This window comes from Spermophilus citellus (assembly GCF_964194105.1).
Source record: "Spermophilus citellus genome assembly, chromosome: 1".
NCBI lineage: Eukaryota > Metazoa > Chordata > Mammalia > Rodentia > Sciuridae > Spermophilus > Spermophilus citellus.
This window is the reverse complement of record NC_138182.1, coordinates 76050364-76194542: the sequence shown is the minus strand read 5'-3', so window position 1 is coordinate 76194542 and position 144179 is coordinate 76050364. Positions and strand designations below refer to the sequence as shown.

At 35.9% G+C, this 144179-nt stretch overlaps 1 protein-coding gene and 2 pseudogenes across 4 annotated transcripts; 1 reads left to right on the top strand and 2 right to left on the bottom strand.

The window, feature by feature from the left end:
* Window positions 1-3640: 3640 nt before the first annotated feature.
* LOC308647793 (peptide chain release factor 1-like, mitochondrial) lies at window positions 3641-5317 on the bottom strand (annotated as a pseudogene). Its single transcript has one exon. The product of its transcript is annotated as a peptide chain release factor 1-like, mitochondrial (transcript).
* Window positions 5318-33972: 28655 nt separating this feature from the next.
* RNF17 (ring finger protein 17) lies at window positions 33973-143776 on the top strand (the record flags this gene model as incomplete). Of its 2 annotated transcripts, none has more annotated exons than XM_081292129.1 (35): window positions 33973-34102; window positions 36911-37005; window positions 41634-41725; window positions 45791-45902; window positions 46876-46956; window positions 48599-48699; window positions 67522-67693; window positions 69754-69830; window positions 70782-70856; window positions 75180-75481; window positions 78221-78379; window positions 81644-81833; window positions 83060-83228; window positions 85160-85350; window positions 86233-86374; window positions 91941-92094; window positions 94971-95086; window positions 96584-96704; window positions 99574-99694; window positions 107145-107372; window positions 108387-108537; window positions 108683-108801; window positions 114710-114800; window positions 115938-116053; window positions 118159-118448; window positions 121701-121864; window positions 123998-124117; window positions 125375-125455; window positions 128107-128232; window positions 129396-129452; window positions 131867-131983; window positions 134722-134884; window positions 140973-141108; window positions 142318-142507; window positions 143538-143776. In XM_081292129.1, 35 exons carry the CDS (start codon window positions 33973-33975, stop codon window positions 143634-143636), a joined length of 4848 nt encoding a protein of 1615 aa, XP_081148255.1. In that variant the 3' UTR covers window positions 143637-143776. The 2 variants fall into 2 exon arrangements, with proteins under 2 accessions (XP_081148255.1, XP_081148254.1); XM_081292128.1 differs by having other exon boundaries at window positions 114710-114812.
* LOC308647777 (Y-box-binding protein 1-like) lies at window positions 87575-89043 on the bottom strand (annotated as a pseudogene). The gene has a single exon. The product of its transcript is annotated as a Y-box-binding protein 1-like (transcript).
* Window positions 143777-144179: the final 403 nt, after the last annotated feature.

Below are 144179 nucleotides of genomic sequence, written 5' to 3'. Positions count from 1 at the left end.
TTACAATTGATAGAAAAGATGCATCTTGGACATGGAATTGCTTTATCTCTGAGCATTGTGTATCAGGACTTGTTCATTAGGCTGGCAGCAGAGGGGCACAGGGAAAGATGGGAGCAAGTGCTCAAAGATTTACGTTTTGATGTGAGCCACTGGTGTGTGTGTGTATCTTCTTCTGGCTATACTATAATAATATTTTAATTCACTGGGAACATGCATTCTTGCTAATATTTTAGTAGTAGAAATCTGGTAATGAAACAAGCTTGGTGTATTCAGTTGCTGTTTCATTTTAAACTGAGCATTAAGGGAATAAATTGTTTTAGTTGTAACTCTGCCAATATGTCTATCTAGAGGCCTGTTGCCAATTCTGTCTTCAGTAAAATTTTTGTCCCCAAGAAAGGATAACAGATTGAGTTGGTGTTGTATATTCTTGGTTATCAAAAAATACTCATGTAGCTTCAGGATTTTGAATTGGTTAATATTCATGATGTGTGGAAAAGCATGATATACACCACAATCTCAATCACACAAAATGGGATATTGTGTATATATGCACACAACCTAGAGGGACACGTCCAACTAAGCTTCTTGTAACTGGATGACTTTGTTCTTTGCTTGTGTTTTTATTTTTCCTGTAATATACAATTTACTTTTTAAAAATAAAAATTATTTTTAAAACCTGAAAAAAAATGCTCAAGGGTGTAGTTCAGTGGTGGATCCCTTGCCTGGCACCCATTCGGCCCTGGTTTCCATCCCTAATACTGGAAGAAAATAAGGACAACAGTGTCAGTAGCTGATAATCTATTAAATTCTTTTTTTTATTTTATTGTTGGTTGTTCAAAACATTACATAGTTCTTAATATACCATATTTCACAGTTTGATTCAAGTGGGTTATGAACTCCCATTTTTACCCCGTATACAGATAGGTGCTTGCCACTGTAGTAACTTAAAAGCATGATCCCATTAATGTTTACAACCACCCTCTTGACTGGTCAGCTGGCAACAGTGTCAGCTTTGCCCCTGGATAAGGAAAATGAGCCCTAGGAGTCAGTGGGTTACCCAGTTTCAAAGAATGTCCCTACAACTCTACATTCTGTTTTATAGCAGGATATAAAGAACTGATAGCAATGCACATTTATTCTCTGTAGATATGAAAATGAACCCAGTTCCATGGAGGCCAATCATCTCTCCCCTGGAAAATCCAGTTCTGCTCTCTTTGCACAATCTCCCCACATTCCTTCATTGCAGATAAACATGTTGCTTCTTGGCTTCTTTGAACTGATCAGAACCACTGCTTTAAATAACAAGCTTAAATAAGTCTATCACTTGTTCACTTTATATCTGTTTGAGAGTCATGATTTTACCTTTTCTTTTTTTTTAAAAAAAGTATCCTTTTACAATGAAAACAGGAAGAAAGCCATCATTCTATCCTCACTTAGGGGCACTCTGAGTCTCTCCATAGAGCTGCTGCCTACTATGTTACTGGCAGCCTAGCCCAGCGACCCTGACTGGATTCTGGCTGGCTAAATTCAGCCACCAGCCTGCATAACAAATAGGAAAAAGATGGAAAAAGGAAAAATAAGTTTTATGCCATTCAATTAAACTGGGGAGAAGCTGCTTCTCTCCATGAGCCTTACAGAAGCAATTTCAACTTATAGAAACAAAAGCAGGTGATGTACATACATAGATTTAGTTGGTCTGAAGAGGGGACAAAAGGCTACAAACACATATGCAGATTTAGTTAAGCAGTGCTAGACAGGCTGGGGCAGGGGGCAATCTCTACCTTCTTTTTTTTTAAATATTTCGTTAGTTGTAGATGGACACAATATCTTTACTTTATTCATTCATTTTTATGTGGTGCTGAGGACAGAACCCAGTGCCTCACATGTGTGAGGCAAGTGCTCTACCACTGAGCTACAACCCCAGCCCCATCCATCTTCTTTGATGCCCCTCAGGTTGGGGGGTTGCAGCCCTTCAGCTTCCATTCTCAGCATGAGGAAGTTATTCTTAATTAATTAAGAGAGCGTCCCCCAAATTCACTGTTTCAGCTGGGCAAGGCCAAGGGTACCCAGCCAGAGCCCAATCCCTGAATTGAGATTGTGGTGTATATCACCCTGCTCTACAGTTTATCTACTGTTTGGTACTTTTGCTTCTTATGCTGTTTCTTCCACATCAAACCAGTTCTCAGCAGGCTCCTTTCTCCCCTGATCAATTATCTCTTCCTGACCCTCCCCTCTAATATAATGGAGCCAATCTAGAGGATTTTATTATCTTCATCCAGAGATTCTAAAGTAAAAGTTTAATAGAAGTTTAAGGCAAAAAAAGACTGATTCTTTCAAAGGGATAAAAAGTCAGGCACAGTGGTACATGCCTGTAATCTTAGCAACTTGGGAGACTGAGACAGGAAGATTGCAAATTTGAGGCCAGTCCCAGCAATTTAGTGAGACCCTGTCTCAAAAAATAGAAAGGGAAACTAGATGCCCTTCAATAGATGAATGGATAAAGAAACTGTGGTAAGAAACACAATGGAATATTACTTAGCATTAAAAGAGAATAAAATTATGGCATCTGCAGGTAAATTGATGGAGTTGGAGAATATCATGCTAAGTGAAGTAAGCCAATCCCAAAAAACCAAAGGCAGAATGTTCTCTCTGATAAGCAGATGCTGATCCATAATATGGGGTCAGGGAGAAGAATGGAGGAACTCTGATTGGAAAAGGGGGAAGAAGGAGAGGGGGAATGGGGGCAAGAAAGATGTTGGAATGAGATGGACATCATTACCCTAGGTACATGTATGACTACAATATATGGTGGGACTCTTCATCATGTACAATCAGAGAAGTGAAAAGTTGCGCTCCATTTGTATACAATGAATCAAAATGCATTCTGCTATCATGTATAACTAATTAGAACAAATATAAATAAATAAATAAATAAATAGGGTTGGGGATATAGCTCAGTGGTAAAGTGACCTGGGTTCAATCCCCAGTACCAAAAGAAAAAGAAGAAGAAAAAAGAGAATTATTTTGAAGATAAATTCATATGTTGTAGAGAAAAAGCATTTCGGTTCTAGAATTTACTTGGGATTTTTGTTGTGGTGGTAGTGGTTGTTTACATTTTGTATTTTTTTAAAATCCTATTTATTCTTTGCTGTGCCAGGAATTGAACCCAGGGCCTCACACATACGAAGCACACCTTCCACTGAGCTACATTTCCAGCCCAATTTTAAATATATATTGTTAAAATCCCAAATGTGTTAAAAGACAGTTTTTAAAATTGACATTTCAATCAGAGAATTTTGAACAAAGCAGATTCCTTCCATGTCAATGGGTTTCATCCCATCAATTGAAAGTCTGAATAGAATAAAAAGACCAGCCTCCCCTAAGCGAGAGTTTTCTAGTCGACTACCTAGGAATGGAACTGCGCCATTAGCTCTCCTAGGTCTCCAGCCAGCTCCCTCGTGCTGCACATTTTGGACTTTTCAACCTTAATAATCATGTGTGTCAATCTTATCTTTCTTTATATACATATCCTATTGGTTCTGCCTCTCTGGAAGACCCTAGATATGGAAATGCACTAAGGCTTACCATCCAGTTTTGTTCATACTTTGGCAGAAACCTTTTTGCTTACCAGTCCTTCAGAGTTTGAGGTGCAATGCCAAGGCCTAATGCACCAGCTACATATCAGCTCTGGCCCTGGGCAAACCAGGAACCTTTCCATCATTGATTGGGATATACCCACACCCTCTAATAGGCCCCACTCCATCATGGGGAAGTAAAGACCCTTGCAAGGGTGGTCTTACATTGTGTACTCTCAGTCTTAGGGTACTCTCTTTCAGTGTACTAAGTGTTCTTTTATTCTCACTTGTTAATTCTATTACCAATTCAATTAATGACAGGGCTTCCGTCTCCTGACTAATATGGTATCTACTATCATATTTCTATTTTATATTTTAAGTTTTTTCAAAATAGAGTTAAAGAAATTTTTCGATTAAATATTAAAATATTTAATTTTAAGGATCTTACAGAAACAAATGAGTTCATCTGTTTCTTGTACAGAAGAGCACAAGATTTACAGCAATCATTATGTTTTACTAATGCACTGAGATCTACATTAATTATGCATTACAAATATGTATATTGCTTACCATTGTAAAAACTTTTTTTTAAGAGAATACTCATGAGTATGCACAATTGATGTGCTATAGTATTTTCCTGAGTGCATGAAATACTTTAATAACAAACCAACCTAAGCTTTTTTGGAAATAATTTCTAGTAAATATTCATAATCAGCATAGTCCTTCAGTGACTGTATAAATTCATCCAGTAGATAATCTCCTTGCATAAAAGTCTCAAGACCATGCAGTGATTTGTTTATTCTGTGATCTGTGACCCGGTTCTGTGGAAAATTGTATGTTCTTATTTTCTCTGATCTTCCTTTAGTTCCAACCTGGATCTTCCTAGCACTGTATCTTTTACTTGTTTCTTCCTCGAGATGCATATTGTACAGCTTTGCACGCAACTTTTTCATAGCCATGTATTTTTCAGTTGAGACCTCTCTTGATGGCATTCAGAAACAACACCTGTTGGAAGAACAATCCTGACAGCACTGTCCGTGGTATTTACATGCTGACCCACAGCTCCACTAGCTCGCTTAGTATCGATTCTCAAATCTTTAGGATTAATCACCAGATTAATCTCAGTGGGCTGGGGTAATATTGCCACTGTCATGGTGCTAGTATGGATGCGGCCTTGCTTCTCTGTCTTTGGTACTCGCTGTACTCTATGCACTCCCCCTTCAAATTTCATGTGTTTATAGGCTTCTGAACCGCCAATGCTGGCAGATGCATGTCTAAGGCCACCTATTTCACTTGGAAAGTATTCCAGGGTTTCAAAATGCCATCTTTTAAATGCAGCGTATTGCTGATACATATCAAACATCTCAGAAGTAAACAACATGGCCTCCTGACCCCCAACTCCTGCAGTTACCTCCAGGATCAAATCACTTTCATCAGTTTTTTCTGATGTTTCAACTGAGTTATTTATTTTTGACACAAAATTATTTCATTCTCTGCAAGTTTCCTTAAATCTTCATTCTCATCGTGCAGCAAGTGCTCGGTCTCCCGCAGCTCCCGCTCCTCCTCGCTCAGGAGTTTGGTGACCGCTACCCACTCTGGCCCCTTGACTGGTAACTGGGCTTCTGACCCTGCCTGGCGCTCGAGGAAGGTCCGTGAAGGCTCGCCGCGGGCGAACAGCTCCTCCAGCGGCGGGCTACTGCAGCTTAGGGGCCGGCGGGCTGCGCCAACAGCTCGGCCAGCCCACAGAAGCCCGCCCCGCCTGGCGGGCCCAAAGAGCTAGGCCCATCAGAACCGGAAGTTCCGGACAGAGTAGGTCTGGCGACGCTGCACAGAGCTTGGAAATAGGGGCGAGAGCTAACCACACCCCCATCGAGCGCACGCGCGGGTTTTAAAAGACCTCTCGGAAGCGTTGGCGAGAACTTCCCTACGTTTTGTATTTTTTAAGTGGAATTTCTGCTGGGTGCAATGGCACACACCTGTAATCCCAGCAACTAGGGAGGCTGAGGAAGGATATAGTTCAATGGTAGAGCATTCCTGGGTTCAATCCCCAGTACCAAAACAGTTAAAAATAAAATTTAATAATAAAATAAAAATGAGGTTTCTTCCTTCTACTTTCATCCTTTTGACTAATTATATACCTGCCATGTACACAACACTGTGCTTACCAGTGCTGTGCCAGCCTCAAGAGAAAATAATGAAATGGGGAAGACAAGTTCATCAAGAAACTGTCAATCAAGAGCAGGACATACTGCAGTCAACAAGAGGTACACACTTCTGTGGGTGTTCAGGGATACCTCGCCCACCAGATGACAGCAGAATACATGCCAGGGAGGCAGGCATGAGAAGGTGGGATTTCAACGGAAGAGATAAGGAAGAGGAAGGGCAGAAGGCAGGCAATCCTTGTAAGCCAACTCCCTCCAAGGCAAAGTCACAAGAGGGCAGAAAAATCCATGGCCTAGATCCAGCATGTCACCTTGGGGGTGGAGGAGAGCTACAGTATCTGTTGACTAAACCCAATAAAGTCAGAAATAAATTGTCCACAGCAAAGATGTGCAGAAAGTCACCTCACATAAGGAGATGGTGATGCTCAAGAACGTGTCAGTTAGAAAGAGGCTGTCAGCAACAGAGACAAAGAAAAGGAATAGACCCCTTTTCAGTGTGTATCCACATAAGCCCTGTGAAAGGGAGGGGCCTGGTCCCACTGAGTCATGAAAATGGCATCTCCAGAAGGCCTCATCTTCATTTGTGGACAGATATGTCAGGCCCACTACTGAGTCACTGAGTCACATAGACACATCTGCCTACTCTAATTCCACACACGATAGTCAACATTCTGATGTGTTTTGCAACCAAGAGAAGAAGGCCTGGCTGGGGGATGTAAGGAACTTGTATGCTCTTGGCAATAACCTCATATTGTAACTAATTAAGCTGGCCTCTGGTTTGTACACCTGAGCCTCCATGAGCCCAGTTGTGGTGGAATCAGCCTCTGTGAAACCATCAACTCCTCAGAGAAACTGCCGTAATAGGACCCTGCTCCTTCCCTCAAAGTTCAAGATTTGCAAACTAAGCTGGTTCAGCCTCCCCAGTGCCACTTGTGGGGGTGTGTTGGAAGTATGTAAGGATGACATTCAGGAGGAAATAAAAGCAAGAAGTACCAAGCCCTTGGGACCCGTGATGATGAAGCTTGGATATACCGAGTGCCTGGAAGATTCCCAGGACCCTCCTGCAGCTCAGAAGGTGTTTTCTGGCATTGTGGGAACATCTTATTTCATCACATTTTCCCACAAAGGCCCTCACCATGTAACCTAACCCATTGACACAAGCCTGGAATCTGCTTCTCGGGAGGCTGAAGCAGCCTTCAGCTGAGATCTTGGTGCTTACTGCTGGCTTGCTGGAAATGCTTCTCCCAAATGTCTCTGGGCTTCTTTCTCACTTGCTTTTCTTAGATCTGCCAACCACTACACACACCCAAATACCCTTCACCCCAACATTCCCTTCTCTCTTCCCTTTTGCCTTTCCCCACGGCAGTTCTCAGAATCTGACATGCTCCATGTTTTGTGTGCTGATCTATCTGATTACCTAGTTCTCCATCAACAAACCCTGAACACAAACTTTAGCAGGAACTGGTCTCCTGCTAAAGCTGCACAGTGAAGGAAGAACTAGATAAAGTGGAACAGACAGCAATGAAAAGATTAGTCAAGAAAAAAACTCAGAATGATGGAAAAACCTGTATTCAGGAGATAAAAGGGAAGGGGATGGGCCAAGTCTGGAATCTGTGATAAAGCTATCCCCAGTGGAAAAGTGTCCTGGGCTTTAGAGTCAGACAGAGCTAAGTTGATATATTTTCTGTTGTTTATTTCTCATGGTTTTCATTATGTTGTTCTTAAAATAGAGATGATACCTACTTCATGGACAGTTGAATCAGCTGTGAAGCATAGTACACCCAAAACCTTTTAGTTCCCACTCCTTTCTTTTTTTTTTCACTCTAAATCAGCAAGTGCAGATCTATCCCCCCCCCTAATTTCTTTATTAACACTTGTAGACACATATAATAATTTTAATAAATGGGGTCATATTATACTATGTATTTTCACATGCAATCTTTTTTTTTTTGTACCAGGGATTGAATCCAGGGGCATTTAACAACTAAGCCACATACCCAGTGGCCCTTTTTTATATTTTATTTATAGACAAGGTCTTGCTGAGTTGCTTAGGGCCTCATGAAGTTGCCAAGGCTAGCTTTGAACTTGTGATCCTCCTGCCTCAGCACTCTGAGCCACTGGGCCCAACTTCACATACAATATATTTTTTTTTTCTCTTTCTACCCCACTCGCCCCCAGTACTGGGGATTGAACCTGGGAGTGCTTTACCAATGAGCCGCATACTCATCCCTTTTTTCTTTTTCTTTGTATTTTTTTCCAATTTTTGATACAGGGATTCATTAAGTTGCCCAGGCTGGCCTCAAACTTGTGAACCTCCTGCCTCAGCCTCCTGAGTTGAGATTATATGAATGTGTAACAGGCCCCAGTTTATTATTATTTTTTTGGATTGCTTCTTCCTACCTCTCCTCCAGCCTGCATCACCCCCACTGTGGGTAACCTATATTAGCAAATTAGCATGTAATCTTCCTCATTTTTCCCCATGTTCCAATAATCACAAAGAAATAAAAATCCCCAGGGCAGTAATAATGCAGTATAATCTGAAAGCACTGAGAATAAAGCAAATGTTACTCATGCAAATATGTAGAAAGTAGTTTGACAAATACATGTGATGCTCTAATGTCTGCATTCACCAGAGTCATTTCAGAAAATCCTACTGTTGATTATTACAGAGGTAGCAGCCTCTACACACTTTTCCTCAAGAGGAAATAGAATACATTTAGTCAATGACCAGACTAACAGGAATAGTACCCTCTGGTTCTTATATATTCCTCACACAGACTAATATAGTTTTAGGCAAATAATGGATTCTCAATTCAGATGCTCCTGGACTTAAAATAGGAACCCCTGCCAATAAACCCATGGTAAATTGAAAATATTGTAAGTTTAAAATGCATTTAAAGGGTCTGGGATGTGGCTCAGTGGTAGAGCGCTTGCCTAGCATGTATGAGGCATTGGGTTCGATTCTCAGCACCACATAAAAAATATATTGTGTCCACATACAGCTAAAAATATATTTTAAAATGCAATCAAAATCCCAATGATTCAGGAGGTTGAGGCAGAAGCCCACCTGGGTAACTTAGTGAGACCCTGTCTCAAAATGAACAAAATAGAAAAGGCTGAGGTTACGGCTCGGTATAGCATAGTACCCCTGAGTTCAATCCCCAGTAATACCCCCTGCCAAAAAAAATGCATTTAATATACCTAATCAATAGAACATTATGGCTTAGGCTAACCTATCTTAAATGTGCTCAATACATTCCTATTAGCCTGCACATGGGCAAAATTATGTAACACAAAGTCTATTTTATACCACAGTGTTGAATAGCTCATATAATTTATTGAATACTGTACTGAAAATGAAAAATAGAATGTTTTATGGGTACTTACCATTAGCATACAAAGCAGGAGACACACATGGGTATTTCATAGACATTTTATGGGATGCAAAAACAAAAAACAGAACATCCAAAAAATTCTGTCAATACTGCCACTGTCCAGCATCATGAGACAGATCGGACCATGTACATATCACTAGCTGGTGAAATATCAAAATTCAAAATATAATGTATGGTTTCTACTGAATGTGTATTGCTTTTGTGTCATTATAAAGTCAAAAAATAAGTTGAACCCCTGCGAATTGATTTCATATTCATCGAAGGAGTGAACAAATAAGAAAGTAAGCTGAGCCATCTTTGGCCCTATTAATGACCAAAGATACATTAATAAGCAGTCACAATGAAAATTATGGTTTGTAGTTTGAGAACACAGATAAATTATCTCTGTCCTTTGTATTTTCAAACTTCATTGGCAAAGTAGGGCCTCCTTTCCTTCCCCTACTGCCCTGTGCTTCAGATTGACTCAGTTCCCCCCCCCCACTGTATCTCCTTTCACCAGTCTGGCCGCCCCTCCTCATCTTTGTCATGCTTGGTCTCTCAACAGCCTTTTAGATCATATTCTAGAAATGTCTTTCACCTTGTCTTTCATCTCAAGTTCAAAGCCAGCCTCAGTAAAAGCAAGGTGCTAAGCAACTCAGTGAGACCCTGTCTCTATATAAATACAGAATAGGGCTGGGAATGTGGTTCAGTGGTGGAGTGCCCCTTCATTCAATCTCCAGTACCCCCTCCCTGCAAAAGAGAGTCTTTAATCATCCTTGGCAAGAAAGTTGCATTACAGATCAAGTGCAAAACCTGAAGAGAAAAAATGCCAAGTTCCCGGTTTCTGTTCTCGCGACTAAAAGGCTCAGGGGTCACTCCAGTTAAACTGGGATAACTGGGATGCACGAAATAACCACACAAGAGACACAAATACCTTTTTCTTTGGGGTCTCTGTGACGGCTCCTCTGACCTTAAGAGTCCACAGAAAGAGAGAGTGAGAGCATGCGTTGACCCCTTTTATTGAGGAGAAGCTATTCAAATGAGACAAGGGGTCAGGTTTTAGGGGGCTGAGTCTAGCTTCATGATGTTCACTGTCAGCAGGTTGACTGACACCTGGGTAGGCCACACCCAAGGGCACAGTAAGAGAAAGGGACACACACAAGGCACTTCCATGGAAGATTCTATCCTAAACAGGGCAAGGGGTTAGATTACAAAGGAACAGGTGAGCATAGCTCCACCCATGGGGCTGTAGCAAGACACACCCATGCATGAGACACTGATCCTAGAACCCAAGAAGGGTGGGGAAAGCTCTGCCACATTTCTGTGACTGAGCACCTCAGCACCCAGCTGGGGAGTGTGACGCAGTCACGTGCAAGGTTGGTGTCCCACAGCCAAGGAGGTCTTTCTGACTCTTGAAATCCCCCAAGGATCTTTCCAAGTGCCTGTTTTCCCAACCTAAATATCATTAGTCTCATAAGAAAATTAAGCACTAATGAAAATCATGACAGACTGTTAGTTAACCAAAAATATTCTAGAATCTTCTGTATTAGAAGATGACTATACCATTTGAAAATTTTAAAAAAAAAGATGCTATTGGTAATTATGCCCAGAGAAGAAACATAAACCAGTGTGTTCTGGGCCAATTAGTATGCAGACCATCCTATGTATTAGGAAGCATGACCTGGCAGGAAAATCTCAGTCCTCCAGGCAGAACTTCCTGTTTAAACTTATTTATGGATAAGTCATTGAATCATTCTGTGCCTCAGTTTCCTCACATGTAAGATAGAGCAGACACAAAACAAAGGAAACAAGGCTACTTTCAAATTTATTACTGTTTGATATTTACCAGGAGATCTGGTTCCACCTCCTGCAGTCTTTACCAATCAGATGTTTAACACCTCCTTCATGTTAGTAGGGGAGTTTTTGACCCTATTTTAATCCTCTCAGCAACTATCACAGCAATCATCCTATTCAGGGTGGCTTCATCTTCAAGTAAATTTATGTTAATGCAAGTTCTGAGGTCAGTCTCCAGGCAGACTTCATCTTAGTGCACACGCACTGTCAATGAAATTTTCATTATGAAATACATTGACAAACCTATGGCCATAAATCCTAACTGTACAATGATCCCAGTTAACCCTGTCACTGGTCTTTCCTTCTTGACCTATCTCTTAATCTGCTCCTTTGTTTCTCCCTGTTTATTCTCACAGTTAGTACACCTGATATTTTTCTATAAGTTATTTGATTATTCATTAGCCTTAAAAGAATTTAAAGAAAACCTGTTATCCTACCATGTTATTGGTTTGTATTTCACTACTCATTACTGACTACAACCTAATACCAACTACTTGAGAGGCTGGGCAATGTAGCAAGATAATATCTCAAAATCAAATTTTAAAATGGGTTAGGGATGTATGCCCAAGGCCCTGGGTTCTAAGCCCAGTATAAGAAGAAAGAAGGAAGGAAGAAAGAAAGAGAAGGAGGGAGGGAGGAAGAAAGAAAGAGGAAAGGAAAAAAACAATGGTACATCATCAACACAGGTACAGAGCCCTACCATATGCCAAGAACTGTGCTAGACACTCATAGTATGGTTTTATTTGGTGTTTATTATAAACCCATTGCACACAAATGACATCGGTGGGAGACGGAAGCAAACCTCAGATCAGTAAGATTTCCTTTATTCTGCAGCAAAGTCAATCTATCAGGCATGGGAGGGCTTTATTTTCTGGGTATGGAAATGGCCCCAGGGTTACAGAAAGAGTCTGAGTTTTATAGTTTACAATGAGTGTGAATTAATCATTACAGACTGTAGACATGCTGTTTGGACAATCAGGGACCTAGTTGTCCAGGTTAAAATTTTAACTCAGGAAGGCAGTTGTAAAATGTTTGAAACTCATTGTCACTGGGAAAAGCTCACAACCCAGTGTTCACTGCTTATCTTCCTTCCTCTGGTACTCATTTTTACCTAGAGCTTCACTATTTGCTTTTCTCCTTTCAGGACACATCTATAATACTAAAGGGTAGATAGAAGTCCAGGGCCCAACATTTCAGTATTCACCTCCTTCTTTCAGGAACCATTGTGATTGGTTTGCTTTTGGTGGAGATGCTGGGTATGAACCGGGGAAGTGTTGAAAGTTTGCTTTTTCCCTCGGTGCCCACTGTGACTGGGAAAGGAGGTACTGGGGGAGGTTTAAAGTTTGGCTAATTTCCCTCCCTTCTCTTGAGCCACACCATTATTCCATATTTCCTGGGGAATTGCCTTATAGGAATATTATTTTCCATAGCCTTTCACTTATTATTTGCCAGGCACAGTTCTAAGTACTCATATATGTTAATTCATTAATCTTTGCAACAATCTCAAGAAATAGAAATATTATTATTGTTATTTTTATTATTATTATTATTCCATTTTTAAAAAAATTTTTTACAGTACTAGAGATTGAACCCAGGGTTGCTATACTACTGTGATACATATCCAGCCCCCATCTTTTTTGAGACAGGGTCTCACTAAATTCAAATGAATGGTTTTATATAGTTGGTTTATTTTCCCCCTTGGGGGAAGAGTTCCTAGAGGTTAAATCCAAGGAGTCATGTAGGCTATGGCATGTATACTACCAGTGGGGTACAACCCCAGCAGGTCTTTTTTTAAAATATTTTTATTTCTTTTTTAGTTGTAGTTGGACACAGTACCTTAATTTGATTTACTTATTTTTATGTTGTGCTGAAGATTGAACCCAGGGCCTCACACATGCTAGACAAGTACTCTTCCAGCCGCCCCCCAGGAGGTCTTACACAAGATTTTAAATCCCATTTAGTTTTACAAGAATTAAAGGAAAATGGAAATTAAAAGAAAAGGCAGGCTTACCTTCCATTTTGTAGGAAGGAAAGCCAAGACCCTGAGAAATTAGCTCTGGTTTCCAAAGTTCTGCACCCAGACCTCTCTGAGACCCCTCATGCTTCACACTGACCAACTCCTGAAAGGCAATTCTATGTTCCACCAAAAAGCAGAGTTGGTGACACTATGGCTTGATGGGGAGCTTCATTTCCATGACTCACCTACATAATGTGAGTGCTGATGCAGTCTGCGAGCAGGCCTAGGAAACAAAGTCCAGGGAGTAGCTGCCTCAGTTGCCATGGCCCTTTTCATCCTGTTCATCTTTGCAAGTGAATGCTGCCCCTGGCCATAGCCCTGAATTCTTTCCACTCATTAACATTTTTGGAAACATGGAAGGTCAAATGTCAGTTGAGAATAACTCTAAAATTTTATGTTTGTTAACAATGGATGTTCACAAAGCCCTTTCACATTTCAGCTTCATAATAAGATCATGCCCTGAGATATGGTCAGGGCAGTTCACAGATGAAAATGAATCCTGGAAAGATTGATTTGCCTAATGTCACACAGATAATCAGTGACATAATTATGTTTATCTGCCTATTAAAACAGTCTTTCTTTCGTATGACCCCAGTGAATACCTCCTTCAAAATTCTTTAAAGATGGGGTGACTAGGGCTAGGAATGTAGCTCAGTGGTAAAGCGACCATGTACAAAGCCCTGAGTTCAATTCCTCTTACCACCAAAAGAAGACAGAGAAACTAAACCAGAAACTGAGTAGGTTGGGAAGTCAGTGAGCCCTCATCTTTGTTCACATGTCCACTGGATCCTCCATGAACTATTTGCTATAGTCTGAGCAGTGGTTCAAGGTAGGACCCCATTTTGCAGATGAGGAAACAAAGGCTCAGAGAAGTGTTTCTAACTTGCTCCAAGGTCACATTTGTCAAACCCCAAGGCTTCCTATTATACTGCCCTGCCCCTGTGGCCCTGTATTTCCTTTCCCAATAAGCAATATTCCTGGGAAAGTGAGTCCCCAGGCTATGAGGATAATATCACCTTATCCTGGAGCTAAACAACCCCAAACTGAAGCTCTTCTACTCATTGCTACTAACTGCTTTTTACAGCATAGACAAAAAGTAATTAGATTATGCAGTTTCCCATTTGACAAAATCCAGAATTTTAGCATATCTACAACACACAGATGTGCCTTTGACCACATCTCCAGCTTTATGGTTCCTATAAAGCTTTTTCTTACCTACCTGCTTCCACATCTAACCTCCTGAGGGTAGAAGGTCAGTATGATGTTGTAAGGGGAGCAATAGGTTGGTATTATTACTGGCAGCCTAACCCAGCTACCCTGGCTGTATCCAGCTGGCTGAATTTGGCAACCAGCCTGCATAAGAAATATGCGAAAGATGAAAAAAGGAAAATGAACTTTTAATAAACTGTGAAGAAGCATTCATTTTTTATTTTTCCATCTTTTGCCTACTTTTACAGGGCAGCAAAAATCCAGACATCTGGGATCTAGCCAAGGTCCCTAGGCTAGGTGGCAGGTAACAGAATGGAGACCATGTACTGAGACTAAAATGCCACCTGTGGCTAGCCAATCCTGTAAAATGGAACTTTTGAAACAATAAGCTTATTCTACGTTCCTTCAAAGCTGACTTTGAATAAGACCTATTTTCTACCTATGTGACTTTGAATATTTCTGGAGCAGCAAGCCAAGCCTAGACTCTTCCCCATCCCTACCTCCACCTTGGGCAGTACTGGTACTGTCCAGTAACAGTATAATATGATGGTCATCTTTGGGAACATGCAGTCTCAAAAGATACAACTAACCCATGAGAAACAAGGATCAATAAAAGAGAGTTTCACTAAGTGCTGAAAAGAACTTGCAGATAGGGACAGAGATGGCTGTTAGGGACTTGAGGGCATCTTTAGTTATTGAGTACAGTGGTGAAAGTATATGTAAGACACTACTTTCACTAAAATGAGGCTAGTAAGTGCAGGAATGAGTGTTTTCATAAAATTCTTTTGATTAGGTAAGATGTTGTGGAAGTCAGAAAACATAGGACTCTAACTTGGCCTCAAGAAAATCAGAGGGTAGGGATGGAGGTATAGCTCAGTGGCAGAGTGCTTAACCAGCATGTTAGGCCCCAGGAAGACTTAAGAACTTCTAAGAAGGAAAAGAAGTCTAAGAATTCCATTTCCCCAGCTGAGGATATAGCTCAGTGGTAGAAAATGTGCCTAGCATGTGTGAGGCCTGAGGTTTCATCCCCAGCACCAGAAGAAAAAAAAAATCCCATTTTCCTCAAGGGCAGGGTAGTGAGCCTGAACATATTGCCCATTAGGCCATCCCGCCCCACCTTGTTTCCATAATTCTCAAACCTCTCTTCACCCTAACAGGTTTAAACATTCCTTCTTTCATTTCTTCATGAAGTCATCATCAAAGCTGATGTCATCTCTATCAGAATCATAACCCAGGCTGGTGAACCATGTGTAATGGCATATCTGACTACATTCAGAGCAAAAAATGATCACCACAAAATACCTCAAAGAGAGGAGGATGGACACTCTTTCCACCACAGAGGAGGGTATGTCAGTATTTGGCAAGGAGAGATGATCAGTACCATGTGTACATCTCCCCACCAGGTGCAAGTATGCAGCTCCAGCGACACCTGTGGGCAGAAATTCCTGGCATCCAAGGATTGAGCCATCAGGGACAGTATGGAAGAATTCTGGGTCTGTCTGAAACAAGAGACTATATTTTTCTATTAAAAGTCTACCTTATAACAAAGCAGGCAGAGGCTTTGCTTGGACTGATGCTGCCCTTCTGAGATTTCATAAGGGTATTAACTTGCCTCACTGCAACAATCTCTGGAAACCTGTTTAGGCAGAGTGAATGAAAACCTTGGAATAGAAAGGACTAGAAAAATGGATGTGGGCCACAGAAGAATGAGATGACAAAACTTCTGTTCTATAAGGCAAGTACAGTACAAATACCAGTGACATTCAGTAGCAGGACAGCTGTTCCTTGGGATTCTCTCAAAGAATAAATAATGGAAGAGTCAATGAGGACTGGAGCATTGGAGTCCAGAAGGAACATGAATGAGACCATGCATGGATTTCAACACCCTGCTGCCCTCTAGGGAGACTCACATGCATCATGTCCTCGGTCCCTGCTTCAACTATTAGTTAGAATTTGGAAGAGCTCAAAGTGGGTCTGCTTATCAAGAAAGGACACTGCAGCCTCATTCAGTCCCCTAACTCCTTATAGCAGCAAGGGTAAAGTGGTTATTATTACTACAAAAAGCCCCTAAATATCTCTTGAAGCAGCAATGTTATTTCTTTTCTTAGAAATTTCATGTTGATACAGTCCATTTCTGTTGTAATTCCCAAAGTACAGTATTCTACATGTAAACATACAAATTGGTGTGGTAAATTGTCTGTATATGTTGTGGAAGTCAGAATATACAGGACTCTAACTTGGCCTCAAGAAAATCATAGTGGTAGGGCTGGAGGTATAGCTCAGTGGCAGAGTGTTTGACCAGCATGTTAGGCTCCAGGTTAAATCCCTAACACTAAAATTCTTTTGATTTTAGAGGTGGGGGTTGGGGGGGGTGGGAGGAGAGGTGGGGAGAGGAAGGAAGGAAGAAAGGGAGGGAGGAGCTATATCCTAAACAAGGAGGACAAACACAGGATAAGGAGTAAGAATGCAGGATATTCCACTGTCCTTTGGATTCTAAGAGGGAAGAAAAGTCAGTCAGCTCTTTAAATAGTTGGGAATCAGGCCTCCTTTGGAATATATATGGAAAACAGCAACTAATAAAGAAACCCAACTCCAAATGTCATATGGGTCTGGCGCCATCTGGTGAATTTTGAGAGCATGGCATGCTGACTGGTGCTGTCAGTGCATTCTCCTTACTGCCAAGACATGGCATGTAGTGAGACAACATGTGAGCATTACTTTAGCACTACATGCTACTGGAAACATGCTGTGTATGCTGCAAATGTTAGATAATAAAATATTTTAATTACAACCAGATACTTTTGAAACACTGAATCTTCCCACTTCCAATATTTTAGGAAGATGTAAATGTTGCCTCTGGGAGGTCCTGGCTCCTTTCACAGTGTTAAGAAAATTCTAGGAACACAAGAGGAAGGAAAATTTGAAATTCTTTTTGGTCATAAAGACTCTGAAATTACTGAATTTTATTCTAATGTTAGGTAGGAGATACTTTATGGAGAAAGGATAGATAGAAAAGGAATAAGAGTTAATGCCCCTAGGCTTCAGTTCACTTAAGACTCTGCCTGAAGCCCCTTCTTGTGAGAGGAATCTGGGCTAGATTGGCCAAAAGAGAAATTCAAGCTAGATGGCCAAAAGGGAAATTCAAGATCAGGGAAAATCCCTCATCTTGGACATGTGCAATAGCCCAAGGGACTGACCTAAAGTTAAGTTGTTGGTAGTTAACATATTATTACCAATGTGGTTTGCTCTCCCTCTGTGCATTTTCATGGAGGTGGGGAATAAACTTATATATGGACAGTAGAGAAGAAACTATGGTGAATCAAGCTGTCAATCAAGGAGCCATTCAATCCCAGATCCACCCAGAGAATGGGAGGACTAGTACAGCCCAATAAAAGTGAGTTCCACTGTGTATGTTACCAAAAGCTCATCCTTGTCCCTGATACCAATCCAAAAATGGTGACATGGTTTTCAGGAAAAGGAAAAACTATTGCTTTGCTAGCAAAGGAGAAACACACTCCTGTCCCAGAGGCTGCAACTCTGCCCATCAGGATGAACAGAGGGCTTTTTAAAAGGTGATTCAAAGGCTACATTTGAGGCATGCTTTGACTGGAGGGGTGCCAGGTGTTCCCTGACAGGAGTGTGGGGGGTGTGAAATTCAATTACTATTTGAGAGATGGAGAGGAGGAAAAAACATTCAAAGCATGATGTGGAGCACTGTTACATTTCCCTACTGTTGATTTCTCTCTTGCACTTTGATGGAAAAATGAGCACCAACATCTCCAAGCTGCTTCCTGCTGAGAGAGGGTGAAGTTGCGGGGAAGTGACCTTGTTCTGTATCAAGTGGGGCATGGACATCAAGGACATTTAGCATCAGGCAGTCCAGAGGTCTATGGTAGCAATTGATGGGTGATTAAACAAGGCATACATATGGCAGGAATCATGCTAGGAAAAAAATAAACAAGACAGCAAAGGATTGGTTTGGGGGGGTTTGTTTGTTTGTAAACAAGTAGCACAAAAGCATTTAGCATTTCAGCTAGTTTCTGAAACTTAAGGTGGAGCTGGACGAGTGGTGCATGCCTATAATCCTAATGCTCAGGAGTCTGAGATATGAGGATCATGAGTTCAAAACCAGCCTCAACAATGGTGAAGTGCTTAGCAACTCAGTGAGATCCTGTTTCTAAATAAAATATAAAATAGGAGGGGCTGGGGATGTGGCTCAAGCGGTAGCGCGCTCGCCTGGCATGCGTGCGGCCCGGGTTCGATCCTCAGCACCACATACCAACAAAGATGTTGTGTCTGCCGAGAACTAGAAAATAAATATTAAAAATTCTCCCCCCCCCCCTCTCTCTCCTCTCTCTCACTCTCTCCTCTCTCTCACTCTCTCTTTAAAAAATAAAATAAAATAGGACTGGGGATGTGGCTCAGTGGTTCAGTACCCCTGAGTTCAGTCCCTGGTACCAAAAAAAAAAAAAAAAAAAAAAAACTTAATGTGGGATCCAACATGCAATTGATTTGTGAGTAGGAACCATTTAAGGCTTTAGAAACATTAGCAGAGTTTTTAGAACCATATATACAACATTTAGTTTTTATGATAGCACAGGAGTCCCCTTAGATGTAGTTAAAATATCTAATGTCTTATTTCTATAAAATAGCTTTCTCATTAGCATTACCTCTGTGTTTAGTAGAGGGATCTCTTTAATTGTGTAATTTAGGGCTCTCTTGGTAAAGTTGCTTAGGGCTTTTGTGTGCCACATTGCATCTTTTAGACCAATCTGAGGGATACATATTGGGGCTAGATAATCATACCAGTGAAAAGCAGATCAATTTTATCTATGTAGGAGGTTAGGAAGATTTATAGATCTATAAGATCAAGCTCAAATTAACTCAGTACAAATTTGTGACTCTGGAGTCTTTTGTGATAGTTATTACTAAGCATTCCCATATGAGAATCTTTTCTTTATATCCTCCAGATTTACTTACTTTTGGTAGGGCTGATGTAAGTGTACACCTCAAGTTACATTAAAAGAACCATTGTCTTTTCTTTTAAATGTCCATGTATGACTGTGCTTTGGTTTTACTTCTCCTGCCAGGTGTTTAAGATCAAGTTGGTCAAAATTGACTTCTTTTTTTTTTTTTTAATTCTTAGGATCAGCTGAGATTACTCAGTGATCACTCTTGGGAACATGTAAGAAGCCTCTTCACTATACTTTAGTCTTCCTCTACCTGTTGCCAGGATGGGTCAGTGTCTTGCTGACCATATAAGGCTTCCTTTGGAAGCATCAGGGACATTTCCCTCTCGAATGACCTTCCTCTTTGCAGAATGTGCACTTGTTGGCTTCCTATTCTCTAGAGTCCTCTCAATCCCCCTGGTTAGGTGGTTGGGTGATTTACTGAAGTTGCTGGGTTCTTAGAGGGGTCCCATTGTTCCCTGGGTCCTGGCTGACCTTAGAGGGAGAAAACCAAAGTATTTGTTGCTTTTTCCTTGGTCCTTTTACTTCTATGACTTTAGTCTCCAATTTTTGGGTTTTTAGCATCCAGCAGGCCAGTTTTACCAATCTTAAAGTGGGAGAAATGGGTTATAATTCAATGTCTATAATTTTACAATTATTCCTTTAATTTAATTGGGGTATTAGTGCTGAAAGTCAGCATTGTATCTTATCTGTCCTCTAGGTGATGACTTATTGTCTTAAATTAACTCAGGTTGTTCTGTTATACGTAGTACTTTTGCAAAACACTAACAGGCAACAGTTATAAAATTTTATAAGGAAAAATACAAAATGAACACTAATGTATTTTTGTTATCTATTCAGCCTCTACAAAGACCCACATATTTATCAAGTCAATTACACACAAGTTTTACTTTCTTTTAAAATCTTTTACAAACCTAAATCTACCTTTTAAACTTTATTCAAACCTTTGTTTTATATTATAGCCCCCATTTATTTTGAGATCATAGTAATTTTTATATTTAAAAAAAATCTAACTTTTGAACACAACTTTAAATAAGCTTAATTGTAACCTATTTTGGAGCCATCTTACCATGGAGAAGAACAAGAGGCAGAGCCTTAAGACAGGTGAGCTTAGCCTATTAATAAATCTTAAGTCTACCACGCGGCCTGCACAGTGGTTTCATTAATGAGGTTCTAGGCATAAAGTTAGTTAGAAGAGATCAAAATAAAACACACAGACCAGTTACCTTATTTATATTGCTAGGTCCAAGACGGCTCACCTCTCTGGTTCCCTCCTCTAACCGCCCAGCAGGGCAGCAAGGATTACTCAGGGCTAGCAGGAGAGAGAGAGAGAGTGAACACGCCTGGGAGTAGCCCTTTATTGGGGAACAAGAGATTCAGGGGAGAATTCCATCCAATGAAGGTTGGGGGGGGCTGCACTCCAAGGTCAGGGTCAGTGATTGGGTCCCCGGGGTCAGTGGTCAGGCACACCCCCACACGGATGGGCTCTCTCATCAGGAAAGGGTCGGGAAAGCTTCGACAGAGCTAAAGCGCCTCAGGCCCTTAACGGGAGTCACCCAATCACGTGTCAGAATGGCTTCCCACACTTAAGTGTTTTATTTCTGAAACTAGTCTTTGCCTCTTTTGTTAAGTACCATTCTACAAAGTTCTTATATACTGTTTCCTGAGTGTATCTGAATATCAGTTAACATAAGACAACATTACTTCTGAAACACAAATCAAACAGAATGGCTAAGAGAGTTCTTAACTTCCTTTTTATGGAAAAAGTAGCAAAATGTCTTCATGTTCCACATTGTAAACCTTTGAACAAATCAGGCTCTCCTTATTATCTTCAAAAAATACATTTAAATCCTCATCCCAGTATAAAGACTGAGATCAAATTTTATGTATAACTTATTAATAACAGGTTACCTTTATTCAGTTACAAAACACTAAATGGCATAAATAAATATCAACCAAATGTATTATTCTATATAAATCTGAAGGAGATTGTTGATACAATTTTAGTTTGAGAATTCCAATTTAGTTATGTGCTTTCCTAAGTTTTACATTTTAAAAGAATTTACACAGGTATCCTTATATAAACTTTTTTTTTTTTTTGGTTGTTGCTTTTTTTTTTTGTTTTGGCTCTAGGGATTGAACCCAGGGGTGCTTAACCACTGAGCCATATTTCCAGACCTTTTAATTTTTTTTTTTTTGAGACAGGGCCTTGCTAAGTTTCTTGAGGCCTCAATAAATTGCTGAAGCTGGCCTCAAACTTGCAATCCTCCTGCCTCAGCCTCCTGAGTTGCTGGGATTATAGGCATGTGCCACCATGCCCAGCTTATCTAAATTTGACTTTTAAAGTAAAATTCAGAATCCAAAGTGAAGGATATGGAAAACAACAACCCCCAGAGGAACAGGGAAACAATAACCCCCCAAAGAGAAAGGAGGACAGTGGGTCCCTGTGGAGAGAAAGAAAACAATGGGCTCTAAAATTTCACAAATTCCCATTCTACAACTATTTTCCTGACTGCCCAATCAATTTCATTCAGCTATAATTAAGTCTCTAATGATTAAGTCACACTAAACATTCTGGTATGATTAATTCTCATTTAAACCCTATAAAAATAAAACCCCCTCTCGTAACCAGTTGGCATTTTCTATCCTGAAAAATGTGCCATTCTACTGCTTAATATAGAAAGCTTGCCAGGCATAGTAGTGCACATCTGTAATTTTAGCAGCTTGGGAGGCCGAGACAGAAGGATCATGAGTTCAAAACCAGCCTCAGCAAAAATGAGGTGCTAAGCAACTCAGTGAGACCCTGACTCTAAGTAAAATACAAAAAAAAAAAAGGGCTGGGGATGTGGCTCAGTAGTCAAGTGCCCCTCTGAAGTTCAATCCCTAGAAAGAAAGAAAGAAAGAAAGAAAGAAAGAAAGAAAGAAAGAAAGAAAGAAAGAAAGAAAGATTGCTGATCCATTGAGGTCTGTTGCTCCCTTTTCAGTTATTTTTGCTTTCACCCAACAACTATAATTATAGGTCTCCATAGCCCTAACAAAAATCAAATGATAGCCTTAACTTTCTTATATATTTAGCAAAGTATTAATGATGAGAAACAGTCAAAACAAACAGATGTAAGCCAGGTTTTTAAAATGGCAATGTGGCCCTTATGTGTCAGATACAATGTATAAAGGCAAATATTTATTGGTTACCTTGCCTGCAAATCTACATAAACATTTATTTTATAAACTTTTATGTAACATTTAGATAAGACTCAGATAAACATATTTAGTTTCAGATGTACACATATCTGTAGTCACATATACATAGGATGTCAACTATATTGTAATAACCTAAAATAACAGCTGTTTATGTGAGAAATAGAAAGTTCAGTGGTCCATTTTACAAATATAGTATTTAGCTTTAATTGTAGCCATTTTGAACTTCCCAACTTGTATATATTCATAGCCATTTTAACTATAGCCCTTTTCTTTGCCCTCTCCAACTTTGAAATTAGCCAATTGTGCATAGATTTTAACCCTGAGACCTCCTATCAGAGCAAGGGGTAGTGCTGCATTTGGATAAAAACAGGCAGATGGCCCACTGAAGTGTACTTGCTTGCCAGACTTTGTTTGGTTGCACACCATTCTGCAGAAGTAAAGTTTGCCTTAACAAGCTACTTTTGAGGACATGTTTTATTCCTTGCAGCACCCTAGCATTTCCAACAACTAACCAGTTATATAGCAATCATTTAAAAAAACTTTAAAACATGTACAAACTCTAATTCCTTTAAGACTTAGTTTCCCTAAGTAATAAAACCTAACAGACACATGAAAAATATCTTGATACATAAGAGATCAATGTTTTAGACTTTGCTTCATATTCATGCATTAAAATTGATTGTTAGAAAAACCCTTACATAACTTTGACTGACTGTGCTAAATTATAGCTAACTTAATCATATACACAAACTTTTTGAGATCTACCTTCCACAAACCTTCTGAAACTTAGACATTCTACAACTTTACATCCTTAGTTTTTCCTTTCTTTCATCTTGGACTTTAGCACAAAAATATTACTTTGCCATACAAAATACTTTCTCATCCAGAAACATTTCTTTTCCTTCTAAATTTCCATATTCAAATATATTTTCTTTTTTTTTTAAGAGAGAGAGAGAGAGAATTTTTTTAATATTTATTTTTCAGTTTTCGGCGGACACAACATCTTTGTTTGTATGTGGTGCTGAGGATCAAACCCGGGTCGCACGCATGCCAGGCGAGCGCGCCACCGCTTGAGCCACATCCCCAGCCCCCTCAAATATATTTTCATACCTATAATTTTCTTGTATTTCTTTACTAGTTTTCAGACCCTTTCTTTAATTCATATTCTGAAACAACCTTTATGAATGCTAATTTACACAACAAATTTCATTCCAGGAGAGGGATTGAACAATCTGACATATACAAAAAATTGTACCTTAATCTTTTTATTCCCCCAAGTTGCATTCAAAGTGTTGGAACACAGGATATTATTGAATCTAACCTGTCTCTCTTATCATTATTACAATATCATCAACTTTGAGTTTCCCACTGTCAATTGTATGCAGAAGTTCTTTGGAGACCTTTTTCTTATAATAGGCATACTGATGTACAATAGAAGAGGCTCTTTCCAGTGGTTTTTTTTTTTTTTTTTTGAAGATCCCTTTGTAAAGGCTAACAACAAAACATGGGTTGATTTAATTTATGTTCCTCCCAGGCATTATATATTGTAAAGGCATCATCAACTAGCTGTGAAAAGTTCATGTCAATTTGTCCCCTCTGTCCATTGAAGCTTTCTTTTTTTTTTTTAAATGTCCATGGCACTGTCCAATGAAGGTCACACTGACCATATTGAGACTGTTAGGGATCTCTCTCTGCAGAAACTAACAGGTACAAGACTCCAGGAGGACCTTATACTCCCACTCTGTGTGCAACAGTCAGGCTCCACCCAGAGCCTAGCCAAATGGGGTGTCCTGTTAAATCTTAAAAGAGGAGATCATTCCTGTCCCCAGGACATAATCCAACTGTGCTAGAACCCATTTCTGTGTTCTTTGTGACCAGCAGTTTGTAAGAATTGCCTTAGGCCTTAGCCTAAAAAACTCCATTTTTAACTCTGTCATGTTGTCCTTGCCCCATAAGGCTAGAGGCAAGAAAATCAGGGTGGGGACGACCAGACCAAATGTGTTAACCCCAGGGCAAACGACATCACTGAGAAATCTGGTGGCAGCTGATAGGGATTGAAAGGGTGGTCAGAGGCCTCAAAATTTAGTATAAATAATGGAGAAAATGAACAGACATTCAGCCAGCCAACACTGATGCCTTCATGCCAGAGAGCCTGATGAGGACTTGGACTGACATCCTAACATTTCTAATCATTTGCCTGATTCTCTGTATCTTCTTAATGGCTCTCAAACTCTACAGCCACATCTTGACCCTGGTGATAATGCAACTTCTCCCTATGACCCTCTCTTCAACTGGCTGTCAGCTCCACCCTAGGAGAAGCCTGCCTCAGTCCCTGACCTGATCACCAAGGTCTAAGTGAGTGTGCATCTGCTGGACCTAGAGCCTAAGGCTTGAGATTTTAGACCTGGCACTTGAGCTTAGCATACAGAGGGATGTCTGTCATGGACTGTCATGATTAAGAGTGTTTGCAGTGTTTAGAATTAAGCTAGAATTGTTTGCTGTAAATTGATTATGTCTTTGCAGTGGCTAGCATTAAGGATTGTCATTTTTCTTGATTAAGAACCTATGGAGTGGGGCTGGGGTTGTGGCTCAGTGGTAGAACATTCACCTAGCACATATGAGGCCCTGGGTTCAATCGTTAGCATCACATAAAAATAAATAAGTAAAATAAAGGTATTAGGTCCAACTACAACTATAAAAAAAAAAAAAGAACCTGGACGGAAGGCTCAGCGCTCACTTGGCACAGTCGGAAGGCAGCACGGAACACAGAGGCTTTGCTTGCAGGTCACCAGACTGAGCTCTGGACACAGCACAAGGTTACCCCAGCGCCCTCCACCTCACCAAACACCTTGCAAGGGTAACAGACAGAATCCATCTTGGAAAACCTTACTTGCCATCTATCGGTGGGCATGGCTACCAACGCAGTTCTGCAGGCCGATCAGGTACCCAGTTTGCAACTCCCCCACCTCCAGCTGTGATAACTCAAAATTTTTCCCACAAGCTTTTGGGGGGTGTAGCTATCAATGCAGAACAGCAACTGTACAGGCACCTGGTTTCCAACTCAGAGACTAAGAGTAGGGAGGCTCCAGTTAGAAGCTCAAGCCCTCTCACACTGGCTACTTCCACCACCCTGAATGCAGAGACTCAAGCCAGGAATAGACAACTTCACCTACTGGAAGAAAACAGAGTTCTGAGAGACTTTTTTCTTTCTTTCTTTCTTTTCTCGCTCTTCTCATCCATTCTCCTTTACCTTTCCCCCTCTGGTCCTCACAACCTCAACATATGTGAGTCCAAGAGCTTTGCATAAAATTGGACTTTAAGAACTGAATCACCAGAATAATATAATATAGAGGAATTGCATAGGCCCCACCTCACCCCCCCTTTATTTTTTCTTATTTTCTTTCTTCCCCTCTTTCTTTCTTTCCTTGTTATTTTTTTCTATTTTCTTCTTTTTTTCTTCTTTTTTCTTCCTCCCTCTATCCCACTTTCAACCACCTAACTTTTACTATTTATACATAGGGTAATTTTCTAAATACAGATAAGAAGTTTGAATTTATATATTCTTCTTTAATTACCCCTGTCTATTCATTAGAGTTCTCCTCCAAATTTGCTAAGTTAGATAAATCCCATACCCTCACTCCTTTCCCCCTTAACATTATGTCCTAGGCCTGACCCTCAGTTCTCTATACACCACCAGAAATGGTATGCCTTTTATGAAACTAAATAATAATTGAAGCCAACATCTGTAGACATAGAGTCTAATTATAAATGTATTAATAATGAAAACTTGCTCATAGATGATTTGTTATTGATATTGGGAACTGTTAACATTGTTTTTCTCCACAAAAGAGAGATTTTTGGAACTATATAAGAGCAATATAAATATACAGGGGGAAAAATATTAACACAACAGTCACACGGAGCTGGAAAGAAACATGAGCGTATGAAAAGTCAAGAAAAAAAAGGACCACAAACAATGCAGGACAAGTCAACATTAGAAGAGGTAACATCTGCAGCAGAGGAATGTCAGATAAAGATTTCAGGATATACATGGTTCAGATGATCTAGAGACTTAAGAAAGATATTAGACAGCAAATGCAGACAATCAAAGTTCACTTTGACAATGAATTACATAAACAAATCCAAGAAGCAAAAGATCAACTCTACAGGGAGATAGAGGTTATACCAAAAAAACAAACAAACAGAAATCCTGGAAATGAAGGAAATTATAAACCAAATTAAAAACTCAAATGAGAGTATCACCAGTAGAGTAGACCAATTAGAAGTCAGAACATCAGACAACGAAGACAAAATATATCATCTCAAAAAGAGCCTAAACAACTCAGAAAAGCTGATAGAAACCATGAGCAGAACATCCAAGAAATCTGGGATACTATAAAAAGACCAAATTTAAGAGTTAATGGGATAGAGGAAGATATAGAGGTCCAAACCAAAGGAATGAGCAATCTGTTCAATGAAATAATTTTAGAAAACTTTCCAGACATGAAGAATGAAACGGAAATCCAAATCCTAGAAGCCAACAGGACACTGAATGTACAAAACCACAATAGACCCACACCAAGACACATTATAATGAAAATGTCCAACATACAGAACAAGGAGAGAATTTTAAAAGCTACAAGAGAAAGGAGGTAGATTACATTTAGGGGTAAACCAATTAGGTTAACAGCTGATTTTTCATCACAGACGCTGAAGAAAGATCCTGGGAACAATGTATTTCAAATGCTGAAAGATAATGGGTTCCAACAAAGAATCTTGTATCCAGCAAAATTAAGCTTCAGGTTTGACAATGAAATAAAAACTTTCCACGATAAACAAAAGTTAAAAGAATTTGCAGCTAGAAAACCAGCTCTGCAAATCATCTTGGGCAAAACATTACACGAAGAGGAAATGAAAAACAACAACGAAAATCAACAGTGGGAAGTAGTACAGTAAGGAGAAAAAATTAATCAAAGAGGAAGAACAAATCAAGTTAAATAACAAAAATAAATAAACTTGGGTGGAAGTACAAACCATATCTCAATAGTAACCCTAAATGTTAATGGCTTAAACTCACCAATCAAAAGTCATAGGCTAGTAGACTGGATTAAAAAAAGATCCAACAATATGCTGCCTACAGGAGACTCATCTGATAGGAAAGGACATACACAGACTGAAAGTGAAAGGTTGAGAAAAATCATACCACACACATGGACCTCAGAAGTAAGCAGGGGTGTCCATACTCATATCAAGTAAAATAGACTTCAAGCCAAAGTTAATCAAAAGGGATAAAGAAGGACGCTACATACTGCTAAAGGGAACCATTCACCAAACATAACAATTATTAATATATATGCCCCAAACAATGGTGCAGCTATGTTCATTAAACAAACTCTTCTCAAGTTCAAGAGACAACAAATAAATGACCTCACACTACACCTCAAAGCCTTAGAAAAAGAAGAACAAATCAGCAGCAAATACAGTAGAAGGCAAGAAATAATTAAAATCAGAGCTGAAATCAATGAAATTGAAACAAAAGAAACAATCGAAAAAAATTGACAAAACTAAAAGTTGGTTCTTTGAAAAAATAAATATGATTGATAGGCCACTAGCCATGCCAACAAAGAGAAGAAGAGAGAGAACCCAAATTACTAGCTTATGGGATGAAGAAGGCAACATCACAACAGACAATTCAGAAATACAGAAGATAATTAGAAATTATTTTGAAACCCTATACTCTAATAAAATAGAAGATAGTGAAGGCATCGGTAAATTCCTTAAGACATATGAGCTACCCAGATTGAGTCAAGATGATATAAACAACCTAAACAGACCAATATCAAGTGAGGAAATAGAAGAAGCCATCAAAAGACTACCAACCAAGAAAAGCCCAGGACCAGACGGATATACAGCAGAGTTTTACAAGAACTTTAAAGAGGAACTAATACCAATACTCTACAATCTATTTCAGGAGATAGAAAAAGAGGGAGAACTTCCAAATTCATTCTATGAGGCCAACATCACCCTGATTCCCAAACCAGATAAAGACACCTCAAAGAAAGAAAACTACAGACCAATATCCCTAATTAATTTAGATGCAAAAATCCTCAATAAAATTCTGGCAAATCGGATACAAAAACATATCAAAAATATCGTGCACCATGATCAAGTAGGATTCATCCCTGGGATGCAAGGCTGGTTCAATATATGGAAATCAATAAACGTTATTCACCACATCAATAGACTTAAAGATAAGAACCATATGATCATCTCGATAGGCGCAGAAAAAGCATTCGACAAAGTACAGCATCCCTTTATGTTTAAAACACTAGAAAAACTAGGGATAACAGGAACTTACCTCAACATTGTAAAAGCTATCTATGCTAAGCCTCAGGCTAGCATCATTCTAAATGGAGAAAAACTGAAGGTATTCCCTCTAAAATCTGGAACAAGACAGGGATGCCCTCTATCACCACTTCTATTCAATATAGTTCTCGAAATACTAGCCAGAGCAATTAGACTGACAAAAGAAATTAAAGGCATTAAGATAGGAAAAGAAGAACTTAAATTATCACTATTTACAGATGATATGATCCTATACCTAAAAGACCCAAAAGGGTCTACAAAGAAACTACTAGAGCTAATGAATGAATTCAGCAAAGTGGCAGGATATAAAATCAACATGCGTAAATCAAAGGCATTCCTGTATATTAGCGACAAATCTTCTGAAATGGAAATGAGGAAAACCACCCCATTCACAATATCCTCAAAAAAAAAAATAAAATACTTGGGAATCAACCTAACAAAAGAGGTGAAAGATTTATACAATTAAAACTACAGAACCCTAAAGAGAGAAATAGAAGAAGATCTTAGAAGATGGAAAAATATACCCTGTTCATGGAGAGGCAGAACTAATATCATCAAAATGGCAATATTACCAAAAGTTCTCTATAGGTTCAATGCAATGCCAATCAAAATCCCAAAGGCATTTCTTGTAGAAATAGATAAAGCAATCATAAAATTCATATGGAAAAATAAAAGACCCAGAATAGCAAAAGCAATTCTAAGCAGGAAGTGTGAATCAGGAGGTATAGCGATACCAGATTTCAAACTGTACTACAGAGCAATAGTAACAAAAACAGCATGGTACTGGTACCGAAACAGGCGAGTGGACCAATGGTACAGAATAGAGGACACAGAGACAAATCCACAAAATTACAACTATCTTATATTTGATAAAGGGGCTAAAAGCATGCAATGGAGGAAGGATAGCATCTTCAACAAATGGTGCTGGGAAGACTGGAAATCCATATGCAACAAAATGAAACTGAATCCCTTTCTCTCACCATGCACAAAAGTTAACTCAAAATGGATCAAGGAGCTTGATATCAAATCAGAGACTCTGCGTCTGATAGAAGAAAAAGTTGGCTCTGATCTACATATTGTGGGGTTGGGCTCCAAATTCCTTAATAGGACACCCATAGCACAAGAGTTAAAAACAAGAATCAACAAATGGGACTTACTCAAACTAAAAAGTTTTTTCTCAGCAAGAGAAACAATAAGAGAGGTAAATAGGGAGCCTACATCCTGGAAACAAATCTTTACTCCTCACACTTCAGATAGAGCCCTAATATCCAGAGTATACAAAGAACTCAAAAAATTAAACAATAAGAAAACAAATAACCCAATCAACAAATAGGCCAAGTACCTGAACAGACACTTCTCAGAGGAGGACATACAATCAATCAACAAGTACATGAAAAAATGCTCACCATCTCTAGCAGTCAGAGAAATGCAAATCAAAACCACCCTAAGATACCATCTCACTCCAGTAAGATTGGCAGCCACTATGAAGTCAAACAACAACAAGTGCTGGCGAGGATGTGGGGAAAAGGATACACTTGTACACTGCTGGTGGGACTGCAAATTGGTGCAGCCAATTTGGAAAACAGTATGGAGATTTCTGGGAAAGCTGGGAATGGAACCACCATTTGACCCAGCTATTGCCCTCCTCAGACTATTCCCTGAAGACCTTAAAAGAGGTACTATAGGATACTGCTACATCGATGTTCATAGCAGCACAATACATAATAGCTAGACTGTGGAACCAACCTAGATGCCCTTCAATAGATGAATGGATTTTAAAAATGTGGCATTTATACACAATGGAGTATTACTCAGTACTAAAAAATGACAAAATCATAGAATTTGCAGGGAAATGGATGGCATTCATGCAGATTATGCTAAGTGAAGCTAGCCAATCCCTAAAAAACAAATGCCAAATGTCTTCTTTGATATAAGGAGAGCAACTAAGAACAGAGCAGGGAGGAAGAGCATGAGAAAAAGATTAACATTAAACAGGGACGAGAGGTGGGAGGGAAAGGGAGAGAGTAGGGAAATTGCATGGAAATGGAAGGAGACCCTCTTTGTTAAACAAAATTATATATAAGAGGATGTGAGGGGAAAGGGAAAAAAATAAGGGAGAGAAATGAATTACAGTAAATGGGGTAGAGAGAGAAGATGGGAGAGGAGGGAAGGGGGGATAGTAGAGGATAGGAAAGGTAGCAGAATACAACAGTCACTAGTATGGCAGTATGTAAAAACGTGGATGTGTAACCGATGTGATTCTGCAATCTGTATACGGGGTAAAAATGGGAGTTCATAACCCACTTGAATCTAATGTATGAAATATGATATGTCAAGAGCTTTTTAATGTTTTGAACAACAAAAAAAAGGATAAAACAAAACAAAAACAAATGCCAAATGTCTTCTCTGATATAAGGGAGGTGACTCAAAATGGGGTAGGGAGGAAGAGAGAAGAAAATTACCTCTAGATAGGGAAGAGAGGTGGGAGGGAAAAGGAGGGAGAAGGGGAATTGCATGGAAGAGGGAAGGAGACCCCCTTTGTTATACAGAATACAGGTATGACGATGTGAGGGAAAAGAAAAAAAGAAGTGGGTCACTTTAGATTGGGTAGAGAGAAGTGATGGGAGGGGAGGGGAGGCGAAGGGGGGAATGAAAGGCAGCAGAATAAAACAGACATTATTATTGCTGTGGGAATATATGTAACTGCATGACCAATGTGATTCTGCAACCTGTACACTCAGAAAAATGAGAAATTATATCCCATCTGATTAAAATATATGATATGTCAAGATCATTGTACTGTCATATGTAACTAATTAAAATAAATTTTTAAAATGGAAAAAAAAAAGAACCTATAGAGTGAAATTACATTGAGTGAGTTGGGTGAATAAAGCATTAAAAAGGGCAGAAGGACATGGACATTCTTTATTTCTCCCCCTTGACTTCTCACCCTCACCTTTGCCCATCACAACAAATCTTCAACCCCTGAATAAGATAGGATTGTTAGTAACTAAGCAATCAGGGTAATGGACCCGAGAGAAGGTTTTTTTTTTTTTTTTCCTAGATGTAAAGATTACCCCATAAGTTTAACCTGTAGAAACATTCTAAACATTCCAGACAACTCCTTTGTCTAGGAGCAGTGGTAAAATGAAAGTGGGAGCGGACCCAAATGGAGGCTACAGAAAAGTTCAGCCTCAAGGATGAAAAGGGCACAGCCAATTAGAAGGTCATGGGCCAAACTTTACTACAGTGATACATGCATACCCATGTTTATAGCAGCACAATTCACAATAGCCAATTTGTGGAACCGGCCTAGGTATTCATTGATGGATGAATGGCTAAAGAAAATGTCATACACACACACACACACACACACGCACACACACACAATAGAGTTTTACTCAACCATAAGGAAAAACGAAATTATGGCATTTGCAGAAAAATCAATGGAACCAGAGATCATAATGTTAAGTGAAATAAGTCAAACTCATAAGGTTAAGGGTCATATGTTTTATATGCAGAAGCTAGAGAGGAAAAAGGAAAACAAAGGTGGAAGTGGATATCTCCTAAAAATCAAAGGGAGAACAGTAGAGGAAAGGGACCAAAAGATGGGAAGGAGTGGGGAATGCTGGGGAATAATAGTGACCAAATTATACTGTGTGCATGCACAAATATGTAACAACAAATCCCATCAATATGTTCAACTATAATACACGAAAAAAAATGAAAGGAAAAAAAGTCATGGACCAAGCCAAGAGCCCCTATATCCTCACAATACCTGTACAACATAGATCCCAAACAGTAACCCCAAAACTTTTTCCATACCTGCTCAACATGGATTCTGATTGATGCTTTAACCCAGAAGTCATTTAGTCCCCAGACTAGTACACCCAAGTGGAAAAATTCTCTGCCAGGTTTCCCTTCACATCATGGGCGCTCCATCTTTTCTACTCTTATTAAAACAAATCATATTCCTTTCAATTTCAAGCCTCTGCTACCATCTGTGGATTTCATTACTTGATTGAGCCCATGAGACAAGAACCCAGAAAGAAATCAGGGAGGCCTGCAGCCCACAAAGATCCCATCAGCCAGCAGAAGTGCAAAGAGAGCACCATTCTCAATCCCATGGGCAAAAAGAGGCTGGAATACAGGGCAGAAACCAGGTTCTCTTTGCCCACTTTTTTTTTTTTTTTTTTAATATTCCAAGTAGTGGTTTCCTGGGACTTTTTCCTCTAGTGCAGGGCTGGTGTCCATGACCCACAGTGGGATAATCTGCAACTGCTTAGGGCCAGGTTAAGAAGTAGAGCCTTTCTGTACCATTGACTTGGTTTTTAGCTGTTTGGAGTTCTTATCATGTAACTGCCTAAAAAACCTGCATATACATAATGTCTTCCACTTACTTTACCTCTGATAGACTTAAGTTCAACTGCAAGATTGTACAATAATTCAGTAAAACATAATTTTTTTCTTAGGCTTTTAGGAATAAGGTGGCCCTTTCAGCAAGATCTTTCCCAAGACGTTACTGGTAGGATCAACATAGTACTGCCTCCTCAGAAAACACTCTAAGGCCTAATTCAAACAAAAGAGAGCTTTATTTACCTGGACAGGGACTGTCTCCCACCTGTAGAGACTTTGTGGGAGAACGGCAATTTCCTGGCCTGTGTCTTGGGAAATTAAGGATGAAAAACAACCACATAGTGCCTTCTGTAATAGCCTCAGCAGCTATTAGTAATGATAATCACTCCTTAGCTTGAAACTATTAATTCAATCTCCCTCAACAATAGCTACTGGTTTCTCCACTACAGCTAATATTAGCCAAGCCCTGGACATGGCTAGTACAAAAGTTTAGGGCTTCTGGCCTTGACATAAAGAAGGCAGATCATTTCCGTACAAAGCATTGTTTGCTACTTGTGAAGTCACTCATACTGTAAGTTATAATATGCAGAATTTGAACTTGAGTTGATTAAGCAAGTAAAGTAGTGATGCTTAGGGTAAAGACTTAAAAAGTACGCAGTCCTTCCCCACCCGGCGCCCTTTCCAGAACACAAGTGCTCCCGCTAAAACTGAAAACAGCTCATCCCCACAAAGGCCACACCCACTCAGGCACAACCTCAGGGGCGTGCTCTGATCTCCTGGCCCACTGATTGGCTATCTGGGGCTGTGGGCCTCCTGTGATTGGTCATTGCCACTAGAGCCCAGGGAACCTGCACGCTGCGCAAGTCCTCACCTCAAAACGAGGCAGACATGGCGGCAGAAGCCTCAAGGACGCCATTTGCTTTGTCTTCCTACCGGCAGGTGGGGAGTAAGAGTCAGACTTGGGGCGCCACCGATTTCCAGTGCACTCGGTGTGAAAAAAGAGTGTCTAGAGCTTCTGGTGAGGAATTGTCCTGTGTCCAGGCTGTGGGAAGGCAGCATCTGAAGCGTGGGAGTTAGATGGAGGAGTAAGGACCGTTGGCGGGGCTGCGGGCCTACTGAATCCACGCACGCGGAGGCTTGGTCAGCAGTATCTAGGTGTCAGAGAAAACCAAACCAGAGAACTAGGGGACACAGCAATGCCCAGGGTCAGGTTGGGGTGGTGTCCCACCTTTCCATGACTTTCTCGCCTTCCCGCACCTGTCTGCACCCACCTTCTACCCAGGGGGCTGGAGGCCGAGATGGCTGTAATCTACCCTTTATAGGGCAGTGCGAAGACTTCCCCTCCCCCCAGGGCTGGAGATCAAATCTAGGGCTTCCTGCGTGCTAGGCAAACACTTTAGCGTCGAGCTGTATCCCTAGCCAACTGCGAAGTCTCCTTGGCCCCAGTTTCTCAAACTTCCCCAAGTTGGCCGTTGATGAAAGAGTAGATATAAGAACGATTCAGATTCTGTTTCGCTGTTTTGAAATGTACAAGGGGTATAGTCACTCTGCTGTTCAGTAGAACACCAGAACTTCTCTTCATTTCTGTCAATCAAAAACAAAAATCAAACAGTAGAAATTTAGCATTGTCTTGTGTTCAGGAATAAATGAAACTTGATTTTCTTGGATTGTGTTTTGTTGTAGGAGTAACTAGAAGACCATTGTGAAAAATTTTGTATTGAAAACACCCTAAAACACAAAAACAGCCCTCCATCCCCGTTTGGTTTAAAGTACTGTTGGGGGGGGGGAGATAAAAAAATAGCTCTTTTGTGTATCTCTTTTGTTGTTTGGTATTTTCGTGTGGTTGGGGATCAAACCCAGGGCTTGCTGCACATGCTAGGCAACCTTTCTTTCCTCTGAACTTCTGTCAACCGGCCTTGGTTTTATGCTTGTTTTTATTTTATACATTGAGTGGAAATTATATGGCACTCCTGTTGATCTGCTAAATTTACGGTTTAATTGAGTGAACACATACGTATTTTAATGTAGCCTAAAATACATGAGTGCTGTGTTGGACAGGAATGATTTATTCAATCTAAACTGGAGGTACTGAAAATTCTTATACTTGACAGTAACTGTTCAATGTTTATACCTTCAAAGTGAAGGTCATTACAGCTGTTTTGTCAGTTCTTTCAAGATGAACTTCATTGGGGGCATAATAAGCCTTTGTAGGGAGTTTGTTGCATTTTAGTGGAGAGCCAAGTTTCTCCTTTTTGGAATTTTGATCACTGCTGTATAGAAAATGTTCAGTTTTAAAATGAAATAATAATTAAGAAATAAAGTTCTTAAAATTAACATTTTAAAACCAGTTGTTTTTTTCCATATACTTGTATTACAGTACTTAAAACTATCATTTGGAAAAATTTAAATGACTTGAAAATTGGAAAGTTCTTTGTAAGCTGTGGTGCAACACCAGTTTTGTTTTTTCTTTTTTTAACTTGTATACTATCAGAAATTTTATCAAAACAGTTAAGAATTTTGATTTCTTTGTTAATATCTCTCAAGTTTAAGTAGGGCTTTATAGCATGATTGTAAGCAAGTTTCACATATTTCAGTGGGCTGAAAAAGTTGTAAAACTTAAAAAATAAAATTAAAAGAATTAATTTTTTTGCTAGTAAAAAATGATATTTATGTAGTTTTATTTTCCCTTTTTGTTTTCTTACCAAAATGTCTTTAAGTGCAGTTTTTTGAAGTTAAACTAAAATATATTGTTTATGACAAACTTCAAATTCTATTTAGTGCATTTAATGATACTGGGTTTTCAGCCAAGGTTATGGTATTTCCTTTCATAAATGCTGGGTTAGTGAACATGGTCTTTAGATGGGAAATATATGTGACGATTCTATTTCTGTCATGTTTTAACATCTTAAATTACTATAAGAGAGCAGCCTTGCCAATGTCTCATTTCAGCCATCCTTGACCCTTTCACAGGATACGAATTATAAACTAGTCAAGGGTGGTATAATTGAATAGGAAGAACTTTGAATTTAAGAGTTGGGCGTGGTCACACACACCTGTAATCCCAGTGATTCAGGAAGCTGGGGCAACGGGATTGCAAGTTCCAGGCCAGCCTCAGCAATTTTAGCGAGTTCTTATCTCAAAATTGAAAAATAGAAAGCTCTGGAGAGGTAGTTCACGATCCCCATATGGCAAAAATAAATAAAATTAGAACATTGGACTTGGAAACAGAAGGTTGGAGTCTGGATTGTAGCGTTTATTTGTCTGGTTTATTCCTGATTTAGCCAAATCACCAATGTGCATTTTCATTTCTATGTTGGATATAGTATTTTCATCTTACTTAAAGCCATCATACTTATAGAGATCAAATGAAATTTCTTACAGCTCTTTGTATGATTAAAATATATGGCAAATTTGTTGGGCTAGGTTGTGTCTCAGAGATAGAGCACTTGCCTAGCATGCATGAGGTCCTGAGTTCAATTCTCAGCACCACATAAACATAAAGATATTGTGTCCACGTGTAACTAAAAAATAAGTATATTTTTTTAAATATATGGCAAATTTGTAAAGTTAGAGGTGTAAAATAACTATTTGAATTAATGGAGACATTACTATATGGCTCTGCCTGATTTTGCTTTTTGATTTTTCTCCTTCCTTCTGACCTGGCTTAGTTTCTCCTAAATTTTATTGCATAGGTCACCCATTTCTCAGTAAACTTGGTATCTTCCCTATATAATAGAATCATTTTTATATTTAACATCATATTACTATTGTCCATTCAACATTAAAAAACTACAAAGTTTAGTTAATGATAGAATTTTATCAATAGGTCACCACCATGAACTTCAATGTGGACATGCATTTTGTGAACTGTGCTTGTCAGTAACTGAAGAATACAACACAATTATATGCCCTGATTGTGAGGTAAGTTTTATGATTTTTTCATATACATTAAAGTCTAATGTTAAAGGTAAAAATGTCAGTTGGGAACAGTGTGTATGCCTATAATCCCAGCAATTTGGGAGGCGGAGGCAGCAGAATCACAAGTTTGAGGCCAATGTGGATAATGTAGTGAGACCCTGTCTTTCAAAATAAAAAAATTTAAAGGGCTGGGGATGTAGCTTAGTGACAGAGCACCCATGAGTTCAGTCCCCAGTACTGCCCTCCCACCCCCCAAAATGTCAGACAAGCTCTAGCTATAAACTAAAGTCTTTGTAAGCAAGAAGGCCTAACAAAATTTTCCCATCCATTTTATTAATTGTTCAAGCTATAGAGAAAAATTAAAAAGTGAAAGTCATTGCCTACATGTTTTGACTCTTTGGAGACCTCTGGGAAATTATCTCTATTTATTTTTCAGTAGAATGTATTCCTTTCAAAACCCTACCCCTGCCACTGTTTTCCTCATTAATAACCATGCAAGCAAATTTGAAACTCTCCCTACCTCTCAATCTTGTGTGTCATCAGATTTACATTTGTGAAGATGCTATACTATAAAAAGGCAAGGAAGCAAAACAACTGTCTAACTTTGATACTTACTTCAAAAGTAATAAATATGAAACAATTCTACTAGAACTAGAATCTGTTGACCCATAATAATGAGAACAAATTAGGGTTTAAAAATAAAGCTTACTAGATATCTTTTGCATTTACTACAAATCCAAATGTTCAATTTATATATGTTCTTGGAAAGCTGACAATCTGTAATTGGGGGTACTGTGAGTTGAACCCAGTGCTTTACCACTGAGCTACATCCCCATTCTACTTTATTTTACTTTTAAAATATTGAGACAGGTTTTTGCTAAGTTGCTAAGGGTCTTGGTAAATTGCCAGGCTCACTTCAAACTTGAAATCCTCCTCCGTCAGCCTCCTGAATTACTGGAACTACAGGCATGCAACACTGTTCCTGGCTTTAATCTGTATTTTTGTAACAGGAGAAATTGTTTGTATAAAATGTGGCAGACAATTAATATGGGGGCACAGGACCTAAAATGCAGTTTTTGTTTTGTGAGCCTAGCTCTGTCTTTCTTATTTGTGAGAATGAAATAAAACTTGCTTTGTCTTCCCTCTTAGAATTGTAAGAATCAAATCTGAATAATGTGAAAGTCCTGTGCAAGCTTCCATACCATTAAAATAACCTTTTATTAATTAGGTGTAGATTAACTGGCTTGCAGGTTAAACATAATACAAATACACGTAGTATTAATTTGTAAAAAAGAAAGTTTTAATTCTAGAAAAAAACATACACATTAGAAACTTTCTGTTTTGGAATTAAATCTTTAAAAGTTATGACCTTTATTGTGGGAAATTCCTGTCTCTGATTCCCCTCCCTCCTTTTTTGACATGGGGTTCCTCAAATATGGAGGGCTAAGTAGTTAAGACAAAGGAGATCTCCCCTCTTATGGTTATGATGGTAGATCTTGACAGTTTCAGTCTTGTGGGGGAAGAAGGGAAAAGGAAGGAGTAGGCAGCTAGAACAATCTAACCATGTCTGTTCTCTTTTAACATTCAAAAAACAAAAATTAAGGGTTGGGGGTGGAGCGCTGTGGTAAAGTGCATACCTAGCACACACAAGGCCCTGAATTCGCTCTCCAGCACAGGAATAAAAAAAATTTGACCATAAACTTTTGTCTTTTTTACCAAGTGATTTTATGTTTACTAATCTTAAATTATTATTGTATTTATATTATTCTTTGGAATTTGGATAACATCTATAGGAATATTTATAATGTATTCATGAATAATGGATTTGATTTTAGTGTTTTAATAATCTATATCATTTTGACTAGTTTTATTCTAGCTCTTTTTTTGGAAGATATGTGGCCTGCCTGGTTTACCCTCTTGCCTGCCAGCCTAGGTGATAGGCAAGTGACTACATTCAGATTCTTTTGTGTTTTTATTTTGGTACCAGGGATTAAACCCAGGGACACTTAACCACTGAGCCACATCCCCAGCCCCCCCCCTTTTAAAAAAATATTTTTATTTGTTATTGATGGACCTTTATTTGTCTATTTTTTTATATGTAGTGCTGAGAATCGAACCCAGTGCCTCACACATACTAGGCAAGTGCTCTACCACTGAGCCACAAACCCAGCCCATCCCCAGCCCTTTTAGTTTTTATTTTCAGACAGGGCTTCACTAAGTTGCTGAGGCTGGCCTCAAACTTGAGGTTCTCCTGCCTTCGCCTCCTGAGTACTCCACCAGGCATTGCTATAGTCAGATTCTTAATTGATACATATTAAAATCCCATGTGGTTAGAAATTGGTAAGAGTCACAGTTGTAAACAAAGATAATTATATGATCTTGACTGGGAAGTCTTGTTGTTTTAGTCAGTTTTTTTGTTGTTGTTTTGTTTTGTTTTTGTTTTTGTTTTGTTTTTTGCTGCTGTGACTAAAAGACCTGATGAGCAATTTTAGAGGAAGAAAAGTTTATTTGAGGGCTCACAGTTTCAGAAGTCTCAGTCCATAAATAATAGCCAGCTCCATTTCTCAGAGCTTGAGGTGAGGTAGAACATCACTGTGGAAGAGAATGGTGGAAGAAAGCAGCTCAAGACATTACAACAGGAACCAGAGAGAAACTCCACTTACCAGATACAAAATATATACCCCAAAGCCCATCTCTTCCAGCCACCCACCTTCATTTACTAGTTAATCCCTTAGGGAATTACTTCACTAATTGGGTTAAGGCTTATAATCATTTTACCTCTGAACCTTCTGAAATTGTCTCTCACATGGCCTTTTGGAGGATAACTAATATCTCTAAAACTTAACACTTGTTAAGGATATCTTTGAAGTCAGAAATCATAGAAGAAACATTTGATAAATTTGACAACAGTTTTTTATAGGCAGTAAAAACATTATAAGTAAAATTTAAAAGACAAGATATGGGAGCAAAAGAAAACTTTTGTTATATATGTTGCAAATTAAGAATCCTTATACAGTTTTAACTGAAAAAAATTTTTTTTTTTGTACTGAGGATTGAATTCAGGGACTTCACCTAAAGGTCTTGCTAAATTGCCACCATTGAACATGCGTGCGTGCATGCACACACACACACACACCCCTTTTTATAGTAATGGGGATTGAATACAGGGATACTTATCACTGATTGACATGCCCAGTTCTTTTTTTTTTTAATTTTGAGACAAGCTGTCTCTCAGTTCATGAAAATCTTACTGAATTGCTGAAACTAGCCTCAAATTGGTGATAATCCTACCTCATCCTCCCAAATTGCTGGGATTACATATTTATGCCATTGTGCCCAGTTTAATTGAAATTTTTAAATCATTGTGCTTAATATTTTCTTAAACTTTATGGAGGAAATGTCCTGTATCAATCAGATCTGCTAACATTAACCTCTTACTCAAATACCAAGCCAAAAGGTGATTAACTAGGAGGTGAAATTGAGCAACTTTTCATTGACTTAATTTCTCTTCTGTGAGGAGCTTTAACAGATCCTTAGCTTGTTTTCTTTTTAAATTTTTTTCCTCACTCTAGAATACCTTATTCTAAATTATAGGGGTTATTATTCTAAAGATAGGGGTATTATTAACACTTTGTCCTCTGTAATTAATTTCTTCTAGTCTCTCACTTTTGATGTTATTACATTTAGTCATTCAGAATTGTTTCCTTCTTAAGTTGCTTTTTTTCCCCCCTTCATGGCTTCTATGTTTTCTTTGATTAAGCAGACCTTATGTCAAAGTCATATATATACATACATATTTTCCAATATTTTTATCATATTTTTAAAAGGTTTTTAACCACTTTACAAAATGTTTTGTATGATAGAAAATGGGTATATCACTTTATGCTTCAGAATGATTACCTTGCTCAAAACATTTATTGAATGATCTTTCTTCCATTTTAATTGAAATACCACCTGTATTTTGCATCAGGTTCCCGTAGATATGTGAATCTGTTTCAAGGCTCTTTTCTGCTCATTAATTGTGCCAGTATCATAGTGTTTTAATTATAATAGCTTCATAATAGACTTATCTGGTAGGATAATCTCTACTGAACCATATATTAAATATTTTCTAATAGTAACAATATTTATTTTTCCATATGAAACTCAGAATTATATTAATTTTACATTAGATAGATTCTAGGATTTTTTTTTTGGTCTCTAGGAACCTGGTATGGTTCTCTATTTAGTGCTAATAAATTTTTTAGCTTATTTTTTTATTTTTCTTGTTACATTTATTCCTAAATATTTTTTAGTTTTGAACATATTTTAAGATATCACTGTAAATTTTTCAAAGCAATTTTTCAAAGTATTGTTGTACATGTTTCCTTTAGAATCATAGTAGAATGAGGTGCTTTGGTTATTGTTCTGTTTAATTGATAGTTGTCAGATTATAGGTTTTTTTTTCAAAAACTCAGAGTAAAAACATCACATAGTACTCTTCTTGATTTAAAGGGAATTTTAGGATTTCTAATGTTATCAGCAGATTTTTCTATGAATGGCATATTTACTAGTTGGATCCTAGTTAAGTTGAATTTATTGAATGACTTTGTGCTTTTTTCCCCCTCTGTTTTATCTTATTTTGTCCTAAGGTTGTTACAACTGTTAATATGAAAGAAGGATACTACCCAATAGATGGATGTATTAAAGAAGATTCTCTTATGGAAAATTTGCATCCTAAAACGTATGTTATATGTGCACTTATTTTAGCATTTTAAGTTATATGTATTTCTGAAACAATTTTTAGAATTATTGATAAAATATTCTTAGAACTGTGTTTCTAACCTTTTGTTTATAGAATGATCTTTGAGTTTATAATTTATCATCACTGTTAGTAGAATGCAGAGTCCAGCTCCTAAAAAGCAGCATTATTTTGTCTTTTTAAAAATAAGAAAATAATTCAAGGATTACCATATCAGAGTGAGACACTGAGACTAGCTAAAGTTATTGCTGTTGGATGAGAGGAAGTTACAGAGAAAAAAATGTATATAGTCTCTGCTGTTCTTAAAAGTAGCATGAATATAGTATGATAGAGGACATTGGGAAGAAATGGTTTAGAGGTAACTTATAAAAAATAATAATTTTGGGTTTATTCATTTTTCCTTTCTTCCATAAGACTTGGCACAAGTGTCTATTAATAAATGTTCTCTTTGAGTTAGTATTACATAGATTTTTAAAAACAGATTTGAGCTAGAGAGAGGCATTATATTACTTTTTATTACATTTATTTAGATTTATGTTATCTGCTAGTCTGTAAGCCCCTCTTAGGGTATCCCATTTTATTTCTCACTATGTCCTTAGTGAAAGACACAGAGTAAACATGTAGTAAATGTTTGTTAGATTTTTAAAAAACTAATATTTTTACATTTGCTGTATTTTCTGAAGTCATCTCAATCCCAGCTCATCTAGATTGGTTATGTGCTAGATCATGGGAAAAACTTTTTAAGATATAAAGAATTTTTTTTCAGTTTTCTGGGGTTCTACTTAGATGGTAATTATACTCTTATATGACTTCTTTTTTTTTAAAGAGAGAGGAGAGAGAGAATTTTTTTTAAATATTTTTCAGTTGTCGGTGGACACAACATCTTTATTTTATTTTTATGTGGTGCTGAGGATCAAACCCAGTGCCCCACGCATGCCAGGCGAGCGCATTACCGCTTGAGCCACATCCCTAGCCCATGACTTCTTAAACATATTTAATATGATAGTAGACTGTGCTAGACATAAAGAGAAATACAGGGTACTGTCAGGGAACAGTCTCATTTGGAACTTTCTAATCTTGTAAATGGTACCTAGTCAATCATCCCAGTTTCTCATATTGCAATTCATTTTACCTCCTGCAGATTCTAACTTTCACAATATCTCCTATATCCATAACATGTCTTCTGTTGCTACTACCCTATGTAATTCTCTTGTTCTCTTTTGTCTACTTCTTACCTCTTCCAGGCTCTTTCTTGTGCTATCCAGTTAAAATCTCTTTAAAGATTTAAAGATTTTAAAGATTCTTTAAAGTAGTATTCTTAAATTTTCACATTATGCCGCAGCGTGTCTTTTCAGACTTAAGAGTGCTTCCAAAGGCACCAAAAGAGTGGGTATAGTTATTTGGGGGATAGAAAATCATTTAGCTGCTGGGCTCTGTGGTGCACAACTGTAATCCCAGCAGTTTGGGAGGCTGAATCAAAAGTTCAAAGCCAGCCTCAGTGAAAGTGAGGCACTAAGCAACTCTGTGAGACCCTATGTCTAAATAAAATACAAGATAGGGCTGGGGATGTGACTCAGTGGTCAAGTGCCCCAAAGTTCAATCCCAGGTACAAAAAAAAAAAAAATTAGCTAAAATCTGGTAGCTGATTTCAACTGAAACATATTGAATGCCAGTACTTTTCCCAGCTCCTATAAATGTAGCTCACTAGTCACTTCCTCCTTGAGCTCTGTGTAGAGTGATTAAAGTAAATATTCAGGAATCCTTCTGGCTTATTGTGACATAGTGGCCATAAGTCTTACCTCCATGAAGTAGTCATTTTATCAGAGTTAGGGCTTCCAGATTTGAATACCTATGAGAGTTGAACAGAGCCAAGCATACTGGCACATCATAATCCCAGAGGCTTGGGAGACTGAAGCAGGAGGATTGCCAGTTGGAGGCCAGCCTGAATAATTTAGCAAGTCTCTGTCTCAATATAAAAAGAACTGGGAGTGCACAGTGTTATAGTATCCCTGGGATCAAATTCTAGCAACACACACTTACAGTCAAGCAGGTGACTTAAAAAGTGAGATAGGCTCAGTTTAAACAGTGGGTAGTAATGATTGTGGTACATAAGAGGGCTCACCTCTGACAAAGAAGGCAGACCCTGCAAGACCAACCAAATGTTGCCATATCCTTTCTCCAAAGACAAACTAAAGATCTGTACTTCTCTGTAAAATTTTGTGACTTAAAACACCATGCAAGTCAAATCAGATTGTACTCTTGACTAGATATGTGTAATATCTAGTAGGTTTGCAAAATGAAAAGTTACTTACAGAGGTAGATTAATCCAGAAAGTTCCCAAATTTTTCCAAAATGCCATTTTAAGTTGAATTTCCCATATATATTTATGTCAGAAACTCTTTAAGTTTCTAATTTAAGTACGATATAAAGTAATTGTAAATTTTTAAATTGTAATATTTGTTGACTCATTTTTATCTATATTTTATCTGTTTTATCTATATATTTTGAAGCAAGAATTGAGAAACTTACTCTTTAGGACTATGTACTCATATATATTTTTAAAACATGAATATTTACATTTCACAATAATAGAATGTTTATAAATTATTTGGTTTTATATTTCTTTCTGTAAAAGTAACATTTGAATACCATAGTTTCTTCCATAAACTATAAGCTTATGGTTAACTTGGCAAACATGTAAATGCTTACTATGTGCTAGCTAATACAGAAAAAAGCTATAAAGATAAAAATTAGTAAAAAAAAATTCATAGACAAGAGAAAGCAACTAATATTTTTGTTTCAATTACTTAATTAAATTTATTACCTTTCTTTAAATTTTCTAAGCTTATCAATGTAATTTTAAATAGCATTTTTGTGTATATGTGCTTCTAATTTGGGGGTACAAGTACTTATTTTAATTCATGAATTTACAACATTTCATTATCAACATCTCTACCAAAAACACCAGGTAAGGAGAGGTGACTTAAGAAATGAAAACACTGGGCTGGGGATATAGCTCAGTTGGTACATTGCTTACCTAGCATGTATAAGGCCCTGAGTTCAAACCCCAGCATCACCAAAAAAAAAAAAGAAAGAAAAGAAAATTCAATATATACTTTGAGATATTCTTTTCAGGGATGTGTTAAGAAATTGAATTTTATTTATTTATTTATTTTTTATTTTGTTTATTTATTTTGGGGGGGTGCCATACTGGGAATTAAACCCAGGGGTATTCTACTACTAAGCTACATCCCCAGTTCCTTTTTAATCTACTTTCTGTTTATTTTTCAGTACCAAGGACTGAACCCAGGAATACTCTACCACTGAATGACACCCATATCCTTTTTTTATTTTTTATTTTGTGATGGAGTCTCACGAAGTTGCCCAAGCTCACCTCAAATTTGGGATCATCCTACCTGAGATTCCCAAATAGATGTTATTATAGGTGTGCACAACTTCACCCAGGAAGAAATTGTAATTTTTATTTTTATTTTTTATACCAGGGATTTAATTCAGAGGCATTTCACCACTGAGCTACATTCCCAGCCGTTTTTATTTTTCATTTTAAGACAGGGTATTACTAAGTTTCTGAGGCTGGCCTCCAATTTATGATCCTCCTGCCTCAGCCTCCCAAACTGCTGGGATTACAAGCATGCAGCACTGTACCCAGCAAGCAATTGGATTCTTGATTAAGTTTCTATGAGAGCATATTTACTCATGTTTTTTTCTCTTATCTTTTTTTTTTTTTTTTGAGAGAGAGAGAGAGAATTTTTAATATTTATTTTATAGTTTTTGGTGGACACAACATCTTTATTTTTATGTGGTGTTGAGGCTCGAACCCAGCGCCCCGCGCATGCCAGGCCAGTGCGCTACCTCTTGAGCCACATCCCCAGCCCTTTCTCTTATCTTTTAGAGGTAATTGAGAACCCACTGCACATGTTCTTATGAATCATATAAATTATTTTCAGTGAGATAAAAATCAAAATAGAAGTTTAAAACCCTTATATTCATGTTAACATTTAAAATAATGTACTTCATATTTTCTAGGATAAAGAATTGTTCTCCAAACTTTAAAAAGCCAGCTGATCAGCTAACTGTTGGTTTAGAACATTCAACCTCCATTCACAGGACTGTTTCAAGCTCATCAGCTGTGATGTCGGTATGAGAAATACTAGTCATGAAGTAAAATAAAACCAAACATTTGGCTTTTTCTTTGGTAGCTTACCTTTCTTCTCACAAAGTTCCCATAATTTCAGATTATTTTGGAAACAAAGGTAACAGATAAACCCACTTTCCTTACTTGAATTTCCTGTTTACTCTGGGCATGAATAAGTCTAAACTATTCTTAAACAATTCTCTTTTCTTCCTGTTTGTACGTAGCTTCTTCCCTTTGAACCTAATTACTGAAACCAGATTCTATGAAATACATACAAAGTACAAGTGTCTAAATTCTGTATGTGGTTTTTCCAGTTACTTTAATGGCAACCAAAATGCCTAACTGAATTTGTGATTGAAGATAATGATGTTATTGTTGAAGATTGAACTTTTTTTTTTTTTTTTTTTGTAGTACTAGAGATCATTAATGGGCTAGGAGAGGGGAACAAGTACTTAAATCTTCGTTCTTTGCTTCAAGTTGAAATCTTGTTTTTTTTGTTTTGGGGTTTTTTTTGTTTGTTTGATTGTTCGTTTGTTTTAGTATTTTTTCTAGTTGTAGATGGACACAGTATCTTTATTTATTTATTTTTATGTGGTGCTGAGGACCGAACCCAGTGCTTCATCTGTGCGAGGCAAGCTCTACCACTGAGCTACAGCCCCAGACCTCAAAGTTGAAATCTTAATAAATAATCTTATTTTCCTTAAAAACTGTTTATAATTTTTGTGTGCCATGATAAATTGTGCATGATAGTTGAAAAATGGTAACAGCATCATCCTGGTTTGTAAAAATATATCTATGGGAAAAAATCTAGAATGCTTATTGCCAAAAATCTGAAATGGTGTTTATCTCTGGATAAGCAAGAGTAAAAGTGTTACTTTTGTTTTGTAATCAAAATATTTTGAAGTTTTTGCAATTATAATATAATGTATCTAAGCATCTAATTTTATATATGTATGTGGTTCCCCACCCTCCTTAGGAGACTAAAACTACAGAAGAAATTGATGAAGCATTGAAGATAGCAGGCTATAATTTTGAACAATTAAATATTGCTGTAAAAGTAAGCATTTTATATGATTAAATTCTATCAAGAAGTGAAGCATGTCCTCTTTAAATGTGTACATTTAGATGTGTTATCACAGAGCTTTGAGTTTAGCAATGAGTTATTAAGCTGATAATCTAATAATAGAGAATCACAAAAGAAGGGAAAATTTCTCCCATGGCCTGCCAGGATTGGACTTGTAGCAGTCTTGTTATGCTAGGAACTTGCTGTGAGCTATATTTGTCTCATAAGCATCCCTGCTCATCTTTTCGACATTTGCATATTGTTTGGCAATATCCCCCAAATGAGAGAAGTTTATTTTCTTTTCTCCCTGCTCTTCTGGCAAAGGAGAGACTTACTCATTTGATGTCAATAAAGAAGTTCTTAAGCACCCAGTAACAACAAAATTACAAGTAGGGAGTTAGATTATGCTGTGGATGCTTTTTTGCATAGAAGATAGGACATTTTTAATTGGCAGACAGCCAAATTTCTCAAAAGTAATGAGAACTATGATAAAAGTAGTGAGATACAAGAATTGTAAAAACATTGAGCAAAGAAGGCAAAAGAGAATGATAACTGAGAAACAGTTATAAAATCAGTATCAGAATAATAAGAAAAGCAAATCTATAATAAACTGGGGCTAGAAGTTCACCATCTGAACTTAGGAGGGGGAACACTTCAACCCCAAACAGGCAACAGGTGGCTTTCTGCTCCCTCTACCAAATATTCCTGTCTTATACAATGCAAAATATATTTGCACCATCTCAACATCCCCAGAATCTTGATACCCATTTCAACATCAACTCTTAAATACAAAATCTCATCTAAATATCTTCTGAGTTATAGGTGAGACTCGATATGATTCATACTGGGGTAAAATTCCTTTCCACCTGTAATCTACACAAGAAAGCACTAAAAGCACTTTGGTGGACAGGCATAAGGATAGACATTCTCATTCCGGAGTGTTGAAATTAGAAGAAAAAGAGAGGGTCATTGATCCTATCAACAGTTTTAAAAGCAATTCAAAAATGCAAAGAAGCACCAGGCATAGGAACACATATGTAATCTCGGTGACTTGGGAGGTCGAGATAGGAAGATTTCAAGTTTGAGGCCAAGCCAGCCTCTGAACTAATGAGACCATGTCTCAGAGTTAAAAAAAAAAAAAAAAAAAAAAAAAGGAATGGGGATGCAGCTCAGTGTAAAGCATTTCCGAGTTTAATCCCCAATACCAAAAAACAAAAATAATAAAAATAAATTTATGGAAAAGCTAACTTCAAGTGTGATTTCTAAGTTTTTTGGTTTTGTTGTTTTTGTTTTTATTTAGGGAATCATGCCATAGAGAAATGCAACTACCTAAAATGACTTGTGTCCTGTAATTATAAAAGAATTAAGGAAAAAAATTAGAAAACTTACCAATAAATTTTTTTTAGGTCTTTTTGCCAGATTATTAGTACAAAATGCCAACAAGGGGTGGTCTTACTCACAAGTACCAGGACTTAAAATTGAACTTTGTTTCAATTTTACTGTTTATTATCATCTAATCACCTCTTGCACTATTTTGAAAAGTTTACAAAATACCTGTTACTTTCAAAAATATATTGACAGTTCTACTTGGGCAAAGTAAATATACCAAATTAGATCTTTGAATTGTTTTTCCCAGATGCTTGAACGCATAGAGAATCAAACAAAAGAGGAGACACATAATCTTATAGAAGTTGTGGAGAAACAATTTGATAAACTTGTTGCTTCTCTTGATTCCAGGTAATAAAATACAAACACAATGAAACCGAAGTTTTTTAATACTAACGTCATTTTTTTTCTTTTGTTTAGATGAAGTAATGAATAACTTTCAAACAAGTTTAGAATGTGTGGTCTCTGTAGGCTGATTTTTAAAAATATATATATAGTTTTAGTTGAAGATGGACACAATAGCTTCATTTTATTTATTTTTCAGTGGTGCTGAGGATAGAACCCAGTGCCTCACACATTCCTGGCAAGCACTCTACCACTGAGCCACAACCCCAGCCCCTATAGACTGATTTTGAGAACTTAAAAATGAAATTGGTACTTTTTTCTTTTTTGACAGTGTCAGGGATTTAACCAGGAGTTCTGTGCCACTGAGCTGTATCTCCAGCCCCATTTTTTAAAACTCTGAGACACAGTTTTACTAAATTGCTGAGACTGACCTGTAACTTGTGATCATCCTGCCTCTGCCACTGTGCCTAGCTTATACTTTTTTTTTTAATTTTAGCTGTTTACTTCTGGTCCCGAAGCTAATTTAAAATTAACAAGCTTTTTACTTAAAGCAATTTGCACAGAAAAATAAAAGCTTATGCCTGTAATTCCAGCAACTCAGGAAACTGGGGCTAAAGGATAGAAAATTCCAGGCCAGCTTCAGCAATTCAGCGAGACCCTGTGTCAAAATTAAAAGGGTTGGAGATGTAGCTTAGTGCTAGAATGCTAGAGTAGCCTCATGGTAGAATGCTTCTGGGCTCAATCCCCAGTACAAAAAAAAAAAAATCACACCAAAACCCTCACATTATTGAGTTACTCAGGCTTTTCTCCAGCTTGTAATCCTTCTGCTTCATTCTCCCAAGTAGTTTGGATTACACACATGCTAGGCAAGTACTTTACCATTGAGCAACATCCCCAGATCTCTGTATTTTGAGATGGTCTCCCTGAGTTAATTAATTTTCACTATCTTGACAGTGTCTATGTATGTATATTTACTGGTGATTGAGTCCAGGGCCTATGCATGCTAGTAGGCAGGTGCTATATCATGAGGTATGTCCCTTGCCCTTGTTAGAGTCTTTTAATTGATGATTTTTTTTTTTTTTGGTACCAGGGATTGAACTCAGGGGCACTCAACCACTGAGCCTCATCTCCAGCCCTATTTTGTATTTTATTTAGAGACAGGGTCTCACTGAGTTGCTTAGTGCCTCACTTTTGTTGAGGCTAGTTTTGAACTCACGATCCTCCTGTCTCAGCTTCCCTAAACTCTGGGATTACAGGCATGCACCACCGCACCCAGCAATAAAAGTCCGGTTTATTATTCTTTTTGGCTTGTGCTTTTGGTGTCATATTAAAAAAAAAAACATTGCCAGATCCAACATCATGGTGCTATGTTTTCTTCAAGAATTTTGTAGTTGTAATTCTTATATTTTGATCTTTGATCTCTTTTGTAATTTTTGTTTATAGTATAAGATAAGGGTCCAACTTCATTCTTTTGAATTGCACATTCAATTTTCCCAGCACCATTTCTTGAACAAGACTGTCTTTTCCACATTGAATGGTCTTGGCACCTTTATAAAAAATTAGGTCAAACTATATGTTAAGATTTAGTTAGTTTAAGATTTAGTTTAATTTCTGTTTTATGTTATTGATCTGTGTCTTTGTGTCAATACCATACTATTTCCATTACTGTATCTTAGTAGTAAGTTCTTAAATCTGAATGTGCATCTTTCATATTTGTTCTTTTTGAAATTGTTTTGATTATTCAGGAACTCATTAAGACAGCCTTTAGGATGGGATTTTCTATTACTGCAAGAAAGTCATTTGGATTTTATAGGGATTATATTTATTGGTAGATCACTTTGGATAGTATTGACTTGTGTGTGGTGGGGGGTGCGTACTAGGGATTGAATTCAAGGGTGCTCTACCACTGAGCTATATCCCCAGCCCTTTTATTTATTTATTTTAATTAATTAATTTGTCTTTTGGTTTTGGCGGTTTTTTTTTTTTAAACTGAATCTCACTAAATTGCCAGTGCTGGCCTCAAACTTGCAATCCTTCTGTCTCTGCCTCCAGAGTCACTGGGATTACAAGTGTGCACCACTGCACATGGCTCTGATTTACTTTTAACTTACTTTTAGCACACATTTATCAGGTTCCTTCTATCTGCCAGGCATGGTGCTAGGAAGTGGAGAATATACAAATATCTTCCAGGAACTTCACAGCTTGGTAGTATGAGTCTGAAAATGAAATGCCCCTAATAATGAGATAAATCCTGGGATTATAGGCATGTCCCATCACACTGCCCATTTAGTTATATTCTTAATTTCTTTAAGCAATTTTGTGTAGTATATGGTATACAAGTCTTTTCCTTCTTGGTTTTTTAGTAATTTTGATCTTTTTGTTTTATTTCATGTTTGAGACATAATATTTGTACACTCATGAGTAGTGGTCAATTTATGATAATTAGCATATCATCACTTTATCACTTCTTTTGGCAACTATATTAAAATTACTCTCTTCTAGCTATTTTCTAGCTTCTATTCAGATCTTTAGACCAGTTTTTTAGGTGGGTTTTTGTTTTGCTATTGAGGTATTAAAGTTCCTTATTTATTCTGTATATTAACTCTTATCAAATGTATGTTTATAAATACTTTCTCCTGTTCTGTAGGCTGTCTCTTTGTTCTGTTGATTGTATCCTTTACTATATTCACTCTACTGTGCCGCATATGAATGATAACATTGTACATGTTGATTTATACTTTCTTTTCTCTCCCCTTTTATTTTCACTGGTCACTAGGAACCACTATTCTGCTCTCAACTTCTGTGGGATCTGTTTTTTTTTTTTTAATATTCTCATTATGAGTAATTCATGAGTAAGATCATTTGATATTTGTCTTTATGTAATTGATTTTTTTCACTTAACATAAGGTCCTCCAGGTCCATCCATATCACCAGAAATAACAAAATATTTTGCTTTGTATAGTTGAATAGTATTCTATTGTGTGTGTGTGTGTGTATCTATATCGATATATTCCAGTCTCTGGAATTATTTGTGCTAAATTATTTGTGCTCACCTTCTATTCAGATACATATCACATTTTCTTTAGCCTTTCTTCCATTGATGAACATTTAGGTTGATTCTATATTCTGGCTATTGTGAATAGTGCTATGGTAAACACAGGTGAACAGGTAGTTGATTGGTTGGTGGTGGTTTTCAGTACTGGGGGTTGAGCTCCAGAGCACTCGTAACCACTGAAATATATTCCCATCCCTTTTTATTTTTTATTTTGAAACAGGATCTTGTTAAAGTGCCAAGGCTGGCCTTGAACTTGTGATCCTCTTGCCTTAGCTTCCCAAGTCACTGGGAATGTGATGTGCCACTGTGTCCAGTTTGAGATGTTTTTGTTTTTGTTTTTGTTTTGAGACAGTGTCTCACTGAATTATTTAGACTAGCCTCAAACTTTTGATCCTCCTGTTTCACCCTCCCAAATTGCTGGGATTACAGGCATGCTCTACTGAGCCTGGTTTACAGGTGGTTTTTTGTTTTTGTTTTGGTTTTTTTGGTACCAGGGATTGAACCCAGAGTCTTTTTTATTCCTGAGCCATATCCTCAGCCCTTTTTATTTTTAACTTTGAAACAGTCTTGCTAGATTGCTGAGGATGGTCTTAAACTTTTGATCCTCCTGCTTCAGCCTCTCAAGTCTCTGGGATTACAGATTTGTGCTACTGTGCCCAGATTCTATTTAGATATTTAGCCCATTTTTTAAATAGGGTTATTTGTTTTGTTTTGCTATTGAGTTTGAGTTCCCTATTTATTCTGGATGTTAACCCTTGTCAAGCATGTTTATAAATATTTTCTTCTATTCTGTAGGCTGTTTCTTTGTTCTGTTGATTATATTCTTTCCTGTACAGAAGCCCTTTAGATTATTAGAGTTGCATTTGTCAATTTTTTGTTTTTGTTGCCTGTACATTTTAAATTATATTTTTAAAAAAATCATTACCCTTCGGGGCTGGGGATGTGGCTCAAGCGGTAGCGCGCTCGCCTGGCATGCGTGCGGCCCGGGTTCGATCCTCAGCACCACATACCAACAAAGATGTTGTGTCCGCCGAGAACTAAAAAATAAATATTAAAAAAATTCTCTCTCTCTCTCCTTTCTCACAATCTCTCTTTAAAAAAAAACTGATTCATAACAAACATTCTTTGATCAGCTGCTATTTCTCAAACACCATTAAAAAAAAAAAAATCATTACCCAGGCCACTGTCCTGAAGTATTTCCCTTGTGTTTTTTTCCTAGTAGTTTCATAGTTTGAGGTTTTACATTATCTATTTTCAGTTGATTTTTATTACTGGTGAGAAATGTGGTCTACTTCCATTCTTCTGCTTGTGAATATCCCCATTTATTAAAGAGATCTTTCTTTCCCTACATGTGTTCTTGGCTCCTATGTAACAACAAAAACAACAAAAATTAGATGTAAGGTGAGGGAGTGTTTTGGCTCTGTATTCTTACACATTGGTTTGTGCATCTTTTGTTTATTTTAAATGTCAGTACCATACTGTTTGATTCTGTATGCTTTGAGGTATATTTTGAGGTCTGTACTGTGATAGCTCCAGCTTTTTTTTTTTTTTTTTTTTTTTTTTGGCTCAGGATTGCTTTGGCTAGTCAGTCTTCTGCAATTTCATATGAATTTTATGATTTTTTTTCTAATTCTATGAAAAATGGCATTGATATTTTCATGGGAGTTCAATTGAATTTGTAGATCACTTTCGGTTATATAAGCTTTTTTTAACAATATTGTCAATCCATATGTAGGATATTTTTCTATTTATCCTCTTCAGTTTATTTCATCAGTTTTATATAATTTTCATTATTGAGATCTTTCACTTCTTTAGTTGAATTTATCCCTGGGGTTTTGTTCGGTTTTTTAAAGTTTGGGGGTTTCTTTCCTCCTTCCTTCTTTCCTTCATTGGGGATTGAACCCAGGGACCAAGGGGCACTTGACATTGAACTATATCCCAGTCCTTTTTATTTTTTATTTTGAGATAGGGTCTCACTAAGTTGCTGAGGCTGGTCTCAAATCCTCTTGCCTCAGCCCTCCAAGTCACTGTGATTAAAGGTGTGTGCCAATATACCCCGCTTTGGGCTTTTTTTGTTGTTGTTGGAATTGAACCCAGAGTCTTTTTATTGCTGAGCCTTATCCTCAGCCCTTTTTATTTTTAATAAAAAGGGTGGTGGTGGTGGTAGTGGGTTTTTCTTTGTTTGTTTTGGGTAGCTATTATAAATGGGATTATTCTTTTAATTTTTCAAATAACTGAATGTTAGAGGATAGAAATGTTTGTGATTTTTTTGTGTTGGTTTTGTATCCTACAGCCTTATTGAATTTATTAGTTCCAACAGTTTTTTAGTGGAGTCTTTAAGTTTTGTATACCTGAAAACAAGGACAGTTTGACTTCCTACTTTTTTAGTAGAATCTTTTAAGTTTTGTCACCTAAAAACAAGGACAGTTTGACTTCCTACTTTTCCATTTGGGATGTCCTCCCTCCCTCCCTCCCTCCCTCTCTCCTTTCTTTCTTGTACTAGGGATCGAACCCAGGAGTACTTTACCACTGAGCAGTATCCCCAATCCTTTTCATTTTTTATTTTGAGTCCTCACTGAGTTGCTGAGGCTGACCTTGAAGTTGAATCTTCTTCCCATAGCCTCCCAAGCCAATGGGATTACAGGCATGACACTGTGCCCAGTGCCCTTTATTTTTCTCTTGCCTAATCGATCTGTCTAGGACTTCCAGTACCATGTTCAATAAAAGTCATGAAAATGGACACCCTTGTCTTGTTCCACATCTTAGGAATAAGTTTTTAATTTTTCTCTATTCAATATGATACCAGCTGTGGGTTTGTCATATGTGGCCTTTACTGTGTTGAGGTACATTCCCTCTATACCTGCTATGGTCTTTTGATCTTGAATGCCCCCCAAGGATCCATGTGCTGAAGGCTTGGTCCCCAACCAGTGATTTTTTTGTTTTGTTTTTGTACTAGGGATTGAACTTTAAACTGAAGGGCACTTTACCCCTGAACTGCATCCCCAGTCCTATTTGTGTGTGAGTCTGTCTGTACGTACTAAGGATTGAACCCAGGAGTACTTTACCAATGAGTTACATCCCCAGACCTTTTTCTTTTTTAATTTTGATAAAGGTCTCACTAGGTTGTTGAGGCTTGCCTCAAATTTGCAATCCTCCTTCCTTGGCCTCCTGAGTTGCTTGGATTAGAGGTATGCATCCCCATGCTGGCCTCAGCCAGCATTATTGAGAGGTGGTAGAACCTTGAGAAGATGGGGCCTTGAGAAGATGTGGAAGGAAGTTTGGTCACTGAGGTTGTTCCCATGAAAGGGATACTGACGTCTTGGTCCCTTCTATTCCTTTCTCTATGCTTCCCAGTGGCCATCATGAGAACTGTTTCCTCTGCCACACATTCCTGCCATTATGTATTGTCTTGTCACAGGCTCAAAAGCAATGGGACTAATCAAACATGAACTGAAATTTCCAAAACTAAGCCACAGTAAATCTTTCCTCATTTTAAGTGATATAGGTATTTGTCACCATAATGGAAAGCTAGCACAGTATCTAATTTGTTGATACCATAAAGGGATGTTGAATTTTATCAAATGTTTTTCTGTATCTCTTGCTTGATTCTGAAAGTATCACATTTATTCAAACATCCTTGCATCGAGGGGATGAATCCTGGTTGATACTAATAAATAATCTTTTTAATGCACCTTTGAATTGTTTGGTACTTTTTGTTGATGTTTTTGCCTATATGTCCATCAGGGATATTGGCCTGTATTTTTTTTTTTTTTTTTTTGTCAAGTCCTTATCTGGTTTTGATACCAGGATAACACTGACCTCATAGAAAGAGTTTGGAAGGATTTCTTCCTCTTTAATTTTTTTAATAGACTAATTGATATTAATTCCTCTTTAAATGTTTTATAGAATTCTTCGTAAGCCATCAGGTCCTGAGCTTTTCTTTGCTGGAGATTTTTGTTGTTGTTGTTGTACCAGGGATTTGAAAGGGTGCTTAACCATTGAGCCACATCCACAGATCTCTTTTTTTTTCCCCCCTTTCCCCTGAGTTGGCTTTGAACTCGCAATCCTACCTTTCTTGAGGACTTAATTTTGGTAGTTTTTAATGTGTTAAGGAATTTATCCATTTCTTACAGGTTTTCCAATTTGTTTATAATAACTTCTATTGATCTTTTATATTGTTGTGGTATCAGTTGTAATGTCTTCATTTTCATATCTGATCCTATTTATTTTGAATCTTCTCTCTATTATTCTTAGTCTAGCTAAAGATTTGTCAACTGTGTTTATTTTTTGAAAAAAATATTTTTGTTTCATTGATTTTTTTTGTACTTTTTTGTCTCTATTTTGTTGATTTCTATTCTGATCTTTATTTCTATATACTTCTGCTAATTTGGGGTTGGAGTTTGTTCTTGTTTTTCTAGTTGCTTAAGATACATTGTTCAGGGGCTAGGGTTGTGGCTCAGTGGTAGAGCACTTGCCTCAAATGCATGAGGCATTAGGTTCGATCCTCAGCACCACATAAAAATAAATAAAGATATTGCATCCATATACAACTAAAAAAATTTATAAAAAAATACATTGTTCAGTTGTTAACTTGAAAGATTTTTTTCTTTTTTAATTTAAGCATTTGTTATTTATGAACTTCTCTTTTAGAACTGTGTTAGCTATAGTCCAGACATTTTGATGTATTGTGTTTCTATTTTCATTTGTGTCAGGAAATTTATATTTATGTTTAATTTATTTTTTTAAATATATTTTAGTTGTAGATGGACACAATACCTTTATTTATCTATCTTTATGTGGTGCTGAGGATTGAACCCAGGACCTCACACATGCTAGGCTAGCGCTCTACTGCTGAGCCACAACCCTAATCCCTATATTTAATTTCTTTAATGACTCTTGTTGTTCAGGAGCATGTTGTTTAATTTCCATGTATTTATATTGTTTCCAGAGTCATTGACTTTCAGTTTCATTCTTTTGTGTTCAGGAAAAAAAAAAAAAACTTGGATGTTCTTTTTTGTTGTTAAGACTTGTTTAATTGCCTAACACATGAGCTCTCCTGCAGTTGAAAAGAATATGTATTGCATAACTGTTGGATAGAATGTTCTATAAATATCTATTAAGTCTCTTTGGTCTAACATATATTTATTTATTTATTTTATATGGTGGTGAGGATTGAACCCAGGGCCTTGCACATGCTAGATGAGCCACAACTCCAGCCCCAAACATATAGTTTAAATCCCATGTTTCTTTGTTAATTTTATTTCTGGATGATCTATTCACTGATGTAAGCAGGGTGTTGAGCCCCCTACTGTTACTTTGTACTGCAGTCTGTCCCTTAAGATTTGTTAATGTTTGTTTTACATATTTAGGTGCTCCAGTGTTAGATGCTTATATTTTATAATTGTTTTTATTTTCTTGTTATATTGGCTCTTTTATCATTGTTTGCCTGTTTCTATAGTTTTTGACTTTAAAGTCTATTTTCTCTGAAAGAAATACAACTTCTCTTGATCCTTTTTGGTTTCCATTTCCTTGGACTATCTTTTCTCTCCATTCCCTTTTGGTCTGTGTATGTCCTTACTAAAGAAACAAATATCTATTTTAGGTGGCATAGTTGGATCTTTGTTTTTAAATCTGTTCTGTCACTTTGTGCCCTTTAGTTAGAGAATTTTAATCCATTCACATCCAAAGTAATTATTGATAGGTAAGGACTTCCTGCTGCCATTTTGTTGCTTATTGCTTGATTTATAGTTGTTTTGTAGACCCTTTGTTCTTTTCCTTTTTTTCATCACTTGATTTTTTGCTTTTTAATTTTAGTGTACTACTTATATGTTTTAGTTTGGAGGTTACAATGGGGCTTATTAGAAACGTAGTTATAACACATTATTTGAACAAATGTCTACTTGACATTGATCACAGAAAGAAAGGAAAAACTGTATATTATAACTCCTTTTCTCCCCACATTTTGAATTTTTAATATTTTCAGTTTACATCTTTTTATATTGCCTATCCATTGACATTCTGTGATTATTATTTTCATTTTTATTTTTTGTCTTTTAATCTTCCTATGTGGGGTATAAGTGGTTTATTCCTTGGGATTGTGGTATTACACAGTTTTTTAAAAATTTTATGTGAATGTTTACTATTACCTATGAATTTTATATTTTCATAAGCTTTGTGTTACATATTAATGTTCTTTTCAGTTTTAAGTACTTCCTTAAGCATTACTCACAAGACAGGTCTGATGTTAATGAATTTCCTCAGCTTTTGTTTGTCTAGGAATGTCTTTATCTCTCTTTTATTTTTAAAGGATAGCTTTGTCAGTATTCTTGGTTGGCTTTTTTTCCTCAAGTACTTTGAATATATCATCCATTCTCCCGACCTACAGGATTTCTGCTGAGAAATCTGTTGTTATTTGTGTTGAGAATCCTTTATAAGTAATGTATGTCTTTTCTCTTGCTGCTCTTAGAATTTTTTGTTGATAGTTTAATTATTATGTGTCTTGGTGAACTCCTCTCTGGATTGTATTCAGTTAGCAATCTCTGTGCTTCCTGTACCTGGATGTTGGCTTCTTTCCTCAAATTAGGGAAATTGTCATCTAATATTTCCTTAAGTATGCTTTCTGGCCCTATTTTTTCTTCATCTACTTTAATTCCTGTTTTTGTAAGTTTGGTCTCTTGATGGTGTCTCATAATTCCCATAAACTTTTTTCATTATTTATAGTTCTTTTTTCTTTCTTTTTGTTCCTATGATTGAGTAATTTCAAATATTCTGCCTTCAAGCTCACTGATTCTTGAGTTTGATCAAGCTGGCTAGTAAAGTTTTCTTTCTTTTTCCCTGTACGGGGGATTTAGCCCACGAGTGCTCTACCACCGATCTATATGACCAGTCTTTTTAAAATTTTGAGACGAGTTTTGGTAAATTGCCTAGACTTCTTCAAAATTGCAATCCTCCTGCCTCAGCCCCCCCCCCCAAGTAGCAGGGGGGTGCTGAGCTATCACATGCTGGCTTGTTGAAGCTCCCTATTGCATTTTTAAGTTTGGCCATTGTATTCATTTTAGGATTTGTATTTGGTTTTTAGAAATTGTTTTTATTTCTTTGCCAAATTTCTCATTCTGTTAATGTATTGTTTTCCAAATTTCATTCAATTTCTTATCTATAAAGTCTTGGAATTCACTCCACTTTTAAAAGAGAATTATTCTGAATTCTTTTTCTGACATTTCATAAGTCTTACGTTCTTTTTTAAAAAAATGTTTTTAGTTGTTTATAGACCTTTATTTTTTTTTTTAATATTTATTTTTTAGTTCTCAGAGGACACAACATCTTTGTTTGTATGTGGTGCTGAGGATCGAACCCGGGCTGCACGCATGCCAGGCGAGCGCGCTACCACTTGAGCCACATCCCCAGCCCCTATAGACCTTTATTTTATTTATTTATATGGAGTGCTGAGAATGAACCCAGTGCCTCACACACCGCGGGCCAGTGCGCTACTGCTGAGCCACAGTCCAATCTTACCTCCTATAAAAGGACCACTGTTTGAGCTTTGGAGAGTCTTTTGGTGGTATCATGATTTCCTATGTCTTTGTAATCCTGTGTCCTTACATTGCTGTTTACAGATTTTTCAGAGTTAAACACCTTCTCTAGCTTTGTAACTGATAGAATTTTGCTGTTTATACCAACCTCTAACCTGTCTCGGCCAGATAGTAATGTCCCTTGGGCTGTCAGAGCTTTCCTTCAGGTTCTTGATGTATTTGGGCTGCTGTGTTTGCTGTGAATTCAGGTGTAGCAATGGCTTTGTTCGGCTGTTTCACAAGACAGCTGATTGTGATATGCAATTAAGTTGAGCTGCTGAGTGTGTGCTGCAATTGCCACTCATCTGGTGGCTCACAGGGTATATTTCTTAGTACTGTTGTGATCTTCTTCCTCCATCAGTAGAGTCTTCAGTGGTGCTTGAGGCTTTGGGAGCACAGTTGAAATTCCTCGGTGGGTAAGAATTAGCACAGTGAACAATGTTGATATTCATAACTTAGTCTTATTCCACCCAGCATGAGGTATGCAGGTGGACTTTAGGACTGCTTAAATTATCAGCTCAATGAAGACTGGTGCATATTGTTATTCTCAACTTTGGTCTTACTACACTCTGGTCAGGATCAGGTAGTCTTTTTGTTTTTATTAGTATATTATGATTATACATAATAGTGGGATTCATGATGACATATTTGAACATAATGTAATTTGATCAATTTCATTCCCCTTTCTTTTCCCTCTCCACCCACTTGAACTACTTTAATATATAATTAGTACATTATATATTATCACAGTTTACTGTGGTATATTCATACATGGATGTAGTGTAATTTTGTAGATTTCATTTCTCAGTATGCATATGTTCTTTCCTCTCTCCCTCTAGATCCCCTTCCTCTAATCTATTGGTCTCCCTCTGGTTTTGTGAGATCCTTTTTTTTTTTTTTTCCTGGTACCAGGGATTGAACCCAGGGTGCCTGACCACTGAGCCACATCCCCAGCACTTTCCATTTTTTTATTTTGAGACAGGATCTCGCCATGTTGCTTAGGGCATCACTAAGTTACTGAGGCTGGCTTTGAACTTGCAATTCTTCTGCCCCAGCTTCCCAAGGCCCTGGGATTACAAGTGTGCACCAAAAGGCCCTGGGATTACAGGTGTGTACCACTGTTCCCAGCTATGAGATCTTTTTTTAAATTCCTTTTCTTTTTTTTTCTCTCTAGCTTCTACTGGAGATAGTCTTTATAGTCACAAGGGAGTGCTATTTAAACTTCCAAGTGTGACCTACTAGCTTCCAGAATTTGCTAGGGAGTCTTCTCCCTTCCTGAAGGACCCCAGGTTATGAAGTGATGTTAGATTGGAAGGCAGGCTACCTGGAGATCCTAGCCAAGTAGCAATTCCAACCTCTTCTGGAAGTGACCAGATTAGCTATTCAGTGGGCTGTTTGTTAGCTGGTCAAACAAAACTGCTGACAGGCATGCTGTGCTTTCACAAAAAATTGTATGTGTTCTCTGTAGGCTCCATCTTCTTTCTTTCTTCCTATCTGGCCTTGTATGGTCTAGCACATTCAGTTTTTTTTCCTAGGTTCTGGGTGAGTTGAGAATCAAACAGATTTTCTAAAAAGCTTCTAGAATGCCAAGGAAGTTGCATGTTTGCTATCCCTATTCTCTTTTCCCTGTCTTGAGGCTGTTGACCCTAAGGATTTTTCTCTGTGTGACTGTGTGTCACCTTGAAGGAGCAGTGACATAATCAAGTAAGACCCTTTTTCTTACCATATCACTGCAGATTTTTATTCAGTCCCGTGCAGCACACAGGTGGCTCAGTCTTTCATTCACACTTTGTGGGTTTTACCAAGGTATTTTCCTTGGGTAGTTACTCCTCCTCAAGGATTTATCCTTATTCCTCCTCAAGGAGTAAGGTGAAGGCTGGGCTCTCCTACTCAGCTATCTTGGTGATGTAAGCTCCAGTATTTTCTTATCAGTGCTATTGTAAAAGGAATTATTCTCATAATTTTTTTTTTTTTGGTGTTCATTGTTACTGCATAGAAACAGAGCTTTATTTGTATGTGTTGATTTTATAGGCTCCGTTTTTGCAAAATACATTTATTTGCCTTTTTGGCTTCTTTAGGGTTTTCTTTAGGTTTAAGATCAGGTTATCTATAAAAAGAATTTTTACTTCCTCCCTTCCAATTTGAATTTCCTGATGACTTTGACTACTACTTCCAATATGTTGTGGCATAGAAGTGACAAAAATGAATATCCTTGTCTTGTTCCTAGTCTTACAAGAGAAGCTTTCAGTCTTTACTACTGAGTATGGCATTCATTGCAAGTTTTTCATATGTGGTCTTTATTATATTAAGGTAGTTTCTCTTTTCTAGCTTTTTGGGTAATTTTATCATGAAAAGGTGTTGAACATCAATTGATAACAACCAAGTAGGGTTTTCTGTTTATGTCTGTTAATGTGCATATCAATTCATGCATATATATAGAACCATCCTTGCAGTCCAGGAATAAATCCCACTTGGTCATAGAATATAATCCTTTCATTGTGTTGCTGAATTTGGTCTGCAAGTTTCTTTTTTATATATTTATTTTTTAGTTATAGGTGGACACAGTATCTTTGTATTTATGGTGCTGAGGATCGAACCCAGTGCCTCACACATGCTAGGTAAGCGCTGTACCTCTGAGCCACAATCCCAGCCCTGCTAGTTTCTTTTTATGCTTTTTTTTTTTTTTTAAGATGGTGCACACCTGTAATCCCAGCAATTCAGGAGGCTGAAGCAGAAGGATTGCAAATTCAAGACCAGCCTTAGCAATTTAGGGAGACTCCAGTAATTTAGCAAATGCTGCCTCAAAAGGACTGGGATATGACTCAGTGTTTTGTTGTTGTTGTTTTTGTACCAGGGATTAAACTCAAGGGCACTAAACCACTGAGCCATATCCCCAGCCCCATTTTGTATTTTATTTAGAGACAGGGTCTCACTGAGTTGCTCAGTGTCTCACCATTGCTGAGGCTGGCTTTGAACTCACGATCCTCCTGCCTCAGCCTTCTGAGCCTCTGGGATTATAGGCATGTGCCACTTCGCCTGGCTCCTATGGAATTTTAACAGGTGGGACCTATGAGGAAGTCCTTAAGTCATTGAAGATAAAGGGGATGTGGAAGTCTGGCACACACCTGTGATCCCAGCTACTAAGGAGGCTGAGGCAGGAAGATTGCAAGGTCAAGGCCAGCCTCAGCAATTTAGTGAGACTGTGTCTCAAAATAAAAAGGGCTCAGGGTGTAACTCAGCAGTAGAGTATCCTTGAGTTGAATCCCCAGGACTGCCAAAAAAAAAAAAAAAAAAAAAACAAAACCAAAAAAATCAGAGGATTACAGAACCCAAAACCTATTTTCTACCCATCCTCTGCCCGTCCCATTCAAGATATGACTATTCACTCCCACTATGATGTGCAGCCCTCACCAAAGACCCAAATACAGTAGAGCCTCCCAATCTTGGGCTTGAACCTCCATAATTGTTGACCAAAATAAACCCTCTTTATTTCATAAGTAGCCTTTGTCAGGTATTTCATTATAGCATGAAGCTAATATAATAATGATGCCATCTGGCACAAGGCTTTTATTTCTGGGGAAATTTTTGATTACTGATTCTCTCTTTATTAGTCTGTTCATATTTTGTAATTCTTTATGAGTGAGTCTTGATAGGTTATGTTTCTAGGAATTTGTCAACTTCGTTAGTAATAGTCTCATAATCCTTTTTATTTCTGTAAAATTGATAGTAAGTGCTCATTTTCTTTCTGATTTTAGTAATTTGATACTTCTCTTTTTTTAGTATAGCTAGATTTGTCACTTTTAATTTTTAGAATCATATTTTTAGTTCATTTTCTCTCTTATTTGCTCTTTTATTTTTCTCTTTCCTTTTTTTTTTTTTTTTTTTTTTTTTTTTTTTTGTGTGTGTGTGTGGGGCTAGGGATTAAAATGAGGGCTTCACACTTAAGCACTCTACCAGTTGGCTACATCTCCAGCCTTTAAAAAAAATATTTATTTTGAAACAGGACCTCACTAAGTTGTCCACACTACCCTCAAACTTGTAATCCTCCTGTGTCAGCCTCATGATTAGTTGGGATTGCAGGTGTGTTCCACCATGACTGACAGTTCTCCATTTTATCTCTGCTGTAATCTTTATTTCCCTCCTCCTACCATCTTTGAGTTTAGTTTGTCCTTTTTGTCGTTCTTTATGGAATATAAAGTTTAGATTGTGCTTTTCAAAGTTTGTTTTTTTTTTTTTTTTTGCAAGGTACTGGGAGTTGAACAGAGTGGTACTCTATCACTGAGTTACATCCCAACCCTTTTTATTTTCTTTTTGAGAATGGATCTCACTAAATTTCCAACCCTCAAATTTGTGGTTCCTCAGCCTCTTCAGTAGCTGGGATTACAGGCATGTGCCATCAGGACCAATTTGAAAGCTCTTTTTAATTTAATTTTTAATTATTTTATTTTTTGTGATTCTGGGGATTGAATCCAGGGCCATGCACATGCCAGGTAAGGCAATGTACTTTGAACTATATCCTTAGACTTTGAAAATATAATTATTTATAGCTATAAATGTCCATCTCAAAACTATGAATATTTTGTATTTTTACTTCATTTGTTTCAGCATTATTTCCTAATTTCCCTTGGAATTTCTTCTTTTACCCATTGAGGTTTAGAAGCATATTCTGTAATATTTACATATCTGTGGTGGTCTTCCTGTTTAATTGTTTCTAGTTTCATTAGTAATAATCAGAAAAGATTTTTTGTATGATTTTAATCTTTTAAGTATAGTAAGACTTGTGATATAGCCTAACAGAATCTATCTTGGAAAATGTTACATGTACACTTGAAAATGTGTTTCTCATCCAGGTGCAATGGCACATCCTTATAATCCAGCAACTCAGTAGGTTGAAGCAAGAGGAGACCAGCCTCTGCAACTTAGGCTCTGTCTCAAAATTAAAAATGAACAGGGGGCTAGGGAATATAGCTCAATTGGTAGAGTGCATGCCTCACGTACACAAGGCCCTGGGTTCAATCCCCAGCAACACAAAATAAATAAATAAATAATGAACAGGACTGGGGATGTGGCTTAGTGGTAGAGTTTGATAGGAAGGAAGGAAGGAATTTCTCCTATTGCTGGGTGAAGTGTTCTGAATATCTGTTAGGTCCAATTGGTTTACATCTTTGCTGAAATGATCTATTTCTTTACTGATTCTGTTTGGATTTTTTATGCATTATTGAAGTTCAGGTATTGAAGTCTCCATTTATTATTTTATTATTTGTCTATAATCTGCCAGTTTATGAAAATAAAAGAATAAGTGTATAATTCTGTAATCTTTCTTTATATATTTAGGGTTCTGATGTTTGGGGTGTGTATGTTTATAATTGTAATATTAAAGTATGTTTTGTCTGATGTTAGTATACATAACCCAGCTCTTTTGGTTACTCTCTGAATGAGATATCTTTTTCTGTCTTCACTTTCAACCTATGTGTGTCTTTAGATCTAAAATGAGTTTCTAGCTGTCTGGGGGAACACACCTGTAATCCCAGCAATTTGGGAGGCTGAGGCAGGAGGATTGCAAATTTGAAGGCAGCCTGGGCAGTTGTGAGACCCTGTCTAAAAAAGGACCAAGGATATGTAGCTCAGTGGTCAAGTGCCTCCAGGTTCAATCCCCAGTACCAAAAAACTAACTAGTTATTTGCAACAGTATACACTTGTGTCATGTTTTTTTTTTAAAAAAAAAAAGAGAATTTTTTAATATTTATTTTTTAGTTTTTTGGCGGACACAACATCTTTGTTTGTATATAGTGCTGAGGATCGAACCTGGGCCGCACGCATGCCAGGCGAGCACGCTACCGCTTGAGCCATATTCCCAACCCATTGTGTCATGGTTTTTACACTTAAAATCTATAACTTTTGATTGGGAAGTCATTCTAGTTACATTTAAAGTAATAGCTAATAATAATTTTTGCTGTTTTACTTGTTTTCTGATTTATAGCTTTTTTATTGTCTTTAATTTCCTCCATCACTGCCTGCCTTGTGTTTACTTGATTTTTTTTTTTTTTTGGTAGTGATGCATTTTAATTGCCTTCTCACTTCTTTTTTGTGCATATTCTGTAGATAGTTTCTTATGGTTACCCATTAGAATATATATAAATACTATTATTAACCACCTGTTTTGAGTTGATAGCTTCAGTTGCATAGAAAAATTCTGCTTTATATGTTCACTCCCTTTATTTATTCTTTTATGTTGTAAATTACGTATTTATGTATTAGGAACCTATCAACATAGTTCTGTTCACTTTTATTCTTTTTTTTCTGTTCTTCAGACAGTATTATTTTAATTGTCCTATCTTCAAGTTTGCTGATTAAATCTATATAGTGAATTTTTTTGTTCTTCAGTAATTGTACTTTTTAGAACAGAATTTTGGTTTGGATTCTTTTTATACTCTATTATCATTTTATTATTGTGTCATTTTCCTCTCTAGTTCTTTGTTTATGGTTTCCTTTAATGCTTCAAGCATATTTAAGACATTTGTTTCAGATTTGAGTCCAGTAACTGTTCTTTTTTTTTTTTTAACCTTTATTTTATTTATTTATTTATTTTTATGTGATGCTGAGGATCAAACCCAGTGCCTCACACGTGCTAGGCAAGCACTCTACCACTGAGCCCATTGTCTCCTCATCTTTACAAATAGTTTTCACCACTCTATTTTCTTCCTTTGAATGGGCCTTATTTTTATGGTTGTTCCATTGTATGTCTAGTGATGTTGTTGTTGAAATTTGGGCATTTGAAAAAATAGCTACCTCTCCCAATCTTTGCTCCCACCTAGTCCTTTTCCCCTAAGATCTAAGGCAAAACATACCAGTTCTCCAAGTAACATCAAACAGGCTAGACCTTTACAAAAAGGTCTGTTGTCCTCCCTCCAGTCGGCTTCTATATTGAGATGATGATCAAAGGAAAGTAAAAATGCCACAGAATTTCCTACCATTTTGAATGTGACTTTTTCTTAATTAGGCATTCTCTTGGTTGCTGTAGACCTTTGACTGTTTTCTAGAGTTCCTGTTAGATTATTTTAGCCAGTTTTCGTTTTGGGGGTTGTTTTTGTTGTTGTTTTATATTTGTTTTAGTTGTCAGTGGAACTTGACTTTACTTATTTATATGTGGTGCTGAGAATCAAATCCAGTGCCTCACACATGCCAGGCACAACTCCAGCCCTTTTTGTTGTTTTTATTTTCCATGTTTCCTTGGGGTAATGAGGGCTTCCTAGTATACCATTTTGCTGATGTCATTCCATGTGCATGAGTTTTTAGAAACATACTGTAATTTAGCTAAATGACCATTTTTCCTCTAAGAAAATTACTTACAAAGATTAGATATACAATTACCAAAAGGTTTTTGAAATATCTCTTTACCTTCTAAGCCCTTATTAGATAGATTCTGTTTGGTGCTGGCCAACTGTTTTGTTAGGGGCCAGATTTGATTTGGGGGAAAATAATGAGAAGTTATTTTATGTTTAATGAATGAAATGATTGATAGGTTAAGCACTACAATTTTCAATGATCTTTTTAGCCACAATAAGATAATTATACCATAAGTACAGACATGGGTTTGAGTAATGAGTTATAAGTAATGAAGAATTAACTATATAATCTTCCTGATTATTTTTGGACATTATAGTTGATTGATAACTAAATTCTACTTTGGTGATATCTGTTTTAAAGCTGTATTTTATATTCATGTAATTTGTATCTTTTGTTGGAAATTTTTAAATGTGCTGGAATATCCTTGTGAAAAGTGAGTATAGATAATCTTTGTAAGGGCCCAACAGACTACAGGATAGATTCAGTGAGGATTTCTCTTAGTGTTAGGTAGAGGGTCCTAGGGTTTCTTATACCTCTAATTCTGTGACAGATCCATTTGTGACATAATAATTATATTCTTTTAAAAACCCTCCTTTTTTCTCTACATGTCCATATTGTTCAACTAGAATACATTTCAGTTGATTTAAGTCCCTTATTTGACCATGCTATTATGTTGTTTTATCAATAAAATTACCCTTTTAGACACTGTTCAGTTATTATATGCCTCATTTAACCATGTTATTTTATTTAAATTCATCACCTAGTGAAATTACCCTTTCAAATGCTGTTCAGTCTTTATAAAATTCACTTTTAATTTTTATGAAATATTGTGAAATAACTCTGGTGTCTTAAATGAAGGAAAAAGAACTGGTGTGAAGAACTTGTAAGAAGTACAGATGATTATTTATCAAATTTAATAATGGCTAAAAGCTACATTGAAGAGAGAAAAAATGATTTGGATGCAGCTATGAAGATAGCAAAAGAGTTAAAATCAGCACCTTCTCTGAGGACATACTGTGACCTGAATCAGGTAATTTTAATAATTTAGAATCTAAATTAGTTCTGTGCAACTTACTTTACATGCTTTGAAATATGGTGTTTAAGATTTAAATTTGTTTTTCAGATTATCCTAGCCTATACAGATGCTCCTCAATTTATGATGGGATTATTTACAATGGGGTTACATCCTAATAAACTCATCCTAAATTTAAAATATCATAAGTCAAAAATGTTTTTAAATTAACCTGACTGAACAGTGCAGCTAAGCAACACAGTACACTATAGAATGTTGATTGTTTATTCTCATCACTTCGGGACTTTCTGTCACTGCCCCACGTTATGAGAGAGAATCTGATCACATATTGTTAGCCTAGGGAAAAGATCCAAATTTTAAAAATCAAACTATGGTTTTTATTGAATGTATATTGTCTTTCACACTAAAGTTGAAAATTCACAAGTCAAACTGTCCAAAGTCAAGGACCATCTATATTGTCATGGATTTAGAATTCTTAGGTATTTGAACTCTTAAGATAAACAATTAACCTTTTATTTTTTTAGCATTTTATTATTATTTTTTAATCACTTAGGAAAATAGGACAATAAGGTCTTCATAGCAAATGATCTGAGAGCAAGTTAGCATAACATTGAGAAGCAAGTCAAGGTTTGTGTTAACTTTCTGTCACTATGATAATAACTGAGTTAATCAAACTTATAAAGAAAAAAGTTGTATTTTGGCTGAGAGTTCTGAAGATTTAAGTCCATGATTGGTTGGTATCATTGCTTTGGGACCTATGGTGGCAGATCACCATGAGAACACATGGCAAATCAAAACCTTACTCATTGCCTGGCCAGGAAGGAAAAGAGAGAAAGTGGTTAAACTGTTTCCTTTGACTGCACACCCCCAATGACCTAAAATCTCCCTTTAGGTTCTCCTTTAGGTTCTCCAGTGCTACACTGGGGATCAATCCTTTATCACATGGACCTTTGGGAGGCACTTAAGGTCAAAACTATAGCGAGATTTCTAGGACACCTGAATAAAAAATAAGAATAAATAGGATAAGTAAACTAAATGAAACTCTATTTTCTTTTCATAAACATTATAGGGATGGATGTACTCTTAAATTTTTTTAGTTGTAGATGGACACAATACTTTTATTTTATTTATTTGTTTTTATGTGGTGCTGAGGATCAAACCCAGTGCCTCATGCATGTTAAGCAAGCGCTCTACCACTAAGCTACACCCCCAGCCCAGATTGTAGTCTTATCTTAAAATTTATCTTAAAATCATATTAATTTTTTTCCCTTAATTCTCCCAGAATGTGTAAGTCAGGAGACAAGTTGCACCAGCTATCTTCTGTCATCTAATCTTGTGCCTAGGGGGCAGAATTGGGCAAAAATAGAAACATCTTCTTTTAAGATATTTTGACAGAAAAAGATTCACCATATATCCTCTTTGCTGATTTCTGCATCATTCTCTAAGGGTATAGATCCTGCTCTATCAATCTTTGAGTCATCAGGTCTCATTTCCCATATATAATCAAATATTTTACTCAATTGACGTATAGAATAGAAGCCATTGGTTTACCTGCTTCCAACGTCTCTAACTTTAAAAGAAAGTTGAAGAGTTTGCCACCATCTAATTTGGCCTGGCCTTCCTCCAGCTATAATTCTGAAAACAACAATATTAATTTCCTGTGTGTTACACATGAGGCACTAGGTGGTGAAAAAAGTGATAAAATTTGGTCTTTCCTCTTAGTTTAGTTAGGAAGATGAAGGAAAGAACAGAGAGAGAATGCTTGAAAATAACAACACAAATACAAAACAAGTCTGAGCAGAAATTATATAGCTGTATCCCATTTATTAGCACCTGGTATTGTTATCTTTTAATAAATACTTTCAGAAAAATTTAAATTTCTTTAGGGTAGAAGTGAAAAACGTTTTCTTGCATTCTTTCCTTCAAGTACCCAAAATCAAGCCTTGAATACATTTAAGAAATAACTAAGTTTTCCTTCTAAAATCTTACTCTTTAAGCAGTATTTGTGACAAAAGAAAGTTCACACATGAATAACAACACTTCTTTTTTGATTGTAGATTATCCGGACTTTGAAGTTAACATCTGAGAGTGAATTGTCACAAGTTAGTTCTTTAAAACCAAGGAACCCTCCCAGGTGAATAAGTCATGGTTCAGGAGACTGTAATAAGTGTAAAAATGCATTAGAGACTGAATTTACCAAAATAGCAAGCAATTATAATTTGAAATTTTGGGTCAGAATGATTCCCAAGTTAGCAACCAAATTAAAATAATTATAACTTTAAATATTAAAACATTATTTAAATGTTATTTTTTTCCTTTTTTGTGGTACTGGGGATTGAACCCCCTGAGGTATTCTAGGTAAGCACTCTACCACTGAGCTACATCCCTAGCCCATTTATATTTTATCTTGAGATAGTGCTTCCATAAATTGCAGGCTGGCTTCAAACTTGTGATCCTCCTGCCTCAGCCTGCTGAGTAGCTGAGATTATAGGCATGTGCCACTACACTTTGGTGTTTTAGTCAGCTTTTTTGTTGCTGTGACTAAAAGATCTAACTAGAACAATTTTAAGGGGAGAAAAGTTTATTTTAGGGCTCACAATTTCTGAGGTCTCAGTCCGTAAGCATAAGCTCCATTCCTCGGGGTTTGGGGTTTGAGGTGAGGCAGGACATCATGGTGGAAGAGTATGGCAGAGGGAAAGAGCTCACATGATAATCAGAAAGCAGAGAGAGAGAGAGAGAGAGAGAGAGACTCTACTAGCCAGCTACAAAATATAGACCCTAAAAGTATGTCCCACAATGCCTACCTCCTCCAGCAACATCCTTAATCTACCCCTCAATTAATCCCATCAGGGGATTGATTCACTGATTGAGTTAAGGCTTTCCTAACCCAATCATTTCTCCTCTAAACTTTCTTACTTTGTCTCACACATGGGCTTTTGGGGAACACCTCACATCTAAACCATAACACTTGACTTGAGTGTTTTCTTTGAAATTAGTTATTTTAATGTCAGCAATGGACTTCTGTTTAGGAAACGTAATAAACTTGGAAGAGATCATTTATTTATATGCTAATGTTTTATTTTAGGTTGAATATGAATTGTAGTGAGATTATGTGCATGTTCAACAATATGGGAAAGTTTGACTTTGAGGACTCAACAAAGTAAGTATTTTTTAAGAATGGCAACATGTCATTACTGTCTAATAGTACCTGTGTTATCTAAGAGGAAAATTGATGTTTAGAGTAGTATGATTTTAAAAAGCTGCAAAATAAAGAGCTAAGATAGTTTCTACAATTAACTTATATGTATAATATTTTTTAAAAACCTAGACCTAGACCTAAAAAGGATCAGTATTCAATGATATATGTGTTTAAGTTTTATTTGTAAGATTCATTATTAATGTCAGTAAGCATTGAACATTGATTTTTGTGCTAGGTGCTAACATCCCAAATATTGAGATAAATGTTGGATAAATTATAGTGCATAAAGCAGACATGTAAAAGATCAAATGTGTGATTTCTTTGACAGTGTATGCAAAAGCTAGTGAGTTGCAAAGAAAGGGGTAACAGAGGACTTGGAGATTTTATTTTCCCTTATCTGTAGGAAAAAAATGAACAGCAAGTAGAAAGGACAAAAGGAGGTAAACATAAAAGAAGAAATACAATTTCATTCTGTATATCCCCAGATACATAGGAACTGAATTCTAAGGACTTTGTATGCTATATGATAGCATTTGAACTTTATTTTTTAGATCTCTGCATACCTAGCGTGATTGCCACTAACCATGTGAGCTACTTAAATTTAAGCATAAATTAATTAAAACTATAAACTCAGTTCCTTGGTTGTACAAGCCAGATTCTAAGTGTTTGCTGGCCACATGTACTAATGGCTACCTGTCTTCACCCATTCATGCTGAAATTACAAAATACTTGAGAGAGTAGGTAATTTATAAATAGAAATTTATTTTCTCATATTTATGGAGGCTAGGAAGTTCAAAGTCAAGGCACTGGTCGATTTAGACTCTAGTTCAGAGTCTTGGGGGGCTGGGGTTATGGCTCAGCAGTAGAGTGCTTGCCTCACATGTGTGAGGCCCTGGGATTGATCCTCAGCACCACATAAAAATAAATAAATAAATAAATAAATAAATAAAATTAAGCTATTGTGTCCAACTACAACTAAAAAAAAATAAATATTAAAAAAAAAAGAAAGAGCGTCTTGGTCTCTGCCTCCAAGATGGTACCTTGAATGTTGTGTCCTCACAAGGCAGAAAGGACAGGAGGCCAAAAAGGAACAAATGCTGTGTCTGTGCATGGCAAGAAAGGAAAAAGGGGGCAGGGCAGGAGCTAAGTTGGTTCCCTCTAGTCCTTTAATAAGGCACAATTTCATTCAAGAGGGCGGAGATTTAATGATTTAATCACTTCCCCAACCATAATGAGGATTAAGTTTCAACACAAATTTTGGAGCTGACCTTCATACCATAGCACTACCATATTAAGCACTGCAGCACATTTCCACTATTACCAAAAGTACTGTTGGAAAGTCAGCTTTAGACAGTAGAAAACCTTTAGAAGATTTTAAGCATGAAAGTAAAAATAATTAGATTATATTTGTGAAAAATAACTGTGGTAGCCATTTAGGGGATTATTTGGGAGAATATGAAGTGCAGAGAAAGATCGGTTATGCAGTTGCATCAGTAGATTCAGCAGATAATGAGGACCCACACTTAAGTAGTAGCACCGGATCAGGATTGAGAATAGATTATGAAAATGCTAAATAGAGATTATTTGTAAAACATTAATGTTTGAATGTGAGGAACAAGGGAAAAGGAAGCCTCACCAATAGTTCATAGGTTTGGCCCTGGTGACTAAATTGATTTTTTGTGATTTTATTCACCAAGATTAAGAATACAGGAACAAAAGTAAGTAGGAAGGGGATAAACAGTAGATAAATGTTGAGTTTCTATTCACCAAACTTCTAAGGAGAAAAGTTTAGAAGGCATTTGGGTACATGTGCTGAAATCTAAGAAGAGATGTTGGTTTGATTCTGGGTTTAGTAACAGTCAAACTATTAGAAACTCCCTAAACGAAAATAAATTTAATCATTTGTAGGTGGTTTGTCTTCAAGGAAGATGTTCCCCTAAAAAGCATCATAATAGCCAGGCGTGGTAGTGCACCCCTATAATCCTAGAGGCTCAGGAGGCTAAGGCAGGAGGATCACAAGTTGAAAGCCAGCTTCAGCAAGGGCGAGGTGCTAAGCAACTTGTTAGATCCTGCCTCTAAATAAAATACAAAATAGGGCTGGGGATGTGGCTCAGTGGTAGAGTGCCCCTGAGTTCAATCCCCTCACCCCGCCAAAAGAAATATTACATTCACTACTGAGGGAACATAAATATCTGGTCCACAGTCCTGGAGGCTGGGAAATCAAGCATATCTAACACTAAATCTGATGAATTTACATTAGTGAAGTTCACAAAACTGACATATAGTCAGACTGCCAGTTTGTTAACTTAATGAGCAAATGTAATTACCAATACAAACTAGAATATTTATGTTGACATTTTTTTACAACACCAAGACAGAAGTGAGAAACCAAATTATCAGAAGTTTTATTGTTTGCAATTTCCTTTGAAATAAAAGGAAAAAAAATTAATGAAGTAGTTCAACAGCATTAGGTTGAGATAGCCTACCACAGTCCTCTACATCAGAGGGTGGGTTCTCTATACCTTGCAAGAGGAACTGGAACATCAGTCCTTTGACCAATAGCATCTTCCCTCAAACAGTGCTTGGGTGACCCTGAAACAGACCCCTTTGAAATTAAAAACAACTTCCTGATAACTTTTTCTGCATCCCCTACTTCTTTCTGATGAGAACAGACATCAAGAAAGCTGAGCTGACATATTTGCTGGTTAGTTAAATCTCTCTCTCTCTGTGTGTGTGTGTGTGTGTGTGTGTGTGTGTGTGTGTATTCCTGCCTTTTGCCCCACTCTGCCTTCTCTTATAAAATATTTCCATGTCCCTGAGCCCACCAACTCTGCCCTGCAAAATGTAGAATTGAGACAGAAAGGTCTCCTTTATCTCCCTCAAGACTGGCTTTGAGCAAACGTAGCTCCTGGCCAGCCTGTCTTCCAAGATTTTAGTGGAATGAGGAGCTACAAAGCTGTTCTCTGCCCCTTATTTGCCTCTTTTTCTGCTCCCATGGATAATCATCAACTTTAACATTCAATAGTTCCTTAGATATTCACATACCTTGAATGTGGTTACTTCAAATATTTTTTTACAACTTAAAAACTAGTTGATGGGGCCGGGTTGTAGCTCAGTAATAGAGCACTTGCCTTGCACATGTGAGGTACTGGGTTCTATCCTCAGCACCACATAAAAATAAATAAAGGTATTTTTAAAAACTAGGTGATCTTGTATTGATTTTATACCACTGTAAGTTATCTCTCCTAATTATTGGTGGTAACTCAGCCATGGGTTTGCCCAGTGAGAGCAGGTATTGAAATAAGTTGGGAAATATATTAAAAATTTAAAGCAGTACAAAAAACTAAAGTGAGGTGGCATAGGCACAGGTTGAAAGAGAATAAAACAAAGTAGTGTTCTATAAGCTATAGCTAGTGTTAAAAAATCTCAATAAGGTCTGAAAAGGGGTGTTGTTTACATATAGGTGTTTCTCAAAAGGTGTACCTTTATTCATTGTATAGTAATTATACTTTTAATGTTAAATTCATGCCCTTTTTTGGAAGAGACAGATAAGTGTGTCATAGCTAAATCAGAGTGGATTTTTTGGTCCTTATGTTCTATGAAGAAGTTAGAACCATCATGGATTAATTAAATACAAGTTTTATGAGACTCAGTCTCATCTCATTTTAAAATTTTTATAGTAATAGATTTGATAGCCTTAAATCATCTGAATATGTGGAGAATATAGAAAAATACTGAATAGTATGGATAATCAGCTGTGGGTTAGTGGCTAGAAATAATCATACCCATAGGACTCGGATTAATAGTAATTATTAGCCTTGGAGGAAGTTTCTGGTAATTTGCTCAGGTTTGTATCCTGCATGCTTTCTTACACTTTGTTTTTAAGCCAGTTAATGAAAAAGAAGAAATCATCTTAACATAATTTATATCAAACATTTGAGCTAAATCAAAACTTTTTTTAAAAATGTGTAAAAAAACACTGTTCTTGAGGAATCAGATTATTATGACATAACTATATGAAGTTTTTTTCAGCTTCTCAATAATTATATATATATCTCTTCTTGACCTTTTAAAACTCTGGAGCTTGGTTGAGGCTTGGAACAGGCAAAGGTTTCTTTTTGGGTGATGAAGTGTTCTAACATTAGTTTGAGGCAGTGGTTGTGTAACTCAATAAATTTACTAAAAATCACTAAATTTTTTTGTGTCTCAGAATCAGTTGTCATGTGGAAAGGAAATGGCTTGAAGGTGAATATTAAAGTAGCCGTCCTCTGTATTTTTGTACAGATATTATCCCCAAGAAAATGAAGTTGGACAGAGTGTTCAAAAGAAATATAATAGTAAAAAGGAACTTTCTTATGTTACATACTCATCACTAGAAAACAAAAAGATTGATGTGTCTGTCCTAACCAGTGAAGCGCCAGCACCTCCTTTACAACTGGAGACCAGTGGTGTCCATTCAGAAGAGATTATCCAGCCACAGAAAGAGGTCATTGCAGTCACATCCTCTAAAACCATTGCTGTGCTCCCTCAAATGGGCCCTAGTCCTGATGTGATAATTGAAGAAATTATTGAAGAAAACCCAGAACGTGAGTTGAGAATATAACAAACCTCGGGGGGGGGGAGGGGGGCGGGGGAAGGGATCTTTTCTCTAAAATTAGAAACAATTGAATATACTTAGCAGGAAAGGTATTTGTGTATATGGGGGTGGGGGGTAACTGGGGAATGGACCCAGTGCTTTTGCACATGCCCGGCAAGTGCTCTACCATTGAGTTACACCTCCAGCCCTTTTTGTTTGATTTTGAGATGGGTTTTGGTAAGTTGCCCAGGATATCCTCAAACTTGTGAACCTCTTGCCTAAGCTTCTTCTGTAGCTAGATTGCAGGTGCATGCCACTACGCCCGGCCACCATAATCTTTTTCCTCATATGCTCATTATGAGTTAAACCTATTGATTCCACATTTTCCAAAGTTAGGGTAATTTTTATTTTTAATAAAATAATATAGCTAATCTCTGGGATGCAAATTTAATATTTGATCAGGTTAGGATATTTGACCTTTTCAGTGTTCCACATATAAACTTTATATGAATGATACAAATATAAATGAATAAGAGGGGTAAATTGGGGGCATAGTTTCATTACTTTGTCCTTGAATTAAGATCAGCTCCTCTCAAATCTTGGAATCTAATCTGTTTAGGATGAGCTATGATGAGTGTCATGCCATCTATTTTATATTTTATTCTATTATTTATTTATTAATTTATGCTAGGGATCAAACCCAGGGCCTCTCAAATGCTAGGCAACCAGCCACCCTACTACTGAGCTAGATACGCAGCTTATGTCAACTATTTTATAACTTAAATCTATCACAATTGTTTGATTAGATTTCAGTGTTGGTATTCGCCCATGCCTCATATGTGTGAGGCGCTGGGTTTGATCCTCAGAACCACATGTAAGAAAATAAATAAATAAATAGTGTCCATATACAACTAAAAAAAAAAAAATTTTTTTTTTAAACCTCAATAGTACGGCCTGGGGTTGTGGCTCAGGGGTGGAGCACTTGCCTGGCATGTGTGAGGCCCTGGGTTCAATCCTCAGTACCACATAAATATAAAATAAAGGTATTATGTCCACCTACAACTAGGAAAAAATAAATATCAAAAAAAGTGCACACATTCTTCTTTCTGCTGTATTATTATCACTGAATTATCAGTGAATTCTAAAAGCGTATCATGGTTTTATTTACTTATACAAGGGATTCAAGTATTTAGCCAATTTAATTACAGCTTTTTAAACACTAGCAGGTCACTGTTAACAAAATTAGTACAATTGTCTTTACCTATTTTGATAAAGCTTGCTTTACAGATGATCTTACGGAGACTCCTAGATATCCCAAAAAACCTCTTCAGAAAGAGTCAACTGTTTCTTTTGGATCAAAAACAGGTATTGTAACAAGTCTGAGCTTAATGGAGTAGTTTGCTCTATGTGTGGTAACTCTTATTTTACAGCTGTCACCCCAGTTATACATATATATTTATCTCTTTTATCCTATCCTTAATATATGTATTGTTCTTGGTAAGCTATGTTACAAAGTTAAAATTTATATATTTTTTAATTTCTGTTATATATATGCTTCAAGTTAAGCATAAAAGTTTAGGAATTACTTAACATAAATTATTTAGGTAAGTTAGCCAAGGATTAAAATGTAGTTACCTCTCTTCAATTCCATGCCTTCTAGTCTGTTTTAAAAAATCATACATTAATTCATTCCAAAAAAATAATCCTTATAAATAAAACTATTTTTGTGACACTTTGCCATACCCTATTCCTATTTTATTCAGTTCCTCTCTTCCTTTCTGTCGTTTTTTAATGCATACAAAAGTAGTACACACAAGACATAGCATACTATACATACTGTTTTGGGTATTGCTCCCTTAACATTACACTTTAGAGATTTTTTTCTTGCTTTTCTTCTCTTTTTTCCAATACTGGTGAGTGAACCCAAGGCCTTAACACATGCTAGACAAATTTTTTATTACTGAGAAATATCTCCATCCTTTTTTATTTTGAGACAGAGTCTTGCTAAATTGCCTAGGCTGGCTTCTAACTTTCAATCCTCCTCCCTTATACTCTTCCAAATAGCTGGGATTATAGGCTTGTGCAACCACACCCAGCTCCTTCAGAGATCTTTTTGTATCAGTAGAAACACTTGATTTAATTGCTTCTATTTATAGAAAAATGTGTTCAGTGTCATTACCTTTATCTGTTTAACCTTTACCAAAGCTCTCCTATAGTTCCCTAAATGCTGCTCAGTACTTTGACCAGACATTATTACATCTCTCTCTAACCTATTTCATATGATTTAGGATTCAGGGTGCTGTGAGCTATATTGGTGTTTTAGGTATGGTATGGATTGATCTGGCTTTTGTAGGCTAACCTAGTAATCTAATCATTATTAATAAGGTTCTAAGTTTCAGATAGGTTCATAAATAAACTATGAAGTTTTATAATAAAGTGAATTTACAGAACAGGCTATGATTTTAGAATCAGCCTACCATATGAACTATGATTTCACTTAAAGCACATATTTTGCAAGTTGAATAAAGTATTTGCAGTTCAGGTTGCTAAAGAATTCATTGTTGAAAGTGATCCATTTGTTCTGTGAGGCATTTTGGATTTAGACTCTCTAATGGGGCCCAAGTATTCTAGATTTTCAGTGCTTGTAAACACATCGTCCTTTAGCGGACATGGCAGTTGTTCACATTTTATGAATTCTCTTCCAGCTTCATGTTTTAATAATGTTTTTTAAATATTGATTTGTATTCAGGTTGTCCAGAGCTAGTTTTTGTAAGCCATGTAATACATCCTTGCCACTTCTATATTCGAAAATATTCACAAATAAAAGATGCAACAGTATTGGAGAAGAAGTTGAATCAAATTTGCAATAAGAATTTACATCTTGATCCTTCAGACATTTTGGAGCTAGGTAATCAAATATCACTATAAGTTAAAATATTAAGTTTATGTAAATATTGTCATATTTGCTCAACCCACACCTACCTGCTATAAAAGATTTGAGCTTCAAGTTAAGCATAAAAGTTTGGGAATTACTTAACATAAATTATTTAGGTAAGTTAGCCAAAGATTTAAATTGGATGTTGGCACATTTGTAGAGTAAAATATATATAAAACCTCTTTTGTGTAATTGAATGAATTGCTTTTTAATTTACAAGACCCACAACAGGTTATGTAGGTTGCCCTTTTAGTTTAAGTTGATTCTTTGTTGTTTTAGTTCCTTGCTTTGTATGCATGCATGTTGGAGTTAACATTGAACACTTCAGTAGGATTCAAGAGGCCTGTGTGGCATCCGTTCCTAGGGCCCTTCAGAGGGTAATTAGTAAACACAGTTTATTTAATTCTAAGCATAGTTGAATTTGCCATGCTTTAGGCTTCCCTTATAAGTATTTTCCTAGTAACATTGATGATTGAATTTGTTTATTATACTCTTCTGATTTCTTTGATATATTACTGGACCATTTTTTTCAATGCCTATAGGTGACCAATATCAAAAAAAAAGTATTATCTGTGTAGCCTTATAATGGTTCTTTTAAATGATCACTAGTTCTCAGCTTGTTTCTATACCTTTTCAGAATATCAGAAATATAGTATCATCATATACTTCTCTGACAAAAATGAATACTTTTAAAACTTAAAAATCCCTTCATTTTTGGTATCTAAGAGAAAGGAAATATAGTATTAAGCTTAGCTTTCATAATTATATATAGTTCTCTAAAATTTCATACATGTCCAAAAGAATGCAGTTTAGATTCAAAAAATATTCTAAGAAAACCAAAACCTTCATCTTTAAGGTATTAATGATAATTATTTGCAAAATATATATAGTTGACTTGAGTCTTTGTTTATGCTTGGAGAAATTAGTGAAAAGGAAATAAATGTGGTGGGGCTTTAGCAAGTAAGAATATCTTTTGGTCTACATGTGAACCTTATGATGAAGAATAGCAAACATTTTCTTGACATTTTATCTGTTGCAAAAATAGTTTCATAAAATATATTTTCATATCATTAAACAGGGATGAGAGGTGGGAGGGAAAGGGAGTGAGAAGGGAAATCTCATGGAAATGGAAGGTGATCCTCAGGGTTTTACAAAATTACATATAAGAGGAAATGAGGGGTAAGAGAAGAATAATACAAGTGGAAGAAATGATTTACAGTAGAGGGGGTAGAGAGAGAAAAGGGGAGGGGAGGGGTAATAGTAGAGAATAGGATAGACAGCAGAATACATCAGACACTAGAATGGCAATATGTAAATCAATGGAAGTGTAACTGATGTGATACAGCAATCTGTATACGGGGTAAAAATGGGAATTCATAACCCACTTGAATCAAACTGTGAAATATGATATATTAAGAACTATGTAATGTTTTGAACGACCAACAATAAAAATAAATATATATATATATATATATATATATATATATATTCAAACTAAAAGGATATTGATTGCATAGTATAAAATATATTTTCAAACTAAAAGAATATTGATTGCATCAAAATAAGAGAAGGATCACTGACAATCTGAAGGCCAAACAAATGATTTAGGAAAACTTAAATAAAATTACATGGATACCCCAATGTGCCTTTCAGCCATCTTGTTTTTATAACATATGTAGAGAGGAATACAGCATTCTTCTGTATATAATGAATGACCAAGGCTTATCAATTTGTAGCTTAGTTGTTAAGAGACTGGGATTCAGGACTACCAAGTTTCTGTTTGCTACCTTGTATAAATAACCAAGTGGTTGCTATGTTTGGTTAGCAACCACTCTGCCTCTGGATAGGTAGAAAAGGGGGCAGTTCCTTTCCTGTCTATCATAAATGATGATGACCAATACCCATAAGATGAAAGACAGATTAGCTGGGCATGGTGATACATGCCTGTAATTCCAGCAACTTGGGAGGCTGAGGCTGAAGGGTAGTTTGGGCAACTTCTGAGACCTTTTCTTAAAATGTAAAGGACTAACTCAGTGGTAGTGCACCCTGGGTTTAATTCCCAATACCTCAAAAAACAAAAGAACCAAAGACAGGTTTACTAGAGAAAAGCATAACAAATTTATTAATATGCATATGTACAAGGTAGCTGTGCAAAACATGAAGCTCAATGAAAGGACCAAATGAGGAACAGTTGCAACAAAGGATGTTTTATTATGCAGAGTCTCCCAGTTAATCTTTGGGACCTGTCCTCCAAACAATAATGAAAAGCCTGGCTGGGCAAGGTGATGACTTAATCTCCTCTCTTTTCTGATGATTAATCTTTCCTGATTATCTGATAAGATTACAAAGAGAAATTTTCTCAAATCAGATAAGGGAATTTTAGAGAGAGAGAGAGTCCCTTCCAGCACTTGAGGGAAAAATAAGGGACAGTTAGAGACCTTGATTTATTTTTATTTTTATTTTTTAGGTATTATGAATTTTTAGGTATTAGGGGTGCCTTACCACTGAGCTACATCCCCAGCCTTCGGAGTGGCTGGGATTATATTGGTGCACCACTGCATCTGCCTAAGACACCTTGATTCTGTTTCTTAGCTCAGCTTGTCCAAGTTGAAGATATTTTTGAGCCCCCAAACCACACTGTGGTGGAAGTACTGCCTTCAGAGGGTTATTGTGGGGAATGAGTGGATTCAAACATAAAAGAATGAGAACATTGTCGACCCATACTAAGCATTCATATTCAGGCCTTTTTCCTTCTCCATCTTCTGTTTTTTCAGATTATTAATTTGTGACCCATCCTTAGTTCATCCTCTCCTTCTCTAAATGACATTGGGTATTAATTAATTTGGGCATTTTATATGTTGCCTTTTCATTGTTTCCTTTCACTATCCTATACTAAGAAAAGGTAATTGTTTTTTCCTTATTACAAACCTTACTATGTATATATCTATAGGTGCACATATGTGTACGTGCAAGACAGTTTCATTTATTTATATTAATGTAGTTCATGAAACAGTTCCTCATCTGTTGACTACTGACTTGGTATTCTGCTCATTTAGCTTGTAAGTTACATAATAAACTATTTTATATTCTTCTCATAGCATTTGACACAATACTGTACCATCAGTAAATAAATGAGTTAAGACTTCTTAGTTGTAGAACTAAGCTATATTTCTAAATTAGAGCTCTTTGAGATATCTGTCTTAACACTGGTAATAATTTGTCTCCCACATTACTTAGGTGCAAGAATATTTGTCAACAGTATTGAAAATGGAATGTGGTGTCGAGGAACTATCACTGAATTAATTCCGATAGAAAGTAAAAATATTAGAAAACCCTGTAGTCCAACCAAATTCTCAGTTCGTGAAGTTGCATTAATACAAATATTCATGGTAGATTTTGGAAATTCTGAAGTCCTAATCGTCACAGGGTAAGATATTTTGTGATTATTATGTGTTTCTTGCCTGTTTAGGCATATTTGTTGGGTGCAGATTAAAGAATGAAGGAGATTAGAAAAGGGTAAAGAGAAGTAACTTATCATTCTTCTCTTCCAAATCATATTCTTAATATTTTGCTTATTAAATTTGTTACTAAATGAATAAAATTGTATTGTTTTATCAACATTACTAGATGAGGAGCTTGGGAAAAGAACTTTCTGATGTACTCCCAAGTTTGTGTGTTACAATTTTTAAATGCTTTTATTATTGCATTACAGTTGTAATAGTGGGGTTCATTTTGACATAATCATACATGTATAGAATTTAATTTGTTCCATTTCAGTCCTCAGTGCTTCCTCTTCCCTTCCCTCCTCCTATCCTGATTCCCCTTCCTGACTCTACTGGTCTTCCTTCTATTTATTTATTTTTTAAATATTTTTTTTAGTTGTAGATGGACACAGTAACTTTATTTACTTATTTTTATGTGGTGCTGAGGGTCGAACCCAGTGCCTCATGCATTTGAGACAAGTGGCTCTACCACTGAGCTACAACCCCAGTGCTTTATTTATTTTTTAAGTGGTGCTTTATAATATACATAAAAGTGGAATTCACTATGATATATTTATTTACTCATGTGATGTACTCCAAATTTAAGTACTTTTCTAACGTTACTTCACAGCAGAAAATAATGCTCAGAGCTTATCCTTTAAAGTGTTATGGTTTGCCACAGGATGGTCGAGTAAAATTTTAATCATATTTCTGTAATCTGATTAAATGATGTTAAAAAACCATACTGTCTAATGTACTCACATTAGATGTTCAAAAATGTTTTCTAGATCTTCTAGGAAAAGAAAATGAAATGGTTCTGTGTTAAGGACCAGCATGAACTATAATTTTTTTTACTTTTTTAAATGGTCATAGCTTTAAAAATGAATAGATCTATATGTGGGAATACAGGGTCATTTTCCTTTTTAAACTGAATGAGTATCTGAAAGTTCAAATAAAAGTAACTGGGATTTAATTCTGTAGATAAAAATAGTCTCTGTGCTTATAGAAGCTAAATTAATTCTGTATAGTAAGAAAGCACAAATTTGGAATATAACTTTCTATGAGATTTACCTGAAGGAAATTATTCTTAGAAATGCATACCTTAAAAAGGGAGAAAGCAAGTTCAAGATTAAAGCATACTTTCAGTGAATATTACTTGAATTCCTTCTAGAGTTGGTGATACCCACATAAGACCAGAACACATTGCTGAGCAGCATGTTGTACTAAATGATTTATGTCCGGTTCTGAGGAAGTCTGAACCATATATTGAAGGGCTGGTGAAAGATATCCCACCATTAGCATACCCATGCTCCTTAAAAGACATTGTTCCACATAATTCAGTAAGTGAGACTTAAATTATTTCTTCTTCAGAGGCTAAATGATTGTTTTAGTTATGTATTACCAGTGATATTGCTGAGGATGGGCTTAAGGAATCGGTTATCTTGATATTATTTTGCATAATAAGCTATAGTGCAGTGCCAATAAAACAGAAAATGAACTTCAGCTTTCATAATTGGAAGTGTTCTTGGGTGAGGATGTAGCTCAGTGGTAGAACGCTTGTGTAGCATGCTCTAGGCACACACGCATACACGCACACATACATACACACATATTTATCCACACATGTATATATATTTTTGTACTAGGAATTGAACCCAGGGGTATTTATCTGCTGAGCCACATCCTCAGCCCTTTAAATTTTTTTGCAGTTGTAGATGGACAGCATACTTTTCTTTTCTTTCTTTCTTTTTTCTTTTTTTTTTTTTTTTTTTTTTTTTGGTACTGGGGATTAAACTCAGTGGCTGTCAACCACTTAGCTACATCCCCAGCCCTATTTTGTATTTTATTTAGAGACAAGGTCTCACTGAATTGCTCAGTGCCTTGCCATTGCTGAGGCTGGCTTTGAACTCTCCATTCTCCTGTTTCAACCTCAAGAGCTGCTGGGATTACAGGCATGTGCCACCATCCCCGGCAGTATGTCTTCATTTTATTTATTTTTACTTTTATGTGGTGCTAAGGATCAAACCCTATACCTCATGTGTGCTAGGCAAGTGTTCTGCTACTGAGCTACAGTCCCAGCCCCCTTTTTATTGTTTATTTTGAGACAGGGTCTTGCTAAATTGATTAAGGCCTCACTAAATTGCTGAGATGGGCTTCAAATTTGTAATCTTCGTGCTTCAGCCTGCTGAGCTACTGGGATTTCAGGTGTATATCACCATGGCTGGCAAATAATATTCTTAATGAGAATTTAATTGAATAATTGTATATGAGTGAATAAGTGATAGATCCAAGTACCACTATATTTTGGAGTCAATTATACAGAGATAAATATGTTTAAAATATAGTATGGTGTGTATTTTTATACATTATTTCCTATTTCCACAGCACTTTGTTCATTACTTGCAGCTCATATTGTATTCTGCTTTGAATTACTTATGAATATCTGTTCCCCTAGAAAGATTGAAAACTCCTAGGAGACTGGAATTGTGTTTAACCATATATGTTGAGCAGTTCTATGCTGTAAGGTCTGTGAAAGCAAGAGTCTGTGTCTTTGCTCATTATTATGTTTTCAACACTTAGCAGATCTGCCACAGAGTAGACCTTCAACAAATATTTAAAATAATAAATAAATGAATAAAAAAAGGAAACACAGAAATATTAGCATTGGTGGTTTCCTCAAGATAATGACATTATTAATTTTCTTTTATGCCTTTTACATTTCCTGGGTTTTGTTTTTAAGAAATTTTTGGTTTTGATCCTTGGAAATTTATATTAGGTATGGATAATCAAATGTTTAATATCAACTTAAAACTTTTTTAGAATGGGTGAATATTTCCCTTATCATTTAAATAGCATATACCTCATATGTTGCTGATAATAGAAGCTAAATTAAACTGATAATGATTGTAAATATTTTATCACAATCTTATACATTCAAAATTATACATTATATATCAAAATTATTTTTGAAATTTTCATCACTTTAGTAGAAAATTCACAAGCAGTATTTATTTTATTTTAAAATCATTATAATAATTTTCATATTAATATCCAAAAGCTAAACATATTCTCCAGTGAAACTGCTTATAAACACCATAAGAATACATTAGTAAAATCACAATGCACACATTTTACATACCTCAGCTGTTTTTTCATGTGTATGGTTGGTTCATTGCTTTTCCTCAGAGTTGCAGACTCTGATTGGTACAAAGTTAATCCAGACATAACATTAGAGCTAATTATATTTGGAATTTTACTTTTTTTTTCATAGAGTGAAGGCTGGGAAGAGGAAGCTAAACTGGAATTTTTGAAAATGGTGAATAACAAGGCTGTTTTAATGAAAGTTTTTAGAGAAGAAAATGGTGTGCTTATTGTAGATCTGCAGAAACCACCAACAAATAAAATAAGCAGTGATATGCCTGTGTCTCTCAGAGATGCATTAGTTTTTATGGAACTAGCACGGTAAGTAGATTGTTAAAACTTAAATATTTTTCATGATTATAGCTGTATATAGAAATAGCAGTTTTACCTTTAAAAACATGGGCTCTAATGTGAACCTTAACATACTCTTAGAGGTTAAAAATATTGCTAAAAGCATTTTTTTTAAGTATAGTGGTTGTCTGAAAACTGCATTTAATTAATTTGGTTTGAAGAAAAAAGAAAATTAAGGTAGCTCAAAATTGAAAAATATGTATATACCAACGTTTTTTTAAAAAAACTCTTGATAACTTCGCAAGCAGGCATTCAAGTATTTCAAGAATTATTGTTTTAACTTTTCCTAACTTAAATTTTCTGGCTTTTGGAATGAGTTCATGATCACTAATCCTGATTTAATTTCTGAATCTAGATTAGATACTTAATTTTCCTTTATCTCTGATGAGCAAAGAGTAAGATGATTTAATAACCATAGAGATAGTAAATATTCTGACTTTCTGTGTTGGGTGATTAAATGACTTCTAGAAATGACCCAAGTGGATTCCATTCTAGAAAAACCAAAGTAAAGGGCTGAGATTGTCAAGGACCACAGAGACCCCTTAGCTGGCCTCACTAAGCACTTCCACAGACCACAGCTATCAAAGCAATTGTAGAAACAGCATTAAATGTGACTACAGCATACTATCCCAGCTCTGAAATGTCTGACCTGAATTTGAAGGTTAAACCTCTAAGTTCTTATTTAACTTTGTTCAGTAATTGGAGACAATATCAAGAATTATAATATAAGTCAGAATGAAAATGGAATACTTTGGGTAAATAAATTGCTATATGTAGAAGCCCTTTTTTTCAGATCAGGTCATTGAGGAAAAAAGAGATTATAAGAAAATGCTTCTTTATGTTTTTAATTAGGTTTAGGTCACAATCACCAAGAAGTCACACTGAAGAAAATATGGCTTTACGCTATCATCCACCTATTTTGCCTAAAGAAATGACAGATGTTTCAGTTATGGTTTGTCATATAAATAGTCCTGCTGATTTCTACCTTCAGTTGGTAAGTAAATAATGTATGAGTTTTCTTAAAAAATAAGTAGAAATATGTAACAGGAATGAGTGTCCATGTGCAGTATAAATATTAGAGCAAACAAACCATTGTCCATAGTAAATTGAAAGAACTCTTAATCCTGTGAGTTAGTGGAAGATGGAGGGAAAAGACAATGAATCAAACCTAATATGTAAGTATTTCTTGTTTCCTTCTGAAATCTGGAGACTAAGAAAGCACATAAAGCTAGCAGATCATTAAAATGATAAACCTTCTAACCATATGCATCTGAAAATTATTACTAGGTAATTTTCTGATTTAAACATCAACATAGATTAAACACCAAAATAGGATTAAGTTCTGGATATGTGACTAATATATTTGTTTGGATAGCTACAGTATTAGGTCATCCTTATTTACCTCTCAGTGCTTTATAAGAATTAACTCATGTTAAGGACCTTAAGAGTTTTATGGAAATTAACTCACTCACTGATTATCACAAAAATTCCATGAGAAAGATGCTACCGTCCCCATTTGGATTACCTGAGGTTACATATCTGTGAAAGAATAGAGCCAGGATTAAACCTAGCTATGTAGCCTCAGAATCTATCATCTCCAGTACTGCACCACACTTTCTGGCTTCCTGGATGATTTGTGAAAGCTGTTTATCTGAACTAAGTTAAGATATGCATTTTTTCCCTTTCTTTCCCTTCTTTCCCCTTCCCTTCCTTTCATTTTTAAATGCCTTTTAAAAAATTATGGTAAAGTCTACTTAACATAAATTTACAATTTTAACCATTTTAAATATTCAGTGCAGTGCCACTAAGTACTTAATTTTATTCAGCCATCACCACCATCCATTTCCAGAAAACTTTCATTATCCCAAACAGAAACTCCATACCCATGAAACACTGCCATCCCTTTTTCTCACTTACAGCCCCTGATAACTTCTTTTCTACTTTCTGTCTCTAAGAATAAGGTATTGTCTATTCTAGGTAAATGGAGTTGTATAATATTTTTCTTTTTGTGTCTGGCATACTTAAGCATGTTTTCAGTGTTCATCTATCAGAATTTACATTAGAATTGGGTTGTAGGAGTGCTTTATATATTCTAGATATTAAATCCTTATCAGATTTTTATACTTAAAATATTTTCTCCCATCTTGTGGGTTGTCTTTTCACTCTTGATATTGTCCTTTGAGCCACAAAAAGGTTTTTTTTTTAATTTAAGACCTTTATTAATAGGTGCTTGCAGTTTGTTGACTTTTTTTTTGAAAAAATCAAGTTGTAAACTTTTATTACAAATTAAAAATGAAGTTCTTAAAAATCTCAACTTGACCAGATATGAAACAATTTTAAAACCTTTAAAGGTGTATTGAGAAAAACCAGGCATTTTTAAAAAACACATTACCAAAAAGAGACTTCTTTAGGTAAAAATAATAAAAACCCCATGCTGCATAGATAATGCAGATAGTTCTAGTTATCTGGTCAACGGGCAAAAAGCAAGCACTTAAGGTCTTCAGCTCCAATCTTTTGTTCATTTCTTATTGCTGGAATTTCATATTCATTTCTTCTTGTTGGATGTCTAAGCCGGATGATGGTAGAGATGGGAAGCCGGCATTTACTCAGCCCGCCCCCCCCCCCCCCCCAGGAGCGGACGAATTCTCAGCTGGTGTATCGGCTGCTTTTGTCTCTTTGCCATCTTGTGGTTTAGGGTTTTCTGGGCGTCTGAGTCGGTGATTGAAGTTGCGGAGGTATAGACGTTGAGGTGGCTGCTGATCTTGGGTCTCATCTCCTTGATTTTCCTTATCCTCTTTATTGCCGTCCTCTCTAGGCTGTCTTTGGCTAGGAGGGCCCCTGCGGAATCGTGGTCTATAACCCCGATACATATTCTGTCTCACTGGTCTACCTTGTTCTCCTGCACCCTGGTTGTCAGCACCCTCCATCACTTCTCCCTGCACAGGAGGGTTGGAATACTGTGGTGGATGCCCATAGGATCTCCGCATGTAGTAAGGTGGGAACCTTCGCCTGCGGTAGGGCCGGTGTTGTTGGGCCTGGCCTTCCGTAGCACTCTCCGATCCCTCATTCTTTTCCCCACTCTCACTGTTCTGATAATTCTGCTGGTAATTGCGTGGAGGACCCCTACAACGTGGATAGTGTCTATAATGGTTACCGTCTGCTGCATATTTACTGCTTTGAACTGGAACTCCACCAGGGCCTGTAACATTTGCTGCCTCCGCACCCTTTCTCCTTCAACAACATAAACTCCACAGTCTCTCCATCTCCTACACTGCGAAGGTACTTCCTGGGGTTATTCTTCTTGATGGCAGTCTGGTGTACAAATACATCTTCCTTGGTGTCATTCCTGTTGATGAAACCATATCCGTTTCTAACATTGAACCATTTTACTGTTCCCAAAACCTTCGTTGCGATGACCTGTCCCCGCCGGCTGGCGCCGCCGATGTAAGGCCGCCTGGGCCGCCGCTCCCGGTGCCGCTGCCCGTGGTGCCGGGCTGGGTGTCGGCAGCACTGAGGGCGGGGCGGCTGCTGGGTCTCGGCCTCGCTGCTCATGGTTGCGGTGATGGTGACTGGGGCTGGCTGCGGTAGCTGCGGCTCCTCTCGGGGTGTGATGGTGACTATGCCGGTGGCTGCGGTGGGCTGCTCAGGGCTCTCTGGGGTCCACTCTCCGCTCCCCCTACCGATCGGACTCCACAAAAAGGTTTTAATTTTATAATGTTCAGTTTATTATTTCTTTCATTGCTTGTGCTTTTGGTGTCCTATCCAAGAAGTCATTGCATCTAATTATCATGCCTTTTCCCTGTTTTCTTGTGAAGGTTTTGTAGTCACAGTTTTGGGTTTTTGTTAGCATTCCTGGGGGTTGAACCTAGGCCCTCATCATGCACTCTAGGCAAGCACTGTACCACTGAACCATAGTTGCCTATAGTTGTAGTTCTTACTCTCATCCAAAATAAAACGTTTATTTCTGGGATATTCCATTGATCTGTGTGTCTGTCTTTGATTAGTGCATCTTTGTACTAAGTTTTATCTACCACGCGGCCTGCGCAGTGGTTTCATTAATGAGGTTCTAGGCATAAAGTTAGTTAGAAGAGATCGAAATAAAACACACAAACCAGTTACCTTATTTATATTGCTAGGTCTGAGACGGCTCACCTCTCTGGTTCCCACCTCTAGCCGCCCAGCAGGGCAGCGAGGATTACTCTGGGCTAGCAGGAGAGAGAGAGTGTGAACACGCCTGGGAGTAGCCTTTTATTTGGGGAACAAGAGATTCAGGGGAGAATTCCATCCAATGAAGGTTGAGGGGGGCTGCACTCCAAGGTCAGGGTCAGTGATTGGGTCCCCGAGGTCAGTGGTCAGGCACACCCCCACAGGGATGGGCTCTCTCATCAGGAAAGGGTCGGGAAAGCTTGGACACAGCCAAAGCGCCTCAGGCCCTTAACGGGAGTCACCCAATCACGTGTCAGAATGGCTCCCCACAGTTTTGAAATCAGAATGTGTGGATCTTCCAGCTTTGTTCTTTTATATGTGCATGTGGTGCTAGGGGTAAAACCAAGGGCCTCTTTCTACGAAAGTACTTTATCACTGAGCTATAACTCTGGCCCTGGATTTGTTCTTTTTCAAAATGATTTTGCTATTCAATTACTCTTAGATTCTCTATGAATTTTAGGATAAATTTTTCTATTTGTGCAAGAAATGTCATTGGGATTTTGATAGAGATTACATTACATTGTAGATCACTTTGGATAGAATTAACATCTTAACAATTTTAAATCTTCTTATCCATGAACACAGGTTGTGTTTTTGTTCCCATTTATTTAGATCTTATTTAATATACTTTTGTGATTTTGTTTAGTTTTCAGTGCAAAAGTCTTTCATTTCCTTGGTTAGATCTATTCTTAATTTTATCTTTTAGATGCTATTGCGAATGGAAGCACTTTCTTAATTTTCTCTTCGGAATACTCTTTGCTGACATTTTGAAATATGGGTGATTTTTTTAAAAATATTTTTTAGTTGTCAATTGATCTCTTATTTTATTTATTTATATGCAATGCTGAGGATTGAACTCAGGGCCTCACACATGCCAGGAGTGCTCTACCCCGAGCCACAAGTTCAGCCCCCTGATTTTTATTTTTGTTTTTGTATGTGGATTTTGTGCCCATCAACTTTGTTAAATTTGTTCTAACAGGTTTAGTGTTTTTTTTTTGTTTTGTTTTTGTGGAGTGTATGGGGTTTTCTTTTAAGATCACATTATCTGTGAATAGACATAATTTTACTACTACTTCTCCAATTTGAATGACTTCTGTCATTTTCTTGCCTAATATCTGTGGCTAGAACTTCTGATACCATGTTGAATACAAGATGCAAAAGCAGTCATCCTTATCTTATTTCTGTCTTGGGAAAGAAGCTTTTGTCTTTCACCAAGCATATGATATTCTCTGAGTTTTTCTTATATGACCTTTGTGATGTACAGTAAATTTCTTTCTTAGTTTATTCTGAATATCTTTTTCATAAAAGAGTGTTCAGCTTTTTAAATGCTCTTTTGCAGTATTTGAGATTGTCATATTTTGTTCTTTTTTCCCTTCATTCTGTCAGTGTGGTTTATTTCATTGCTTTTCATATGTTGGGTCATCTTTGTATTCCAGGAATAAATCCCACTAGATTTTTATGTATAATCCTTTTGTCATAAATTTATGCCTTGGCATTCATATTTAGGCCTGACACAAATTATTTCAAACCTACTTGTTCCATTATCACCTTTGGCCTATTTAAAAGTTTCTGTCCACATGTAATTGTTTCCAGTATGGCTCACCTATTCCTCATCTGACTTTCAATATCTCAAGGTATTTTTTTTTTTAGTATTTTTTTAGTTGTAGATGGACACAATATCTTTATTTTATTTATTTATTTTTATGTGGTGCTGAGGATCAAACCCAGTGCATCATGCATGCTCTACCACTCAGCCACAATCCCAGCCCTCGAGGTCTTTTTTAAAAGAGGACTGACTCTGCTAGATTATAAGAGTCATGGAGGGCTAGGGATATAGCTCCTTGGTAGAGCACTCATTTGGTATGCATGAAGCCCTGGTTTCAATCCCCAGTACCACAAAAACAAAGGAGTTACAGAGATAAATAAAAGCAATGTGTAATCTTGAGATTGGATACTTATTTGATCAGTTACAAAATACTGAATATGGTCTAGAAGTACTAATAGGCACACTTAGTGAAACAGAATTGATAGAAAAGTGTAGGTTACTAAATTGTATGTATTGTATGGTCTAGTTTTGGTAGAAACAAAAGTTGGAGAGAGTGTAAGTGTCCAAAAAACCTAGAATATACATTAAGTTATCGAGCAGAATGTGATTTTATTTTTTGTTATGTTTACTTTGGAGAATTTCATACTGCATCTACAAAAAACAGTTCCTAAAGTAAATGATATAACACATAATTGATTTATAACTAAAGCCAGTTTTAATGTTTTATAATTTTATAAACAATACCTAAAACATACTTAAAATTTTAAGTTTCTAGCCAACTACAGTGCTTTATCCCTTTATTTCTTAGATAGAAAACCTGGATTTTTTATTTCTTTTAAAAACCATTGAGGAATTCTACAAAAGTGACGATGGAGAAAATCTGGAAATTGTCTGTCCAGTTCAAGATCAAGCATGTGTAGCTAAATTTGAAGATGGAGTTTGGTACCGAGCTAAAGTCACTGGTAGGAAAGTATACACTGTTTCCACAAAGGAAGGTTACACTTTAAGACTAATATTGTTTTGAGTTGATACAAATTAAATCTTGGAGATAGTATTATTTGATTTGACCATTTACTCTTCTATCTATTAAATAATCCAAGAACTCACTTTGACAGGAAAGGCAACAAAATTCAGCAGTGTTGAGAGGTGGGACTAGTGAGAAGTATGGGGTCATGGGGGTGAGCATTCATGAACAGATAAATGCATTTCTTATAGAGCAGTTCTTGCTGTCAGGACTGTATTACTATTTTTAGCAGATTGTTATGAAGTGAGGCTGCCCCCAAGTTTTGTCTCTCACCTTCGCCCACCTGCCTTTCTACTTTCCACCATCAGTTGAAGGAAGTAGCACAAAGTCCTTACCAGAAACTGAAAAGATGCTGGTGCCAGAATCTAAGGTTTCCAAGTCTCTAGAACTGTGAACCAAAATATACCACTTTCCTCTGTAAATTACCCAGCATCAAGTATTCTGCCATAGCAACTGACAGTGGACTAAGTCCTGTTCCTTTTACATGCTTCCTAATTTGTAGACATGTAGCTTTTTATTTACAAGGTGAAGTTTAGTTTGATACTGTTTAAAATTTTTCCCATTACTAAAGTTCCAGATCTTTTTTCAAAACTATTTAAACTTCCAACCTAAGTTTTCTATCTTAATTATTTGTCATTGATTTTAATTCCTTAGGGGTGTCAAACTAGCTAAAGTTTTTTCAAATATAGTTTTCATAAACATCTTAGTCTGTTTGTGCTGATCTACCAAAATACTACAGGCTGGTATGTTCTATTTAAAAGAGTAGAAAATTATTCTCACAGTTCTGGAAGCTAGGAAGTCCAAGTTAAGGGCACTGGTAAGGGCCTGGTCTTTCTGCTTCCAGAATGCTGCATCATCCAGAAAAACAAATGCCATGTACTCATATGGCATAAGGGCACAAAAGGAGTAAACTTTCCTCTGTTGAGCCTTTTTACATGGGCACTGAATCCTGTGTATGGGTAGGGAGAGCTCTCATAACTTGGTCACCTCTAAGAGGCCACATCTCTTAATAAAATGTTGTATTAGGGATTAAATTTCAATGAATTTTGAAGAGGACGAAAACATTCAAACATAGCAAGATAGTAGTATGTACCAGTACATCCCCTGTTCATTTTTATTTTTTGAGACAGAGTATTGCTAAGTTGCTGATGGGCTTGCTAGGTTGCCAAGGCTGGCCTCAAACTTGTGATTTTCTGCTTCAGCCTCCCAGTACTGGGATTGCAAGTGTGCACCACTGCAGCAGACAAGCAGTGCATCTTTTGATAAATGTCAATGGAAGAGATAAAGCCATTTTTCATGTCACTTAAGGACTTTGCAACTACTTTTCAGATTAGAATTATTGGCTTTAAAACATGCATTTGATGAACAATAAGGCTTCTGAATTATTTGAGTAGTAATATTTGGTACAGTTTCCAAGGTGACTTTGAGTGTGTAAAGGAAACACATGTGTGACTCAGTTGGCCTATCTTCCTGTATCTTCAGTAGCCCTATAGAACTCCATCATGAAGATCATACTTGGTAGGTTTTTGTTGGTTTGTTTTGTTTTCTAAAGTCAGCCTCATTTAAAAACTAAACAATACTAAAAGATTTAGTCATCTCCATCTCCTCTGTTGCAGTTACTTTTCATATTTTCAGGTATTCTTTTGGTATGTACCTGTACTGTTTATTCTAATAATATGTAATATTCAGTTGATGCTTCAGGTTTAGATATTATCTATTTACTTGTTACTCTGTGAGATAAAAGTTTCAAATCTCTTCATAGCCTTTTTTTTCCTTCTTTCCCTTTCCCTATACTTGTACCACAATTATTAGTTAAATCCATATTGTGTAAATACATTCACTGCTGAACCATAAAGTATACTTTAACACTATTTTGAGTTAATAATTGTGATAATTTTTCACTTGTGTTATTGTCTTAATTTGTGGCCACATTTTTCTAATACTTCAAAACAATTTATCACATTATTAGACTTTTCAGATAGTCTTAGTTGGAAGCATACTGTTTCCTTCAAATGGAGTGCTTACTATACATTTGCTAGTTTGGAAAATTTTTTTCACTTAGCAATACACAATACACTTCATTGTTCTGTCATGGTTCCTTGTTTTCTGAATCCCATGTTTACCTCTTCAGTTTATTCATTTATTTTGATGGAGCCACCTTCTATAGTTTCCTCAGAAAGAATAAAAATGTAAATTTGAGACCTTCCATTGTCTATTTGATCTGTTCTCATATGTGACTGATAATTTGGGTAAGAAAAAAAAATAAGTTTCTTTAAATTCTATCCCATATTCATCTGCTTGTTTAAAATCACATCTCCATTGAGGAAAGGGTGGCTTTGGTACAGCTGAGCATATTCTTATAGCCTGAAGATTGCAATGGAAACAGGGAGAAATTCCTCCACATTTCATTGGCCTTATACTTTTAATAGCCTGTGCTTTCTCAGTTATCACAGATATCCACAACCATAGGTTCTAAGTTGTGTGAAGTGTTATTTTGAGTACCAATACTATGCCATCTGCTTCCACTTGTTTGGAGCAGAGAATGCTGGACTAGTTTCCATATTGAAATGACATATACTTGTATTTGTCCTTAAATTTGAAAATGATAACAAAAAGTTTAATACCACTCTACATAATGTGCTGAGAAAGACTAAAGTCAACCATATATTTTGAATGATTTCACAAAGGTCAGTGTGCAGTAGGGCTTTATTTAAACTTCTGTTTGAACCTTCCAAAAATTTCTTTAAAGCTTAGTGACTTAGATTGACATAGAAGTCTGTGAGTTTGCAATTTCTGATTTCATAACTTTTCAAGGATTGCCTGGCCGTCGGGAAGTTGAAGTTAAATATGTGGACTTTGGTAATACTGCAAAAATAACACTTAAGGAAATGCGTAAAATAAAAGATGAGTTTCTGAATCACCCAGAGAAGGTAATCTACTTGTTATGAACTCTAGAGTTGGAATGTTAACACAAATATGAAAGTATTTTTGAAGTCGTTTTTAACAGAAATGCTCTGGTAATAACTATTTTGTCTATAAATGGTTTCTGATATAAGAACTATAAATAAGTATTGCTACAGTAACTGATTTTAGTAACTGATGACTAGAAAAGGATACGAAGGATTATTTCTTATTTGTTTGTTTTGGTACCAGGGATTGAACACTGAGCCGCATCCCCAGCCCTATTTTTTGTATTTTATTTAGAGACATGGTCTCACTGAGTTGCTTAGCCCCATGCTTTTGCTGAGGCTGGCTTTGAACTCATGTTCCTCCTGCCTCAGCCTCCCTAGCTGCTGGGATTACAGGCGTGCACCACCAAACCCAGCTGAATTATTTCTAAATTTTTATTCTTCTATGTTAATTAAATTGTTAGTAAGCTGTATTTTTCATTTTGAATAATGGGCAATATTATAGAAAAAGAAACTTGAAAATACAGGTAAGCAAAAGAAGTTAATCACTAAAAAATATTGTTCAACATTTTTGGTATATGTACTAGTAAGATGCATTTTTTTTTCAGTTGTAGACAGAAAAAATACCTTTATTTTTATGTGGTGCTGAGGATTGAACCCAGTGCCTCACATGTGCTACGCACGTTCTCTACCACTGCCCATCATCTTTTGTTGTTTTAAGAATTATAGAATTAGACTATAAATAGTCTAGAAAGCCTGCTTTTCTCACTTACAAAATGTATCATGACTATTTAACTTTTTAAATAGATGCTTATTATTCAAGTACATGGATAACTAATGTCCAAATACTCAGTTTATTCCAATTATTTCAATTTATGAAGTAATTTATAGAGGGCGAGGATTGTGGTAGAACACTCACCTAGCACATGCGAGACCATGGGTTTGATCCTCAGCACCATATATAAATAAATAAAATAAAGGTATTGTGTCCAACTACAACTAAAAAATAAATATTTTTTAAAAAGTACTTTTATAGATACCTTTTTTATATATTTTTTTAAGAGAGAGTGAGAGAGGGGGGAGAGAGAGAGAGAGAGAGAGAATGAGAATTTTTTTTTAATATTTATTTTTTAGTTCTCGGCGGACACAACATCTTTGTTGGTATGTGGTGCTGAGGATCGAACCCGGGCCGCACGCATGCCAGGCAAGCGCGCTACCGCTTGAGCCACATCCCCAGCCCTTTTATAGATACCTTTATTTTATTATTTATAAATTCAGACACAAAGATTGTTTTTTGTTTTGGGAGGTTTTGTTTTTGGGGGTTTTTTGTTTGTTTGTTTTTTTGTTTTTTGTTTTTTGCAGTGTTGGTATCAAACCCAGGGCCTCAAACATACTTTCATCAACTGCACTGAGCTACATAAACATTAGTTTCCTACATATAAATAAAACTTTATTTTAACTATAAAATAACCAGAAATTAAGTTTATTTTCTTAATGGCGGAATTTTGTTTGGCACAGGCAATTAAATGTAAACTGGCACGTATTGAGCCTTGTAAAAGGATGATGCAGTGGTCCAAAAAAGCTAAAGAAAAATTTGAAGAAAAGGCTCAAGATAAATTTATGACATGTTCAGTTATTAGTAAGTTATTTCCATTTTTATTTACTATATAATCATAAATTATTTTAAATAAGATTAACATTGCATAACTTTTGTCATATCTTAGGGTAAATTCAATGTGCCATGAGGAGGAGGAGTAGTAGTGAGAAGTAACATTGAGACTGTATAATGAGATTATATTTTCTGCATGCTTTAGAGTCTAAATTGGCCCTTGAGGTAAAAATTACCACTAAAGACCAAGTCACTTTTCTGATGAGTGTGGTGGTGCATACCTGTAGTCTCAGCTACTTGGAGGGTTGAAGCAGGAGTATCACTTGAGCCTAGTAGTTCAAGGCCTGCCTGGGAAACATAGCAAGACCTCATCTTAAAAAACAAGACACCCTTGACGTGACCCCCTTCAAAGCCCCAAAGCTATTAGTCCACTATTTTATAACATTAGTTCTGGCAGAATCTGATCCTGAATTTATATGAGATATAGTCTTTATCTCTTTTGCAGTAAATATTTGTACATTCTATTTCAAGGTAGTAATATCAGTGGGCTTCTGCCTCATACTCCATTGGTAGGTATTGACTGAGTATGAAGTTTGTGTACTATGTAGTTTTTCTCAGACTGAGGAACTTTGAATTCTGAAACAATCTAGCCCCAAGAGTTTTGAACGGGAGTATTGGGAATGTGTTTTGATATATTCCAAAACTACAATAAACACTATTTCAATGAGTCCTTATAGAGGATACATAAGACCATATTTACTTAGGATTGATTATAGCACTTTCAAGGATAGTTTTATTACACCTGCTTTTCATTTTTATCACACTGCCATTAAATGATCCCTCCATTATAAGATGATTAGCCTGTTCTAGTGAGAAAATTGAAGCTCAAAAATGAACTGCTAAAGTTTATATAACTTATAAATGATGGAGTTTCTCTGATAATTTATTCACTGTATTAATTCAAGAAATTGTTTAGAATAAATAGTTGAGTTTAAGAGGAATATGATTATAGAAACTGTATCCTTAGTCTATAGGATTTTTATATCTGGCTTCTCTGAAATGAACAAACTAAAAGGCCTGCTAGTCCTTCAGCAGCCTCCACTCATTTTGAGCCGGATAACTTTCCAACTTTCTTTTGACATTGTGTTCTATTGGTTTTTAGCTCCCTCCTTGAGAATCTTCCCATGGATAATACATCAAAACATAGTATTCATTCTGGATTCCTCTTGTTTACTTATTTGGTATGCCAATTACATCTAGCACTAGTTGTAACATAATTATTAATCTAGATAATCTGATTTAAGGAGTGTCTTTCCCCATTCACCTGCACAATGATAAGACTGGGACTTTGAACGTATCTAATAAAGTAAATTACCACAGATGAAAATGGGATGGATATATATATATATATATATATATATATATATATATATATATATATAATCATCACTTTCTAAGGAAAGGGACATTCAAATTAAATTTGGAGGAAAGCAGGGAAGATGGTAAAGGTACAGAACACAGAGAAAGTTGCCCCTATTGGAACAAAGAACTTCATGAATGAGAAGTATGAAACCAAAAAACTAAAGGGACATAAGAGATAGAAAGTAAAAGGATCAAAGTTTACTTTGCATTGCTTAGCCTTTTGTTTCTAGGTAACTCATCTGGGCCACTGAAGAGTAGCCAGGATTGTTTTTTTCAGTTCTTGAAACAATTTTTCTATTGTGTATGTACTCTTATAACTGGGTAATGTAGGATATTATTGCTGATATGGGTTTTTTTAGACTTTGTTTTTATACTAGGGATTGAATGCAGGGGCACTGTACCACTGCACTACATCTCTTTTGTTTTCTATTTTGAGACAAGGTCTTGCTTAGTTGTTAAGGATTTTACTGAGTTGCTGAGAGTGTCCTCAAACTTGCAATCCTCCTGCTTCAGCCTTCCCAGGAACTAAGATTACAGGCATGTGCCCCCATGCCCAGCAATGATTGTCTTTTTTTGGAATCATCATTCAGACCAGCTTCTACTAGCTACTATTGTATAAAAACTGTAGACATACATTGATCTCGGTGCATATTTTAGAGATGTGTGTTTCCTAAATAAATTCCTCTTTATCAAGTTCCCTTTTCTGTGACCATAAATAAAGAAAATAGGCATATAAGATGTAAATTATACCCTCAGTTCCTACTGTAGTTTAAGAATCAGATCAATCAAGTAATAAATTTTAGTTTTCTAAAAGAAAAATTAAATGGTTTGTCCTAATACATGAAGAGATAAGAAAAATATTCCAGTTAATTGAGAGTTCTAGATTGAGTTTTTGTCATTTTAAACTTTGTACCATACTTATAAAAGCTATAAACCTTAGGTGTGGTGGTGCAGGCCTATAATTCCAGGTATTTATCAAGAAGCTGAGGCAGGAAGATCACCTGGTCAACATAATAAGACTCAAAACAAAGAAAGAAAAAAAAGCTGTAAACCTTCACAAATAATGACTCACTGGCCTGAGTTAAATTTCATTCACTTGTGTGCTTTTGGAACTTGATTGAATTACACAAAACAGTATAAATATACTACTGAATATTTCTGTTGAGTAAATATTGATTTGTGTTATTCTGAATCCAAAAGGGTTAAGCTTATTTGGTTTTGTTATAGAATCAGTGGCATACAATAACCTAAAATAGAATTTTTACTAATTTATATATGCTCCAGGTAACATTGACAATTCATTATGACTGCAAAATACTACTATAATTTCTAGACAGAGGCTGTGACATATTCAGCAAGAAATCTCATGTATGCCAAAAAAAGAAAGAAATTGTTTCCAGTTAAAAAAAATTTCTCATTTAGTCTATTTTGCAGTATATTTCTTTCTTTCCCCAAACTAGTTTTTGTGTTTTTACAGAAATTTTAGAAGATAATGTGCTCTTAGTTGAGCTTTTTGATTCTTTTGCTGCTCCTGGAATGACTCCTACTAGTATTAATGACCAGCTTGTGAAAGAAGGCTTAGCATCTTATGAAGTAGGGTAAGTACACAGGTAAACTTTTACTGTTAGTTTATATGTAAAATTTCAAACACAAGAAGGGAAACTGGAATTTCCTGTTCCTACATCAGAAAAAAAATAGTGGGAAAATAATTGAGTTGTTAGTCTAAGGAAGTAGAATGACTTTTTACCCTCATTCCTAAGGAACTTTAAAACCCAAAGAAAAGCTTCTCAAGATCAAAGTTGTTTCTTAGAAAAAGAGACTGGCATTTTATTTCTAAATGGAATGTCTGCTTAGGCAGCCCCTTTTACCTATTTTAGAAAGGGAATTGGGAAAAGATATGGCAAAATAGAGAAAAAGCATTGTGGTATTCCCATTTGGAGAAACGTGAATTTTCCTAGGTTTAGGTTTAAAGTAACTAAGCTTAAACCATTTTGTTCATAACCATCAAAGACTAACCAGTGGTATAGGTGACCCAAGAAGCAGAAGAACAGAGTACTGGTAAGGTTGAATATAAAGGTTTGGCAGTCAAGACCAAGAATTCTTCCACAACAGAAACTTTTACAAAAGGAATGGACTCTGCAGAGTCTTCTAAAGAATTTCCATATGTAGCCCTTAAGAAACCCAATATTTTGATATCACCCACACATAATTTCTATTGGCATAACAAGGACACCTAACAGAGACCTGCTATGACTCCTGTTAGTATTATGATCTGTGGTCTTGCTCTCCCTACCTACCTTAACGCTGGAGGAACTAGAAGCAGAAGAAGAAAGGCCTGTCCTTTTAGCAGTCTAATTGCAAGTGAAGGAGGAAAAGAAAGGAGAGTAAACATTTAAACTGTATTGAACTAAGTTTTTTTTCTTTTTGAAGTCAGAATTATTAAGGCATAGTAGTAAAGGTATGTAGTAAAATGTCACTGTTTAGGTACGCAGTTAAATGATTTTGACCAACATATAGAGTCATATAAATGTTATCCCAGTCAAGATACAGAATGTCACTGGGTGCAGTGGTGCATGCCTGTAATCCCAGTGACTTGGGAGTCTGAAGTAGGAGGATTGTCAATTTGAGACTAGCCTTGGCAACATAATAAGGCCCTAAGCAACTTAGTGAGATCCTATCCCCAAAATATAGAAAGTGCTAGGGATGTAGTTGAAGCACCCTGGGTTTAATCCCCAGGACCAAAAAAGAAAGAATTAAAGACACAGAATGTCACATGTTCCCTTATGCCCCCGGTAGTCAGTCCCCTTCCTCTATAGTAACCTTTAGCAACCACCTAATTTCTGTCTCTATAATTCTAACTTTCCTCAACTTCATTAAACAGAATAATATAGTATATTGCCTTTTGTGTCTGGCTTCTTTCATTTAGCATAACACTTTTGAGATTCTTCCATGCTGTTGCATATGCATATATATATTGCATATACCAGTAGTTTGTTTCTTTTTATTGCTAACTAGTATTCCATTATACAGATGCACCAGATTTATTCATTTACCAACTAATGAGCTTTTAGATTATTTCTCGTTTGAGGCAGTTCCACAAATGAAGCTACTATAAACATTTGGGCACAGGTCTTTGTGTCACCATATGTATTATTTTCTTTTGGACTGCTGGTTGTAAGATAAGTGTAGTTTTAACTTTGTAACACCAGCCAAATGATGGTTTATGATGTTTATGCTCAGAAAATATATATAAAAAATCAGAATAATTGTTACACGCTGTTAGTCATATAGTTTGAAACACATAAAAGCTATTGACTGAATTAGATTTTTATGGAAGTCCTATTATCAAGGGACTTGTTTTTAATTCTTTATATTATTTAAGTTATGAAGTTATTAAAGATTGGTAATAACTTCCTAATGAAAAATGGTAGGGGAATTGTTCTTAAATGCTTTCTGTGAGTACAAACACACTCCTGCACACTAGTGGGTCAAAGTAGAAATCAAAAAGGAAATTTAAAAAATATCCTGGGACAAATGAAAATGGAAACACAACATACTAAAACTTATAAAACAAAGCAAAAACAGTTCTAAGAGGGAAGTTTCGGAAGATCTCAGAACAACTTAACTGTTCACCTCAGTGAACCTGAAAAATAACAAACTAAGCCCAAAATCAGCATAAATAATAACAATTATAGCAGAAATAAATGAAAAGAGACTAGAAAAACGGTAGAAAAAAAAGCAGTTGCTATTATTAAGATGTTTAATGTCTCTAAAAGTCCCATTTGTTAAAGGTTTCGGTCCCCAAGGTGGCACTATTGAGAGATGCTGTGGAAATTTAGAAGGTGGTGCCTTGTGGGAAGTTAAAAGGTCACTGGGGTGTGCCCTTGAAGAGGATTATGAGACTCCAACCCCTTCCTATCTCTTTTTTGCTTCTTGACTATGAAATGAATGGTTTTACTCTATCATATACTCCTGCCATCATGTACTGCTTTGCCACAGGCCCAAAGCACTGTGACCAGTCAGTTACGTACTGAAACCTTCAAGAGAGTGAGCCAAAATAAATCTTTACTCTTTATAAGTTAATTTGTTCTCAGACATTCCCATATAGTGATAGAAAGCTGACTAAAACAGCAGTGAAACTAAGAAGTGATTTTTTTTAAAAGACAAGCAAAATGAACAAATTTTTATCCAGACTAACCAGACTCACCAAAAAGAAAACTCAATAAAGGAAAGAACTTTATAACTGTATCACAGAAATACAAAGGATCATAAAGCAACTTACATGTTATACTTACTATGCCAACAAATTGGATAATCTAGAAGTAGATAAATTCCTAAAACATATAATCTTCCAAGTTTGAATCACGAGGAAAGAGTCCAAAGAGTTCAATAATGAAGAGATCGGATTAGCTTTTTAAAAAAAGTCTCCCATCAAATGAAAGCCCAGAATATTGTGGCTTCATTACTGAATTCTACCAAATATTTAAAGAAGAATTAATGCCAGTCCTTCTCAAATTCTCCTAAAAAAAAGAAATTAAAGGGAACACTTCCAAAATCGTGAAGTCAGCATTATCCTGACACCAGAGCTGGAAAAGAAGAGAACAAGAAAAGAAAATTACAGGCCAGTATCCCTTATGAACGTAGATTATGAATAATCAAAAAGGCAAGAAAAAAATGTGGCATCCAATGTGGAAAGGAAGAGATGCAGATGGTATGAGCTTATATTAGAAAACCTAAGAGACTTTACAAACTATTAGAATTAATAAGTGAATTGATCAAAATAGGAGGATACAAAGTCACAAAATTAGTTTAATTTTTACATCCTGACAGTAAGCAATCTAAAAGGAAAATTAAGAAAACATTTATATTTATACAATAGCACCTATAAGAATGAAGTACTTTAAGAATTAAGAAAGTGAAAGATTTATACAGTGAAAACTAGAAAACATTTTTGAAAGACATTAAAGTAGACAAATGAATGGAAAGACATTCAATATTTATAGATTAGAAGACTTGATATTGTTAAGATGTCATTCCCACCTAAGTAATCAGAAGATTAGTGTTGTTCCCCATCAGAATCCCAATTACATTTTTTACAGAAATAGAAAAACCCATTCTAAAATTCATATGAAATTTCCAGGGGTCCTGAGTAGCCACAACAATCCTGAAATAGGATAACATGGAGTATTTTACACATTGTGATTTCAAAACTTACTATAAACTACTATAATCAAAACAATGTCAAACCAACAGAGTGATAGACATACAGACCAACAGAGTAGAATCTAGAATCCAGAAACAAACACTGTCATATAGGTAAGTTGATCTTTAACCAAAGTGTCAGGATCATTTAGTAAGGGAAGAACAATTTTTAACAAAAGGTGCTGGGGAAACATGCACATCCATATGCGAAAGAATGAAGTTGAACCCTCACCTAACACCACATACAAAAACTAACAATGGATCTGTGGCCTCAATGTAAGACCTAAAACAATAAAAGATAATGTTGGACAAAAAGCTTCATACACTGGATTCGGCAGTGATTTTGTTGATATCAAGTGCCCAACCAGGCAGAGTGGCACACACCTGTAATCCCAGCAACCTGGGAGACTGAGGCAGGGAACTCACCATGTTCAAGACCAGCCTTAGCAATTTAGCAAGGCCCTAAGCAACTTTCAAAGCCCTATTTAAAAAAATAAAAAGTAGTAATTTGTAATGCATTCTGCTGTCATATATAACAAAAAATTTTTTTAAATACAAAGAAGTACACAAATTAATAGGATCAGGGACATAACTCAGTGGGAAAGTGTCCCTGAGTTCAGTCCCTAGTACATAAATTTAAAAAAAAAAATTAAGTGCATAGGCAGTTTAAAAAACACAAACTAAACTTTGTGAAAATGTAAAACTTGTGTACATCTGAAGGTATTCTCTACAGAATATAAAGGCAACCCACAGAATAAGAGAAAACATTTTCAAAGCATATATTGTTAAAGTATTAATATCTAGAATATGTAGAAGACTACTGAATCTCAAATAACAGAACACTCAATACAAAAAGTGGCAAAGGAGTTGAATAGACATTATCTAAAGAAGATATACAATAGGCCAATAAGCACATGAAAAAATATTCAACATCACTAACTATTAGAGAAATGCATATTAAAACTATTGTAAAATACTACTTCATATCCATTAGGATGGCTACTAGGAAAAAAATGTTAAGGATAAAGAGAAATTGTATCTGTTGGTGATGATGTAAAAAGGTATAGCCACTATGGAAAACAGTATGGCAGTTCCTCAAAAAATTAAAAATAGAATTCCCATTTGATCCAGCATATCTACTTCTGGGTATATACTCAAAAGAATTGAAATCAGAGTCTCAAAGAGATATTTGTACATTCATTTTTATAATCGCACTATTTTCATTAGATAAAACATGGAAGTGACCCAGATGTCCTTGTAAATGAATAGATAAGCAAAATGTACTTTGTAATAAAATAGAATATTATTCAGCAATTAAAAAGAGCTAGGAGCTGGGGCTGTAGCTCAGTGGTAGAGCATTTGCCTGACATGTGTGAGGCATTGGGTTTGATCCTCAGCACCACATAAAAATAAATAAGATACTATATGTATTTACAACTAAATAAATTTAAAAAAGAGAGAACCAGGTGTAATCCCAACAACTCAGGAGGCTGAGGCAGGAGGATCACAAGTTTGAGGCCAGCCTCAGCAATGTAGCAAGACCATGTCTCAAAAATTAAAACAGATTGGGGATATAGCTCAGTGGTAAAGCTCCCAAGGTTCAATCCTATTACCACAAAAAAGAAAAAAAAAATTCTGGTATACGGTACCATAATGGATGAACCTTTGTTATATTAAAATAAGCCATCACATAAAAGACAAATACTATATGTTGCCATTTATAAGGAATGATTATAGTAGTTTAAGACAGAAATAATGGTTGTTGCCAGTGACTGTGGAGGTAGGAAGAAATGGGAAGTGAGTTAGTGTTTAGTGAGTATAAATAGAGGAGTTTCAGCTTTGCAAAGTAAAAAGAGAGATGGTGGTGATGGATGCAAAACAATACACCCACTTAATGACCTGAAATGTACATTTAAAATGGTTATGATAGTAAATTTTAGATTTTACGCATTTAGAACAGTTTTAAAAATTGGAAAGATAATTAAATTTTTATTCTTTGGGAAATTTTTCAAAAAAAAAAAAAAAAACATTGCTTTGGCCCGTCCCAGGGCACTCATGGTCCAGAAGCTTAAATTCCATTTGAGTAAATCTACCTCTGGTGCTCCAGCAACCCCAACAAATCCCAGTGCCCTCACAAACCCAGATTTCTGTTATCTGACCCACTGTTTTTACTGTGTCTATTGCCCATGCTCAAATTAAAACATGAGTTTCCCTTGATGAGTGACTTTCCTGATAGCCTGAGGACTGAGAAGAAAAGAAAAAGAATTTCCACAACCTACTACTCTTTCTTCCTTTCAATTGAACTTAGGGGTGCTCAGCCATGGAGCTACATCCCTGGTCCTTTTTATTTTTTAATTGAGAGTCTTGTAAATTGCTGAAGTTGGCCTTGAATTTAGCAATACTCCTGCCTTAGCCTCCCTACACTTAATTAACCATATCATGCCCACCATCCTTTATAAAATTAAAGTAATGTTCCCTAAACAGTCTGACCCCTGCCTACTACAAATCCCACACCACTTTTTTTTACTTACTATATCAAAACTACGTTTTCTTTCAGTTCCTGGAATACCTAGCTAACTCCTACTTATTTTAAGTCTCAACTGATATATCAGATAATCAGCCCCAACTCTTATACTACATTAGATTTTGTTGGCCCGTGTTCTTGTTCTTTTCCTTTGTAACTCTTGTTTGTATTATATAAAATTTCTTATTTACTTAGTTTTTTAGTAACACCATACAGTAGTCCCCCCATCCATGGTTTTGCTTTCCATGGTTTGTTAACCTGTGGTTAACTGCAGTCTGAAAGTATTAAACAGAAACTTTGAGAAATAATATGTTTTAAATAAATTTATTATATTATTAAAATTCTATTTTGTTATTTAAATTCATAAATTATAATTCAGTATATATTTGGCTTGGTACCATCCATTGGGGGCTTGAAACATTTCCACCTAGGATAAGGCATGACAACTATAATCTTCTGAGGATTAGAACCCTATCTATTTTCTTCACTGCCATACCTAGCACTATGCTTGCTGGCTCACAGTACATATCCAATAAATATTAGCTGAATGGAGGAAATAAATCTGTCAATCTGGAGTTCAGAAGACAAACCTGGTTATGTAATTTAAGTGGAGGAGTGCAGCATGTAAATAATCACTTATGGGAAAGAAAGAGAGGTCCAAAAGAGCTTGAAGCTGAAGTACAACAAGGAACCAAAAGAAAATAATATTTAAAGAAGGGAAAGAGTAGCTAGTGCTGAGAGTTCAAGAAAGAACTGAAAACTGTCCATTGGATTTAACAACAAACATTGTTAGTAACCTTGGTGAGTGTAATCTTAGCTTATGGTGAAAAAAATTCAATGTTTATTCAGATAAAAACAACATCTAGTCATCTACAGTTAGTCTGATCTTTTAAACATTACTTCAAAATCACTTCATTCAGTGATTTTGCTTCTTAGTACTTTGATAATAGTAATTATTTTCCAACTTGTATTCTTCATGGTAAATGGATTGATATATTTTAGTCAAAGATAAATATTCAAGTTGTCAAAGTATGAATTCTTCTGTTCCTTTGGAGTGCAGAATATCAGTGCCAAGCATTGAACTTATAAGCAAAGTTGTTATTTATAACTGTGTGTTTAAAAATAGAAAATTTAATTTTTAGTTTTTGTTTTCTTCTTGTACTTACTTTGGTGTTGGTTCAGAACATTTTTTAAATGACTAAATTTAGTTATTATTAATATCAAAACTGGAAGTTGCTAAAACTTATTCATCTCTAAGCCTAAGCAAATGCAAACATGAATGTTTTGCTATATTCTTTTTGCTGACATTTGTTATTTTTCAGATATACCCTCAAAGATAATTCTAAAAAGCATATAGAAGTATGGGATCCTTCTCCAGAAGAAATTATTTCAAATGAAGTAAACAACTTAAGTCCTATGTCTGTAAAATCTCTACCTAATGAGAATTTCCAGTCACTTTATAATAAGGAATTGCCTGTGCATATCTGTAATGTAATATCTCCTGAGAAGATTTATGTTCAGTGGTTGTTAACAGAAAACTTACTTAATAGGTATACTATTATATGGAAAACATTCTTCCTATACTGTTTCAAAGATAACAGAAGTTTTAAATGTAGAATTTTTAAAATAGCAAAATGTTTTTATCTACTTAATTTTAATTTTTTCCACATTTTTTATTGGTGCACTAAAGTTGTATTAATGATGGAATTTGTTGTTACATGTTTGTATATGCACACATTATAACAGTATAATTTGTTTGGTATCATTTTCCAGTACTTGCCTGCCCACTCTACACCCCTTGGTCCCTTTCCTCTATTGAGCTCCCTTTGATTTTAATGAGATCATCCCCACCACCTCCTTTTTCTTTTTTCTCTCTAGCTTCCACATATAAGAGGAAATAATTGACCATTAATCTTCTGAGTTTGACTTATTTCACTTAACATAATGGTCTCTAGTTCTGTCCATTTTTCTGCAAATGACATGGTTTCATTAAAATAGCAAAATTATTTGAACTAAACTAAACTAAAAATTTTAATAGTATATTTGTTAATTATTTTTACTATATTAGGATTTATTTACCCCACAAATTATTGAGCACCTACTCATGGCAGTGTGCATATAGATGTTGGGGATAACAGTGGTAAAGAATATAGGTCTTTGCTGTCATGGAGCTTAAATTATAACAGAGGGAGAGATGATGAACAAATAAAACTTAGTATTGCAAGTATGTTACAGGTGATAGAGAAAATAAAGCATTTGGGGAGCAAGGTAATTTTTAAAAGGAAAACCTCAAAGATGCATGAAATTCACTTTTGAAATGGGCCTTGAAAGAGGTAGGAGGGAATAACCCCCTAAGAATCTAAGGAAAGTTTATCTCGGGCAAAGGGAAGAGCTAGTTACGTGGCCCGAGGTGGAAATATGCTTGGTATATTTAGGGAAGAACAGTTTGGCTGAAGTGGAATGACCAAGGGGGACAGAAACATGTTGTCAGAGAAAAAAAAAATGTTTTTAACTTTTGAAAGTCATTTTTAAAGTCATTTTTAACATTTTTAATTCTTATATAGTTTAGAAGAAAAGATGATAACTGCTTATGAAAACAAAGAATGGGAACCTATTAAATGGGAAAATGATATGCACTGTGCTGTTAAGGTCCCAGATAAAAATCAGTGGCGAAGAGGCCAGATCATCAGGATGATCACAGACACACTAGTAGAGGTAAATGCAATTATAAATAAATTGTGAAAATGAATGCGTTTTTGGACTTTTACTGCAGTTATTTAATCCAGTTTTTGTTATGCTTTCAATATTTGCAAAAATGTTTTTGAAATGTCTTTCCATATTAAAATTGCTGTTTTCATAGGTATTGCTGTATGACGTGGGTGTTGAACTAGTAGTGAATATTAACTGTTTAAGAGAACTTCAAGAAAATCTAAAGACAATGGGAAGATTATCTTTGGAATGCTCTCTTGTCGATATAAGGTAGTTTTTAGCTGAATAAATTCATTTTATCCATTGAATGTTATCATTTTAAATATTTCTCCTCAGTTGGTAGGGTGCTTGTCTTGCATGCATAAGGCCCTGGGACCAATCCCCAGCACCACAAAAAATAAATAAATATTTCTCTTTTTTGAATGGATTCTTATCAGTATTAAATTAGTTAACATGTCCTGAAATTTTTATAAAATCTAGCTAACTCAGGTGTCAACAGGAGGAAAGATAACTATTTGGAGCACATAAATTTAGTGACATTAAGGAAATATATTATAGGTGAGTATGAATGGTATCTAGGTAGAAATCAAACTGCAAATATAAAAAGCTTTGAGGAACAACAAAAGCAAATAGAAATAAATATACTTTGTAAATTTAGAATTGCAAGGAAAGCTAAAAATATATTACCAAAAAAGTAGATTATAGAAGATTCTGGAAAAATGTCATAGTATAATTTTTTAATCTAGAATCCTACAGTACAAGTAGTGCAGCTTGGATAGTAAAACTAAATACTGTGAATACTGATTATCTGAAAAAAAAAAAAAGTTGGTGACAGATGACTCCTATGACCTCCCAAATATCAGCAAGTGGGAAATTCTATGCACCAAGACCCTCAGTAATCAGTTTGTATGGGAGGAGATAGAGGAAAGGCAGACTGGGATTCTGAAGGTTCTAAGAATAGAAATCTGCAAGAGTATTTAATGGGAGCATGCAAGCTAATCTGAGAAGGGAAGTAATACAGGGTGGAATTCATAACTAAAATCAAGAAGTCTATGATGTGTCATAGTTCCCTTTTTTAACCGTATAACTCTTCAGAGTAAACTGACATTTCTTTCCATACCATACACTGAGGAGAAGCTGCTGGGCATAGAGTTTAATTTGAGCAAGACAGCAGCAAAGGAAAGAAAAGATCCAGATTGAATCACGGAGCAAAGGGACAACATCTCACATTGAACTCCCATTAAGCTTCTGCACATTATAAAAGTTAAAAATATAGTGATCTCAGCTCTTAATGCCATTGAATTTTCAGTTTACTAAAGGATAATTCTTTTTTTTTTTTTAGAGAGAGAGAGAGAGAGGGAGAGAATTTTAATATTTTTCAGTTTTCGGCGGACACACATCTTTGTATGTGGTGCTGAGGATCCAACCCGGGCCACACGCATGCCAGGCTAGCGCGCTACCGCTTGAGCCACATCCCCAGCCCTAAAGGATAATTCTTTAAAAGAGCCCAAGCATATCAGTCCACTTGTTGACTGTACTAGAATTATCTTGCCTCATGTACCCCCAGAGAAGAAGGTATTGCCAGGTGAAACAGATTAGCATTTGCAGCCAGAGCTCCAGCCCTGAACTGGAGGAACAATGTAAGCCCAGTGTCCTTCCTAAGCATTTTTACTCAGAAGGGCTTCCACTCAGTGGCGTTTGCTATTTTTCATTTGAACCTATTTTATGTACACAGATAATTGATTTTTTTTACCTAAATATAGAATTTATAGTTCTTCTTGTCATGTTTCATCTAATTGGTTTTGAAATTCAAATACTGATATTATTCAACACCTAGGTAGTACTCTAATAATGTAAAAATTTGTATTTGTAAATTTGAAAGCATACTTCTGTGTCATAGGTTATAGTCCACTGTGTGTAGGCTAAATCCAACCATATATTTGGCTGATAGCATAGTTTTTAAATTTTGAAATATTTACATTTTTTAAACCATAGATGTCACATTAAAACTTGAATTTCTGACTTTTGTCAAAAATCACAGTAACTAATCACTGAAGAAATAGTGCTGCCAAAAACAATTGGCCTTCCCTCTGGAAGTTCAAAATAGTCTACAACCTGTATTAAATAAATCTTAGCTCCTATTCACTTTAGAATACTGGATATCATTTTACATATGAGTAGCAGCTCCATCATTAATGAAACCTACTAACATCAATTCCTGTGATTTTTTTGTGCTACTCAAAATTAACCAAATCACTTAAGACAGCTTATAATTTTGTACTGTATTGAATTTACTCCCTAATTTGAAGCCACTTGCTTACTATTTGGCTAAAAGATGTATGTATACATATAAGCACATATATGTGTATAGGTTTTACAGACATTGATATAAATAGGAATAATAAAAATTTGTTCACAAAACTAAAAAAAACTAAAGATCTTTTTAGCATTACTATAAAAACTTCAATGAACTCTGTGATATTTAATTTTTTTTTATTTTTTATTTTGAAACAAGGTTTCACTATGTTGCTTAGGGTCTCACTAAGTTGCTGAGGCTGGCCTTGAACTTGCAGTCCTCCTGCCTCAGCCTCCCAAGTCACTGGGATCATAGGCATGTCCACTGTACCCATCTGATTTTTTTTTAATGAATAAATTATATTGGTTTCCCTTGCCTATGATCTTACCCACAAGGACCTCATGCAAAAACCTTGGATATTAGATAGATAGATAGATACATACATACATATATAGATATATTATAGATATATGTGAAGTATAGTTACTATACATCAGCATTGTCTACATTTATAATGTGCTTTACACATACTGGTTCATTTAGTTCTCACAAAACTGACATGGGAACTATTATTATTCCTATATTATAATTGAAGCAACTGACACCAAGAAATTAAGTTACTTGTCCAAAGTTAATCTATAAGTCTAAATTGGTTTAGTATGTTTTAAAACCTGATATTTAAAATTGAGATTAGAATAAGGTACCCTAGTGACCCTTTCTGTTCTGATTACTCATGGACCATCATGTTTAATGTTCTTGAAGAGTTTATTAGTAGTAGTTTCTATAGTCCACCTGTCTGCACAGAGTATTTCTTCAATCTTATGAGCACTTCTATTTTATGTATTTACTGGTAGTGGCTATACAATTATATATCTACAAGTTTTTTCAATATCCTGGATTGGAAAACTCAAGACTACATAGTATATAAATCCTATTACTAGTTTTCACTTCTCCCTTAAATTAGGTTCAATTAGAATATTGTTATTGAACAGAATTCTAGCAATCTCCTGATTGTACCTAATCTTATAGACAGTTCCTGACATACCTTTTAATAATATCTTATGGACTTGGATAGAATAATGTTATCATTGAGAATTCTAGTGATTGTTGACAACACACCTTAAACTATAGATAAGGAAATCGAATCTTCAAGAGGTTAAATATTTTATTATCCAATTAAAACATCAATTCAATTGTTGAGCTAGAATTATAAACAGGATCTGAATTTAGAACTGAAACTCTGGCCCCACTATGTTTTGCTGCTATTCCAAGAAATATTTTTTCTGTAGTTTTTTTAAATTGTAATAAAATGGCATCACATAAAATTTGCCCTTTTTACCATTTTTAAGTGTACAGTTTTCTAATCTTAAAATTCACATTGCTGTATAACTTTTATCACCATCCATCTCCTGAAAATTTTTGTCTTCCCCAAATGAAATTCCACATCCCTAATTTTTTTAAGTATTATAGTAAATACCTTCAGATGTTCAAAAGCTAATATTTATGTGTATCAATAATAAATAATAGGGCTGGGGATGTGGCTCAAGTGGTAGCGCGCTCGCCTGGCATGCGTGCAGCCCGGGTTCGATCCTCAGCACCACATACAAACAAAGATGTTGTGTCCGCCAAAAACTAAAAAATAAATATTAAAAAAATTCTCTCTCTCTCACTCTCCCTCCCTCCCTCCCTCCCTTCCTCCCTCCCTCTCTCTCACTCTATCTTTAAAAAATAAATAAATAAATAAATAAATAAATAATAGGGCTGGGTTGTGGCTCAGTGGTAGAGTACTTGTGAGACACTGGTTTCAATCCCCAGCACCACATAAAAATAAAGGTGTTGTGGGCTGGGGTTATGGCTCAGTGGTAGGGTGCTTGCCTAGCACATGTGAGGCACTGGGCTCGATCCTCAGCACATAAAAATTAATAAATAAATAAAGGTATTGTGTCCATCTACAACTAAAAAATACATTTAAAATAATAATAATAATAATAATAATAATAGGGGCTGGGGTTGTGGCTCAGAGGTAGAGCCTAGCATTCGTGAGGCACTGGGTTTGATCCTCAGCACCACATAAATATAAAGATATTGTGTCCGCCTATAACTAAAAAATTAACATTAAAAAAATAATAGGAAAACCTTAATAATACACTGATTTTATATATATATATATATATATATATATATATATATATATATATATATCATAATAGAGTTGGCCCTGCATATCTGCAGGTTCCACAACTTCAGATTGAAATGTTATAAAAAAATAGTATCTATACAGAACATGTACAGATTTTTTTCTTTTCATTCCCTAAACAATACAGTCTAACAGCTGCATAACATTTACATTATACATTGCTATTTTAAGTCATCTTGAGATGTTTAAAGTAAATATGGGGGTATGTTAGATAATATACCATTTGACATAAGAGGCTTGTGCATACTATTCATCTTGCCACTGCCACTGGAGATAGAATTACTGTCAGATTTACTACAAAACACAGAATTGATTTTTAATTGGGGTTTCTAGAACCAGAGGTTAAAAGATGGCGTAAAGAAGTGGAGCTGTGGTCTCTAGGGTTTTGGTTTCTGCAGGAGTCCTGGAATCAACCCCCCATGAATAGCAAGGGGCAGTACTTGGGATTGATTGAACCCAGGGGTGCTTTTATCATTGAGTGACAGCCCCAGCCCTTATTATTTTTTGAGACAGGATCTTGCTAAATTGCTGAGGCTGGCCACAAACGTGATCCTCCTGCCTAAGCCTACCAATTCACCAGGCTTACAGGCATGCACCACTGTTCCTGGCAGTGCAATTGTAAATATTAAAACATAACTAATTCTGGGAGTTACTAATAGTTTAAGCTTCTTAGCTCATAACACTGGTTGGTCTTAATAAATTAAGTGTTGGCATACTTACCAACTCCAATTTGATAAAGCCCCATGTCCAGTTGACGGGTGAGTTCACTTTTATAAACCATTTACCATGATAAAACTGACCATGTTATTTACTCAATTCATCAACTAAGTTCAGTTCATTGAGATTCTGGATTTAGAAACTATGTTTAGGATCCTGCCTGATTTACATATAATCTCTTCCTTATTCTTGGGGGTAGACTTGATGGTTAGAAACTTCTAAAGTCACTCAGTTTTAATTCTGCAAACTAAAATGAATGATGATGTTATATACCCTGCTTTTCATTTATTTGCTAAAACGTTATTGAGCATATTTTAGTATACATTATTTTGCCATTTATGTCCAAAATTATGATATTTCTAGTCATTCCAAATTGCATGACTATATCAATTTGAGTAATTTTGTTGAATCAATAAGTCAACAATTAAAAACTGCGATTAAAAGTAAAATTTTATGAACTGTTGAGGCTCATATTTACGGGTAGTGATTCAAACTGAATTACAGAATACTTCCCAAAGTGGACAGCATAATCATCATTGCAAAGGAATGTTTTTGTTTTTATTAAATATTTCCAGAGCACTTTCTGTGTGCCAGGCACTGTGCTAGATGTTAGGGAATATGATGGAAGAGTACACCATCCCTGATGTCTCATCTAGTTCACACACCTGAATATTTAATGATGAAGAATATTTAAAATGTTATCGACTTTTAGATATCTTCAGTTAAACTGTAGAACCAGGTATACAAAAATAAGTTAGCATGTAGCATGGATTCTAAGTAGAGGGATGAACAAAAGGCTATGAAAATAGGGAAAAGAATTGTGAAGATAACATGAATCCATGTTCAAATTTATTTCTTACTACATATTCAGTTGGTTCAAACTATGTGCTTATGTATAATATTTCTTGTATATATCAATATTGTATACTATTTGTTATAAAACAAGTTGTCATTAATTTTTGTTTTAGACCAACTGGTGGGAGTGACAAGTGGACAGCAACAGCTTGTGACTGTCTTTCATTGTACCTCACTGGAGCAATAGCAACCATAACTTTACAGGTGGGTAGTAAGGTTAACAGTTACAATGGATATATATTGATTAATCATTTCATTAATGTTTTCATCAATTTTCTTGAGAAAATGCTTTTTTGGATTTTGTAGTGAACTTTGTTGGTCTTATTTCAAGGTACAATGCCTATTTGATAGTAGATATACACAAATGATTATATAAATAAATCAAGATATTTCTAAAGTAATATTAAGTTGATAATTTGCATGATAAAATATAACATGTTTATGCTAGAGCATATTTCTAAAGTCTTCTAATATTTTATTAAAGTGGAAAATCGGGCTTCTAGATAAGTCAAAATTCACTGTAAGTCATAAAATATATATTTTTGAGTATGGAATTGAGAATAAGCACTTATTTTTTCAGAATACTTAAAAATATTCTTTGTATTCCCTACTTTTTTCTAATTTGAATGTTTTGCTGCATTAATTATCAGAATTTTATCATTTTTCCATGTTAACTTTTTCTGTGTATAATTTTTTGTGGAGTACCAGGGATTGACAGACCACTGAGCCCTATCCCCAGCCCTATTTTGTATTTTATTTAGAGACAGAGTCCGAGTTGCTTAGCACCTTGCTTTTGCTGAGGCTGGCTTTGAACCTGTGATCCTACTGTCTCAGCCTACCGAACTGCTGGAATTACAGGGCTCCTAATTCCCTCATTTTTATAACTTTTTCCATATGAAACAGAATTTATGGCTTGTAGATATTTTGCTTTCTGTAGGAAAAAAGGCACACCTTGGAAAGTATATTTTAATTCTATAATTGACAAAGAGTTTAGGGGAATAGAAAAACATTTTAAGTGGTGGTGTCTTTCCCCCTCGTTTGAGTTGGAAAAATTTTTTTTCATTTTGTTTCTCTTTTTTTTTTCATTTCTTTAGTTAAATTTTACCTTGGCAGTAAAATTTATATTCCTCATATATTTCATAAAACAAATATCTGTCCCCATTGATCTTTCCCATGCTATTTTTCCTCGATATATTTAGATATCAACATATCTTTACTCAGTTCGGAAACTTCTTTGGCTTGCTTAGAGAAAAATAGAAGAAATGCCTGAGAAAAGTACACTATTTATCAAAATATTTTTCTTTTGTGTCTTTTATTTACTGTACTCTTAAATCACTACAGGAAAGCAACACAACATGGCCATTACCTGTGAAAATTTTCTGCAGAGATGAAAAAGGAGAGCGTGTCGATGTTTCTAAATATCTGATTAAAAAAGGTTTGGCTTTGAGAGAAAGAAGGTACAGACTTTTTCAAATTTTTGATATCAGTTTGTGATAGATACTTCTTATTTACCTGTGTAAGTTTTTATATAGGTGTGCTTTCAAATATGAATTGCAGGGCTGTGGATGTAACTCAGTAGTAGAGCACTAGCCTAGCATGTGCAAGGGCCTGGGTTCAATCCCTAGTTCAGAAAAATAGAAATCTAAATTGTATCTTATTTGCTCTTAAAGATAATTTAAAAATTAATCTCTGAGGAGACAACAGTTTCTTCGGAATTATTTATTTCTCTATTCAGGTCAAACAGCTTGCATATGTTCTGGCTTTTGTACTTTCTCTTTTTCTTTGATATTTACATTCTAAACCAAAGGAAAAGGGAACAAAAATATAGTAGGTACCAGATCTGACTGAGCCCCTTGGCATGCTTTGGTTAGACAGAAATCTTTGAGCTTTGTGTTAGAAGTGGTAGTAGGTATATACAATATATATTTATGTAAAATAGAAACAAATAGCAAAAAAGTAATTGAACAACATTTACATTTAAAGATCCTTTTGGGTCTAAGTTTGAGGTTTAAGCAACTTTGGGTCGCAGGGAGAAGGATTGGGATATTACTACAACCCTAGCTTATTCCTTTATCTTCCTTCCAGTTGTGGAAGTAGGTCGAAATTGCAGATATGTTTCAAGCAGCCACTTTTGTGCCATACATGGCACAAAATGTATGTGGTTACCTGATGAAATAGAAAGAGAAAACAAGAAATCAAAAATAAAATGGGGCCTGCAGTAGCTGGCCAGGTGCAGTAGATTCAACCTAAGTTGCCTGAACCCTGGCGCACAGACTCCACATATTTTTTTGGAGGGGGAGCGGAAGGTGTGCCAGGGATTGAACTCACGGACACTCAACCACTGACTGAGCCACATCCTCATCCCTATTTTGTATTTTATTTGGAGACAGGGTCTCACTGAGTTGCTCAGTGCCTCACTTTTACTGAGGCTGGCTTTGAACTCACAATCCTCCTATCTCAACCGCCCGAGCCGCTGGGATTATAGGCACGTGCCACTGCATCAGGCTCAGGCTCTATATCTTTAATGTGCTTCTCTTGGGGGTTCGTTCATATACTTTAGGTTTAAGTAACTCCTTGGCAAAAGAAATGAATTGAAATGAAAACTTCTAGACAAGTTAATACTACCAGCATTGTCTGTCACCAATTTTGAGGTGTTTTTTTTTTAATTGTTGTTTGATTATTTTTTACTGCTGTAGCAGCAATGAAACTACTAGCTATCTTAAGACAGTGAGAGGGAGAAGTTAGTTGAGGGCATTAAGTAATAACTTTATGAATACTGTTAAAGGAAAAGTACAGGAAACTAGAAGGAACAAAATTTTGACTGCAATTCTACTAAAACACAACCAATGTTAATACTGCCTCCATGATTTTAGTTTTTTGTGCGGTAGCATGCTTTTCCTTTAAATGGAAGAGATATCATGAAGTAAACAAAATTGAAAATAGCATATTGCTACCAATACCTAGTATCTGAGTCATTGTTTTTAAGAGATCTGTATTTATATTATTTTATGTGTGTTCTACTATGCGTGTTCTACTATGGACTAAACTAGAATCAACTTGGAGGTATTATGGATTGATTGATTGATTGGGTACTGGGGATTGAACTTAGGAGCACTCAACCACTGAGCCACATCCCCAACCCTATTTTGTATTTTATTTCGAGACAGAGTCTCACTGAGATGCTTATTTAGCACCTTGTTTCTTTGCTGAGGTTGGCTTTGAACTCCCAATCCACCATTTAGCTCCATTGTACAATACTGAGGATATACTTCTTAGGAGATTTTATGAAAGAATAGTGTGTAAATATCAGATAGTACTTTAAAACATTAAAGTGACATTATACTGCTTTTTTCCTCATTAGTCTCATTTATAACTTAAAATAATTTTCACTGTAACTTAAATAATGCTCATTTCCATGTAACAAATTAGACCAGTATACCCTAGACAAGAGCAAATATTTTCTTTAAATGTTAAATATATTTGAAAGATTATTTTTAATATTGTTTTCCCCAGATTTTTATACTTGCTCCTGTTTAGATATGTTCTTTTTTGGATGTTACAGAATTAATAAATCAAATAACAGCCATTCATCTGAGAAGTCTCCGCAGATCCCCCTGGGACAAGAAGATTTAATAGTTACCACTAAGTGTATTAAAATTAACTTTGACTCTGAGAAAAAAGCTACTGATTCAATCAGTGAACACAAGGTATCTGAATTTAAGGAGCAGATTTCAGAGCCAAGAGCCATTGGGTGCTATAAACCACCAGTTATTCCTAATATGAAAGTATTTGAGGCAGTAGTCAGCTGCATTGGTGATGATGGAACTATATTCGTAGTACCTAAATTATCAGGTAAGCTCTTTTATGTTATAAAGGATTCATCAGTAACAATGGTCCTAGCAGCTCAAGTTCTCCAGTGAGATAGTGACAACCAGAATACATGGTCAAGTAATTAACCTCTTTTTATAGGGCTGTTAGGAGGATTAAATTATTTCATAGAAAATATGGCAAAGTGCTTTTTATGCTTAGCACATAAAACTTATTCGAGTTTTTAAATTATTATTATTATTTTTTTATATTATTTTATTGTTGGTTGTTCAAAACATTACATAGTTCTTAATATACCATATTTCACAGATTGATTCAAGTGGGTTATGAACTCCCATTTTTACCCCGTATACAGATTGCTGTGTCACATCAGTTACATTTCCATTGATTTATAAATTGCCTTTCTAGTGACTGATGTATTCTGCTGTCTATCCCATTCTCTACTATCCCCCCTTCTTTCCCCTCCCCTCCCCTTCCCTTCTCTCTCTCCACCCCCTCTACTATAAATCGTTTCTTCCACTTATATAATTTTTATCCTACTCCTCCTTTCCTCTTATATGTAATTGTGTATAACCCTGAGGCTCACCTTCCAATTCCATGCAATTTCCCAATTATTATTTTAAAATAGCAATGTCATGTGTTATAATTAGGGCTATTCTCAGTATAAGAAAGTAATTTAGAATTTCCATTAAGGCAGATTGCACAACACTTCCAAATACATTAAAATGCATGTATAATTCTTTTTAAATTAACATTTACTGTGTTGATATGAAAATAAAAAATACATCAAGATCTAAAATCAGAATTTGAGAAGATATGATGTGCCAATGAAGGTGTTCAAGATGTAAAACCTTGAACTTCTCATCTGATAACTACACAGAGTTCAAGAAAAAGGAAGTAAAGAACAAAGCCCCTTCACTGAAAGTGGGAAATCTAACAGGAAGCTCTCATATAAAGATGGGATCCCAAAGGATTTCTCCCAAGCTTAGTGTTAGGGACAGTGTGCTGATCATATTAACAATGACTATAAGTAGATACCCCCATTTTTTTTGTACTGGGGATTGAACCCCAGGAGCATTTTACCACTGCCCTTTTTACATCCCTATCCCTTTTTATTTTTTATTTTAAGACAGGGTCTCACTAAGTTACTGAGGTGAGCCTCAGCTGGACATGGTGGAGCATGCCTGTCACCCTAACAGCTTGAGAGGCTGAGGCAAGAGGATCACAAGTTCATAGCCAGCCTCAGCAACTTCGTGAAGCCCAAAACAACTCAGCAAGACCCTGTCTCCAAGTAAAATATAAAAACGGGCTGGGGATATGGCTCAGTGATTAAGCACCCCTCCCTGGTACCAAAAGAAAAAATTAAAACCTCACAAATATAGGCATTTATACACAAAGGAGTCCAGCCTGGTTATCAGAATAGGAATAATGAAATTTAATAACAATAAAGGAGTTAGGATGTGATTAAATATTTGACAGAAGACCAGTGGGTTTTTAGAATCATGGTATATCAGGACTGTCACTGAATTTTCCCTCCTTCCATGGTGCCAAAATTTTTGTGCATCTGTAAATGTTTTAGTCAACTTTGCATTTCTGTGACCAAAAGACCTGAGATGAACAGTGTAAATAAAGTTTATTTTGGCTCATAGTTTCAGAAGGTCAGTTCATAATCAGCCACCCTCCATAGTATGGGCCTTTAAGGTGTGAGGCAGAGCATCATAAGTGGAAGGGTACAGAAGAAAGTAGCTCAGGACCTGGCAATCAGGAGCACCGAGAAAGCTTCATTCACCAGGGCAAAATATAAACCTCAAGGAATGCCCACAGTGACCTACTTCTCCATCCAACCCTATGTACCTACAATTACCACACAGTTAATCCATATCAGTGGATTGATCTGCTGATTAGGTTACATCTCTCATAATCTAATTAGTTCACCTCTGAGCATTCTTGGATTTCTCACACATGAACCACAATGATAAACCACAGGTCAGCAGTGGTACGAGTAATTGGCAGAATTTAAGACTTAGAAACTTGTGTGATTTTCTGAACATCCAAAGTACTGTCCCAGCATGGAAGAAGAGCAAGGCCAGATAGCTTCTAAAGGTTTCTGGTAGATCAAAATCAGCATAAAGTGATGTAGCCTACTACATCTCCTTTATTTTCCCATATTGGGACTTAACCAAGTGAGGATGGTTCCAAGTTTAAAAAGACATGACATTTATATAAGTTTGGAGATTCTATGAAAAAAGAATACTAAAGTTTGTATTTATTTGAAATAAGAAAAGAAACCATAAGAAATAACTGAAATTTGAGGTCCTTTCTGAAATCTTCTTAGTTTAAAAGCAAATGCTTCTTAATTACAACCTGGGCTCCTCTGGAATATTCTGTAACTCTTAAGACTCCAGCACTCAACAGGCTTAGACACCATTAATTCAACTCGTGGGCCCACCTGCCAATAGGGTGTGGTAGCTATGAATTTATTGACATTTTCCTCTCATTTGTTGATCTTTATAAATACTATTTTTAACTGGAAAATAGAATAAATCTGCGCAACTGGCTGTTCTAAAATAAATGAACAGTGTTTGAGACCTGTAGTAAAAATAGTACTTAATCCAGAAGCTTTGCTTGACATGTTAGTCATTGCTAAAACTGGTTGACTATTACTAGATGCTTTACATCTGGTCCTGCTGTAGTGCTGATAATGTAGGTAGGTGCTATCATAGTTAGTTTACAGAGAATAAACTGAGGTGTATGGAGAGGTAAAGGAACTACTCAAGATCACACAATTACAAATGTAGAACTGGGATAGAACCTGATTCCAGCCCTTGCCTTCTATGGTACCACTTATAAGGATATATAGTCACTGTGGAAATAGTGGACCAATCTGTAGGAAAAATAAAATTAGAATTTTCACTATTATATTGTATCTAAGTAACTTGTGTTATGTTTTATTAGCTGTGCTGTCAAAATGTCATCTTCAGTTGATAGTTCTTTTATATTAGCCTACCTGACATGGGTTTAGAGCTCTTTATGATGTTTGTACTCTCAAAATATTATAAAAAAATCAGAATAATTATTTATATGGTCTTAGTACATTTTAAAACATATAGAAGATACTGACCAAGTTAGATTTTATGAAAGTTTTATTATGAGCCTGATTTTCAATTCCTTATATTACCTAAGTTATGAAGTTATTAAAAGATTCTTGATGACTTTTTTTTTGAACAGTGTAGGAAATTTTTCCTAAATGCTTTCTATTTTTAATAATTTCTTCAGAATTTGAGCTGGTAAAAATGATGAATGAAATTCAAAGTAATTTAAAATACCTTGGTCTTTTGGAACCTTATTTCTGGAAAAAGGGAGAACCCTGTGCAGTGAGAGGATCAGATACAATGTGGTATCGAGGCAAAGTAATGGAAGTTGTAGGTGGCACTATCAGGGTAAGTTTAATATTCTTTTGTAACTGTTCTGGCTAAATGCTGTAGCATTAAGTAGCCTTTTGATATGTGAAAATTTGATTAAAGCACGTTTTGTTGAATTCAGTCATTAGATACATTACACTTGTATTTGTTGAGTACAGTTATTAGATGCATTATGCTTTTATTTGTATTATTATGCTTTTATTTGTATTAAGGATTTCTTTTCAAATATATTTAATAATCTGAATAATGGAAGAATAGAGGCAGGTAGGGATTTGACCTCTTGTGCCTTGGACCACTTAGTTGTAATCTGTGGCCCTGTGTGCACACATGGAATTAAGTAAAACTTGCTTTCCAATATGTTTAGTATCTCCTTGCAAATTTGTTTGTGGCCCAACTAGTCCTTTCAGGATAAGGATTAATTCACCTTTACATAATAGCGAGGTAGCACTCAAGTTTCATTCAAAATCTTCAAAAACAGCTTCATGCATTGAATACTGAATGTATAAAAATATAAATTAAAATACCTTCAAAGGGGCTGGGATTGTGGCTCAGCAGTAGAGCACATGCCTAGCACATGCAAGGCCCTGGGTTCGATCCTCAACACCACATAAAAATTAATAAAGGTATTGGGTCCAACTACAACTAAAAATATCTTTTTAAAAAAAATACCTTCAAAGACATGCACACCTATAATCCCCAGCAATTTAGGAGGCTGAGATGGGAGGATCACAAGTTTGAGGCCAACTTTGGCAACTTAGCAAGACCTTGTCTCAAAATAAAATTTTAAAAGGGCTGGGAATGTGGCTTAGGGGTAGAGCACCCTTGGGTTTAATTCTCAGTACCACAAAAAAAATAAAATGGAGAGAAGGAATATAAGTAAGGAAATAAAATTGATGAAGATATTTCACACTTGAAATGTGTACTTTTAATTCAAGTGAGGGGGAAAAAATAAGTCTTTTGTTTCTACTTGGTCAGATATTTATTTTGTTAGATATTTAATAATTATATAGCATTTTAAGGTTTTTTAGCTTTTTCACATCTGTAATTCATATTTTATAATTTTTTACAACTGTCCTGGACTAAGTTATTACTCCTATTTTAATAAAAAAAAATTGAAGTTTAAGTTCATTGACTTGCCAAGGTTGCCCTGTCAGTGAGTAATCATATTGGAGTCTATATTCTAATCTGGACTAATTTCTAAATTTCTGTCTTGTGCTTTTTCTGCTGAACTACAAATTTGTAATGGTTTTGATGGAAATAAAATGGTTTCAAATTTTGGATACCCACAGTTTCAATGTGTTTATAATCATGTGAGTCACTTTTTACATACATTTGAGTTATTCAGATAACCCCTACCTTTTCTTCTTTATTACAAAAGTGAATTGAAATTCAGTTTTTATCAAGTTATCACACTTCATGAGCTTTACATATATGGAATCCAAATAAATAAGATGGTGAACTATTTATTTAATTTCTCATAATGTCATAATACCTTAGTTTTATTTTAAATGTATTCAATAGTATTTTGATAGTTTAATCATTAGTTTTTTTTTCCCTTGTGGTCATTTTACATTTCAGGTATACACAATGAATTTTTCATTACTTAACCTGATACCTTGCAAGTTTATCCTATGGTCAACATTAAATAAACATTTCATTAAGTCAGTCATGGAAAGATAATGCTATGTGTTCTCTCTCATGTGGAAGTTTTTTAAAAAGTTGATCTGAATGCAGAATAGTAGAATGTAAAATAGAGGCTGGAAGGGTAAGGAGAAATGTGATGCGTTCATTTTGCTGAGTTGAGACAGAAGAACTACCTTATTGGCATTCCTTATTTTTAAATCAGAAACTGAATTAACATTTTTAAAAAGAGTTGCTCTTAATTAAGGAAGGCCTAATAAGGCCAGTGTCTTAAAAAGAGTTTTGTTTTATAGGTTATGTGTAAACAAACCTTTGTACAATGAGATTTGATATGCTACAGAATAAGGGAATATAATGTTCTTTTTTTCCTACAAATTTTTCAAATCCAAATTTAACTATCTAAACTTAGTCATTTTGTTGTTGTGGTGGTGGTTAATATTAGGAAATCCCTTCTGTCCCCTAGCTTTTAGTAACAAATTTTAACTATAAATTTTATTTGACCTGTTTCAGGTACAATATTTAGATCATGGATTCACTGAGAAAATTCCACAGTGTCATCTTTACCCTATTTTACTATATCCTGATACACCACAGTTTTGTATTCCTTGTCAGCTGTATCATACTATACCAGTGAGTATATAGTAATTTGTAATAAATATTTTTAAATATTTTTTAGAAATTAGAATGTTTTATTAAATCCCTTTCAGTTGTAACAAAATTAATAAAATACCTACAAATAAGTTTAATAGGACAGCTAAAAGGTCTTTATATATAAAATTATACTTAAGAATATAAAACATCAGAGTAAATGAAAACATAGTATGTTCATAGATGGAAAATTGTAAAATTGTAAAAATGTAGTTATTTCTTTATTGAATAAAATTACAACAAATTAGCTGGAAGTCAGATTTTAAAATAATGTATTAATGATCTCTTGCTTCATAACAAAGTTAAAACTTAATGATCTAAAACCATAACTTATACATTAGTTTTTGTGGCTTCAGAATTAGGAGTGGTTTAGCTGGGTGGTTTGAACTTCGGGTCCCTCATGATACTGCAGTCAAGATGTCCACTATAACATAGCCGTCAAGAAGATCTGCAGGGAATGAGGGTCTCCCTTCATTTCCATGTAAGAGGTTGTGAGGGGAATGGGAAAATAAACAAGGAGAGAAATGAATTACAGTAGATGGGGTAGAGAGAGAAGATGTGAGGGAAGGGGAGGGGGGATAGTAGGGGATAGGAAAGGTAGCAGAATACAACAATTTCTAATAGGGCATTATGTAAAATTGTGGATGTGTAACCGACGTGATTCTGCAATCAGCATTTGGGGGAAAATTGGGAGTTCATAACCCACTTCAATCTAATGTATGAAATATGATATGTCAAGAGCTTTGTAATGTTGTGAACAACCAATAAAAAAAAAAAAGAAGATCTGCAGGGGACAGAGGAGCCACGTGTATGTAGATGGCTCATTACTTGCCTCTTGGCAGGAAGTCCTACTGCCTTGCCACATGAATCTCTTAACAAATGAAAATATGACAAATTCTGCTCCCTAATGAATAATGTATTGTAGCCCTGTATTAGTATTGCATTGATATATGGGTCTTTTAAGTTTTTTTTAAATTGTGATACTTTGTTTTTAATGTAAACTCATTTTAAAAATGTTATGCTTTAAAAGCATGAGTACTGTAGGGAGAATCTCAAACTATTATTTTTTAAAGGTCATTTTATCTCAAACCAATGATATTTTCTGAAAATGGCTTAAGTGTTTTATATTGCTATCTAGTATTACCTGTTGATAGCTACTTCTTTGTGTATTTATTTGCTCTATGCTTTGTCTCACTTTGTAAAACTGTGAAAGAATCTGAGTGTATTAATCCCACATAGGTTGGGAATGTCTGGCAGCCAGATGCAATAGAGCTTCTTCAGGAGCTGCTTTCAAAGAGAGAGGTGGATGTTCACATTATGGTAATGTGTCTAAAGCATATATGGTTGGTTTAAATTATCTGCCATAAAATGTTATAATTAGCATCATTTGAGCAATATTTTATGATAAGCCATCTTATTATGTGTTCAAATGTGCATATGAATCATCCTTTAACATCGGAGAAGTTACTACTTTGGTACCTAGGCTTGTTTTAAATAAGCTTAATTTTGAGCAAGTACCTGAGACTTTCATAACCAATAAAGTCAGAAATTTGAAAGAGTATTTATTAACATCTCACTTACTTGGATACAGGAAGCAATATCTCATTGTTGAAGATGTTCATAAATATATGCAGCAGTTTTCAGGATACTGCTGTGTTTACAGTGCTGTGTTAGGTAATCTAAGAACGCCTGTCATTGACAAGCCCTATCCCCAAAGACCTTCTCTAGTTAATGAAACAAGACATAAACCTAAAAATCTCACACCACAGAGCAGTGTACTGAGAGCCAAAAGAAGGGTAAAAAGGGCAAATACAATAGAAATTCAGAGGTGGTGAGAATGGAGGTATCCCTTAAAAAAAAAAAAAATGGTAGAGTTCTCCTGACCATGAAAGTAAGTGCACGAAGGCACAGTGAGTTGTTTTTCAGAAATATACAACTGACAGGATGGTGGAGGCTTTTGTGAGGAGGAGGAGTGGTGATTTGGATTCAGCAGACTGAGGTAATAGTTGCTGGGCCCCAGTAGAGGTTTCTGAGCCATGAAGTATAAGAAGGTTAACCTGTAGTTGTTTGAGGAAAGTATTTTTGTATTAAAGTGATGAAGACCTAAAAAGAGCCACAGACCCTTAATTAAATAATAAAATGGCTTATGTCAGTACTAAGAGCCCCTCTCTTAGTTGCTCTTAGACCACATGGCAGGTCACTGAAGTAAGGTACAGATTGAAATTTTTCAGTTGGTCAAGGTGACTTTCTTTGCTGCTTAGCTTAACATAGTCAGAAGAACCATTGTAGTATAGCAAAGACTGCTGTGTATGAACATGCCTATATGTGCTCCTTGTCCATATATACTAAAGGAGATACAGTCCTACACTTGTAATTACTTCAAGTATAGAGCATTCCAGAAATGCCTGCTTTGTGGGGCTTCCATTTTAGTGGTGGGAACCAGAAAACAAGAAAAAACAAACTGGGCTGGGGATGTGGCTCAAGCGGTAGCGTGCTCGCCTGGCATGCATGCGGCCCGGGTTCGATCCTCAGCACCACATACAAACAAAGATGTTGGGTCTGCCGAAAACTAAAAAATAAATATTAAAAAAATTCTTTCTCTCTCTCTCTCTCTCTCTCTCTCTCTCTTAAAAAAAAAAAGAAAAAACAAACTATAAAATCTATTGGGTTATGATAAGCGCTTGGAAGAAAAAGCAGAAAATGCTGATAGAAAGAAGTGCTGCTGCTGAGGAGGAGGTTCCTCATTAAAAACAGTGGTCAGGTGACATTTGAGTCTAGATCTTAAAATGGTGAGAAGACAAACCATCCCGGTTCTTGGAGAAGGTGCCAAGGGCTCTGAGGTTGGAGCAGTAGCCTGTGAAAGGAATAGCAGAGCTGCTGCATTGAGGGCCAGTGTTGCCTATATATACACTGTAGGCTCTGATGTGAAATATATCTAGTATTTCTCTCAGGATATTATGATGATAGGAGACAGGGTCTTAGGAAAAGATCGAAGCAGGGAGATCAGCTGGAAAACAATTATTGTAGCTTAGTGAGAAGATGAATTGAGAAGATGAATTGAATTTAGACAAGGATGGGACCAGTGGAAATTTAAGCTTACCTATTACGGTTACAATCAATACCTAATAATTGTGAATGGACTTTATGCAAAGTTACTTTTTTTTTTCTTTTTTGCTTGGTGGGGGAAGTGGTGGGGGCGGGGTTGGTGATGCTGGGGATTAAACCTCCGACCTCACGCCTAAGGCAAAAGCTGTGCCACTGAGCTATATCCCCAGCCTTTAGTCAGAGTTTTAAAACGTCATTGTAATGAATCCTGCTTTTAAACTGTTTTAATTCCTTCTCAGGTGTGTGTATTTTTGTTTTATTCTTTTATTTGTATATATTTTTTTGTATATTGGTAAATATATTTTGTATATTTTGTATTTTGTTTGTTTTACTGGGGATTGAAGCCAGAAGCAATGTGCCACTGAGCTACATTCCCAGCATTTTTCTATTATTTATTTGAGACAGGGTCTCACTAAGTTGCCGAGGCTTACCTTGGTGATCCTCCTGCTTCAGCCTCCAGAGTTGCTGGGATTATAGGCATGCTTCACCAGGCCCAGCTAGACTTAATGTCTTCTGATTTCTGCCATTTTTATATTTTTTAACTGAACTTTATTTCTTCACCTCTACACCTTTTCTCCCCTCTACTAAGTATAAATTATTATTGTTGTCTGAAGTTGACATAAATAGTAAATTATATATGGCTTCTAATAAATAACTAGAAAACATTATACTATTATGGCATGTAAATATATTTTACAGAAATCAAAGTCAAATACCAGGAAGAAAATTCTATGAAATGAGCATTAGTCAAGCTATCTGCTCATACTGTTATTGTTGGAAGCCTGATTTCATATTTGTTGACTATAACACATCAAATAAATCTTATTTTTTAGAATAATAATCTTCCTTTTTTGAACTTAACATAGGAATTGCCTGAAAATCCATGGGGGAAATTGTCTGTTCATCTCTATTTTGATGGAATGTCACTTTCCTATTTTATGACACACCATAAATACTGCACTTTTGAACACTGTGAAGAGATATTTAAAGAAGTAAGTGACTTTCTATAAGAATCTACACAATAGAAAATATCTGATTAAATTGTTACATTTTATACCTCAGGTCTTAAATATGATTCTACATATCTGACCTAAGAATGAGAATTTGTAAATTCTTTGTTGAGAAAGCAATATACTGCATCATGCTTGTCCTGAAAAACTCTTTACATTAAGATTTAATTAATGTTTCTGTACCTTCAAAATTAATGAGATGCCATGTTATCCAGTATTGTTTGAACAAGGGAAGCACATTATAAAAACTCTGTAGAATTCAGTGATAGAAAAAAATGCTCCTCAGACAAAATGTTTTTTTCCTTTGATTTGACAGGAAGGAATAATACAAAACTCTAAAATCTGAAGTGCTCCAAAATTCTAAACCTTTGAGTGCCAGCATCATACTCAAAAAGTTTTCAGATTTTGGAGCATTTTGAGTTTTTGGATTAAAGTCTGTGTAAGTAATCCAAAAATCTCCAAGATCTGAATTGTTTTGGTCCAAGTATAGGGGATATTCAAACTTTATGAAGTTTTTGCTGTATATCTTCTTATGGAAAACTTAGAGCCATATTTTCAGCATAACGTATTAAAGAAATAGCCTATTCTGTAGCCTACTTCCATTTTTAATGTTTTAGATACATTTTCACATTTCAAGCTGCTTAAAATCCTTGAGAGGAGTAGTATATACATAATAATATTTTATATCCAAGATGTTTTTATTTCTAGAGAAACAGTTTGCTTGTTAGGTGTTTAAACATTCATTTTAGTGATAGTATACAACCAAGCAAAATTTACTTTCTTCTCTTAGTCATAAAACTGCAATGTCAGTTTGTTTCTGTAATCCTCACACCAGCTTTTTTTTTAAGCAGAGACGCATATGTGTGCATGCATGTGCAGACATGTATTATCTAAAAGTTTCTCCATGTATTAAGCTCAGTTGATAAAAATTACTTAGCCTCTTTTCCAGTTGTACTCTTCACTGTGCATATTTTAAAAGGAAAGGTATTAGGTACCACTGTCTCCTAATAAACTAATTATCATTGATACATATTTAGCATAACATAATGCCTCCATATCTGTGGGGATGAAATATGAAAGTGCTGTAAAACAATATTATGTAGATAAAAATTGTTTTATTTATTAATGATATTATATTGTTTTAGAAACCAGCAGATTACAATAAAAAGTATGAGGAAGAAAGTTGGGAAATAAAATTCGAGGTAAGTTACAATCCAAATACTTTGGAAAATTTGCATGCTTCATAAAGGATCTGATACAGGATGAGGAAGTAAGAACTTTCTTTATAACTGCTTTACTGATATATTATTTATATACTGTATGTCACCTTTTTAAAATGTACAGTTTGGGGCTGGGATTGTGGCTCAGTGGTAGAGTGCTTGCCTAGCATGCACGAGGCCCTGGGTTCGAACCTCAGCACCACATAAATGTAAAATAAAGATATTGTGTCCACCTAAAAAACTAAAAAAAAATAAATAAATATTTTAAAAAAAATAAAATAAAATAAAATGTACAGTTCAGTGGTTCTTAGAATTATTCACTGAGTTATGCAACTATTACCACTAATTCCAAAACTTTCCAAAAAGAAACCCTGTAAAAACAGTACTCATTCCCCATTATTCCCCAGTTTTATGGCAACCACTTAATCTTCTGTCTCTCTGGGTATGCCTGTTTTAGACTTTTCATATAAATGGAATCATACAATATGTGGTCCTTTGTTCCTTTCTTGTTCCTTAGTATGTTTTTAAGGTCCTTGTGTGTTGTTGTACATAGAAGTATTTCTGTTGACAAATAAAATTCCATTGTATGGATATATTCTGTTTATCCATTCATCTGTCGATGAACACTTTGCTTGTTTCCACATTTTGGTGATTGTAAATAATATTGCTATGAACATTCATGTACAAGCTTTTATGTGAACATGTGTTTTCCTTTTTCTTGGGTGTATACCTAGGAGAATTACTGAGTCTCATGGTAACTATGTTTGACATTTTAGGGAACTATAAAACTCTTTCCCAGAGGGGCTGTACCATTTTGCATTCACACTATTTTCTCTATGTCCACACCATTTTTTGTAAATTTTTTTTATCCATCCTGATTTTGATATACATTTCACTGATGATAATATTGAGCATATTTTCATGGGTTTATTGGCCATTTATATTTTTTCTTTGGAGAAATATCTATTCAAATCCACTGCCTATTTTTAGTTGGATTATCTTATTATCTTTTTATTATTGAGTTATAAGAGTTCTTTATATATTCTGTATACAATCTCTTCTCAGGTACAGGATTTGCAGATATTTTCTCCATTCTGTGGGTTATCATTTCACTTTCTTAATAGTGTCCTTTAAGCACTATAACTTTTAATTTTGGTTAAGTCAAATTTATGTGGTTTTTTTAGTCACTTGTGTATTTTCGTGTAAGGAGAGTTTTAATAAATTAAGCTTTATTAGTAGAATTTTATTTATTTGATATAAACATAACATGCTTGTAGTAAAGTAGGTACTTTGTAACAAATCAGTAAAATTCAGCTATAGTCACTTTTGCTGAACTTCCCTAGATATAATATTTGCTTTGGTTTTGTCCAGAATTTGAAAATGTTTAATAGTAATGAACTAACCTACAAATAGGTGATGATTTTATTTGCTTATGTTATTTATCATATTCTTTAAGAATAAAAATTAATTTTTCTATATTTTTATGGGTGCATTATAGTTGTACATATGGTGGGATTTGTTGTTACATATTCATACATACATACAATGTAACAATATAATTAGGCTAATATCATTCCCCAGTATTTCCTCCTTCCCTCTTCTCCTGTATCCCCCTGATCCCTTTCCTCTACTTATTCCCCACCACTTTTCATTTTTCCTCTCTATTTTCCACATATGAGAGAAAACATGCAACCCTTGACTTTGAGTTTTGCTTATTTAATTTAATGGTCTCAAGTTCCATCCTTTTCTTGCAAATAACATAATTTCAGTCTTCTTTATGACTTAATAAAATTCCATTGTGTGTGTATGTGTGTGTGTGTGTGTGTGTGTGTATATATATATATATATATAATTTTCTTTATCCATTTTTATTATTTTATCCATTGATGGACAAGGAGTAAAAAGTACGTTTTAAAAAGATGTGAGAATGGGGGTGTAGCTCAGTGGTAGATCACTTGCCTAACATGTGCAAGGCCTTGTGTTCAATCCCCAGCACTGCAGAACAGAAGAGATGGATAAGATAGATACTCACCTTTTTTGATGATTTTAATTAATCTTTTAGCATTTCATATATAATTTTAGTTTTATTAGAAAATAATTATTCTAAAAATAAGTGAAATACTACAGAAGCATGTAAAGGCAAAAGGAAATTGCCCCTGTTCTGCACCTCAGATACCCAAGTCCTATTCATTAGTGCCAATTATTGTTGATGGAGGACAAAAGAAAGCTAAACATCTTACAACATTTTGTTTCTACTACCTCAAAACTATTGTCATTTTCAATATCAAGGATAACTTGCTTTCTGCTAATTGAAAGTAAATTAACACCAGAATGAATTTCTATAGTCAATTTTTGTGATTGTCATTCTGAAATTTGAAATTTTTGTGGTGTTTCAGGAATTGCTTTTGTCTGAAACGGAGACTCCTATTTTACCACCATATTTGTCTTCATCTCTACCTCCCCCAGAAGAACTGTATGCTGTTCAAGTGAAACACGTTGTCTCACCTAACGAAGTATATCATCTGGGTGATTTGGGTAGTGGTTAAAAACATAGCAGCAATCTTCGTTTTAAATATTAGAATTGCTTCTTCACTTCTCCAACTTCCTGACTGTAAATATTGTAAAACTGGTGATCTCTAATTGGCCTCACCATGTAATATCCTCCTCAGACATTTATTATTTGTCATGAAGCAGGTGTTTGGTAACACCTTCTAGGTTCAGTGTCTTGTGCCTTTACTCACTGTTGTGTTTATATTGATTTTTTTAGATATTTAAGGTAGAACTGTTTCCTCCTATAAAATCATAAACATCTCACTAGCAGTATGGTTTTTCCTATACCAAAATCCCTGATTGCTGTGGGTTAGTAAGTTGTTAGATGATAAGTGATACGGAAAAAAAAAAAAAACCTATTTCTATTTATGATGTTTGTCTACTTTCCTCACTGGAAAGTAACTCCATGAAAATAGGACTCTTAATCCATGTTATTCATTGATATATTCTCCAGAATTTAGAATAGTCACACACACACACACACACACATATATATTAGTAGCCACTAGGTGAATGTTGACTGACTGAATAATGCAGTAAAGAAAAATCACTTATAAAGCCCAGCACAGGTATACCACCTGTAATCCCAGCTACTCAGTAGGCTAAGGCAGGAAGATTGCAATTTTGAGGACAGCTTGAGCAACTGAGGGGAGACCCTGTCTCAAAAAATAAAAAAGGGCTGGAGTTGTAGCTCAGTGAAGGAGTTACAGCCTTGAAAAAGAGCCTAAACAAGCACTGCAGAGGTTTAATAAGAATGCAGAGACATTCCAGCCAGGTATGGTGGGGCATGCCTGTAACCCCAGTAGCTCGGGAGGCTGAAGCAGGAAGATCATGAATTCAAAGCCAGCCTCAGCAACTTAGTGAGGCCCTAAGCAATCCTATGAGACCCTGTCCTAAATATAGTTCAAGAAAAGGCTGGGTATGAAGATGTGAATTTGGTGTCAACATACGTTACATATAATCGGAGATATGATAAATTATTGTATAATATGTTAAGAATTGTAATGCAAAATAAATAAATAAATCATTAAAAAAGAAAGTTAAAAAAAAAGAAAAGAAAAGGCTGGGAATGTGGCTTAGTGGGTAAGCAGCCCTGAGTTCAATTCCCAGTACCAAAAAAAAAAAAAAAAAAAAAAAAAAAACGTACAGACATTCCCCTCCTCTATCAGAGTTTAGAACAGGTATACTTATTTTTTGAAGGAAATAGATATTTTTAATATATTTTTTTTAATTTTAGATGAACACAGTATCTTTATTTATTTTTATGTGGTGTCATTGGCGAGGCAAGCACTCTACCACCGATATACAGCCTCAGCCCAGGAAATAGATTCTTAACAAAACTTGAGTTTTGTTGTAACAGGCTGGGGAAGCAGGGTTTTGTTTTTGTTTTTGTTTTTTGGTACAGGGGTTGAACTCAGGGGCACCCAATCACTGAACCACATCCCCAGTCCTATTTTGTATTTTATTTAGAGACAGGGTCTCACTGAGTTGCTTAGCACCTTGCTTTTGCTGAGGCTGGTTTGAATTCAAGATCCTCTTGTCTCAGCCCCCTGAGCCACTGGTATTACAGGCATGCACCACCGCTCCCAGAAAGTTAGCTTATTTCTAATGTTATTTCTTGCCTATCATGTGCAAGGCCCTGGTTTCAATCCCCAGTACCACAAAAAGAAAAAATAAATTCAAACTTACATGTCCTTAGCCAAAAAGGAGGAGGAAAAGACAAGTATTAGAAGCAGCTCATTCAACCTTTTACATAGTAAACCATTGTCTCACAGGAAGGAAAGGACTTGTTGTCTACTTTCATCAGAGACCATAATAGTGTACAACTATTGCTGGGTTTTATAATAATTTTTGTATTATTTATTGCTACATAATGAATTGCCCCAAATTAGCAGCTTACAGCAACACACCTGAGAGTAAGGAATCTAGAAACTGCTTAATTAGGCCAAGCATGGTGGCACACACCTGTAATCTCAGCGGTTCAGGAGGCTGAGACAGGAGGATCACGAGTTCAAAGCCAGCCTCAGCAACTTAGCAAGGCACTAAGCAATTCAATGAGACCCTGTTTGTAAATAAAATACAAAAAAGGGCTGGAGATGTGGGTCAGTGGTTGAGTGCCCCTTAGTTCAATACCCGGTACCCCCCCAAAAAAACTGCTTAATTGGGCTGAGGTTGTGGCTCAGTGGTAGAGCACTTGCCTGGCACATGTGAGGTACTGGGTTCGACCATAAGCACCACATAAAAATAAACAAAAAAAGGTTAAAAAACACTGCTTAATTAAGTCTAGGTCAGGATTAGTCTAGGTTGTAATCAAGATGTTGATGAGGACTGTAGAATTCACTTTTAAAAAAGATATGACATTACCTGGAGAGATCAGTTCTGCATCCTTGAGGCCCTTCCAGTGGCCTGCTTAGGCTGTGGCTACAGACTTCCTGGAGCTTGCATTCCCCAACAAGAGCACCAGAGAACAAAGCCACATGTCTCTTATCCAGCCTCAATAGTCACACCCTACTTCAAATGGTGGTGTTTTGGCTACAAAATCAGGGTAGTAGAATATGGGAGGGAACTACAGTGAGGTAAGCAGCAGGAGGCAAGGATCATTGGGGCTTTGAGACCACTTGCCACAATAATTCATCCACATAAGTGAATACTAGAAATTACAAAACTTGAAAGTTCTTTTCCTTCCCTTCCATCCATTTAGGTGTACATTTGCCTTGATTCTGTAGAAAACCGTAGTCAGTATAACCATCATAGTAACACAGATGACATCAGCTGGGAATCGGAATCCGAGAGTCTTGAAGAAGCACTGCAGAGGTTTAATAAGAATGTAGAGACATTCCCTCCTCTGACAGATTTTAGAACAGGTATACTTTTTTTTTTTTTTAAACAAAATAAGGTTACTAGCAAAACTTGATTTTTGTAATGGACAGGAGTTTGGGTTATTGCTAATGCTAACTGTATTTTCTTATACTCATTTTACATGCATGAAATCTTCAAATTCCAAAGATAACTTGGATATGATCTCTCCCCCATTTTCTAGAGTAGGAAGATAAACTAAAAGAGGAGTTAAGCAAATCCTCTGGGATATTTCTACTTCCCAAAAAATCTATATGTTGGGAAATTGACAGCATAAAGTATAAAAGATCATTTTCTAAGCATGAAGTTTTACCGCTAGCTCAAATAGTGAAAGTTGCCATTTAGACTTTTTAATTGCAGTGATTCAATTATAAACCACCTACACTGATAATTTTGAGATGGGGGACTCAAGACTGTCCTGGTCCATCAGGATCGGTTAAATTCCTTTTTTCTGTCTAGTCTGTTCTTTCAGGCTTTATTAAATATGCATGATTCTGCTGTAAGGGAAATCTATTTAGTTTGTGGTTTGACAGTTCGTGAATAGCAAGAGTGCCTATACATTTATATCAATATGTGATAGAGGTGTATTTATTCATCAGAAGATACTTTATTTAGCAAAGGAAAAAGTATATCAACCTAATTCATGTCTTACCTTATTTTAATTTTTTTTTAAAGAGAGAGGGAGAGAGAGAGAGAGAGAGAGAGAGAGAATTTTTTAATATTTATTTTTTAGTTCTCGGGGGACACAACATCTTTGTTTGTATGTGGTGCTGAGGATCGAACCCAGGCCGCACGCATGCCAGGCGAGCGCGCTACCGCTTGAGCCACATCCCCGGCCCCTTAATTTTTTTTTTTTTAATTTTGAGACAGAGTCTCATTAAGTTTATAAGGCTGGCCTCCAAACTTGTAATCCTCCTGCCTCAGCCTCTCCAGGGAGATTTTATTTTATTTATTTTTTATTTTTTCAGAGTGCAATGCTTATTTTATTCTGTGACTACAAAAATATTGTCACAAATATCTATGATTATTAAGTACATAAGGTTATTAAAATACATTCTCTTACTGAAGTAGCACAAAAATATTACATAAACAAATAAAATGAGAACAAGCATATTTCATTTGCTTAAATAACACTGAGAAAGCCACTGAAAAGCAGAGCTTCTGATGGGTTGTCAGGCAGCATGGAGTTCAGAGAGATTTTAATAGGTCATGATCTACTTTTGGCTGATGAATATTGCTTGCAATTGCCTCCACCTGAAATGCTCTTCCCCAGGCTGTCTGTGACAGTTTAGGTCTCTGTTCACATGTTCCTTTATTGCAAGTCTTTCCTGACCTCTCAATATAAAACAGTCTCCACCTTCAGATGCCTCCAAATCTCCATCCTTCTTCTCACCTCTTTTAAATAGCACTGGAGTAGGTGACTCAGGGTCACCAGCAATTAGAAGAATACCTGACACAAGTAGGTGCTTATAAAATTATAAATATCAAATGAGTAAATAAAACTCATGGTTTTTTTTCATATATTCCCTGTTTACAGTCCAGAGGGAACAATTCCTTCTTCATTTTGTTCATATCTCAAGGGAAGTCACATGGAGTTCATGGAGTTAAACATACATTATTTGTGCATTTTTTTTTTAAAGAGAGAGTGAGAGAGGAGAGAGAGAGAGAATTTTTTTTTAATATTTATTTTTTAGTTCTCGGCGGACACAACATCTTTGTTGGTATGTGGTGCTGAGGATCGAACCTGGGCCGCACGCATGCCAGGCGAGCGCGCTACCACTTGAGCCACATCCCCAGCCCTTATTTGTGCATTTTTTATGAATATTTTATACTTCAATAAAAATTTATTTAAAGTATGAAAGTTAAAGTAATGCATAGGTATGTTCAATAAGGAATTTATATCAAAGGAGGGGTTTTTGTGTTAAAATGACAAATAGGGGTTTCAGGGTTTTTTAAGTTCTATTTTAAAAAGCCATGTTTTTAAGTCTAGCAAGGTAAAGTTGGACTGTTAACAATATTTTCAGTTATTAACTATGCAGGACAGAACAGATAGATGAGATTCTTTATTATTCTATTGATGACTTTACACCTTCAGGAATAACTAATAAAAAATTATTTGAGGGGGTAGGAATATATAGATCAGTGGTAGAGTACTTGCCTAGCATGTACAAGGTACAGGGTTCAAGGCTCAGCACAGCAAAAATACATAATTTAAAAAATTTTTAGATTACTTAAAATAAAGATCTTTGTACTTTAGAGGTGTGTAGTATTTCAATGTCATTTGTTCACAACTCTATTTTTCCTTGTGGAATTATCTAGAGAGCATGATATAGGAAGTAGAATAAGACAGGATATTGAGGCATATTCTACCTACTTTAAAATTTAGAAGGGTGTAAATACTATGCTGATGTTCCCAGTTTTACTCAAGCCTGCCATTCATTAACACACTTTATATTGAGAATTTGCACCAGATACCATATTAGGAATGTAAACTCTAATTCTGAGCTCCAAAGAACAGGTAGATAGACATGTAATCTTAGTATAAAGTAACAGCTCATATTAAAGGCTGTGTATAATGCCACAGGATCACAGAGAAGGCTTTGATCAGTTATAGTCAGATCTTTTTAAGTCATGTTGAAAGAAGACTAGATGTAAAAAGAAGAGCTCAGGATGGCCAGACATGGTGGCACACTGCTGTTTTTAGTGACTCAGGAGGCTGAGACAGGAGGATCACAAGTTCAAGACCAGCCTCAACAACTTGGCAAGACTCTGTCTCAAATAAAAAGGGCTGGAGATGTAGCTCAGTGGCAGAGCACCCCTGAGTTCAGTACCCAGTATCCACCCTCAAAAAGGGGGGACCTCAGGAGTGTGTTTTGGTTTTTCTTTGTTTTTTTTTCAGTCTATAGTTAATTTATTTTACAAATAGATAAAAGAACCAAGACAATACACAGTAGTGGCTTAGGAAAGATTATTGATATATAAACAAATGACATTGAAATACTACACACCTCTAAAGTACAAGGCAGAAAATAAATATCCAATATCTACTCACTAACCAACCAAAGAAATAATCACTTGTTGACACATATGCTTACTACATGATGAAGACAGTTTTATAAGAAAGGGATTTATAAGGATCCAGCATTAAATGACTATAGCCACCTTGGTGGTAAACATCATCTCACTACCAGGTGACTCTGGCATATATTCCAAACTCTGTACGATAAGCAAATCCATTAACATAGTCAGCTGAGCATTTGTGGTAGACACTGACACCTGAACTGTCTCTTAACTGACTTTTGACATGTTAACAGTATTTGAGAAAGCCCAGGTGCATTTTGGTCAGCTGTGGGATACCTTTGTCTAGCTTCCTCCGGCTGTAGGGTGAAGGGATTCTTTTGTCTTGCTGCCACACAAGACACTCCATAGTCTCCAATAAACTGCATTTTATATAATCCTGAATTTATCTGCTGCCTTCTTTGGTTTAAGTTACCTTTTGCCTTTGGCAGCCAGTTCTTGAACACTGTTTTCCCAAAACAGTTTTTGGTTGATTTTTTTTTTTAAAGAGAGAGTGAAAGGAGAGAGAGAGAGAGAGAGAGAATTTTTAATATTTATTTTTTAGTTCTCGGCGGACACAACATCTTTGTTGGTATGTGGTGCTGAGGATTGAACCCGGGCCGCACGCATGCAAGGCGAGCGCGATACCGCTTGAGCCACATCCCCAGGTGCTTAAGTTCCTTTTTAATAATTTTTTAAAATAAGAATATGATTTAATGAAGGCAGAAAATAAATATCCAATATCTACTCAATAACCAACCAAAGAAATAAAATGTTGATGGTACTTTAAAATTAAAGATACCTAAGGGCTTGGGTTGTGGCTCAGCGGTAGAGCACTTGCCTAGCATCTGCAAGGCCCTGGGTTCGATCCTCAGCACCACATAAAAATAAATAAATAAGACAAAGGTACTGTGTCCAACTAAACTAAAAAATAAATATTAAAAAAAAAGTTTAAAATACCTGGCAAATCTTAATGACTCCCCAAAAGACTGAGTTAGGTAAGAGTAAAGGCACCTGAGAATTTCTCAGTTCCAGGTGACTAGACAGAAAAATGCAAGCTATCAGCTAAAGCAAATACTTATTTCATTATTCATTAGGCACTATACATAAACACTTTACATATATGAAGTCTCAATGTAACAGTTCTTCCATGCTAACCAATAAATGAGCTTCATTCTGCCATTATAAATCATTAGATCATGGGTATTCTTATGTTATGGGTTTAGGCAAATAAATGCAAGACAACAATATAAATATTGATTTTCTAGATTTAGCAACTGCTCTACACAGAGTTTTCAGGACTACATACTAATTTTAAAGTGCAGGCCAGGCGCAGTGGCGCACACCTCTGATCCTAGCAACTCGGGAGGCTAAGACAGGAAGATTGCAAGTTCAAAGCCAGCCTTATCAACAGCGAGGCGCTAAAACAACTTCGTAGACCCTGTCTCTAAATAAAATACAGAATAGGGCTGGGGATGTGACTTAGTGGTCAAGTGCCCCTGAGTTCAATCCCCAGTACCCCAAAAAGAATAAAGTGCATATTAGGCTTTGGCCTTTCTAATATCGTAAACATTAAATTAATATGAAACAACCTATAAACTCTTAAAGAGATCTAATTTCTTACAGGCTTCTTTGATAAACATCAAGTTCTTCATCTGGTACGAATTGTAAAGAACATCTAAGAGTACTCCACTAAAATCCATTTGAAGCATGTTTTACCTTCTCCTTTTCTACCTCATGTACCACAATTTGAATTTTGTTCTTAAGTCTCTGAATATTTTCAGTCATTGATTCTGTGGTCTCTTCTTAGTAATGTCAGACCTCCTCCCTCATTAGCTCCATCTCATGCCTTCTCCATTTTCTGTAGATCTGAAACATTTAAATATTTCAGCTTTCTGGGAGGAACTTTCATGGTTTCACACAATTATAGCAATCTTATTTTCAGGTAGTTGATACTGAATTTATTCTTTTTTCTTAATAGTATTACTCAGAATTGCTATTATTACTGATTGTATCATAGTTTGCAAATGCTGTCTGGTACTCTTGAAAGAGATTGCCGGGTTTTTCTCTGTTGGATGCTGTCTTTATCTGTTTTATATTAGTATGTTTTATTTGTCAAAAATTTGAAGAAGATAAATACTTTGGATGATTTTTTTCCTGTTTTTCTAACCTGTTTCTCTGACAACTCCAGTTCCTCATTATTGAATTTTCTTTTTTAATTTCTTTTCAACTGTTAAGACTTTTTCTCAGAAGGATTTGCTTTACCAGGCATTTTGATCACTGATTCTTCTTCAGTCTCTCAGGGACTTGCACTTCTAGGAGAAAATTCTTGATAGAGGAACAGACATGAATATGATGAAGTACAGTCATTAAGATTTTAAATTAAGTAATCATGTTGAGGTAACTAATTGAGTACATGATGTAGGAATTGCTTGCAAGGCTCTGAAGAAGCCCATAAATTGCAGTGTTATGGACTGTATGCAGGCAGTTAAGATGCCATTGAAAATTTTTAAATAAGAGCAGTGTAATTGAACTTATAAAATTTAATTAATATGGTTGTTTAACACAGAAGGATTGGATGACAGCATTGAAAACAGGAACTATAGAAACTATTTCTTTTCCCTTGCAAAACATAACCCAAACTATGAGAGATTTGGAAGAAGTGGACTGGTAGCAAGGTGACCTAAGCCATGAAAATAAAATTAGGAATTCTAATTCAAAGCTTAATGTTAAGGAATTAGTAAGGCAAGTTTATAAAATATGAGCAGTAGAGGCTAACATAAAGCAATTCTCTATTTAATTCTGGGTAGTGAGCATATGGTTGTTATATTTACATCTTTGTACTTTTCTAGATTAAAATATTTTTAAGAAAATCAGAGTCAGGGCTGGAATTGTAGTGCTTACCTAGCATGTGTGAGGCCCTGGATTTGATTCTCAGCACCACATATAAATAAATAAGGTCCACTGGCAATAAAAAAAAATTCAGAAAAAAAGAATCATAGGCAATTTTATGATTTTCCCCTTTTCCTGCCTTTCCAGAAATGCCTTGCCTTGCAGAATATGCTGATGGCTTATGGTATAGAGCAAAGATTGTATCCATTAAAGAGTTTAATCCTTTATCTGTCCTGGTACAGTTTGTTGATTATGGATCAACTGAAAAGCTGACAGTAAACAGGTAAAAAAAAAAGTCAAATAATGATTCCTTTTTGTTTTGGGAGAAGATCTTACCTCTGCTTTTAAAAGAAAAAAAAACTAAAGCCGATTATGTGTTAATGATTTTTAGTCTAGATTTTTATTGTGATAAAATATACATAAATTTATTAACTGTTTTTAAATATATAATTAATTGGCTTTAAATACTTACACAGTGTTACACAACTAGCACCACTTTTCATTTCCAGAACTTTTTTATCAAACAGAAGCTCTGTTATCAAACAACCCATTTGACACCCCCCCCCTGCAAGCCTCTAATAACTCATTTACTTTGAGTCTCTATGAATTTGCCTATTCTAAGTACTTTATATAAGTAAAATCATACAGTATTCATCCTTTTGTCTTATTTACTTAGCATTATTCCCAGGATTCATCCATGTTGTAGCATGTGCCAGAATTTCATTTTTTAAGGCTGAATAATATCATTTATACACACCACATCTTATTTATCCATTTGTCCATCAGTGGATACTTGTGTTGCTTCCACCTTTTTACCTGTTGTGAATACTGTTCGTATCAACGTGTATACAAATATCTGAAATCCTGTTTTCAATTATTTTAGATATATATTCAGAAATGGAATTATTAGATCAAATATTCTAAGTTTATTTTTTGAGTAACTGTCATAAACTGGTTTCTATAACAGCTATACCACTTTATATTCCCATTAGCAGTTCCCCCAGGGATTCTAGTTTTTCACCAACAGTGGTTTCCTATTTGGGGGATTTGTCTCTCTCCCACCTCTGTTCCTTCCTTTCCTGCCCTCCCACCTTGCCCTCCTTCCCTTCACATCCTAATGGGTGCAAGGTAGGAACTCCTTGTGAATTGGATTTGCCTTTCCCTAATCATCAGTGATGTTGAACATCTTTTCATGTGCTTTTTTACCATTTGTATATTCTCTTTGGAGAAATGTCCATTTTTATTTATAGTTTCCTCCATTCCATGGGCTGCCTTAACACTATAATTATGTCCTTTAATTCACAGAAGTTTTTACTTTTGAGATCCATTTTATTTGGTTTTTCTTTTCTTGGTTATGCTTTTAGTTTCATAGCAAAATCCAACATCATGAAGCTTTTCCCTTATATTTTCTCCTAAGAGTTTTATAGTTTCAACTGTAAAGAGAATTTGAATTGCAACATTCTAAACATTTAAAACATTTCTTTTGTGACAGACTGCGTCAAATTCCTCTTCATCTTATGCAGTACCCAGCCCGAGCCATAAAGGTTCTCTTGGCTGGTTTTAAACCTCCTATAAGAGATTCAGGAAAGACAAGAATACCATATTGTCCCAAGTGGAGCATGGAGGCATTGTGGGCCATGATAGATTGTCTTCAAGGAAAACAGCTCTATGCTTCCTCCATGGTAAATATCTATCTTTATTAGCCAAAATTCTCTTAAAAACTATTTCCAGCAGTTCCTATTAATTTTGTAGTGTTTTGTTTCTATGTAAATCTACATGCAGAAATGTAATAGTTAAGGCATAAAAAGCTGTGCATACTACAAGAAAAATCTTAAGATTTGTTAAATGGTATTTTAGCTTATATATAACAAAATTTATTATCTCTATCATGATAGGTAATGAGTAAGATTTAAATAATCAAGCTATATAACTTATAATTAAAGAACTTGTAAATTAAAGAGGGGAAACAAACATGCAAACCACTACTTAATCTGAGTTAGAATGCAATAAGTATTACCACAGAGGTATGGGTTAGGTTAATTTGCAGGGATGAGGATTATCATAGAAACATATCTATATCATTGAAATCCCCAATCTCCTTCCCAGGAAGGCAGTCAGCTAGTTGACCTTCAGAGGTTGTCCTCATCCTTATTACTGGTATTGACCCCGCCTGCCTCCCTCCTTCCTTTATGTTACCTGCCTGGTCCCATCCATGACTTTGGGATTTACACATAAGATATGATGAGTTCATGAGACAGTAATGTTACTAGAAAGTGCTGTTTAAAAAACCCCTATGCATGTCACAGTGGTGTGTGTGTAGAGTTCATGTAGGATTTCGCTCAAGAAGCCAGGGCAAGTATTTCTTACAAATAAGTATTTTTTTCACCTTTGTGAATAACAATCAAATATACTCTGTTTATGCAAACAGGGGACTTTGAGTGTAGAGCACAGAACAACTTTAACATGGATAATGGTAATTAATTAAAGTCCATCTAGGAAAACATTGAGACTTAATTACAGTTTAGATAGAGCAGAAGAAAAGAAAGAATGGATTTAGCAGGAAACATTGCTGATGCCCTTTGGAAATACAAAGTATAAATTAGAAATAAGTCTAGAGAATGACTTTTCCCTCCTGTGTATTGAATGGCCAGAGTAGGAAGGAAAGGGCAGCAAAGACATGGTTTTGTTGACAGCTGTATCTTTCAATTTTAGGCTCAGGCACCAGAACAAATAGTGACATTATATGAAGATGAACAGTATCCAGTTCATATGTCATTAGTAGAAATGGGGCTGGCAGACAAAGATGAATGATGTAAGTGTACTTTCTCATCCACTCTTCCAGTTGACATGAAGCATGTGACTGCCATAGCATAAATAATGCTGAATTGCTTATAAAAGCACCCTTTGATTTTCCTTGATTCTCAAAGGAATGACAACAAAACTCTACAAGAATCTCTCCTCCAAATTTCTTCCTAGGCCCTTCTTACCTCTTGAGCATCAGCATCAGAGGCCCCATATTTATGAGAACACTGGAATGGCTGTTGTGACCATCCTAGTACCAGATGGGTATGGGGCGAGCAGGACAGTGAGCACCATAAGTAATTCAGGGCATATAACTGTGGTGTGCATATGGCATGACTGAACAGTTAGCTCCTGATAGTTTTTAAAGCACTGGGTTAACAGATACCTCTTATCTTATTCATTCACATAACTCTTGTGATTCAACAACTATATGTGAACAATTTACATAAAGCAGAGGTTTAAAGTAACACACATTTTATTTTTTAGGTATAGACAGTGCAGAACATCTACAAGACCAGAGGGAAGTTTCCTGTTTTATTTCAGGCTTAGTTT